Source organism: Pinus tabuliformis, chromosome 8 (assembly GCF_031772625.1).
Source record: "Pinus tabuliformis cultivar Carrire ecotype Pingquan chromosome 8, CPIR1, whole genome shotgun sequence".
Classification (NCBI taxonomy): domain Eukaryota; kingdom Viridiplantae; phylum Streptophyta; class Pinopsida; order Pinales; family Pinaceae; genus Pinus; species Pinus tabuliformis.
In genome coordinates this window covers 1,326,563,620-1,326,707,798 of record NC_142294.1, presented here as the reverse complement: position 1 = coordinate 1,326,707,798, position 144,179 = coordinate 1,326,563,620, and the positions used below count along the sequence as shown (strand labels likewise).

The window sequence follows — 144,179 nt, the reverse complement described above, 5'->3', positions numbered from 1 at the left end:
ATTTAGATATTTGAACTTAGAGTCAGAAATTAGAACTTATGAAATATTTAATAAACTTTGAAGAATAGGTACCTTAAGGAGCTCCAACTTAGAAAATTCCCTGTAGATGCCTTGGGACATGTGGTGGTTTGTGATAAAGGCTTGAATTTCTTTTGCCTCTTCAAAAATAACTTGAATCCACTCAATTTTCTACCCCATCTTGCTCAACAGGAGGTTCAATGAATGTACAGAAAAAGGGGTCCAAAAGATGTGTTGATATTTGCCTTCAATAATTAGGTTTGCTGCTCTACACACCATTGCGTTGTGAGTTATTACCTGGACAACATTTTCAGGCCTCACCAATTCAATTGCTTCAATCAAGATGTTAGCAATGAATTGAGAATCTTTCATCTGCCCCTCACAATCCACCTCCTTCAAAGGCATTGCCCCCTGTGGGCTCTGAGTAATCACATTGATAAAATGCCTATTTCTTTGATCTTTCCATCTATCAAAAATGATGGACACCCCTGAAATGACCCATGAATGACGAATGGGGCCTAATTTAGCATCCAAATCTAACTTTCAGCAATCAGCAATGTGGTGCATAACTTCTCATATCTAGGGCTCTTGTACCCTCTTGGGGCTTCATTAACTATTTTTACCATCTTTTCCCAGTAAGGAGATCACACAAGGTTAAGGGGAAGACCATTTTCATAAATGCATTGGGCTATAGCTGCATCTGCTATCTCTCGAGCGTCATTATTAAAACTCTTTTCAGGCGGTCCAAAATTTGACCGCTTTGAACAAACGATTCCATAGAATGAAGTGGCAGCTTTGACGAAGATGCTCCCAACCTTGTTGGGTGTTTCAAATGGGAGGCAAGATTTTCCTCATTTGTTTTAGCATCTGCCTTGCCTTGTTCTCTCTGATATTTTACAAGTTTTTCCTTGCTTAAACCATTTCCATCTGTCCCATTCTCTTTAGGTGGGCAACTGCATATTCGAACGCCATTGCCTTCTAACCCAATAAAATGTTCTTTAACTCGTGTGTATGATCCCTTATACTCCTTTTTACACTCACTGCAAACCCATGCCAATGATCCACCTCCTTGGATCTTCCCAACAGTAGTTACATATTTCCAAAGTGGTGACTTTGGATCAACTTTAGGGGTTGATTCAATTTCATGTTCCACTTCCTCTGCCTCATGAATGGCTGAACTTGAAGTTGCCATGAATGATGATGATGATGATGTAAATGAAACTGAAAAAGAAAATTGACAAATATCATATATGTATTTCAAAAGTTCAAAACAAGTTACAATTTACAAACTTAAAATTTTAAAAAATTAAAATATGTATCTCAGTCTTCAGATCCCAAGAAAACCCTAGTAAAACTGAACAACAAACCAGAACCCTAGTGAACATGGACATCACAAACCCTATAATGAGGAAGATGGGTGTCAATTCTCATAAATATAACCCAAACCCAGTGAACAACCAAGTTTGCTAGTTGGTGTCAAAGGTTAGTTAAGTGGTTTGGGTAATTTTCTAAAGTTTATAAAGATTTTAAACATTGATCAAGTGTTGGGTTCTATGTAATTGGTTTTATGGCAAGCAGCTAATTCATTTGTAACATTTACATTGTCAAGTAAATGAAGCAAGCATATAATTCATTTGTAACATCCTTACTCGAAAATTAAACTGGAATGGGTCAAACTTCAAAACCAAACTAGAGATGTTAGAATTCATTCAAAAGGTGTTTCATGAATAGGAGAATTCATTATTGTGAAGGCCATTGTAATTGGAAGTACAAATCAATGAGTTTCATGTATAATACACATCTAGATTTCAAATAAGATACCTATGTGATATAATTAAGGAAGAGTTTCTTATAGTCATAGAATATGGAAAGGCAAATGGGTAGAAGTTATTAACTCCTTCCTAGCTTTATTTCCAAAGGAAATGAATCCTTCCTAGTTTGCAATATTTTTTCCTACTTTTCATGCAACACTTATTATAAGATCATGACAAGCATCATGGAAGCAAGGATGAATAATTTCATCAAAAAGCTAATTTTGAATGAATGAAGAAGGTTTGTATCGGGGAGACAAGCATATGGGAACAATGTTCTAGTGGAATATGTAGTGTAGAAAAAAGCAGAAGGAAACAAGATCCATAGTCATCAACCTTGATAAATATATGAAATATTGTTGTGAAAAAGGATGTCATCATCAAACAAAGAAATCTGTGTTAACATGTTTATATCCCTATAAGGTAGTTTGAAGCAACACATGTGATGTATATGTCTTTTGATCAATGGAATAAAAGAATGCTGCTATTTACTAAGACTAAATTAGCAATATACAACATCCCTACTCATTGTGCGTGTGTGATTGGTTTAAACACTATGCCCATAAAATTATTGAGTTGCCTCGATGTTATAAAGCTCTTTCTAGCTACAGAAAGAAAAAAGAGAAAAGTATGGTATTAATGGTTGGCCATAAAGCATATTTATTCAATGTAGAGTGAAATCACAAGCTAGGATGCCAGAGACGAACAATTATGTATTGATAATCTACAACTGTAATAGTAAAACTAAAAGTGTAAAAGTTAAATTTTAAAACTGTAATAGTAAAACAGTAAACTTAGAAGTTAAAAGTTCACTGACCAGTCTCTCGGTGGTGTCAGGTGATGAAACATTTGAACAACTGAAACATTTGAAACCTCAGTGGTGATGTTACAACTTTCAGACTTATGAATACCATGTTAGTTAGGTAATAATTTGAGGATATCCACATCATATTCTAACATTAAGGATATGCACATCATATTCCAAAAATCGTATGCGATGCTTCATCTTATCTGAGCATTAAACATATTCTCATCATATACCGAAATCCCATGTATGTTAAGTCCTTTTAAGAACGGGGCAACCATTCCCCGCTCTGGTGTCAGCCTACCTATCGGACAAACGCATCACAGTACCTCCATGTGCATCATCGCTGAGATTCTGTGGCTCCATATATTTTAGGTCTGAGGTGGATCGATGGACCTGAACCACACTTGTCGTGAAATCTAGAGCTCGTGAGGAGCACACTTGCGACACTTATAATTCAAAGCTAGCTCAAGTGCTCAAATAGGGAAACACTAAATTTTTATCAATGCACGCATACTTGTTGGATTTGTGGGAACGGGAAAGGTTGTTACTCTACGAGGTAAATGTTACAGAAATTCTAGTATCGTTATATATATATATATATATATATATATATATATATATATATATATATATATTTTGTTCAATGTGATAATATATATATATATATATTTTGTTCAATGTGATAATATATATATATAGATATTTGTTCAATGTGATAATATATATATATATATATATATATATTAAATTTGATTATTTGTTGTCACTAAAATAGTGTGTATATATATATTTGAAGAGGTTTTATGTTTAATTAACTTTATTGAGTGAGTTTGACTAGAGGATTCAAAGAGGATCTAACCCAAAAATTTGTTTCAAGTTAATTGTCTCGTTAGAGACAAATCTAGATGGCGTTGAATGTTTCAACTTTCACGATAATGGAAAATGAAACTCTTCGCAACTATATAAATGATAATGCTTCACGTTCACTCCACTTTTATGTTAGGGTAAAGTATAAAATTCGTAGTTGTAACTTGAAATAAACCAAATCAACCATTCTCGGTCGGAAAATGCAGGCATTTTGCCGAAAACTGTTTTTTTTAGCAAGTATGTTTCATGATTTTCCAAAAATGTTTTAATTTTTTTAATATGTTTTAGTATTTTCATAGAACATTTTCAAACTTTTTATAACGATAAGCTAAAAAAAAAACGCCTTGAAAACAACTGGGTAAAAAGCTTCCCGTTTCCATGAAAAAAATGGCAACAAAAATGTTTTCCAGGCGTTTTTTTGGCGTTTTGTATGCGGATCCGGATCTGAAATGGAAAAACGACATTTTAGGGTTGGAGGTAGCCATTTCTGGAAACTTAGACCATTTCCCAAATGCTAAGCCAATGTGCATAGTGCAGGACTCCCCAAAGGGCAAGGAGTTCCACCCTAGTGTTGGAGCCTGAGCCACAGGACCAGTGGAAGTTGAAGATTATTTCGGTGTAAGATCCCAAATGGCCAAATAATCAACAAATTTGGAATATTTTAGCATTCTAAATGAAATATTGACAAGCCAAACATAGATCACCAGGGACCTAAAATAAATTCAACCTTTATCTATATTATTAATTGAAGAAGATAGCCCATACAAAATATTGGAGCCCCTGCAATGGCATTCATGACTACTAAACAAAAGAGGAAACAAAGACTGAAGCACAAACATGGACCGCATGGTTACTCAACAAAGAGAGAAAACAAAGAGTGACGCACAAACATGGCCTGCATGACTACTCAACAAAAGAGAAAACAAATATTGAAGCACAAACATGGACCCTGAATGAATCCACCATACAAATCGCACCCACGGGGTTTTCATCCCTGGGATCAAACTAGAAATGGTCATGCCAAGTTCTCAAGAAAACACAATAAGATAGATAGGCTCAGGATGATCACACTATCAGGCTCCTATCCCCTTTTATAAGCTTCATGGACTCTCCAGAGGCTTTATTTTATTGCTTTCCATCAAAAAAATGAACGAAAATACCATGGGCCAATGCCGTGGTAAAATACCATGGTAAATACCATGGGCATATTCCAACCACGTTGACCATATCTTGGAAAGAGAATATTATAATTTCTCCCGCCCAAAGATTGATTTCCCTCAAGCAGTCCACTTCTAACCACAACATAAGCATATATACATTGATACCAGGATCCCATAAGAACCAGTGTGTTATTCCATGCCTCCATGCTAAATGATCCTTAATGGATCCTTCAATACCTAGATCCCAAACAATCCTCTAGTCAACCCTACCCCCAATGTATTCTCCTAGATCCCAATGTGACCTATGTCTTGGGACCGGTGGGTTATGGTACCATCTCAGTCCTCCATCATTGCTCATGCTTAAGGGCCCAAGTTGCAATATTCACTTAGCTAAGAGTATCCCATCAATAGAGACCCAACTCATAATCTCTGGCCAATCCATCTCATGGTAAGGATATAATGCATGAATCTATGCACATCGAATAAGTCTACCATGTTGATGTTGCTTGATGCTCAACTCATGTTGCTACACCCGATCACCCAACATGATCCATTTCTAGAAATCCATCCTATTATCTCCATGTATAAAGGTGGGTTGGTAGTGTTGCAAGCTTTATCTATATATTCATGTAGAGGGTTATTCTGGAACTCCCAACTATACTCCTCTTGTTGCCTTGTGGGGGACTTGAGTCATTCCTCAACACTAGATAGCTTGGCCATTGATTCAACACATAACCCGATGAGCTCCTCAATTTTCCTATTCTCATGTAAGACAGTGTCTCGGACTGTCCAAACGCTCTGCTTCAACATCATAAGATATGTCTTGAAATGCATGATCTTTTCCCGAAAGTCCTTTACTCGCAATTCTAGTGCCTGATTGAATTCTTCTGTATTTGTTTGCAATGGATGCTCAACTATCATAGCTCCAACTTCAACCTTTATCTGACTCTCCAGAAATGGCTCATCCTGCATACTATATTTTTCATGTTGCTCCTTATTATCATGCTCATCATACTAGCTTACCATCATTGGCTCCTCATTTAAGTCTCCTTGAGTGTCTTCTTCTTGGATTTCTCCACTTGTGGGGACAATTTGTTGTCCATCCTCTTTGGTTGTTAGACATGGATCCACCAGTGGACTTTATTTACACTTTACCTCTCATACTCTTCATGGATTTCTTCCTGGAGATCTATGGACTCAGTTCTACAAGAGTGTACCATATTATTAGGAAGAATATTCTCCTTCCTTTTCCCATGTACTTTGTTAAGCTGATTGATTATCCTCGACTTGTCCTGCAAGTCTTTCTAAATAACATTGTGTTGCTACTCACCATATGTACTTGACTACTCAGATCCTTCATTTCCTTTGGTTTTGTCCTTGTTTCCTCCTTCCTATCACATGGAAATGAATGGTTAAATGCCCAAGATCCCTTGCATACAAAGCATAGGTTTTTCCTCAGTTCATTCTTGTTGTCTCCACAAATCCTTGATAGTTCTTCCTTGGTCGACTTCATTTTAAGTAGTTTGATGTTCTTTTTGACCAACCCCTCAACTAGTTCATAGGCAACAGATGATACAATTAGCTCCTTCCTCCAAATGGCCAACAATTTGGACCTCAATTGTTTGCAGATGGCCTTATCTTCTCCTAAGATTAGGGACATGATCTTTTGCATGTCTCTTTGACATATTTTGGATAAGATGTTGTAATGCTGGTGCAAAATCATTGGAGCATCTAAAGGGTTAAGTCATCACATTCTAGATCCAGCATAAGTATAACAAATCTGGATTTTTCCATGCATTCTAAAATTTTTCACCTCTGAAAGAAAGCAAGAAGGGTGATATTGTCTAATCCTTGGAGGGCTCCAACCATTATTTGAAAAATCCTCCTCATGATGTCATCATTGTAGGGTGGTAGCAGCATTGTTAAGGCTAATATTTTACTTAGACAGGAAACGACTGAGATTTTAAGCTTTTCATAAGAATTCTCTAAGAACCTAGGTTGTATCAAAGTACGCATGGATGGCTTCAAGGCCCAACTTGACCCATTCTAGTCTGATTTCTCTATGAGACATAAAGCTATGTATAATGTGTCTAATCGTAGGAGGACATATTCTAACTTTGTTCTCTACATTTTGGATCCAAGTTCAAAGAGATACTTTCTTTTTACATCTTCCTTCTATATATCCTTTGATTGTTGAAGGTGTTAACACCCAGGTTGTTCCCTTTGACTCCCAAGGGAATACGGCCGGGGTAACCACTAACCAATCTTTTGATTACAGCTCCTAGCCAAACTGTAATCAGAGAGGGCTCTCTCTTTATGATTTGTCTCTGTTCTGATAGTATTTTAGGCTAGCTATGGTGTTCGAGCTTTTGTTTTGTGTTTGGTTGGAAAATGTTTCAGTCAAGATATGCATGCTATCACTAGAATGTTATATGTCATTGGGCAATGGAGTCAGTGGTCCTTTAGTTGTTTTGAGGTGCTGTGTGATGCTGTAGTTATGCTGCAGAGCCAGATTAGTGTCTGAGGAAACAACGCTTGTAATAGTGTTTGGTGGAGTGTGTCCAGCTTATGCAAGGCAATTAAGAATCTTACGATAAACTGATAGAGAATGACAGTGAGAATATTGCCCTAGAAGTGATCAGGTGCTCAAGTCCTAGGTGTTGTAAAAATGCTCAAAATTCAAAGTGCTCAGAACTGGTTCACAGCTGAACGACTGGAAAGTGCTCGTCCTCCCGATTCCGGCGCCGCAAACGGTTCGGAAAACGGTCGCCGTATGAGGGAGATATGGCCAAAACAATATCTTGCCCAAAACATTAGAAAATTGAATTTTTTTAAAAAAAATTTAAAAAGGAATATTCCGCAGAATATTCCAGGGAATATTCCCTCTGCAGCAGCCAATCACAGGCCGCCACGTGGCAGGCCCGGAGGGCGCCACGTGGCCCCCAGATGACGTCAGCAAACAATGGCATATGTAAAATTGTTTTGGCCTCGGTCGGGTTCGAACACGAGACCTCCTACAAGTAAATGCACAGACTTACCGTTACACCAATGCTGCCTCATTTAACATGTGAACGGCACAAAATTTATTTGAAGTTTAAAAAGTGTTATGGGCGGGAAAGAAGGGGGCCAGCCCCTAAGGGCCAGCCCCGCACACCATATGACCACAATCTGAGAACCGTGGTCTAACTCTAACCTCGGCGCGGAATCCAAGGCACCTAACCGCCCATGATGTGCGCTCACATGCAGCATTAAAACCCGCGGTTCTGTTGGAGGCAGTTTGGCGGAGCGCACCATATTTGGCGGACCCGCCATATTTGGCGGACCCGCCATATTTGGCGGGCCTAACTGGCGCCAACTAAAGATAACTTGAGTTTTTTAAGGGAAACTGGCAGTCTGGAGTAAATGGCCATAACTTTGGCCCAGAAAGTCGGTTTTGGACGAATTTTTTTTTGATTTTGGATAATTTCGACCTTCTGAAGCCATTGGTGGAGGTCTTACAACCATCAGAGGTCATTTGCATACGTTTTTGGAGCCGTGAAAGTTCTAGGAGCCACCAGGGGCCAGTATTGGGAAGACTGTACAGGGTTGCAGGTATCCATTGGAGGTGATCCAATAGTCAATCCTGAAGGATTCATGTGTTCTGAATCCATTTCTACCATCTATTTCTCCTGTAGATGCTTCTATTCAGCTGTATTTTCAATTTGAGCATTTAATAAAAACAAGGACAAGCCCATTTGGAGGCTTTGGACCCAGCAGACGTAGCCCTGGAGGGGGTGAACTGCTTTATCAACTTCTTGTGCATATGTGGTTGGTTTATTTTGCAGAACAAATTCGTTTTTATGTGTTAAACAGTAAAAGGAAATAATTCTGCTATGCTTAAATGGGTTGTAATCAGCTGAAAAGTTCATGTGTTTCATTTCTGCAAGACATGGGAAGCTTTTAAATATGTTTATTTCTGAATTGAATACCTTGCAAACGAATTTCAAGTAGTTTCATATTCAGATCAAGTTGGTATCAGAGCTCAGGGTTTTTGTGCAAAGATCTTCTAATTGTCTTGCAAGTATTGATGCTTACCAGGTTGAAACTTAAAAGAGGGGAAGGACAGTTGACTAGAGAAAGAGAGAATCCTCAGTCAAGGAAGGCCAGAGAGCCATCACCTACACCTTCAATTTCACCCTCAAGAGTCTCAGCAGAAGCTTCAAGGATGTCTGAGCATGGAGGAGAAATTCCTCTAGAGACAGATTCAAGAGAAGAAGAAAGAGTCTTCAGAAAGGCTTTCTTAGATCTCACTGAAATGGTGAGGATATTGTACCAAGAAAGAAATGAGAAATTGTCTGGAGAAGGGTCCAAACATCCACCTGAAGGAGAAGGCTCTTCAGGAGGTAAGAAGGATGATGATCATTCCAAGAAAGGACATGGAGGAAATGGTGATCCACCACCCCCATCTTCACCTTCTTCCTCTTCATCTTCGTCTTCTTCTGTTCATAAGCATAGATCCTCTGGAAAAAGTCCTTTTTTAAAGCTTGATGTAAAATTCGAATTACCTATGTTTAATGGTGAAGTGAATGCAGAAAAGCTTGACAACTGGATTAGGCAGTTGGAAGTTTACTTGAGGATCCAAAATATGCATGATGATGCCACAAAGATTCAGTTGGCTTCTTTGAGAATGGATGGAGCAGCCTTAGTCTGGTGGGAAGCCAAGACTAAAGAGGAGATCAAGAAATTTGGTAAGGTTACCTTAACATGGCCTGAATTTCTGTTAGCCATTAAAAAGCAATTTTATCCTCTTGCTCACATGCAGAAAGCCATTATGAACTGGCAAAATTTCAAACAACTTAAGGGTCAGAGTGTCCAAGACTACACCCAAGAATTCAGGAGAAGAGCTCTCTTGTTAGGGGTAGATTTACAGTCCCAAGACACCTTGCTGAAATACATTGGTGGCTTGCATAGCTACCTTAGACACACCATCTTGATGTTTAACCCTACTAGCCTGGACGAGGTTTGTGTCCAAGCTACCCATTTAGAGGCAAGGGGAAAAAACACATTTGAAGAGGGTAGAAACAAGCCCCCCAAGGGGAAAAGCAAAGAGAAAACCTCCAAGGGAAAAGGGAAAAAGAATGCATCTGTCAAACAGGAGAGTGAGAAAGTGATATGTAAACACTGTTCTAAACCAGGCCATGAGGAGAAAAACTGTTGGAAATTACATCCTGAAAAAAGACCTCAATTTAACAAATCCAAAGGGAAACAGAAAACTGCTGCTACTACATCTACACCACAAGATTTAGGGGAAGATTCAGGTGATGAAACCAAAATTACAGCCATGGGTTTGAAAAACTTGAAGGGAAAAGAAATAGAAACTCAAGCCAGCACTAGTACCTCAAACTGCCATGTACAAGCTCCTAATGAGGAAGAAAGAATTGAACTGTTTCATGTGAGGGTGATTTCAAAACATACTAAGATTGACACACTTTTTGATAGTGGGTCACAAGCAAACCTTATATCAGAGGACTTGGTCAAGCAGCTTAAACTTGAGACCATTCCACATCCGAAGCCATATCCACTTGGATGGATTTGCAAGGATGCAAATTTACAAGTTTCAAGAAAGTGCACATTGCGCTTTGCAATTACTGCACACTTTATTGATACAGTTGAACTTGATGTGGTACCTTTTGATATAGCAGGAATTGTTTTGGGAAGTCCTTATTTGTTTGACAGGAAAGCTATCTTTCATCGCCATGAAAACAAATATCATCTGTTCAAAGATGGCAAGGAGTTCATTGTTAGAGCTCATCGCAAGAAGACAAATATAGCGATGGTAAATGCAGGACAGGTAAAAAGGCTGGTCAATTCAAGTAAGAATTTTGTTCTTCTTATGATTAAGCCCAAGGTTGATGTGAATCATGAGTCATTTGACAATTGTGATCCAAAACTTAAATCAGATCTGTATGATGTAGTTGATGTATATCATGAGATGTTTCAGGAGCCAACAGGTTTGCCTCCTAAGAGGGAGATTCAGCATGAAATCCATTTGCATCCAGATTGTCCTCTTCCAAACATAGGCATGTACCGCATGTCTATTATGGAGAATGCTGAAATAAAGAAGCAAATCAAGGACTTGTTGGACAAGGGTTTCATAAGGCCAAGTACTTCGCCATGTGGGTCACCGATTGTATTGATTCCAAAGAAAGATGGCACTTGGCGTATGTGTGTTGATTTCAGGGCCTTGAACAAGATAACGGTAAAGAATCGTTACCCACTCCCAAGGATAGATGATTTGCTAGACCAGCTGAAAGATGCTCGATATTTCACTAAGTTAGACTTGCGTAGTGGATATCATCAAGTAAGAATTGAAGAAAGTGACATATGGAAGACAGCCTTTAAAACCAAACAAGGACTCTTTGAGTGGCTTGTGATGCCGTTTGGTTTGTGCAATGCACCTGCAACTTTCATGCGGGTAATGGATGATGTCTTGCGTCCTTTTCTTGATGATTTCGTTATTGTCTACTTAGATGATATCTTAATTTTCAGCAAGTCTAGAGAAGATCATGTCATGCATGTTAGAAAAGTACTTGATGTTTTGAAGAAGAATCAGTTATTTCTTAAAATGTCAAAGTGTGAATTTGGAAAGACTTCTTTGGTTTATTTGGGACACATAGTAGGAGGAGGTGCTTTGAGAATTGATCCTGCTAAGATTGAGGCTATTGTGAAGTGGCCTACTCCCAAATCCATAACAGAGGTAAGAAGTTTTTTGGGTGCAGCTCAATATTGGAGGAAGTTTATCTCTAACTTCTCTTCTATAGCAGCTCCTATGCATGCAGTGACAAGTGTGAAGCATGCTTTCCAATGGGGAGGCAAGCAACAAAAAGCTTTCGAATCTTTGAAAGAGAAGATTAGTTCAGCTCCAGTCCTTGCATTACCGGATTTGAGACAGCCATTTGAGATACAAACAGATGCTAGTGATTATGCTATGGGTGCAGTTCTTCTACAGCATGGTAAGCCTATTGCATTTCATTCTGAAACTTTTAATGGTGCTGTTGTAAATTATCCTACATATGATAAGGAGTTGTATGCGTTGGTACAAAGCGTCAAAAAGTGGAAACACTATTTGATGGGCAAAGAAACTGTTATACATACCGACCATCAGCCCTTACAGTACTTGCAATCACAAAGCAAGTTACAACAGTCACGACACTTCAGATGGATGGGCTTCTTGCAACAGTTCCATTTGGTAATAAGGTACAAGAAAGGTACTTTGAATAAGGTTGCTGATATGCTTTCAAGGCCTATTATTGGTGTTGTTACTTTACTTAAGAATGATTCCATTGTACATGATAGTTACATAGAACAATATGCATCTGATGATGACTTTAAAGATGTGTATGCTAACTTGAGTAAAGGGAATCATGTAGAGGAAAATGATTATCACATGCATAACAATTTGCTGTTTCATTTGGGCAAGTTGTGTATACCACAGGGGGAGAGAATAAATGTCATGAGAGAAGCTCATTCTTCTCTTATTGCTGGCCATTTTGGTGTGAGCAAAACAGTTGCACATCTACAGAGGTATTGTTATTGGCCTCGCATGGTAGATTCGGTTTCAAGGTTCATAAGAGGTTGTTCATTATGTGCTACAAGCAAGCCTAGCAATAGGAAGCTTGGTTTGTATACTCCTTTGCCGGTACCTTCTAGACCATGGGAGAGCATCTCTATGGATTTTGTAGGAGGTTTGCCAACATCTAGAAAGCAGCATGATTATTTATATGTAGTAGTTGACCGCTTCAGCAAAATGTGTATACTTATGCCTTGTAAGAAAACTATAACTGCTGAACAAACTGCTGGATTATTTTTTCATCATGTATGGATTCACTTTGGTTTGCCTACTTCCATTATTAGTGACAGGGATTCCAGATTTGTGGGGAATTTTTGGTCCAACCTATGGGAGATGATGGACACAAAGTTGAAGAAAAGTACTGCTTTCCATCCGCAAACAGATGGACAAACTGAAGTTGTGAACAGAACCATTGTGCACCTCTTGAGAGGTTATTGCAGCAAGCATCCCAAGCTTTGGGATGAACATTTGCACTACATACAACATGCTTACAACCGTGCCAAGCACTCTTCCACAAACACCTCACCGTTTGAAGCTTGTTTTGGTTACTTGCCAAAATCACCTCTTGATTTCATTCTTGAGAAAGATGTTGCCATTGAGGGACATAGTGACATTGACAAAGCTCGTTCATTCATTGAAAGAATTCAGCAAATACATCAGCAAATTCAAGAACAACTTGAGAAGAGTCAAAGCAAGTACAAGGAAAGACACGACAAGCATAGAGTCGATCACAAGTTTCAAGAAGGGGATGAGGTATGGCTGTACATTAGTAAGGAAAGAATGCAAGGAGAAGGTAAAAAGCTGAAGCCTATTCGTTATGGTCCATTCAAAATCCTCAAGAAGGTTGGAAATAATGCTTTTCAATTAGATTTGCCTTCCTACATGCAAATGTATGCTGTTGTCAATGTGGAGAACTTACGTTTGTATGAACCTCCTTTGATTGCTGATCATGAAAGTGCTGTTCAGCTGCCATCTATAGAAGATTTCTCGCCAGAATTCTTAGATGAGCTGAAAGAAGATACAATCCTTGACAGAAGGACACGTACTTCAAGGAGGGGCAGTGTAGATTATGTTCGGGTTGGTTTGAAAGGCAGCAAACCGAACAAGGCAAAGTGGATGGAGGTGGACAGAGTGAGGGAGCTGTACCCTCACCTCTTTAACAGGTAGTTGAAGGCTTTTGGGGTCCAAAAGCTTCCCAATGGGGAGGCGTGATCAGGTGCTCAAGTCCTAGGTGTTGTAAAAATGCTCAAAATTCAAAGTGCTCAGAACTGGTTCACAGCTGAACGACTGGAAAGTGCTCGTCCTCCCGATTCCGGCGCCACAAACGGTTCGGAAAACGGTCGCCGTATGAGGGAGATATGGCCAAAACAATATCTTGCCCAAAACATTAGAAAATTGAATTTTTTTTAAAAAAATTTAAAAAGGAATATTCCGCAGAATATTCCAGGGAATATTCCCTCTGCAGCAGCCAATCACAGGCCGCCACGTGGCAGGCCCGGAGGGCGCCACGTGGCCCCCAGATGACGTCAGCAAACAATGGCATATGTAAAATTGTTTTGGCCTCGGTCGGGTTCGAACACGAGACCTCCTACAAGTAAACGCACAGACTTACCGTTACACCAATGCTGCCTCATTTAACATGTGAACGGCACAAAATTTATTTGAAGTTTAAAAAGTGTTATGGGCGGGAAAGAAGGGGGCCAGCCCCTAAGGGCCAGCCCCGCACACCATATGACCACAATCTGAGAACCGTGGTCTAACTCTAACCTCGGCGCGGAATCCAAGGCACCTAACCGCCCATGATGTGCGCTCACATGCAGCATTAAAACCCGCGGTTCTGTTGGAGGCAGTTTGGCGGAGCGCACCATATTTGGCGGACCCGCCATATTTGGCGGGCCTAACTGGCGCCAACTAAAGATAACTTGAGTTTTTTAAGGGAAACTGGCAGTCTGGAGTAAATGGCCATAACTTTGGCCCAGAAAGTCGGTTTTGGACGAATTTTTTTTTGATTTTGGATAATTTCGACCTTCTGAAGCCATTGGTGGAGGTCTTACAACCATCAGAGGTCATTTGCATACGTTTTTGGAGCCGTGAAAGTTCTAGGAGCCACCAGGGGCCAGTATTGGGAAGACTGTACAGGGTTGCAGGTATCCATTGGAGGTGATCCAATAGTCAATCCTGAAGGATTCATGTGTTCTGAATCCATTTCTACCATCTATTTCTCCTGTAGATGCTTCTATTCAGCTGTATTTTCAATTTGAGCATTTAATAAAAACAAGGACAAGCCCATTTGGAGGCTTTGGACCCAGCAGACGTAGCCCTGGAGGGGGTGAACTGCTTTATCAACTTCTTGTGCATATGTGGTTGGTTTATTTTGCAGAACAAATTCGTTTTTATGTGTTAAACAGTAAAAGGAAATAATTCTGCTATGCTTAAATGGGTTGTAATCAGCTGAAAAGTTCATGTGTTTCATTTCTGCAAGACATGGGAAGCTTTTAAATATGTTTATTTCTGAATTGAATACCTTGCAAACGAATTTCAAGTAGTTTCATATTCAGATCAAGTTGGTATCAGAGCTCAGGGTTTTTGTGCAAAGATCTTCTAATTGTCTTGCAAGTATTGATGCTTACCAGGTTGAAACTTAAAAGAGGGGAAGGACAGTTGACTAGAGAAAGAGAGAATCCTCAGTCAAGGAAGGCCAGAGAGCCATCACCTACACCTTCAATTTCACCCTCAAGAGTCTCAGCAGAAGCTTCAAGGATGTCTGAGCATGGAGGAGAAATTCCTCTAGAGACAGATTCAAGAGAAGAAGAAAGAGTCTTCAGAAAGGCTTTCTTAGATCTCACTGAAATGGTGAGGATATTGTACCAAGAAAGAAATGAGAAATTGTCTGGAGAAGGGTCCAAACATCCACCTGAAGGAGAAGGCTCTTCAGGAGGTAAGAAGGATGATGATCATTCCAAGAAAGGACATGGAGGAAATGGTGATCCACCACCCCCATCTTCACCTTCTTCCTCTTCATCTTCGTCTTCTTCTGTTCATAAGCATAGATCCTCTGGAAAAAGTCCTTTTTTAAAGCTTGATGTAAAATTCGAATTACCTATGTTTAATGGTGAAGTGAATGCAGAAAAGCTTGACAACTGGATTAGGCAGTTGGAAGTTTACTTGAGGATCCAAAATATGCATGATGATGCCACAAAGATTCAGTTGGCTTCTTTGAGAATGGATGGAGCAGCCTTAGTCTGGTGGGAAGCCAAGACTAAAGAGGAGATCAAGAAATTTGGTAAGGTTACCTTAACATGGCCTGAATTTCTGTTAGCCATTAAAAAGCAATTTTATCCTCTTGCTCACATGCAGAAAGCCATTATGAACTGGCAAAATTTCAAACAACTTAAGGGTCAGAGTGTCCAAGACTACACCCAAGAATTCAGGAGAAGAGCTCTCTTGTTAGGGGTAGATTTACAGTCCCAAGACACCTTGCTGAAATACATTGGTGGCTTGCATAGCTACCTTAGACACACCATCTTGATGTTTAACCCTACTAGCCTGGACGAGGTTTGTGTCCAAGCTACCCATTTAGAGGCAAGGGGAAAAAACACATTTGAAGAGGGTAGAAACAAGCCCCCCAAGGGGAAAAGCAAAGAGAAAACCTCCAAGGGAAAAGGGAAAAAGAATGCATCTGTCAAACAGGAGAGTGAGAAAGTGATATGTAAACACTGTTCTAAACCAGGCCATGAGGAGAAAAACTGTTGGAAATTACATCCTGAAAAAAGACCTCAATTTAACAAATCCAAAGGGAAACAGAAAACTGCTGCTACTACATCTACACCACAAGATTTAGGGGAAGATTCAGGTGATGAAACCAAAATTACAGCCATGGGTTTGAAAAACTTGAAGGGAAAAGAAATAGAAACTCAAGCCAGCACTAGTACCTCAAACTGCCATGTACAAGCTCCTAATGAGGAAGAAAGAATTGAACTGTTTCATGTGAGGGTGATTTCAAAACATACTAAGATTGACACACTTTTTGATAGTGGGTCACAAGCAAACCTTATATCAGAGGACTTGGTCAAGCAGCTTAAACTTGAGACCATTCCACATCCGAAGCCATATCCACTTGGATGGATTTGCAAGGATGCAAATTTACAAGTTTCAAGAAAGTGCACATTGCGCTTTGCAATTACTGCACACTTTATTGATACAGTTGAACTTGATGTGGTACCTTTTGATATAGCAGGAATTGTTTTGGGAAGTCCTTATTTGTTTGACAGGAAAGCTATCTTTCATCGCCATGAAAACAAATATCATCTGTTCAAAGATGGCAAGGAGTTCATTGTTAGAGCTCATCGCAAGAAGACAAATATAGCGATGGTAAATGCAGGACAGGTAAAAAGGCTGGTCAATTCAAGTAAGAATTTTGTTCTTCTTATGATTAAGCCCAAGGTTGATGTGAATCATGAGTCATTTGACAATTGTGATCCAAAACTTAAATCAGATCTGTATGATGTAGTTGATGTATATCATGAGATGTTTCAGGAGCCAACAGGTTTGCCTCCTAAGAGGGAGATTCAGCATGAAATCCATTTGCATCCAGATTGTCCTCTTCCAAACATAGGCATGTACCGCATGTCTATTATGGAGAATGCTGAAATAAAGAAGCAAATCAAGGACTTGTTGGACAAGGGTTTCATAAGGCCAAGTACTTCGCCATGTGGGTCACCGATTGTATTGATTCCAAAGAAAGATGGCACTTGGCGTATGTGTGTTGATTTCAGGGCCTTGAACAAGATAACGGTAAAGAATCGTTACCCACTCCCAAGGATAGATGATTTGCTAGACCAGCTGAAAGATGCTCGATATTTCACTAAGTTAGACTTGCGTAGTGGATATCATCAAGTAAGAATTGAAGAAAGTGACATATGGAAGACAGCCTTTAAAACCAAACAAGGACTCTTTGAGTGGCTTGTGATGCCGTTTGGTTTGTGCAATGCACCTGCAACTTTCATGCGGGTAATGGATGATGTCTTGCGTCCTTTTCTTGATGATTTCGTTATTGTCTACTTAGATGATATCTTAATTTTCAGCAAGTCTAGAGAAGATCATGTCATGCATGTTAGAAAAGTACTTGATGTTTTGAAGAAGAATCAGTTATTTCTTAAAATGTCAAAGTGTGAATTTGGAAAGACTTCTTTGGTTTATTTGGGACACATAGTAGGAGGAGGTGCTTTGAGAATTGATCCTGCTAAGATTGAGGCTATTGTGAAGTGGCCTACTCCCAAATCCATAACAGAGGTAAGAAGTTTTTTGGGTGCAGCTCAATATTGGAGGAAGTTTATCTCTAACTTCTCTTCTATAGCAGCTCCTATGCATGCAGTGACAAGTGTGAAGCATGCTTTCCAATGGGGAGGCAAGCAACAAAAAGCTTTCGAATCTTTGAAAGAGAAGATTAGTTCAGCTCCAGTCCTTGCATTACCGGATTTGAGACAGCCATTTGAGATACAAACAGATGCTAGTGATTATGCTATGGGTGCAGTTCTTCTACAACATGGTAAGCCTATTGCATTTCATTCTGAAACTTTTAATGGTGCTGTTGTAAATTATCCTACATATGATAAGGAGTTGTATGCGTTGGTACAAAGCGTCAAAAAGTGGAAACACTATTTGATGGGCAAAGAAACTGTTATACATACCGACCATCAGCCCTTACAGTACTTGCAATCACAAAGCAAGTTACAACAGTCACGACACTTCAGATGGATGGGCTTCTTGCAACAGTTCCATTTGGTAATAAGGTACAAGAAAGGTACTTTGAATAAGGTTGCTGATATGCTTTCAAGGCCTATTATTGGTGTTGTTACTTTACTTAAGAATGATTCCATTGTACATGATAGTTACATAGAACAATATGCATCTGATGATGACTTTAAAGATGTGTATGCTAACTTGAGTAAAGGGAATCATGTAGAGGAAAATGATTATCACATGCATAACAATTTGCTGTTTCATTTGGGCAAGTTGTGTATACCACAGGGGGAGAGAATAAATGTCATGAGAGAAGCTCATTCTTCTCTTATTGCTGGCCATTTTGGTGTGAGCAAAACAGTTGCACATCTACAGAGGTATTGTTATTGGCCTCGCATGGTAGATTCGGTTTCAAGGTTCATAAGAGGTTGTTCATTATGTGCTACAAGCAAGCCTAGCAATAGGAAGCTTGGTTTGTATACTCCTTTGCCGGTACCTTCTAGACCATGGGAGAGCATCTCTATGGATTTTGTAGGAGGTTTGCCAACATCTAGAAAGCAGCATGATTATTTATATGTAGTAGTTGACCGCTTCAACAAAATGTGTATACTTATGCCTTGTAAGAAAACTATAACTGCTGAACAAACTGCTGGATTATTTTTTCATCATGTATGGATTCACTTTGGTTTGCCTACTTCCATTATTAGTGACAGGGATTCCAGATTTGTGGGGAATTTTTGGTCCAACCTATGGGAGATGATGGACACAAAGTTGAAGAAAAGTACTGCTTTCCATCCGCAAACAGATGGACAAACTGAAGTTGTGAACAGAACCATTGTGCACCTCTTGAGAGGTTATTGCAGCAAGCATCCCAAGCTTTGGGATGAACATTTGCACTACATACAACATGCTTACAACCGTGCCAAGCACTCTTCCACAAACACCTCACCGTTTGAAGCTTGTTTTGGTTACTTGCCAAAATCACCTCTTGATTTCATTCTTGAGAAAGATGTTGCCATTGAGGGACATAGTGACATTGACAAAGCTCGTTCATTCATTGAAAGAATTCAGCAAATACATCAGCAAATTCAAGAACAACTTGAGAAGAGTCAAAGCAAGTACAAGGAAAGACACGACAAGCATAGAGTCGATCACAAGTTTCAAGAAGGGGATGAGGTATGGCTGTACATTAGTAAGGAAAGAATGCAAGGAGAAGGTAAAAAGCTGAAGCCTATTCGTTATGGTCCATTCAAAATCCTCAAGAAGGTTGGAAATAATGCTTTTCAATTAGATTTGCCTTCCTACATGCAAATGTATGCTGTTGTCAATGTGGAGAACTTACGTTTGTATGAACCTCCTTTGATTGCTGATCATGAAAGTGCTGTTCAGCTGCCATCTATAGAAGATTTCTCGCCAGAATTCTTAGATGAGCTGAAAGAAGATACAATCCTTGACAGAAGGACACGTACTTCAAGGAGGGGCAGTGTAGATTATGTTCGGGTTGGTTTGAAAGGCAGCAAACCGAACAAGGCAAAGTGGATGGAGGTGGACAGAGTGAGGGAGCTGTACCCTCACCTCTTTAACAGGTAGTTGAAGGCTTTTGGGGTCCAAAAGCTTCCCAATGGGGAGGCGTGATCAGGTGCTCAAGTCCTAGGTGTTGTAAAAATGCTCAAAATTCAAAGTGCTCAGAACTGGTTCACAGCTGAACGACTGGAAAGTGCTCGTCCTCCCGATTCCGGCGCCGCAAACGGTTCGGAAAACGATCGCCGTATGAGGGAGATATGGCCAAAACAATATCTTGCCCAAAACATTAGAAAATTGAATTTTTTTAAAAAAAAATTAAAAAGGAATATTCCGCAGAATATTCCAGGGAATATTCCCTCTGCAGCAGCCAATCACAGGCCGCCACGTGGCAGGCCCGGAGGGCGCCACGTGGCCCCCAGATGACGTCAGCAAACAATGGCATATGTAAAATTGTTTTGGCCTCGGTCGGGTTCGAACACGAGACCTCCTACAAGTAAATGCACAGACTTACCGTTACACCAATGCTGCCTCATTTAACATGTGAACGGCACAAAATTTATTTGAAGTTTAAAAAGTGTTATGGGCGGGAAAGAAGGGGGCCAGCCCCTAAGGGCCAGCCCCGCACACCATATGACCACAATCTGAGAACCGTGGTCTAACTCTAACCTCGGCGCGGAATCCAAGGCACCTAACCGCCCATGATGTGCGCTCACATGCAGCATTAAAACCCGCGGTTCTGTTGGAGGCAGTTTGGCGGAGCGCACCATATTTGGCGGACCCGCCATATTTGGCGGGCCTAACTGGCGCCAACTAAAGATAACTTGAGTTTTTTAAGGGAAACTGGCAGTCTGGAGTAAATGGCCATAACTTTGGCCCAGAAAGTCGGTTTTGGACGAATTTTTTTTTGATTTTGGATAATTTCGACCTTCTGAAGCCATTGGTGGAGGTCTTACAACCATCAGAGGTCATTTGCATACGTTTTTGGAGCCGTGAAAGTTCTAGGAGCCACCAGGGGCCAGTATTGGGAAGACTGTACAGGGTTGCAGGTATCCATTGGAGGTGATCCAATAGTCAATCCTGAAGGATTCATGTGTTCTGAATCCATTTCTACCATCTATTTCTCCTGTAGATGCTTCTATTCAGCTGTATTTTCAATTTGAGCATTTAATAAAAACAAGGACAAGCCCATTTGGAGGCTTTGGACCCAGCAGACGTAGCCCTGGAGGGGGTGAACTGCTTTATCAACTTCTTGTGCATATGTGGTTGGTTTATTTTGCAGAACAAATTCGTTTTTATGTGTTAAACAGTAAAAGGAAATAATTCTGCTATGCTTAAATGGGTTGTAATCAGCTGAAAAGTTCATGTGTTTCATTTCTGCAAGACATGGGAAGCTTTTAAATATGTTTATTTCTGAATTGAATACCTTGCAAACGAATTTCAAGTAGTTTCATATTCAGATCAAGAAGCAATGAAGAATTTCTAGGTAACATTCATACATGTAGAATTAATAGCCACATGAGCAATTAAGAATTCATGTCCATGGTTAATTCTAAAGACAAACATTTACAGCGGTAAAAATTGAGTACAAGGTGTAGTGAAACAAATCCTGCACTATTCTTTTTCTTTACTGCTAGTTTATTGCAACATGAATATGATTTGATAAACATAAGAAAGACAAGGAAAGAGATTGAGAAAAACTTGTTATTTCATCAGACATCACAGGAATTCTGCATCAACACATGTAGCTTCAGCAAGACACCATAGTTCCAGGAAATCACTGAGCTGATCTAGCTCTTTGTATTAAACAATTCTGAAAGTATACAGTATACATGCCTCAGAGTGAAAATTACCAACCCCTTATGCGTTACTAAGGGGAGTATATATACAAAGTTTACATAAGAAAATATCTAAATGGAGAGTAAATGCTCCATAAATGTCCTGCCAACTGCTGGAGTGTAGCAGCTGAGAAAGTAAATGCTGTAATAACTTTTAGTCCCTTAGCTGTCAAAAAATGGTCAGAGACTGTTGACTTGGTGGTAGTTGGAGTCGGCTAAGGATACGCTGTCAAAATTTGTGCATTTCTTTATCTTTTTGGGCTAGCCGTCATAGTCTATATGCTGAGTCAGCATTCAGCTACTTTTAATGCTGACTTTATCATGCTGTTTGTCTTATAGTGACCTGGAGCTGGTAGTGACCAAACAGCTGAAGCTACCGTGGTAGAATTTGAAGCATTGCTTGCCACCAATCTTCCTTTGGCATCTGATGCCTCCTAATCTTAATTAAGGTCTCATCGGCCTCTGTATACCTGTAGAAATTAGGAGGAGTCTCAAAAAGGTGATTCACTTCATTCTCAATAAAGAACAAGCCTTCCAGTTTGTCATACAAGCTCTGTCCTAAGGGAGGCCCTGTCTGTTCAGATGTACTGCCAGATGCAGTAATCTGATTCTCAATGTATGTTGCCATTCTGTTGGCAAATTGATCCCGGGAGACTAGTTTTCCTGCACCAGTTAGGAGGCTGGGCAGGCCTTTTACTTGCAGTACTGCCAACTTGACCTTGAATTCCTCCACATCTGCTGTGATCTCATAGCACTTCCTCTCCATAGTTTGCACATAATTCCTGAGAGTGAGCACTTTCTTGGCAATGAGGACGGCCTCTGTTCTGTTGGGGATACCTATGGCTGCCAGTTCCTCCTTTTCCTGCCTGTTTAGGAAGTCTATCATTCTTTTGGCCTGTTCTGGTCTGTTTCCCAGCAGTGTTTTGGCCCTATTGATTTCTGTTTGTGCTTGGCCCAACAAGTCCATCTGTTCATACATCGTTTTTATTGATCTCCATTGTTGGGTGATGGATTGGCCTATTTTGGCCCATAAGATCCTTTTTATGTCGGCCATAGCTGTTTCTAGATTTAGCTCTTTTTCTAAGGCCTTTATCTTGTCCTTGAGGGCCTTTATTTCTCTGCCCTGCTCTGCCACAGTTACCTTAGACTTGTCATATTTGGAATCCAGTTCTGCCAATTTTTCCTTGGCCTTCTTTATTTCATTGGCCTGGAGCTCCATTTCTTTGATGGCCTTGGTCAACTCCTCTACACTTTTGTTGGCTTCTGGTGCTGTTGTAGTTCCTGCTGCGTCTGTTGTTGTTGTTGAAGTGGTTGGAGGAGCTTGGGAAGTGGATTCTCCCTGTTTATCTTGTAGTGCTCCTTCTAGATCTTTCTCTAAATCCCTGATCCTCTGGTCTTGCTGCATTAAGAGGTCTAATTGGTCATCAACCTGTTTTTCCTTTTGAAGTTCTGCTGTTTGAGGGTGCTCTGTGGGCTGCAGCTTCAACCTCTTCTTTAATGCATTAAGGTCATCATCTTTCTTCTTCATTAGGGCCTTTACACCCTTTGGATCACTAGGATCATGTCCTAGATCAATGATGATTTCCTCAAGAGACTTTATCCTATTGTCTTTGGCCAAGGATGACATCCTCTCAAAATCCAACTGAGTGTTGGTATTTTTGAGTGATTCTTTAAGTTCATGTGCCATGGTGGCCTTTTCCACCAATGTTGCATAGACCATCTCCCCAGTCTGTTTATGGAGTTCTATTTGGTCCATGGGATGTATATCTCTGTCCATTACCTCCACCCTTGTCTTCACATAATCTGCTGTTGATTTAGGCTGGGGCACTTTGGGCGTGAAATGGCTGAGGAGCAATCTTTCCTCCTGAATGTCATATACTGACATTAGCCTTTATTTTTGTGCTGGGGTTGCATCAAGAAACTGCTTATAAACCTCTACCCTCAGCTGATCATTCTGGGCCTTTATTTGTTTAAAAGAGGCCTTGGTACTCTTGGGTTTCTTGGTCTGCTGGGAAGAGGAAGACACCTCCAAGCCAAGTTGCAATCCTTTCTCCTGCTGAAAGGAGCTTGTCCCTGTGTGCTGGCTGCCCTCCCTGTTTTTCCTTGAGCTGTCAAGGAATTCTTCGGTGATGTCTTCCACCTCTGGGGAGTCTGCCCTCTGCCTTTTGGCTTCTGGCTGCTGGGAGGATCCACTGAGAGGAGTGGACTCTTCTCTATTTCTTTTTGTACCCCTTTCTTCATGTGCTGGGGTCTGCAAAACCGGGGCAGTCAATGGCTCAGTTTGAGGTGGTGGTGTTTGCATTATTGGAGCTGCTGGCAGCTCAGTTTGTGGTAGGACAGTCTGCTCTTGCTGCTGCTCTGTTTGCTGCTGTGTTTGCTGTTGTGTTTGCTGCCTTGTTTGCTGCTCATTTTCAGGGGCAGTCTTTTCTTTCATTGCTTCCTCCTCTGCACCCATTATCCCTTTGCCTTTGTCTGTGGCCGGCGTTGAAGTGGAAGGTGCTGATACGCCTGGTGCAGTCCTTGTGGCTGAGGTCCCTTCTCCTGCTGGATGAGGCCGTTTGAAGGGTACCTGCTTCACAGAGTCTAGGTCAATGGTCTTTTCAAGCTCCTTCATATTCCTAAGCATTATCTCTTCTTCAGTTAACTTCTCAACTAGAGTACCCTGCTGCCATTCTTGCTGGTTGGCATATTTTTCAATGTGTGGGTATTGACAATGCCTATAACCTAGAAGCCTGTATTTGTTTCTTCTTGCAGTGATGAAGCCCTCAGGGTCATAAGGGACCCATCGAAAACTATATGATAGTTTATATTTTTCCTTGAGGATGAGGTCAACATCTTCCCATCCTTCTTTTTTGTTCATGACGAAGGGGTCCAATTGGTGTTTGAACTTGAGGTGGGCCTTCTTTCTGGCGCTGTGGAAATGGGTGAGGTTAGATTGAATCAACTGCCTATAATATTCCAAGGCAAACATCCTCATGGGCACATACTTTGGGAGTCTGTATGGACAGAGCTCACAGCCATAGACTCTGATGACTGAGTGTTCCTCATATAGGTACCAATCACCTATTTTACATTTTTTGGAAAGCTGCAGAGCCTTCTGTATCTCTGTTGACATTCTGGGAGGAGGGGACCTCATCAATAGGCAGGAGACTGGATACACAAATTGGTCAACAAACTCACAATAGGAATAGGGTGAATTTGTGACTTTGTGATAGACAGAGGTCCAGAAGACGACAGATCTTCTTTCCCCTCTATAATCTAGCTTTTTGATATAGCATGGAAAAGCCTCTGACTGATAATACATGAAGAGGTGATAGATGTAGGCCGAGTACCTGAAGACACCCTGCCTGTCCACTTTGCTCAGCTGATCATGAATCTTATTAGCAATGAATTTGGCAAAGTTATATTTTCGGGCAGGGGGTTGGCCTGGGCTGTAAACAGCCAGCAATACTAGCATGGTTTGATCCACATGCTCACTGGTGCTGTACCCCAGCACATAAGCAATCATGTCCAGGAGTAATCTGCCTACCTCAGTGAAGTGGACATCTAAATAAGGAGGTGGCCCTGCAGGCTGGCACTCAAGTCTCATGAATGTCCTGGCAACCTTCTGAATCTCCTCACTGGTCATCTTGGCACCAGTGTCCAGCAGATAGTTCATAGAGAATGGGAACAGCAGCTCTGTCTGATCAAAATGTAGCATCTTGTTGATGGACTCAAGATTAATATGGAAAAGGATCCTCCCAGATGGGGTGTTGATGGCTCTGTGCTGTAGATCATAGTTTTCAGCACATAGGCGAATGATTTTAGGAAACACATTTACAGAGGGGAGACAGTAGTATGGCAGGTTTGACTCCCAGATGCCATATGTATCATGACCAGTCAGGTAGTCCTCTCTCAACTGTCTGAATGTCTGCAGAAAGTCTCTATCCCCCACATAGTCTTCAATGAGGTAGTCTTGGTCAACAAGAGATAAGGACTGCAAGTCTTTATTGGGTGGATTCAAAGGAGCAACATTGAGAGCTGTGGGTGCAGGGGCAGCCATTATATGATTTGATTTTGAGTAACAGAGTGCAATGGTTTGCAAAGTTTTTTAAGAGCTCAAATGACAGGTCAATTGTAGTCAATGTCTGAACTGTTTTTTATAATGAAAAACAAACAGTCTTGCTTCTGCAGTTTTTAGCAAGTTCACAGGGATTGTGAACTGCTTAGGGCAATTTGCAGAGGGTATGAGGAATTGTTTAGGTGAAAGGCTGCAGCTGGTGTGTACACCTGACAAAAGGGAACAATGCCGGGCACCTCGAAGGTAATTTCACAGTTTTTACCCGCAAATTGACTGTTTCGATGTCGAATTATGGAGCTGGGGCAATGCAGGTTACCTTGGTTCACTTTAGGTAGTAGGTGCAGAGCTTATATGGAATTCAACAGGTATTTTAATGGCAATTTATAGAGAATTGGTATGCATGGGCCAAACAGAGGAATTACGGTGAATACCTGGATAGAACGCTAAGACAGCTTGCAGGCCGAACTCTGAAGGTTGAAGTGATAAATTTGAGCGGTTGCAATTTGAATTTGGAGGTACGGAGGCGCTTTGGCAGCTGCAACGGCTATCTCCTCTTGTACGCGAAAATGACATAAAACTTCCCAAAACATGACTTTAACGATAAAATTCGGAAAAATAGGGTAATTGGTGCCTTTTCGCCGATGACGTCATGGCGGGCCCATGTACGGAGGTGACGTGGCTGCTGAGGTGTAAGCCAGGGTGGCAGGGCACGGTGGCGGGCCACACAGCGCGGGGGCGGGGAAGGGCGCTACGTCAGGATGACGCAAGCATGATGCAAGGGGGAGGCGGTACGGGATGGTGGTAAGCGGGTTACCCGCACCACCTTTGGGCGAAGGCGGTATCGGGGAGGGGGGCTCCGAACAACCCCACCGCCTGCCACGCGTCCCTTGTATGGGGCGGAAAAAACCACTTTCCTCGGACGCTAAAGGTCGGCAGGTCGGGGAGCGAAAATGACCGCCCACCGTTAGATCTGGGCAGCGGAGATCGGACGGCTGGCGGGTCCTCCGACGGATCGTGCAAGTTGGTGGGTCCCGTTGGTCTATTAAAATATTCAATTAAATACTTTTGGGCGAAGAACATTAGAGTTAAGGGTTTTTTGTGTTTTTTCTGGGTTTTTGGGTTTTTCAAGGGTTTGTGTAAGGAAAAAGAGGTTAAGAGTGGGTTTAGCAAGGGGGAAAAGGGGTTTGTATGGCCTTTCTGAGCAGAGGGAAGGTGAGGGCTTAGGAGGAGGTTATCACTCCAACCAGAGGTTGAAACAATCCCATTACAGGGTTGACCCTAGTCCCTGTTGGACCAAAGTCTCCCTAACTAACTTATTCAGCTATAGTGCCAAGGGGAGGGATATTTATACCATGTTTGGGGTTTATACACCATGGTGCTAATAATAGTAAGGGAAAGGTAACATAGGGGAATTACATAATAGAGTTAGAGTTAATATGGATGAAAAGGGTGGATAAGGGGAGATACCACTAAATTTGTTTGAAACTCACTTAGGTTAGGGAGTAGATCAAAATGAAAATAATTTTTACACAGGAAATGTGGCTTCTAAAAGAATAAGAACCAACATAAAACCACAATTTCTTCCATGAATCTCAACTGATGAGGGAGTGTTAGTAATGAAATGAGAAAAGGGGAAGAGGGGAGATTAGACATGCTTCTTTGCTTTGCTGCAACCTGATGAAGAAGAACACCTTCTCAATTTACTGATTTTGCTTTGTGAACAAGGTTAACACACATGCAACTCATAAGAAATGACCTTGTCTGCAACCCCAACTGCCTACCCATCTACTTGCCTAGCATATTTTGTTTCTTCTTGGAGGGTGCACTTAGGCTTGCAGACCCTTATTTGCCTTTTCTTTTCTTTGGCTTTTTTCCTTTTGTTTTTCTATCTACTTCTACTCTTATTTCTTCCAAGGTCCCAGATTAAGCAGTTGGGAGCCTTACTTTCTCTACCTAAGCTACTTGTTTGCCAAGATTAAACAGTTTGGACAGACTTCTTACTCTATTCTACAACTGCAAATTTAAACCTTGGCATGATCCAGATTAGGCTTTTGGACCACCCATCAAAATTGGGACACATCAAGCTATTTACACACCTTGTATTTCTTTGGAAATATGTGATCTTTGCATCATCAAAGCAGAGCATATTTGGAACTTTTCATTGCCAATCATGAAATATGAAACCTATTGGTATAGGTGGCTAACAGTGGCTCCACATGGGGATGGTTTTTCATTTGAAAGACCAAGAACAGCAGGTCAGAATGCCTTGGCTCTTGACTGCTTTTAGTAAAACTTGAAGTATGCTGTTTTGGAATACCGAAATTGTGCTCTTCCTTCTTGGTAGATCTCTGAACCTATTTACCTTTTCTGGTAGTTTAAGAAAACTTGAGAGACTGCACTTTACATCTTAACAGAAGATAATATATACATCTGAATATGTACAAGGGAAACCCAGGCTGCACTTATGGGTAATAGTCAAAATAGTGCTTCAGCATCCTGCCATTCACAAGACCTTCATCCAAGTCAGTTTCATTAAGAATTTTGAGGAAATAAGTATTGTTTCCTTGCACTGCTTGGACAGCAAATGGTCCTCTCCATAAGGAATCAAATTTTCCATGTTTTCCTTTATCTTCTCTTCTTGCATCCCACTTGAGGACTTTGTCTCCAACATTAAAATCTTCTGCCTTAGTTCTTCGGTCAAAGGCCTTCTTTAGCTTTTCTTGTAACACTTGAACTCTACTGAAAACTTGGTCTCTAGTTTGCTGCAGACATATGATTTGATTGATCCTTCTTTGCATATCATTTGGTTCAGCTTGGCTTTCTTGAAGAAGTTTCATGACAGGAACTCCCAGTGATGAGGGAAATTTGGCTTCTAATCCATAAACCAACTCATATGGGCTGGTACCAATTGATCTTTTGGTTGTTAGTCTATCTGCCCATAGGGTATTGACCAGTTTCTTATGCCAATTCTTCTTGTTTTCTTCCAGCACCTTCTTTATAATGTTTACTAGGCTTTTGTTTGATGATTCAGCTAAGCCATTTCCTTGGGGATAATAAGCAGTAGAATGGCCCAAGGTAATGTGAAATTTGTGGCAGAAATTCACCATCTTTTTGGATCTGAAAGCAGCAGCATTGTCTGTGATTATTTTATCATGGCAGCCAAATCTAGCCAATATGTTGTTTTCCAAGAACTGAATGATTATTGAATCATTTGCTTGTCTGCATGGGGCAACTTCAATCCACTTGGTGAAGTAGTCTGTTGCTGTTAGGATCCACCTGTGTTGTCCTGAGGATGAGGGATGAATTTCCCCAATGAAGTCCAGGCCCCATTGTTGAAAAGGTCTCTCTGTTGCAATAGGCCTTAAGGGAAGTGGTAGAAATTTTCTCTTACCCTCAAACACTTGGCATTTGTGACATGATGTGGTAAATTTTTTAACATCAGAGAAAACAGTGGGCCAATAGTAACCAGCCCTCAATATTTTGTCCACAGTGGACTTCCAATACAAGTGTCCACCACAGTCTCCTGCATGAAATTCTTTCATGATATTGTCAGTTTCATTTTCAATTAAACAGTGCAACAATATTCCTTCATGGTTTTTCCAAAGAAAATTGCCATCCATCACACAAAATCTTGAGGTTTTCATTTTTAAGAACCTACACTTAGTTCTGGACAACCCTGGGGGAGCACACAGGTTTTGTACTACATAACATATATCAGAGTACCAGGGGGATTGTTCAAAGGCTACATTGATCTTTGGAGTCGCCAGCTCCGGTTCACTGTCCAGCTGGTTGATGTCTAAGGCTTGGAAGTTTGCTTCTGTCATTAATTTGGCCAAACCTTGCCCTTTTATCAGTTTTGTAGGTTTTATCTCAATATCAAATTCCAAGATGTTGGCAATCCATTTTCCTCTTCTGCCCTCTAGGTTTTCTTGAGTGAGTATGTCTTTTACAATAGGACTTGGCACATATGCTACAACATGGGAATAAAGGATGTAAATCCTAAAGTCTTTAATGGCTTTGACCAAAGCATAAGCTTGCTTTTCCATGATTTGGTATTTTAAAGGTGCGTCTCTAAGAGCTCTGCTAAAGAAAGCAATTGGCTTCTCGTTCCCTTGGTCATCTTTTTGTAACAAAACAGCAGCAATTGTATGCTGGGAGGCAAAAGAGAAGATTATAAATTCTCTGTCAAATTGAGGATTGGTCAAGACTGGGGTTTGGGTAAGGGCCAATTTTATACCTTCAAAGGCTTGATTGGCTTCAACTGTCCACTTCACTTTTGAATCCTTTTTTAGCATGTTATTTAGTAATCTGATTAGTTCTGCTAAGTTTGGGATAAACCTTCTTAAGAAGTTGATCTTTCCCAGGAATGCCTGCAATTCTTTGATATTTCTTGGGTGGGGCATTTGTAAGATAGCTTGTATCCTATCTGGATCAATTCTTATGCCATCCTTTGAAATAATGTGTCCTAAGAGCTTACCCTCTTCCAAACCAAATAAATATTTCTTGGGATTCAAGGAAATTCCATATTTTCTACATGTTAAGAAAATCTTCCTTAAGTGTTTTAAATGTTCTTGATCAGATTTTGAAAAAGGTGTGAGGTCATCTAAGTAAATGACTAAAAAATCATGAATCTCCTTTGCAAAAGCAATATCCATTGCTCTTTGGAATGTGGCCCCTGCATTTTTCAATCCAAAGGGAATTTTTACATATTTGAAAGTTCCCCATGGGGTTGTAAATGCAGTTTTATCTTGGTCATCAGGGTGTACCAGGATTTGATTAAAGCCTGAGAATCCATCAAGTAGAGAGATCCTTGAGGCTCCCACCACTCTTTGGAGAATGTGATCCATCTTAGGTAAGGGATAGTTGTCTTTGAGTGATACTTGATTTAGATTTCTTAGGTCCACACAAAGCCTTATTTCACCAGTTTTCTTTCTTGTAGGGACTAAGTTTGAAATCCAATCAGAGAACCTGATTGGTGCTATGATACCAGCTTTAAACATTTTTTGCAATTCCTTTTCAATTGAAGGAAGGAGCATGGGATTGATCCTTCTCAAGTTTTGTTTGAATGGTTTTTGATTGGGCTTGAGAGGGATAGTGTGCTGGATAACAGAGGTATCATAGGACTTTAGATCCTCATAGCCCCATGCAAAAACATCCTGAAATTCTTTGAAAAGGTCAATGTATTTAGGTTTTTGATCAGGAGGTAAGGATGCAGACAACTTTATTATTTTGGGCTTGTGAATGGTACCAATGTTACATTCTTCAATGGCTGCATTGATAGGCTGCATTTTTGGTTTTCTAGGAATATCATTTGAATCAAAGATGTCCTCTAATGGGGTAAGGCCTGTTGGAAGGAAATTGTCTTTCAGCTCTATTATCTCAGCTTCAGCATTGGCCACTTCTTCACAACTAATTTGTTGAATTTTTTGAATGTTTTCTTTGTTGAAAATGGTTGGGTGTAGTATTTGTTTTGCTGTTCTAGGTGATATTGGGTGAACAACCTGTTGAAACTGTAGTTGTGATTGACTTGCTATGTCAAGTATTTGTGATTGACTTGCTCTGTCAAGTATTTGTGATTGACTTGCTCTGTCAGTGTCAATATTTAATCTTGCAAATTCTTGTTGTAAAGTTAAAAAATTGTTTATTTGCATATCATCCTCAAATACTTGCCAATCTTTTACATTGTTTGGAATGGAGGGTCTATGTTTTATCTCAGCTGTGAAACAATTGTTAGGTTCCAATGGTAATTTGCAAGTACTAGCAAATGTGGCCAAACTATGAGCATGAAGATTGTGGGTCCTGGAAATTTTGGTAATTTGGAATTCAGAGAAGGAGTTTAGTATTTCAGCCACAGCAGACCTATAAGACCTCAATCTTTTGTCATTGGTGACAAAATTTCCCTTTACTTGTTGAATGACTAAATCTGAATCTCCCATGATTGAAACTCTGGCAGCTTGTAAGAACTTTACTAACTTGAGACCTAGTAAAAGAGCTTCATACTCTGCCATGTTATTAGTACATCTGAAGTTTAACCTATATGCTCTGCCTTCTGCATGACTGTTTTCTTTGTTGTGTACCCAAACTCCAGTTCCTGCCCCTAATTTATTGACTGAGCCATCAAATTCAAGGAACCATAGAATGTCTTGTTGTGAGGGAAATTTAATGATCTGTTCATGAGCTAGACTTGTAAGTTGAACTTCTGGTTTGTCTTCTAGGACAGTCTCATCATCTAATTGAATATGCTTGACAACTAGAGCAACACCAGTGTCAAGTGTTTGATTGACTGGTGTTTCATGGGCAGTAGGAGCTTCCTTAGTGTTTTCCTTTTGTATGAGTGTCTTGGTTTCAACATCATTATTTGAGGGAGTTGTGCTGTCATTGAAGAGAATGTATGAGTCTATGTCTGAATGGACAACATATATAGGGAAATTTTGAGGCTTTTCTTCACTGCTGACCATGTATTTCATGAGTGTTTCTCTGTATAGTCTTTTTGGTTGTCCAAAAACAGAGATAGTGGCATATGACATGTCTAATTGTAGGGAGCCTTGGAGTTTAGCCCCCCATGATCTTGATAACAACATCCCATACTTAGGTGGGATATCAACAACTACAACATCCATTAGAATTGTTTTGTTTGGGTATTGAACCAGAGACACACACAAATCTTTTATGAGACCTAAACACTTGACTTGGCTGGAGTCAAAGGAAAACAGGTCCTTATATGGTCTTGTTATATCTAGATTCAATCTCTCCATGACTGCTTTTGGCATGAGGTTGTGAGAGGCACCTGAATCAAACATTGCGTTATGTAATATTTTGTCATGAACATGTAAGCTGACATAAAAAGGTAGTATCCCTGTAACTACTGTTTTTCCATCCACTTCTGGGCCAAACAGTAATTCTGGAGTGTCATCCAACACATTGACATCATCTTTGCTGTTGGTGAGTTGGAGGGATTTCTTGATCTGTTGTTTATAAATGTCATGCTTGGCCAGTTCTGAGAGAGGAATTACTATCTTTAATTTGCCAAGTTCAGTTTCTAGGTCAAAGGGTTTTTCAAACTGGGTCTTAGGGTTATGGATAACAGTCCTTTCCTTGTTGACTAATTCTTCTTCTTGTTTGTTGTCTTGGTTTTGGGGCTTGTCCTGTTTACTCATCTCTTGAAGAGTGAGACTTCGATTAGGGTGAAAGGCAGATGTTGCCACAGGCTGTTGTTTTGAGAAAGATGGTTCAATCACTTCTTCAATAGTTATTTCTTCTGCAGGTGAATTTGTTTTGTTATCAGGTTCCATCACTATGGCTCTTTTGGGTTGTTGGCTGTCTTTAGTCTTTTCAGGCTGAGTTACATTTACAGTTCTGCTCCTTAGCTTGTATTGCTTGTGGACTTCATAAACAGCTGTGTCATAGCCTTGTTTAAAGTCAAATGATTCACCTGATTTGGTTTGGAACAGTTTGATTTCATCATCCTCATGATCTTGTTGTGTTAAGAAAACTTGACTTTCACCATCCAAACCCATTAAGTTAATGTGAGGATCTTCATTGGGTTCAGGTGATGTAGAAGTTTCTGCATAATTTTCTTGAAAAGGAGGTCTTATGTCTGGATCAGCATTTGCCTTGCCCATGTTTGGGTTTTGAGTTCTCCTAAAATTTGGATTTCTGGTAGGGTTATTCTGTGGTGCTTCCCATGATGATTTTCTTTCAACTGATTCCACTCTATCACCCAATCTCTTCATTCCATTAATTATTGCATCCAACTTTTGATCAAAAGTTGAGGGTTCTTCTTTAAAGGTGGTTCTCTTTTCCAACCTAGCTTTGTTTCTCTTAGCAATTAGGTTAGCTTCTACAGTGACAACAACCTTTTGGGCATCTGCAAGTGTTTCAGGAGCTCTTTCCTTCAACTGATAGGCCATGTCAGGGTCAAAACCATCAGGAAATTTGTACAAGGCCAAATCAGGAGGAGGTCTTAGGTTTTGTGGTATTGCATTATATACATTGTTAAACCTGGCACAATATTCCAAAACTGTCTCTTGGGGACCTCTTCTAATTGTGTCATATTCTCCAAGTATGTGTAAAGGATCTTTCTTCTTCTCCCATCTATTAGTAAAGGCTTGGTAAAGCTCATCAGGAGTTGTGATGGAATTTGCATTCAGGGATCTAAACCAAGTTCTTACATCACCAGTCAGGCTTTGAACGAAAATTCTCATTCTCACACTGTCATCATCAATTTCATAGTTCTCAAAATGGTCTTGCATCTTTCTGGCATGCTGAATGGCTGTGAAAGGGCCAGTGGAGTCAAAATATGAGATTTTGGATTGGTAGTCTTGAGGTAGAGCTGCAGCATTAGCAGGTAACTGCAAAGGTGCATACCTATTGGCCATATTTACAGGGTTTAGAGGGTTGACAGGGATAAATGGGACAACAGGGATAATGGGTATAACAGGGTTAATGGGAGGGGTAGAAACTAGGATGTTGGTTAAAGGAGTATGTGCAGTGGATGAAGATGTGAAAGGAGGACTTTGAGATGTAGAAGGGGAACTAGGGGAGTCAAGGGTAGATCGAAATAGAACCTTGATTGGAGTTGGAACAAGGTTTGGATGAGCTGTCTCAGGACTGGAATCAGCAAGAGTTTGCTGTCCCTGCTGCTTCCTAATGATCCTAGGGATTATATTAGGATTTTCGAAAACAGCTGGTGGTTCTGGGTCAGGGTTTGACCTAGTGTGTCTGGTTTTCCTTTTAGGAGCCAGCTTCTAAACTTCTTTTTGGTATTTTTCAGGGTATTTTTGCGTCTACAGAGGCCAGACAAGATTTTGAACTTACTGTGTATCTTCCAAAGCTAGCAGCAAAGTGAATGATCAGCCTTCAAGAGATAAACAGAAATTAGAAAATTTTGAGGAACTGCCCAGCGGAGTCGCCAATTATGTTAGCACCCAGGTTGTTCCCTTTGACTCCCAAGGGAATACGGCCGGGGTAACCACTAACCAATCTTTTGATTACAACTCCTAGCCAAACTGTAATCAGAGAGAGCTCTCTCTTTATGATTTGTCTCTGTTCTGATAGTATTTTAGGCTAGCTATGGTGTTCAAGCTTTTGTTTTGTGTTTGGTTGGAAAATGTTTCAGTCAAGATATGCATGCTATCACTAGAATGTTATATGTCATTGGGCAATGGAGTCAGTGGTCCTTTAGTTGTTTTGAGGTGCTGTGTGATGTTGTAGTTATGCTGCAGAGCCAGATTAGTGTCTGAGGAAACAACGCTTGTAATAGTGTTTGGTGGAGTGTGTCCAGCTTATGCAAGGCAATTAAGAATCTTACGATAAACTGATAGAGAATGACAGTGAGAATATTGCCCTAGAAGCAATGAAGAATTTCTAGGTAACATTCATACATGTAGAATTAATAGCCACATGAGCAATTAAGAATTCATGTCCATGGTTAATTCTAAAGACAAACATTTACAGCAGTAAAAATTGAGTACAAGGTGTAGTGAAACAAATCCTGCACTATTCTTTTTCTTTACTGCTAGTTTATTGCAACATGAATATGATTTGATAAACATAAGAAAGACAAGGAAAGAGATTGAGAAAAACTTGTTATTTCATCAGACATCACAGGAATTCTGCATCAACACATGTAGCTTCAGCAAGACACCATAGTTCCAGGAAATCACTGAGCTGATCTAGCTCTTTGTATCAAACAATTCTGAAAGTATACAGTATACATGCCTCAGAGTGAAAATTACCAACCCCTTATGCGTTACTAAGGGGAGTATATATACAAAGTTTACATAAGAAAATATCTAAATGGAGAGTAAATGCTCCATAAATGTCCTGCCAACTGCTGGAGTGTAGCAGCTGAGAAAGTAAATGCTGTAATAACTTTTAGTCCCTTAGCTGTCAAAAAATGGTCAGAGACTGTTGACTTGGTGGCAATTGGAGTCGGCTAAGGATACGCTGTCAAAATTTGCGCATTTCTTTATCTTTTGGGCTAGCCGTCATAGTCTATATGCTGAGTCAGCATTCAACTGCTTTTAATGCTGACTTTATCATGCTGTTTGTCTTATAGTGACCTGGAGCTGACAGTGACCAAATAGCTGAAGCTACCGTGGCAGAATTTGAAGCATTGCTTGCCACCAATCTTCCTTTGGCATCTGATGCCTCCTAATCTTAATTAAGGTCTCATCGGCCTCTGTATACCTGTAGAAATTAGGAGGAGTCTCAAAAAGGTGATTCACTTCATTCTCAATAAAGAACAGGCCTTCCAGTTTGTCATACAAGCTCTGTCCTGAGGGAGGCCCTGTCTGTTCAGATGTACTGCTAGATGCAGTAATCTGATTCACAATGTATGTTGCCATTCTATTGGCAAATTGATCCTGGGAGACTAGTTTTCCTGCACCAGTTAGGAGGCTGGGCAGGCCTTTTGCTTGCAGTACTGCCAACTTGACCTTGAATTCCTCCACATCTGCTGTGATCTCATAGCACTTCCTCTCCACAATTTGCACGTAATTCCTGAGAGTGAGAACTTTCTTGGCAGTGAGGACGGCCTCTGTTCTGTTGGGGATACCTATGGCTGCCAGTTCCTCCTTTTCCTGCCTGTTTAGGAAGTCTATCATTCTGTTGGCCTGTTCTGGTCTGTTTCCCAGCAGTGTTTTCGCCCTATTGATTTTTGTTTGTGCTTGGCCCAACAAGTCCATCTATTCATACATCGTTTTTATTGATCTCCATTGTTGGGTGATGGATTGGCCTATTTTGGCCCATAAGATCCTTTTTATGTCGGCCATAGCTGTTTCTAGATTTAGCTATTTTTCTAAGGCCTTTATCTTGTCCTTGAGGGCCTTTATTTCTCTGCCCTTCTCTACCACAGTTACCTTAGACTTGTCATATTTGGAATCTAGTTCTGCCAATTTTTCCTTGGCCTTCTTTATTTCATTGGCCTGGAGCTCCATTTCTTTGATGGCCTTGGTCAACTCCTCTACACTTTTGTTGGCTTCTGGTGCTGTTGTAGTTCCTACTGTGTCTGTTGTTGTTGCTGAAGTGGTTGGAGGAGCTTGGGAAGTGGATTCTCCCTGTTTATCTTGTAGTGCTCCTTCTAGCTCTTTCTCTAAATCCCTGATCCTCTGGTCTTGCTGCATTAAGAGGTCTAATTGGTCATCAACCTGTTTTTCCTTTTGAAGTTCTGCTGTTTGAGGGTGCTCTGTGGGCTGCAGCTTCAACCTCTTCTTTAATGCATTAAGGTCATCATCTTTCTTCTTCATTAGGGCCTTTACACCCTTTGGATCACTAGGATCATGTCCTAGATCAATGATGATTTCCTTAAGAGACTTTATCCTATTGTCTTTGGTCAAGGATGACATCCTCTCAAAATCCAACTGAGTGTTGGTATTTTTTAGTGATTCTTTAAGTTCATGTGCCATGGTGGCCTTTTCCACCAATGTTGCATAGACCATCTCCCCAGTCTGTTTATGGAGTTCTATTTGGTCCATGGGATGTATATCTCTGTCCATTACCTCCACCCTTGTCTTCACATAATCTGCTGCTGATTTAGGCTGGGGCACTTTGGGCGTGAAATGGCTGAGGAGCAATCTTTCCTCCTGAATGTCATATACTGACATTAGCCTTTCTTTTTGTGCTGGGGTTGCATCAGGAAACTGCTTATAAACCTCTACCCTCAGCTGATCATTCTGGGCCTTTATTTGTTTAAAAGAGGCCTTGGTACTCTTGGGTTTCTTGGTCTGCTGGGAAGAGGAAGACACCTCCAAGCCAAGTTGCAATCCTTGCTCCTGCTGAAAGGAGCTTGTCCCTGTGTGCTGGCTGCCCTCCCTGTTTTTCCTTGAGCTGTCAAGGAATTCTTCGGTGATGTCTTCCACCTCTGGGGAGTCTGCCCTCTGCCTTTTGGCTTCTGGCTGCTGGGAGGATCCACTGAGAGGAGTGGACTCTTCTCTATTTCTTTTTGTACCCCTTTCTTCATGTGCTGGGGTCTGCAAAACCGGGGCAGTCAATGGCTCAGTTTGAGGTGGTGGTGTTTGCATTATTGGAGCTGCTGGCAGCTCAGTTTGTGGCAGGACAGTCTGCTCTTGCTGCTGCTCTGTTTGCTGCTCATTTTCAGGGGCAGTCTTTTCTTTCATTGCTTCCTCCTCTGCACCCATTATCCCTTTGCCTTTGTCTGTGGCCGGTGCTGAAGTGGAAGGTGCTGATACGCCTGGTGCATTCCTTGTGGCTGAGGTCCCTTCTCCTGCTGGATGAGGCCGTTTGAAGGGTACCTGCTGCACAGAGTCTAGGTCAATGGTCTTTTCAAGCTCCTTCATATTCCTAAGCATTATCTCTTCTTCAGTTAACTTCTCAACTAGAGTACCCTGCTGCCATTCTTGCTGGTTGGCATATTTTTCAATGTGTGGGTATTGACAATGCCTATAACCTAGAAGCCTGTATTTGTTTCTTCTTGCAGTGATGAAGCCCTCAGGGTCATAAGGGACCCATCGAAAACTGTATGATAGTTTATATTTCTCCTTGAGGATGAGGTCAGCATCTTCCCATCCTTCTTTTTTGTTCATGACGAAGGGGCCCAACTGGTGTTTGAACTTGAGGTGGGCCTTCTTTCTGGCGCTGTGGAAATGGGTGAGGTCAGATTGAATCAACTGCCTATAATATTCCAAGGCAAACATCCTCATGGGCACATACTTTGGGAGTCTGTATGGACAGAGCTCACAGCCATAGACTCTGATGATTGAGTGTTCCTCATATAGGTACCAATCACCTATTTTACATTTTTTGGAAAGCTGCAGAGCCTTCTGTATCTCTGTTGACATTCTGGGAGGAGGGGACCTCATCAATAGGCAGGAGACTGGATACACAAATTGGTCAACAAACTCACAATAAGAATAGGGTGAATTTGTGACTTTGTGATAGACAGAGGTCCAGAAGATGACAGATCTTCTTTCCCCTCTATAATCCAGCTTTTTGATATAACATGGAAAAGCCTCAGACTGATAATACATGAAGAGGTGATAGATGTAGGCCGAGTACCTGAAGACACCCTGCCTGTCCACTTTGCTCAGCTGATCATGAATCTTATTAGCAATGAATTTGGCAAAGTTATATTTTCGGGCAGGGGGTTGGCCTGGGCTGTAAACAACCAGCAATACTAGCATGGTTTGATCCACATGCTCACTGGTGCTGTACCCCAGCACATAAGCAATCATGTCCAGGAGTAATCTGCCTACCTCAGTGAAGTGGACATCTAAATAAGGAGGTGGCCCTGCAGGCTGGCACTCAGGTCTCATGAATGTCCTAGCGACCTTCTGAATCTCCTCACTGGTCATCTTGGCACCAGTGTCCAGCAGATAGTTCATAGAGAATGGGAACATCAGCTCTGTCTGATCAAAATGTAGCATCTTGTTGATGGACTCAGGATTAATATGGAAAAGGATCCTCCCAGATGGGGTGCTGACGGCTCTGTGTTGTACATCATAGTTTTCAGCACATAGGCGAATGATTTCAGGAAACACATTTACAGAGGGGAGACAGTAGTATGGCAAGTTTGACTCCCAGATGCCATATGTATCACGACCAGTCAGGTAGTCCTCTCTCAACTGTCTGAATGTCTGCAGAAAGTCTCTATCCCCCACATAGTCTTCAATGAGGTAGTCTTGGTCAACAAGAGATAAGGACTGCAAGTCTTTATTGGGTGGATTCAAAGGAGCAACATTGAGAGATGTGGGTGCAGGGGCAGCCATTATATGATTTGATTTTGAGTAACAGAGTGCAATGGTTTGCAAAGTTTTTTAAGAGCTCAAATGACAGGTCAATTGTAGTCAATGTCTGAACTGTTTTTTATAATGAAAAACAAACAGTCTTGCTTCTGCAGTTTTTAGCAAATTCATAGGGATTGTGAACTGCTCAGGGCAATTTGCAGAGGGTATGAGGAATTGTTTAGGTGAAAGGCTGCAGCTGGTGTGTACACCCGACAAAAGGGAACAATGCCGGGCACCTCGAAGGTAATTTCACAGTTTTTACCCGCAAATTGACTGTTTCGATGTCGAATTATGGAGCTGGGGCAATGCAGGTTACCTTGGTTCACTTTAGGTAGTAGGTGCAGAGCTTATATGGAATTCAACAGGTATTTTAATGGCAATTTATAGAGAATTGGTATGCATGGGCCAAATAGAGGAATTACGGTGAATACCTGGATAGAACGCTAAGACAGCTTGCGGGCCGAACTCTGAAGGTTGAAGTGATGAATTTGAGCGGTTGCAATTTGAATTTGGAGGTCTGGAGGCGCTTTGCCAGCTGCAACAGCTATCTCCTCTTGTACGCGAAAATGACATAAAACTGCCCAAAACATGACTTTAACGATAAAATTCAGAAAAATAGGGTAATTGGCGCCTTTCCACCGATGACGTCAGCATGATGTCATAGCGGGCCCGGGTACGGAGGTGACGTGGCTGCTGAGGTGTACGCCAGGGTGGCAGGGCACGGTGGCGGGTGGACAAGGGGGCAGGGCACGGTGGCGGGCCACACAGCGCGGGGGCGGGGAAGGGCACTACGTCAGGATGACACAAGCATGATGCAAGGGGGAGGCGGTACGGGATGGTGGTAAGCGGGTTCCCCACACCACCTTTGGGCGAAGGCGGTATCGGGGAGGGGGGCTCCGAACAACCCCACCACCTGCCACGCGTCCCTTGTACGGGGCGGAAAAAACCACTTTCCCCGGACGCTAAAGGTCGGCAGGTCGGGGAGCGAAAATGACCGCCCACCATTAGATCTGGGCGGCGGAGATCGGACGGCTGGCGGGTCCTCCGACGGATCGTGCAGGTTGGGGGGTCCCGCTGGTCTATTAAAATATTCAATTAAATACTTTTGGGCGGAGAACATTAGAGTTAAGGGTTTTCTGTGTTTTTTCGGGGTTTTTAGGTTTTTCAAGGGTTTGTGTAAGGAAAAAGAGGTTAAGAGTGGGTTTAGCAAGGGGTAAAAGGGGTTTGTATGGCCTTTCTGAGCAGAGGGAAGGTGAGGGCTTAGGAGGAGGTTATCACTCCAACCAGAGGTTGAAACAATCCCATTACAGGGTTGACCCTAGTCCCTGTTGGACCAAAGTCTCCCTAACTAACTTATTCAGCTATAGTGCCAAGGGGAGGGATATTTACGCCGTAAGGCGTTTCCCTCTAGGAAGAACTCCCTTATATGCCACCGTGTCCTATTTTCGACCATTGATCTGATGTGTTAGACGATTAAAAGAGATTGTGTCGTTGGATCAGTTGGAATTTTAAACAGCGCTGGTTGAACTCCCTGTTTATCTCATGCTGGAGAGATTACCCGCTCGAAACCCTTCACAGACAGTAGTGATGGCTTCCCTGAGTTTCGATTTCCTTGGCATTTCCCACTGCCTACACTTTCTGTTTTGTCTCTCCATTTTCTTCAGAGATTCATTGTCTTGTGTCCCGTTTTCATCATGGCGAGGCGGTTTCTATCTGCGAGCACATTATCTTCTCTGCTCTCTGACATCAGAATTTCTCATGCTCGGTATGCACTTTTCCATATTCTTTCCGGGAGTAACCAAAATGAAGTCTATATTGCATTATTTTTCCATTGAAATTTTGTTGGGTGAAATTAGGGCCAGTAGCACTAGGGTTTTGTATTCTACACCGCCACAGAAAAATGAGCCTTAGATGTTGTTTGTTCTTTGTGTTTTGCAGGCAATACACGGCAGCGGCGGCCGTAGCGATGAGATCGAGTGGTGCGGCGGGGCGGGAATTTCCAGAGGTTAGCAAGGCAGGCAGAGGTGGAGGAAATAACAAGGGAACGGTGTTCTGGATGAGGGATCCGGCCACGGGGAACTGGATTCTGGAGGATCACTTCGGTGAGACCGACACTGCAGAGCTGAGGCAGAAGCTACTCTCCTCCAGAAAATAAGAAAATAGAAGAATAGTTTAGTATTAACATCAGGGATTCCCTTGCCGAAGACAGAGCGGATGTAGGATGGGGCAAGGGACATCTTCTGAGATTTCTTGCGTTGTTCCTCACCGTTCATGTGACTGTACACGGTTTCCAGATAAGCTAAAATATATATATTATATTTCTGATCCGAAGTTGTTCTCCAGTATTATTATTTTAAGCAAATGAATAATTGTTATTGCTTCTTCGCCTGCACCGTCACAGATCCATTTTACGCCAGATTGCCACAGATCCAGTTTACGCTAGATTACCAGATGGATGCTTTTAAGTTATGAGGTTGGGATGACATGGATCTTTGAATTTGACATACTGTTTTATTATTAAATTTTTTGTCCGAGTGCAAAGATCTGCGGGCCATCTGCGGGCCCTGAGCGGAATTTTGGATTCCCTCAAATCTGAGGGTTTTGTTTTGCCATTCAGTACCCGCAAACAACTTTGCTCTCAGCTGCTCCGCCGAGCCCTTAACGCCAATTCCGTTGTCGAGGCCCAGAGTTTGGTGGATTACGCCAAATGCATTGTAGATTTCAGTTTTCATGCCCTAAGCAATGTTCGAATTAGGGTTTGGCAAATCCTCGAATGAGAAGATGCTTTATGTTGTGGAGGAGAAGATTTGCAGCTCCATTTTCGATCAAGATCGTCTTTTATAGGTATTTAATTTACCTCATTTAAGGTTCAGGATTGAATTTTAAAGTTCAGTAGAGATCTACCAGGTTGGTGATTCATATCTTAGAATTTAAACTGCAACGATAAGTTGGGGTTCATGATTTCGGTTTTAAGGATCCATTAACATTGTGTTTAGAGTATAAATGATGTATTTTAAACTGCATATCTGACTTAGGAGTCTAGGGTTTAGACTTGAGAACGTCAACAACAAACGGCTCCGTTCTAGAGTGCAGGTTTTAGATTTTATAATTCGAAGGTAGCCGAGTGTTAACGTTTAGGATTTATTATTAAAAATGGGGGTTTAGGGTTTAGCGTTTAACGTTTATGTTCAGAAGTTAATGGTTATTTCATTTTGGTGATTTTTAGTATGTGCTGGAGAAAGAGGCAAAGGAGGAGGAGGAAGCTTTGATGAAGTCTAGACTAGCAATTTATCTTGGAAATGGATTGCAATCTAAAGATTCAGAGACCAGGTTGTTGGCACTTAAATTGGCATGCTCCTGCTGCTTCAATTCCAGACTCATTTTTTTCAGGCTTCTACCTATATTTGAGACGGCACTCTATCATGAGGATTGTTCCATGCGTGAATACGTGCTGGCATGTCTGATGGATTTGATCTTTATCCACCATTCAACTATTCGTTTACAAACTGTCTTCCATTTTATTTCCCCCTTCCTGTATGCTCCAACACCTACCCTTCAGCTTGCGGCTGTTATTGGTTGCGGTAAGTTCTGTTCATCTGTGTCTAGAATACATTTGTTTTGATGCCACATTTTTGTGCCTCTTTCTTCTACATACTTATTTAGTTTTTTTGGGTTTGATAGCCTAGGTATAGGATCTGCTTTGGCATCCTACTTGTTTTTATACTGATGTGCTTTTAAAGTCCGATTTACCTGCTTTTATGTTCATTGGTTTCAGATTAATAAAATTATCAAATCCTATCTTTTCCCTCACGTTAGAATTTTGGTGAATTTCATTTAGTTATAATTTTGATGAAATTGATAGTGTTCATAATATTTCCAGGGCGCCTTCTCCTGTACGATTGCTTCCCAGACGAAACAGAGTGCTTATTGAGTATAATGCTTCAGCGCCATGTTTATAGGCTCCCGGATTACTGTTCCCTGTGAGTATCTCCACTCTTAATTGAGAGCCACGAGAAATTGTTTGTGAACTTTGGATTCCTATCTGAGTGAAATCTGTTATGCATCAGCACAAGTGCTAAGAATGAAGAGTAGACTGACAAAATAGTCAGCCTGCAAGCATGGAACAATTTCAACCAGTAGGTTTTTACTATTTCATTCATTTGACAGCTTGAGAATGGGCACCATACTATAATCGGTAATAGGGCCTTAGAAGGGTATTAAAGGTGACAGATGCCACAACCAAGTATACTAATAAAATCCTTGATGTATCTCGGGGCACTGTGTACATTATCTGTATCTTCATATAGGTACAAAGGATTGCATTTGCACCATTTTCAAATTGTTTTATATTTTAGACCCGGTGCCATCTGAGAAATGGACCAAGCTGAGTATCATGATGTATATTTTGTATAACTACGACACATTTGGTGTGGGACTGGCTCTCTTTCCCAAGGGTAATAATCAAATTGTAAATCTCTCATTGCAAAAAGTTTAAAATCCTGGTTGCCCTTGTGTTGCACACAGATAGGGCACTCCTCAGACAATTTAATTACCTGCACCAACAGAATTCACAGAAATGGCAGCCTGAATCAGTTATATATGTTCTTTCAAAAATATATGGATTTAATAATGCAAATGAGTGCTTGGTTTATCTCACCTTTGGCACACATTTGAAACAAAATAAGTGGCTACATGCTAATTGCTTCGGCTCCACAACGGCATCTGCACATAGATTTATGGGTAGAAGTTTCAGATTTTGTTGTCTGTTGTTAGAATACAGATAAATCATTGAAATAACAATGTAAAAAAAACGAATATTCTAAGTACCCAGGCATATAGAACAAGTAAGTTCCTTATCGATAGCAGATTTTGATGATGCTTGTGTTAAAACTTTGGAAATAGTGGGCATGTTCCCCATTGTTTACTCTGTAGTATATAATATTGTTTTAATACCATTGGATCCATTAAGATTTGAAAATGGACTCTCTGGAAGGTTATGTCCATAGCTGTTGCAAGGAAAGAAACTCACTGATCATTACCTTTTTATAATAATCACCAAAACAAAACAAAGTAGCTTCTATTCAACTACTTCCAGGAATCCATTATTGACAGCTTGTTTTCTAAGTAAATCTTTGTCATGTTCTTTATTTTACAAAACTGCAGACTGTGGATGATGGTCTCTACTTTTCTTGATCATCATTGTCCCGCTTAGGCTCATCTTCGTTATTCTCCAGTACCTCAAGCAGGTACCCAAGATGATCGGTTGAAGGAAACTTGTTGAGATCTGCATAAGAGGATGAATGAAATTACTTAAATGCAAAGTGACAGTCTCTAGAGAACATGTCTTGAATAAGTGGGTATCCTAGGTTTACCTTTTGATGCCTTGGATTCTATTTCAGACTGTGGGAATCCATTAGTGAATCTATTCTCGATGGGTTGAGAAACAACAATAGGTAGTGATGTTGTAGGTACATTTGGGTAGTGTTGTTTCGAGCGCTGGAAGAATTTTCATCCTTTTTATATTCTCTCTTCATTTCCATCTAGAAATTATATGCATCTATTATATGTGTCATCTATTATATGTTATATTCAGATTGTCTGAATAATTCGTTATGTCTATAGATCTTGTTTTGTATGTCATACTCAACTCTGTCATGGTTTCTGGTTCCTTACCTGCATCCACATACCTGGTAGTAACTTTCTATTTTCCTTATATCTATCACAGTTTTCATTCATCAAGTTTAGATGCACTTCTACCGTTGAGCATGAGAAATGTTGTAATATAATTACATTTTCATGTGTTTGAAAAACACTTAAAAGTGACATTTCCAAGGGTTCAGTAAAATTATCGGTTGAACCAACATTAGTTCCCAGAGTTATGTTGTTAGATAAACTTATTATCGGTTGAACCAACATTAGTTCCAAGAGTTATATGTTCTTAGATAAACTTGATTATGTGATGGAATGGAATTGAGATTGTGTTAACGGTTGTGGATTTTGGGTATAGGTATCGCTGACCCATGGTAATAAGCTCATGGTATTATATGTAGTTGAAGTCATTAAAAGGCTAGAGGATTCTTCATTATAGTGAGTTATGGTTGAGCGGTGAAAGCTCAGAGTGTTTCCCAGCATGGCTGTGTTTTAGCCAAAGACAATAATAGATCTATTATTGACTGGTTTTTCTGCAATTAAGATTTTCTAAGATAAATCATGGTACACATAGTTTGAATATTTGTTGCTTAATTATTATATTTACTTCTCTCTATTGTTCTGAATCCTAACCTAAGTTAGATTCATCCATTAAACCATTAAACCATCTACCTATAAGTCACATATTGAACCATTCCTATTTTGCAAAGCAATATATAAACAAATCCATTGAAAGGCAATTGCATTTTCACCATTCTATATTGTACTATCTTTTCAAAATTTTCCTTCGGTCTTGATACTCAATTACTGCAACACAGCAGGATCTACAAGAAACAGTCTATTATCACACACAAGAAATTGCCTATTGTCGCAAGAAATTTACAGGAAAGAGTTTTTTTGCAGGGCGGAATCAAAGAATAAAATAATGAGAATTCTTTAAGCCAATATTTCAAAAACAAAGCTTCTACTTTTATAGGAAAAGAGTAACTAATCCATTCCCTGTGTATCGTCAAATTTGAACTATTTACATTTTGTACAGCAATGTGAACAAGTAGATGTAAAGGCAATTGCATTTTCACCCATGATTTTTGTATTGTATCATCTCTTTAAAAATTCCCATTGGTCTCGTTACTTCCATTAATGTATTCCAGTTGTATTTTCAATAAACAGTGCATTTTCACATGCAAGAAACAGCCCCATGCCAAGAAGTTTACAGGAATTTTATTTTGGTTTTCAAGCCTCTGTGGAAGTTTTTTGTAGTTTCATGTTCCGGATTATCCACAGTTTCTAGTTCAGTCTGTCGACGTTTCAAACCCCAACGGGGGTCCATCATCAGGACAATTCAGAAAGATAGAAATGAAATGAATGAAAGATGAAAGATGATGATGGACCCCCGTTGGGGTTTGAAACGTCGACAGACTGAACTAGAAACTGTGGATAATCAGGAATTTTATTCTTGCATGGCGGAATGAAAGGATAAAACCATGAGAATTCATTAAGCCAATATTTGAAGTCTAACTCATTTCTAAAACGATATACTTCCATTGGGAAAGAGTAAGTGATTGTTTACCCATTGGATGTGCTATATTAGAGATCTGGCGAAGTCCTTCAAGCACATCACATTCTCCCACATTTACAGAGAGCAGAATATGGTGGCTGATCTACTATCGAAACGTGGCAGATCTATCATGCTGGCGAAATAAGCTACAATTATTTTGTTAATGGATCCATTTGTAGCTCTGGATGTTTCAAATATAATGGTATACACTGCATTGTCTGTCTGCCCTTCTAAAGCAGAGACAGAGTATCATCATCGCTGAAATAAACAAGGAAAGATGTTCATCGGGTTTTTTATTGAGTTGAGAGGTTTTGTAATTCTGTCTTTCTTTTATCAAAATTGAGATTTTGCTAATGTAAACCCCAATTTATCATGTAAGCCCAGCCTTAAGCAGATTAGAGCTCTATGCATAGAGAAGCAGTTGTAGTACTGTGTCATTTTGGATTTTAGAAGGGTGAATATTGTAACTATTTTTTCTTATTATAATGAAAGACAGCCTGTTTTTTCTTTTGTGAAAATAGGTAATTGTTTACCCATCTGGGATTGGGTATTATAGAAATGTATGCGCGGCAGATGCAACACAAAATTATGTTGTGTACAGTGGTGATTTCAAACGGGAAAAGCGATATTTGATGCATTGCAGTGCCTTAGCCCAAATTATAGTATAGGTATTTCGTCAAACACTTTGTGCACAACCTCAAACAAAGGCAAATTGCTTCGTTTAAGCGTGTGCTTCACAAGGGTTTTTACACCGCCATTGAACCCATTATGGTACCATTTTAAAGTTCACAATCAACATAATGAGCATACATTGTACCTTAGGCAAAACTAGAGTTAATCAGCAAAAACTTAACACCGACAAAGCAAACAGAAACAAACTTGTTTCAGGAATTTCTCCAAAAATCTAGGCTGAGAAATTTATACGAACACGGGGTAATGCAGTAGAATGAATACAAGAAAAGGTTCATTTAACAGCCATCAAAACGGTTCCATTCAATTCCATCATTAATTCAGTACGCGACAACAAAATAATGAGGACGATTTTTTTGGTAGAACACTCCATTAATGAGAAACTATATTTAGCTAGCATTACCAGTCAACTAATTTTCAAATCAACTGAAAATGAGGTCAGTCGCCATTGTTGGTTTCTTTTAAGCATGCCAAATAGCTTGACTAAAACGCGTTCCTCACTTCTAACGCGTTTAATATGGCTGAAATATTCATATTAACTAGCAAGCTCAAGCCAATTCATTTTGCTTCAAAATATATTTTCCAGCTGCCAAATATATAGAAAGTAAATGAAGAATGTAACTACACAGGCACTCACACAACCCATACCAAATGGATTTGCATGACAGAAAATCCACTGAACTCCGCAAAACACTTCGAAAACAGAATTTAATAATTCATACACGCAATTTGTTTTGCTATTTCTCCAGTCAAATTAATCTTCCACATAAAATAATTCATTTCCCAATTTACAATAACAATTCAAGCAATACAAAACCAATATGTGCATCGATTTGTTTCCATAAATCGATTTTCGCATTTATTTGGTTGACGTGTAAGTTCAAACAGTGTGCATACATACTCATTTATGTAAATGGATGTGACCATTTTGTTGAAGCATAAATTCAAATGGTCTGCATACATCCTCACGGTGGCTGAAATTAACCATTGTATACCCGAAAACATATGCCTAAGAGCCAGCATATCTGCTTTCGCTCCAATATCAAGAGAGTATATAGCTTTCCTAAGAATCACTATCCTAGCTGAAATCTGGATTGCAAGATTTGAATTGAAAGCTTTAGTTTCCCCAAATAAAGTGGCTTATTCGCTTCATAGGCGTAGAGTAAACAGGTACCAATGAGGTAACGTGCAAGTGGACAATTAAATCATATTCAGCACAAGACCAGCCCTCGGCATACAATGCAATTGAAAGTCTTGTGTTATGAGCTCCGAACAAGATCACAAATGATATATTATTCACCAAATTTTAATCTTCCACAAAGAGACAGATTGATCCTCTCTGATTTGTCAAACAAATAAAAAAATACCAAAATTATGCATAGAATCATCTTTGAACTGTAAACACTACAATATATAGTAACCTGGGAAAGTGATGAAGCACTCAATACCATACAAAAATAAAATTCCTTAATAGAAGATTCCTTAATAGAAGAAAACACCACTGACAATTGTGAAAAGCTGCCAAATGAACTTTGCCAATCTTTTAGATTTACAGAAACAAAGTCAAAAAACCTCTTCAAAGCTAAGTGCTTACTACCAGCCACATCCAATAGAAAAGGTTTTATGGGGCTTGATAAGATCAGAACTTGCTTGACCACGGTAAGATAAGCACCGTACCTACCTAATGTATAAAAGAAGACTGATAAGCTGGAGGAGGGGCAGGCAGTCTACTGCCAAAGTGATGGTTGCTGTAATTAGTAGAGGAATTGTAAGAATCGGAACCCAACAACGAAGGCCCCATGTTATCTGATGGATACATATATGGCCTTGAGAGCGAGACTGGAGTCCTATTTCCAACACCATAGCCTGCTCCATATAATCCTTGGTTTGATCTGTCATATGCATTTTGGCCCTGTAGGTTGTAGGATGTAACACCTGGAGCTGCACCAGAATATTGTACTCTATCCAAAGACCTATAAAAGCTTTTGTCTGCACCATTGGAAGAAGCATAAAGAGTCGGAGTTCTTTCATCTGCACTTAACGGAGGCATATATACACCAGCATTTCCTCCATTAGCACGAGGACGCTTAGGTTGAGACTTAACAGCACCTGCAGACCTTTTTCTGTCAACCTTAGCTTTCTCTAGCTGAGCTACATGCTTTTGAGGAGGATCTGGTGAGAACTGCGATTCAAGTTTGTGCTCCTCAATGCACTTTATAACAGCTCTGTAAGCAAAAAGCTCTTTTGTATTTATTTCATTCTGTAGCAGCAAATAAAAATATCGGTCAAAAAAGGAACTTCCGATATAACCAACAATACTAAGCCAAAATGATCATCACATAACAAGACATTTTGTATAACAGTAATACAATCGTACTTGTGCAACAATAGAGTTATTCCCGCTTTTTAAACTTGCCTGAGAAGCTTTCTTAGCATCTTTCAGATATTCCTTCAACAAAGGAACAGGTGCAAACTTCTCTGTCAGCCAAATGCATGAGCAAAGTTGACTGCCTCAATTTGTTTTCAACAAAGGAACAGGTGCAAACTTCTCTGTCAGCCCAAATGCATGATCAAAGTTGACTGCCTCAATTTGTTTTCCACTATTGACCAGGGTTTCTACAACATCTGCATGAAATTGTCACAAAATTTTCAGTTAATCTGAATATGTCACAAACATTTGAAATACCAGAAGACAGTTTACTGTGAAAGAAAAAACAATACAGACAACTTCAACGGATTTGTCAATAAAGATAACAGCTATGCCAGCTTGAGACCATTTTCGTAAGTAAACAGTTCCCCACTCATGAAAGGCCTTATGACACTTTACCATAGCTGATCATCTTCGGGTGCCTTTATTAATATCAACAAAATAACTTACATACAACTTTCTACCTCATAAAATGATGTCTACCTAGTAGAGGCCACTCAGTATCTGCCTTGCATATGAAATGCTGAGATCTAAAGAAAAGACTACCAACCCCGTCAACTTAGAAACCCGTTCACTGGACTAAACAAAAAATGTTGGGAAGGTTTACTACAGCCAGGATTACCAAAATTTATCTTCAACTCAATCAGCCACAACCAAGTATACTGATAAAATCCACCAGTCCCTCAAAAAAACCAAGCTAGCCATGAATGCCAGAAAAACAACAAAAAACCTATCTACCAAAATGGATGGAAATTTTTCCAGCCTAGCCACTGAGGCTAACATTACAGAACACCAGCCAACCAACCTGGCATTTTTGATTCAAGTCCAAGGGAACGACAGAGTTCAGGTGTCTACCTGCACCGTGCAAATGCAAGAACAAGCTTGCATAAGTCATCTTTATCAAACTCTGACGCAATTCCAAAAGTAGCTAGAAGTTGCAGGAAGGCCTGGGCCTCCAACGAATTGCCATTGGCAACATCTCCTTCAAGGTTTATCTTCGACTTCCATTCATGTGCAATACTTTTGCCTTGCTCCTTTATATTTAAGGGCAGAGCTGGATGTTCAACACCCAAAATAGGATCTGCCAAAACAGGTACAAGAGATTCCAGTAATAATGTACAGGCCCGACGTAGAGCTGGGAGCCCAAACTCTTTCTTGTCACTTGACTTTTGTTCAAGAGAATAAAACCCCTCCAAGGACTCCAACACTAACCGTGGTGGGTCAGTTGCAGAGTTTAATGCAGAGGGAACCTAATTGCAAAGCCCTATTTCCAATTGCAAAAGTCATTAAGAATGGGAAGAAAGGATTTAGGGATTATAATATCTGAAAATTTCTATTTTTAAAGTATTATAAAATGAGTTTAGATATTTATATAACAATAATAAGTGGAAATCAGAAAAAGAAAAAGAAAAGAAAAGAAATTGATTGGAGATAAACTTTTTATAATTTTGTAAATGTTATTGAGTTCCAATGCTCAAACAAAATATTTATAAAAGGTAATTCACTGGTCTGTGGATGAAGCAAGCATTTGGAGGCTAATTCGTGAAGTCTAACAATAAAAGAGGTGAAATTAGAATGAGTAATGATAAGACAGACATCCTTGTATAGAAATTGCAATGAGGTTCTTCTTAAAGGTGACTTAATTGTATCACATTGATTTTGACATGACAACATCAGCAAAATGATATAAAAGTCATTGCAACTAGTACATCTGTGTTTGGTGCATTAATCACTATATGAGATTGAAGGAATCTGGCGCATTCTCAATCAGAACTATTGCTTGATTGACAACAACATGAGTCTTGTGTTGTACAACAATTGTATAATTGGTGCATTAATCACTGTATGAGATTGAAGGAATCTGGTCGCATTCTCAATCAGAACTATTGACAACAGCATGGGCCTTGTGTTGTACAACAATTGTATAATTTGATTGTGAAGGATTTAAGGAGAAGTAATGTTGTTTTTTCTGATCCTAGCAAGGATTAGCAAATATACTATTTATTGGTCCCTGTGGTATACATTGTTTGGACCTTGTTTTCTCCCTTAATTGTAAGTGCATAAAAATATTAGATTCATAGGACAGGGTACCATTAATCATGTGATCCAATGATCTTGGACGTTTTTTATTGAATTCTTCAAAACTTATTTCCATTTGATCTTCCATAATGTGAAAATAGTTTTATTGGTTGGAACAATGCTACAACTTACAAGTTATAATAACAGAGATTCTGTTCTGCATAATGCTTTCCACCTTGCAATCTTTTTGTGGATATGGTTAAGCAATATTCTCTTCGAGTAAAGAATAAATTATTGTGTGTAGAGTCATTGGGTTTACTATAGTAATGATCGTAACATTTTGTAGTCTTTTGTTTGTTGTTATGTGGTTTAGTGGTTGAGACAGTGCATTACCATGTTAATGACCCAAAGACAAACTTAGAGCTCAGAGCCCTCAATTATAAGTTGGTTGAATTTTATGAGATTTATATGCAATATTAATTCAATAATTAAAAAAAAATATAGACTTAAGCACCCTAAATAAGCTTCAATTTATACATCTTTAGAATCTCATTTATGCTACATATCTGCATCTTATGTACATTTTCCCATTCCCATGTCGGAATTGTTCCTCAGTTTATGCCTTACGGCGTTTCCTTTGCAACATTTGGTGCAAATGCTAGTTATACCATGTTTGGGGTTTATACACCATGGTGTTAATAATAGTAAGGGAAAGGTAACATAGGGGAATTACATAATAGAGTTAGAGTTAATATGGATGAAAAGGGTGGATAAGGGGAGATACCACTAAATTTGTTTGAAACTCACTTAGTTTAGGGAGTGGATCAAAATGAAAAGAATTTTTACACAGGAAATGTGGCTTCTAAAAGAATAAGAACCAACATAAAACCACAATTTCTTCCATGAATCTCAACTGATGAGGGAGTGTTAGTAATGAAATGAGAAAAGGGGAAGAGGGGAGATTAGACATGCTTCTTTGCTTTGCTGCAACCTGATGAAGAAGAACACCTTCTCAATTTACTGATTTTGCTTTGTGAACAAGGTTAACACACATGCAACTCATAAGAAATGACCTTGTCTGCAACCCCAACTGCCTACCCATCTACTTGCCTAGCATATTTTGTTTCTTCTTGGAGGGTGCACTTAGGCTTGCAGACCCTTATTTGCCTTTTCTTTTCTTTGGCTTTTTTCCTTTTGTTTTTCTATCTACTTCTACTCTTATTTCTTCCAAGGTCCCAGATTAAGCAGTTGGGAGCCTTACTTTCTCTACCTAAGCTACTTGTCTGCCAAGATTAAACAGTTTGGACAGACTTCTTACTCTATTCTACAACTGCAAATTTAAACCTTGGCATGATCCAGATTAGGCTTTTGGACCACCCATCAAAATTGGGACACATCAAGCTATTTACACACCTTGTATTTCTTTGGAAATATGTGATCTTTGCATCATCAAAGCAGAGCATATTTGGAACTTTTCATTGCCAATCATGAAATATGAAACCTATTGGTATAGGTGGCTAACAGAAGGATAGCATGGATCTTCCGAGAGAAAGGCATGTTGTTCTACTCTTTCTTTTGATCTAGAAGTTGTTGCCATTTTTTATCCACTGAATTATTTCAGCCCAAAGGACTAGATGATGTGTCTATGTTGATTCCTGAGGTGTTTCCAAAAGTAAAGTTATGACATTATGACTTGGAATCAATGTATTTAAATACTTAGCCTTCCATCTCTTTGGCTTTTTTTGTTTTTTGTTTTTTTCCACGATATCTATGTTGGTGCCTTACACCCTTGGACCATCTCTGCGACTGTCTTGAGGCTTCACAAACTTTCTAATTTTATATAGTGGAATCTGGTTGTATGTATAGTGCTCGGCTTAATCAAATACTTAATTAATTACTCTGTTAAACTGCAACAATTGAGCTAACTCATAGCTGCACCAAACAACATATCAACTAGAATTTGCTGATGATTTGGAGCCACGTTCCAAATCTGACTGAGACTCAAGTAACCCCCGATAATGAATAGCTTATTTATAGTGGGATGAGGCATGAAACAGAGTGGTCATCTAAAGGCAATCTATCACTACTCAGGTCAGGCAAAGTATGAATATGAGAAAAGCATCCAAGTGCCTGCTTGCCTGTCTTTTAATGTTAAGGGTGATTGTTTCTTCACGACAAGCAGATGGATAATTGTTCTAAAGTCTTAATGTAAGATCTCATGCATTAAGGAGTATGGATTCACAGTCCTTCTATTGATCCCGCTGCAATACACATGGATTTCTCACCAAGTACACCTACAATAATAAACTAATGCCAACATTCCAATAATTATTTGGCTCCCCCATATGTCGTTTGAAGAGGCCTTCTGGCCTTGATCTTTGCTACAATGGTGTGAATCCCTTTATAGCCTAGAAAATATTCCACGTTGATTATGAAGCTTCTTGGCCTTGACGACCCCTCCATGGATCTCTGCTGCAAGTGATACGATGCCTTCCACTAGCTTAAAAAACTTGTACACCTAGCTCTTGAGGCCACTCGACCCTAGTGACCCCTACACGGCCCTTATACTATGATCCACAATACTCCTAACAGGATTTCTTTAACTCTCTGTGTTCTTATTAGCAAGACTCAGGGTGGCGTGAAATAGTTAGATTTGATCCATGGCTGCTTCCCAAGCATTCATACTATAAGTGATTTTCTTGATATGTTTTTCAATTAGACTTCTTCAGCCATTCCTCAACAAAGAGGATGCCAACACTAAGAGCCAACTTAGAATATGGCCTCTCGGTCTGAAAATCGAAGGGTGGGCCCTCTTTTTCCTTCGCTAGTCACATACCCATTGTACATATGGCTTTATCGCTGCTCTCCAATCTTGATCTGTAATTGTATAACTGTGGGTGCTTCTCGCATAGGCCTTAGATCAAATATCTTTGTGACCACTTTCACAAAGTTGTTGCTACAACTCCTTGGCCTACAATACCATTGCATGGTCTCTCTGTTAATGAATTTGACCTCTTAATACTACCGGGTTGACTGGATGACATGTTTTCTTTGCTACTCCTATGAAAATGGCCTCTTCCAAATCTCTGAGCACTTAGTTGTTTGACCCTTCCAACAGGTGAGTTGTTTGCAGTTCAGAGTACAGACCCTCTCTTCCCTCCAATGAGACTATGTCCCAACGTGATTATTATGGTCTTGATCTAGATGAACTATTATGAATCCTACAGAAACCAAAAAGCTAATGCCCTCAACCCAAAAAATTGATAGTTGTGAAAGCCCATAAAAATGTGTTTTATCCTCTTTGCTAGATCAGCTGATGTGCAAGGCTTATTTTGGTCCTCCACTGCTATTGTCTTCTCATCCTTTCAAGACCCTGCATGACAATCTCTCAGACAGATGACTCAGCGAGCTAAATGGATTCTCGCCCAATATTTATGGCCTCAGTAACTTAAATATAAAAAACTCCTACAATAGAGTTAGGTCTAATCTTGAAACCTGTTATCACTCATATTTTCATTGAAGTTGTTGGAAGAGGAAAGGGGTCTGAGGCAACCATAAACCAACTTTAAGGTACAAAATCTAGCCAATCTGTACCCAGAGAGGGCTCTCTCTTTATGATTTAGCTTGGTTTTGAAAGATATTAGGCTAGTTGTGAAGTTTAGGAGTTTTGTTTGAGTTTGGGTGGTGAGATTCAATAGTAGAGGGGTAGGACTGAGTAGTTTAGTCTATTGGGCTAATAGATTCAATGAAGATGGCTTAACTGGATTTAGTTTCTTAACAAAGGATGGTTTCATAGGTAAAGATGGTCAAACAGGGAACAAATAACAACTTGGGATAGATGGAATGGGCTCAAAATCGGTAAAGGGAAGTTAAGAATCCTTCAGCATATTTAAAGAGGGAACTTGAATGATTACTACTAAATAGAAATTAAGTATTCTTTAATAAATAATCAAAATGAATGAATTAGAAAACAGGAGCAATTAAGATTTCATTGTTTATCCTAATTCAGAAGAAAACATGGAGAACAATAACGACTAAAAACAGAGTGCAATCAAGCATATTCTGAATTATTCTTTTTCGTTTATCATTCAGATGTGAAACATAGATGATATAATAAACAAGGAAAAATTTAAAACATAAGGTATAGAGGACTTATTGATCCGGTGTTTGATTCAATAAATCTGTGAAAAGTTCTTTGCTTCAATTCTTTATCCAGCAAGCCATACAAAAGTTGGTTTAATCAGCACTTTATTCCAAAATAAACAATATTACATCAATGTCTAAGAATCCACACTCAATACTCCAATCGAGGGGGTATTTATAAAAAAAAAATTACAAAAAATATCTCATAACAGAGTGAGATATATTTCTAGGATGACTATGAATATGTTACAGAAAAATAGAGACAACCAGTCTCGAAGATAGGAGAAAAGGTAAACTGAAGTTGTGTTGTTCCTATTCTCGTTGACTGTGCTGGAGGCAGGCCCTATGATTTGGCTTGCTGTTGTCTTCTTAGTAACTTTGTGTTGGCTGCTCTATTTTGACTGATACTCTTTACCTGTTCTGATACACTTTGACCTGTTTGATCTTTTTTCATCTTTGTTCATTACTTACTACATTAAATAACCAAAATTTACATTTTACCAAGGATAAATTTACAAAATTTCCAACATATCTTCCCATCATTTCGACTCTGGCAATCTGTGTTTCTGAATCTTTCTTAGAGTCTGATCAGTTTCTGTATATCTGAAAAAGGTAGGCTGGATTGGGAACAAGTGCTTTATCTCATGCTCAACATAGAACAAGTTCTCCAGATTGTCATAGAGAACTCTACCTGTAGGCAATGCCTTTGTTCCTGAGGCACTTGTTGATGAACTTGCTTGGTTGCCTGCATACTGATACAACTTCTCCACATAGTCCTTATGAGTCATTAGTTTATCATGAATAACTAGAGGACTTGTCAAACCTTTACTCTGCAAAACACTAAATCTCTTCATGAAGGCATTAATTTCTTCCTACATGTCATGGCACCTTCTTTCTAAGTTCTGCATCAGAGTTCTTTTAGTAAAAACCCTTTTAATATCCAAAATTGTCCCTATTCTATATTGAATGCCCAACTCTTCAAGCTGGTACTTATTCCTGGTATTTAAGAAATGTATGATATTATTGGCTTCAACAGGCATATTCCTAGTTCTGCAGTTGTCTTCTGAATTTCTTCCTGAGCTAGTTTCACTAAATCAATTTGTTCAAAAATTATCTGAATTGATGGCCAAGCATCATTTATGGATTGAGTGATGTTGGCCCAAAGAATTTTCTTAATTTCTGCCAGGGGCTTGTCAAAAGTAAGATCCTTTTCTAATGATTTCACTTTGTTTTCTAATCCTTTAATCTCTCTTGTTTTTTCTGCAACACTTATCTTTGAGAGATCATAGCTTCGTTCTATTTTGGCATATTTCTCTTTTACCTTATTTAGTTCTGAAACTTGTAGTTTCAGGTCTTCCATTGATTTGACTAGCTCCTCTGTGCTCAAATTAGTAGCACTGCCCTGTGCTACCCCTATTGTTCCTATTGTTTTTGTACCTTTAACTGCCTTTGTTGTGACTGCTGGAATATTTGGTGCTAATGCTGCTCCAAGAGTTGATGGTACTGCTGTTGATACTACTGGTATTATATTGGGAAGCTAGGAGTTCGACTCTCCCTGCTTCTCCTTCAATGCCTTTTCAAGTGCTTGTTCCGTATCATTCAATCATTCATTGAGCTTTAAGAGTAAATCCATTAGCTCTTCTTCAGATTTTTGCTTTATAACCTCATCAGTTTGTGGATGCCTTGAAGGAGGCAGCTTTAGTTGTTTCCTTAGGGCAGAAATATCTTCATCTTTCTTTTTGATTAGTGCTTCTACACCTTTCACATCTTTGGGATCATGTCCCAATCCAATAATTATTTCTTCCAAAGACTTTATTTTGTTATCTTTGGCCTGAGAGGAGGCATTTTCCAAGTGTAGTTGAGCAGTAGTATTGTCCAAAGAATTTTGTAACCTGTGGGCCATCATTGCCTTGCCAGTCAAGGTTGAGTAAATCATTTCCCTTGTTTTCTTATGCAACTCAATTTGATCCAAAGGATGAATATCCTTTGCCATAACTTCAAAATTTGTTGTGATATAATCTGTTGTTGATCTAGGCTGCTGCACATTGGGCTTGAAATAGCTCATTATCATCTTGCCTTCTTTGATGTCATAGGCTGAAATCAATTTCTATTGATTTGTAGGAGCCATCTTCAAATATTGGTTATAAATCTGCAGCCTCAATGGATCATTCCTGCCTTTTATTTATGTGAATGTTTTCTTGATGTCTGAGGCATCAGTCGCTGGTGGCTTGGAAGAAGATATCTCTATGCTTTTCTGCCTTTCTAGATCTTTCCTTTGAGAGCTAGTGGATGTCCTCCTGTTGGGAAAGAGTGTTGGCTTTCCACTCTTTCTTCCCTCTGACTATCTGTATTTTCTTCTGCAAATTCCTCCTCTAAAAGGGGATTTAATCTCTATCTCTTTATTCCAGGATGTACTAATGGTTCACTGGCAGGGGTAGTTTTTTCCCTGTCTCTCTTTTTTATTATTTCCTCATTTAGAGGAGTTTGCAGAACTGGAGGCTCCCCTATATTGATTTGAGTGGGAGGAGTCTATATTTGAGCTTGTTCTATGGAGGTTTCAGGCTTCTTGGACATTGTAGGCTGTTCAGTGTGTTGAAATCTTGTCTCTAATTCCTTGCCCTTGGATGACCCTGTAGCTGGTATGCTTGTTTCCTGTGAAGGTTGCTGAGAGGTTCCAGCACTAGAGGCACCAACTCCCGACCTTTGAGATAACTTAAATGGTACCTACCCAAAAGAATCCAAGTCAAGTGTTTTCTCAAGATCTCTCATAACTTTCTCAAAATTGACTTGTTCACTATCATGCTCAACTAGGGTACCTTCCCTCCATTCATCCATATTTGCATATTGTTCAATTTTTGGAATCCTATGGTGAATATATGGGGACAACCTATTCTTCATTCTTCTGTCGCGTATAAACTTGTTAGGATCATATGGTTTCCATTCAAAACTCTTTTGTAACTTAAGATGCTCTTCTAAAAAAATTTCTACTTCTTTCCATGCTTCCCTAGTGTTGCAGACAAAAGGGCCTAGCTGGTTCTTTATTCTAAGCTGAGCTTTCTTCTTGGCATTACAAAAATGGACTAAGTCTGCATTTATCATTTGCCTAAAATATTCCAATGAAAAGAATCTCATTGGAACATACTTTGGCAGCTTAAAAGGGCAGAGTTCACACCCATAAATCCTGATTTCTGTGTGATTCTTATATAGGTACTAGTCACCTATCCTGTACTGCTTGGAGAGCTGGAGGATTTTCTTCATATCACCATTTATCCTAGGAGGAGAAACTCATGTCAATAAAGTGGTTGCTGGATGGACAAATAGGTCAATGAACTCATTGTAGGTGTAAGGGGACTCAATGGTATTATGGAAAATAAGACTCCAAAAAATGACAGACCTTGGATTGCCTCTGGTGTCAAGTTTCTTGATAGGAAAAGGAAAGTGTTTTGACTGATAATACAACATAAGATGATAGATGAAAGTAGTGTATTTGAAAACTCCTTCATTGTCCAGTCTTAGGAATTGGTCATGAACTTTGTTGGCAATATAGGAGGCATAATCATATTTAACAGCAGGCGACTGTCCTGGAGTAAAAATTGACAATAATACTAAGGTTATCTCATCAACATACTCTTCGGAGTTGAATCCCATGATTGAGGCTATCATATCAAAAATAATTTTTCCTGTATCTGTAAAGAAAGCCTGCAGATAAGGAGGTGGGCCTTTGGGCTGATGTTTAGGGTCCATGAACATCTGACAGATGCGAACCAGTTCTGTTTGAGACAATTGGGGAGATTTTTCAAGTAAGTATCCCATGGAAAGGGGAGTAAGAGCATGATTGGAGTGGAATTGCAGCATTTCATTGATGGACTAAGCAGTTATGGGAAAAAGGAATTCTTGACATGGGAACATGACTGCTCTTTGATTAGGGTCATAATTGGCATAGCATTGATGGATTATATCTGGGAACACATGGATTGAAGGGAGGAAATACATGGGAAGGTTGGGTTCCCACAGTCCTAAGATGTCAAATGCATTAAGATAACTCTCTTTGGCTGAGCAAAAGATCTTAAGGTGGTTTTCATCACCAGATAAGTCCTTTATCTGAAAATATTTATCGGCCAGAGGTAGATAATCTAAATCTTTGTGAGGGGCGTTCATCGGTACAACATTCAGGGCTATAGGAGTTTCCATCTCTGGTTCTTGTGGATTCAGGAATGGAATTCGGGTTTTCTGTGAAAAATAGTGAAAACATCAGGTTTTGGAACCTATGTAGTGAAACAAAGTTTGGACTTGTACTGAATTTAGCTCTTTCTTGTGGAATCTTCAGTATAAAATCAAAACTTATAGGGTTCCAGTGGAAATTGGATAAATGCCTATAATGGGGAAGTGAACAGTATAATGGCTGGTTGGATAACTGGTCCCAGGCTGAGTTGCTGCAAGTATCTTGATCAGGTGGCGTTTGGATAGTTTTGGCAACTGACTAGGACATCGATTTGCATGGGAAAATAGTTGCAGCACATAACAGTGAAAATGACATTACATTGGTTTTATTTGCAAAATCTAGGTTGGCGGGGGTTTATTGGATTTATCGGGTGGGTGAAGTATGCGAGGAAATGACATTTTGTTGTTTTATGGAGGGCAGTAAGCGGTATGTGCTCGCACTTCTTTTGGAGGTGGGCAGTTTTCGGCCGTGGGACCGCGATTCCATTGATTGCCTGATGCGTGGCGGGGTACAGTTTTGAAAACTGCCTGGTGATCGCGCGTTAAAGTGCGGTCACCAGGGGGGCGATATCAACGTCGACCGTCGGATGATGGGGACGGGATCGAACGGTGGACGGGAGCAAGGTACGGTGGGGCTTTATGTATGCGGGCCCAATGTAATTAACCCCTAATTAATCATATCGGGTCAACTGCGAATGGTTATGAAGGTTATTAATTAACCTAGAGGGTTAGTTAATCCCGTGCAATAAAGCGAAAAGTCGAGGTTCTTAATGAGTTACGGATTAACTCATTAATCCTCTTTTAAACGTTGATTATGGTTGTATTCAACTGGGGGTGGGATATTTAACAATTTGGGGTTTTTTCAATATATTTAATAATACAGGATCGGGTGAACTTTTTGGGAGTTATATAATGTAAGTAAGAGGTTAATATGATAAATGAAATGAAAGCACTAAGTTAAAACATTTCGAGTATACATTTAAACTTAGGCTTTAAGTGGAAAAAGGGGTTATTTAGGTGATATTGTTAATTTTCCTAAGTAAAATAGGATTTTACTTAGTGTTGAAAAGTGTGCAACAAGAAATTCTTGTTGAGATTGCAACAAGATGATGGAGCTTAGTGAAAAGAGTCGCCTTCACTAAGTGGGCCCGCAGGCTATTTTTGGCGCAAGTCTATTTTTAGACATATGGATCATGTCTATGGATTGCAGGTTGCTGTTTATGGATGATTGGTCAAGTTTGGAAAAATAGATGGAATTCTATTTTTGATGAAAGTGTGAGTGATCACAGTGTGAGTGATCAAAGTCAAAAATAGAAAAGTCAAATATTATTATCTCACAATAATATTTGGACTATAAACTTAATCTTATTCTTTTGGAGCACTTCAGGATGAGCTACGGATGTGGTACATGCAGATCCTAGAGGGAAATACGTGGTTACCTATGGGATGACTAATATTTTCATGCATGACTTCAGTTAGAACTCAATCAGTTGAGTTTGGTGGAGTTGATGGAGTTGTGTTCAGTTTAGCTTTGTTAAACTGGTTGTATTTAGTCTAACTGGCAAATAGACTAGAGATGAGTTGGGTGAATTAGTTATTAATTAATTCACAAGTTATTAACTCATAATACAACTAATGAATACATCATTTAACTCAGTTTCATGTCAGTGCATGTTCAGTTCAGCAGGGACAGGTGTTAGAGAATCAGATTGCTATCAGTTGTGACTATAGTTGTGCACCAGATATTGCACAATAAAGGGATTGAGTATGCCAATGAGTTTGCTCACGTATTTGCCCACATTATAGCTTGTGCTCATGTCCAAAAAAGTGTGAGTGACTATTTTGCAGGTGACAAACGAGTTTGGTGAGCCATTCTCATCAATTCTTGAGCAGGTATTGAGCAGTGGAGGCAGGCAAGCAGTGGAAGAGATTTGGAGATCAGATCTGAGCTGTATTGTGTGTAACAGAGGTGGAGATACTTGTGAGAAGTATTATGCTTTGTAATGTTACATGATTCAATCAATATAATATACAGATAGTTGGGGTTTTTAGCGAGATGCTTTCCCCGGGATACATGCTGTGTTAATGAGTTTGATTGATGCTTCTATGTGCGCCTATGAATGTTTCTGCTTCTGTAAATTGATGATCAACATAGAGGAGATTATGTATTATACATGTTCCGCTTTTAATTGTATGATTAGGATAATCTCTGTGAATATGTGTTAAATTATTCAAAATTTCTACATGGTATCAGAGCTGCTTGATTTGTAGAAGAGATTTTTACAGGATATCAAGTGAGGATTGATCATCGGATCTATTATTCAGAAAGTGTTTACATTTTATTTCTTCAGGCAGAGTTTGTGATCGGGCCAGGTAGTCTCTAGATTCATCCTTCTTTTGGAAGGTGAGATATCCGGTGAATGCCCATACAGTCGATCTTTGTACAAGAAATACTTTGTTCTCACGAATTCTAGATCAGAAGCGGTTGAGTTTTTGAGCTGGTGGAATTCGAATTTAATTCCAAAGCAAGAGATAAAACTCAAAAACATTTAGTGTGAGAATGGAGACAGTATGCCCCAGTATCTCACAAAGTTCACCCAATGTCGGGATGAGCTAGGAAGTGTGGGGGTGATTGTCGGATGAGGATGGTGAGTCTAGCACTCCTTGACCTTCCTAAGAGTTGGCATAGCTACCAGGACTCGGTGAATGGAAGGGAGAAACTACCAAATTGGGACGACCATGGTCGGATTTGATGCAGGAGGAGATTAGACGGAGCACCAGAGACAGTTCTTCATCCATGCAGGATGAGGAGAACTGTGCCTTAGCGAGTAAGGCGAAGAAGGGGAAGGGGAAGGTTTCTCTTTCTGAATCCAGTTCTTCCAATGATGGGAAGAAGGTTGACAAGGCAAAGGTGAGATGCTTTCGTTGTCATGAGTTGGGTCATTATGCTACTAATTGCCCAAAGAAGAAGTCCAAGAAGGGATCCAGGGAAGGATCTGAAGGTGAGGCAGCCTCACTTGCTTCACAGTTTGAGTTGGACTTCACACTCTTCGCATGCATGGTTTCATCCATGGTGGGAAGTGGTTGGTTTCTTGACATTGGAGCTTCTTTCCACATGACCGGTGACAAAAGTTTGTTCAGTACTTTGGAGGAGAAAGATCTCCAGATACTCATAGGGATGGGTAATGATGAGAAGTATAATGTCTCAGGTGTAGGCACTGTTATTTTTCAGAGGGAGCATGGAGCTCGCCTTACATTGACCAATGTCAAGTATGTACCAGGACTGAAGAGAAACTTGGTGTCGATCACGATGCTGGAAGATAGAGGCTTTGATGTAGTCTTCAGTAAGGGAAAGGTTTTCCTTAGACACATCATCACTAGACAGGTGAAGCAGATTGGTTCACGGGTCAAGAACCTGTATGCTCTTGCGGTTCAAGATGCATGCAAAGCCTTGAGCAGCGAGGCAACTGATGGAGACTTGGTGGTTGAGAGGGAGCGTATATTACCTCTCAACATGCAGAGCCAGAAGAAGTCTCAGAGGATTGTGGAGGAGCCACGATTGGTGCAACAGCTTCAAGAGATTGTGGAGGAGCCACAACAGGGGAAGCTAAGAGGAGATCGAGTAGAGACATCTACTCATCCAGAGACCTCCAGTAGGGGGAAACTTCAAGCCAGGTGGGTTGAAGGATCGCATGCAGACATACCTCCAGGTAGGAGTTGGGGTGATGTGGATTGATTGTCCCAAGGAGGAGGGGCAGGATCCTTGAGGTACCCAACCTCTTGGATGAGACCTTGCTACGGGAGCCCTAGATGTGTAGTAGCAGGAACTGACTGATTGGGTAGAGACAGATGCGGATGGAGCGGTAGAGAGAGCGACAGTGCAGGGAATCCCAGGACAGCGCATAGCTAGCAGGCTGTAGCAATGCGAGAGGCACAAGTGTTTTGCACAGTGTTAGGTGGCACAGAGAGGTGTGCAATGGTGCGAGATGCATGGAGATGTTGCAGTAGCGCAGATGTCAGAGAGGGAGCACTTGTCAGCAGCAGGTAGAGCTTCAGCATCAGAGGGTGTTTCTATCCCAACAGGGAGGTCAGTTGGGAGGTGCAGTGCGGATGCAATGCTGGGAGATAGAACCAGCAGCAGCACGGATGCAGTCAGATATCAAAGTGACAGAGGCTAGAGCAGTCAAATACTGAAGAGCACAGAGATGCAGAGTTTCAGTCGACAGAGGCAATAGCAGTCAGAGACTTTGATGACAGAGCAAGTGGACCGGCCAGATGTGTTGCATGGAGAACATTCCAGAGTTACAAGATCAGGTTTGAGAGGAAGCCTTTCTTGTTGAGAGGGAGTGTTGAAAAGTGTGCAACAAGAAATGCTTGTTGAGATTGCAACAAGATGATGGAGCTTAGTGAAAAGAGTCGCCTTCACTAAGTGGGCCCACAGGCTATTTTTGGCGCAAGTCTATTTTTAGACATATGGATCATGTCTATGGATTGTAGGTTGCTGTTTATGGATGATTGGTCAAGTTGGGAAAAATAGATGGAATTCTATTTTTGATGAAAGTGTGAGTGATCACAGTGTGAGTGATCAAAGTCAAAAATAGAAAAGTCAAATATTATTATCTCACAATAATATTTGGACTATAAACTTAATCTTATTCTCTTGGAGCACTTCAGGATGAGCTACGGATGTGGTACATGCAGATCCTAGAGGGAAATACGTGGTTACTTATGGGATGACTAATATTTGCATGCATGACTTCAGTTAGAACTCAATCAGTTGAGTTTGGTGGAGTTGATGGAGTTGTGTTCAGTTTAGCTTTGTTAAACTGGTTGTATTTAGTCTAACTGGAAAATAGACTAGAGATGAGTTGGGTGAATTAGTTATTAATTAATTCACAAGTTATTAACTCATAATACAACTAATTAATACATCAGTTAACTCAGTTGCATGTCAGTGCATGTTCAGTTCAGCAGGGACATGTGTTAGAGAATCAGATTGCTATCAGTTGTGACTATAGTTGTGCACCAGATCTTGCACAATAAAGGGATTGAGTATGCCAATGAGTTTGCTCATGTATTTGCCCACATTATAGCTTGTGCTCACGTCCAACAAAGTGTGAGTGATTATTTTGCAGGTGAAAAACGAGTTTGGTGAGCCATTCTCATCAATTCTTGAGCAGGTATTGAGCAGTGGAGGCAGGCAAGCAGTGGAAGAGATTTGGAGATCAGATCTGAGCTGTATTGTGTGTAACAGAGGTGGAGATACTTTTGAGAAGTATTATGCTTTGTAATGTTACATGATTCAATCAATATAATATACAGATAGTTGGGGTTTTTAGCGAGATGCTTTCCCCGGGATACATACTGTGTTAATGAGTTTGATTGATGCTTCTATGTGCGCCTGTGAATGTTTCTGCTTCTGTAAATTGATGATCAACGTAGAGGAGATTATGTATTATACATGTTCCGCTTTTAATTGTATGATCAGGATAATCTCTGTGAATATGTGTTAAATTATTCAAAATTTCTACACTTAGGAAATTAGTTTATCAAATCCAATGAATAGTTTATGGATGACTCTAAGTACTTAAGCTTTTAAATCATTTGGCCAAGGGTCCGGTTCCTCCAAAAGTCAGAGAAATGCTCTGAGCCCCTTTAATTTTCAAAGACCTTAGTCCTTAGGGGAAATTAATAAATAATTAGGGAACATTGAGAAGGGGAGTTAATCATTGTGACTTTGCTTTGCTTGAATTTCATCATGTGTAATGTCTACCTTGTACTTGTAATAAAAATGAAAATTAACACATTTAGAGACATTATCCATCACAAGTAATTCTGCAACACCATCTACTTACCCTACCGACTTTAGCCTAACATCTTTTCTCCTTTATTAGGGTGCACTTGGACTGGCAAACCCTTATCACACTTTTTCTTTTACATATAGAAATATATCTAAGTCTAACCTTATTACATCCAAGGGCTCAGATTAAACTGTTGAGCTCCTTTTATTCACTCTACCTATCTACTTATCTGCCAAGATTAAACAGTTTGGTCAGATTTTATTCTCTATCTCTAAAACACGAAATTGAAATATAAACTAGTCAAGTTTAAACTATTTGACTGTTCACCACTTATGGCATAAGTTACAAGTTGCACACAATTCGTTTATTACATAAGAGTAAAAATTAGTGGCATTTAGATTTGCACACTTTCCTTGGTCTTTCTTTTGGTGGGGTTCATTTTCTTTCACTTTTTTGACCATTTTATTTCTTTTCACCCTTTGATTTTTCTTTTAGGGTATACCCTCTTTACATTTTTTAAATTTTTTGATTTTTTGACAATATGGAAAACCTTTGCAACAAGGAAAGGTATGAACATATTCATAGCTCATCAAGTCAATCATGAAATATGACACCTATTGGTATAGGAGCATAACACTGGCTCCACTTGGGGATGGCTTTTCCTGGTGGAAAGTCAAGAACAGTAGGTCAAATGGCCTCTGAATGACTTTGACTATGCTCTGAAATTCCCTTCTGCATTTTTCTTTATTGTATGTATAACGGTAACACTTCTGAAGCTTTGGGCCTTCTCTCCAGGCTTCAACTTCAGCAAGTTACTATCCAATCCAAACTGTGACATTACCAAGGATATAGTATTTACATGTTAAAATTAGAATATATTAAAAAGTAGGATCATAGTAATGCTTTAGCATCCGACCATTAACTGGCCCTTCTTCTGTTTCTGTGCCATCCAAGTTTTTGAGATAGTAAGTGTTGTTCCCTTGTAAGGCATGGATAACAAAAGGTCCTTTCCATAGGAAGTCAAATTTCCCATGTTTTCCCTTATCCTCTCTCCTGGAATCCCATCTTAAAACCTTATCTCCAAGGTAGAAATCTTCTACCTTGGTTCTTTTATCAAATATTTTCTTGAGCTTCTCCTGCAACGCTTGGGATCTCTGATACACTTCCTCTCTCGTCTGCTGCAGATGGATGGTCTAGTTTATCCTCCTTTGAATATCATTGGGTTCCACTTGAGCCTTTTGAAGTAATTTCATTACAGGAACTCCTAAAGATGAAGGAAATACAACTTCCATGCCATAGACTAATTCATAAGGACTAGTTCCAATAGATTTCTTGGTGGTAAGTTTGTCTGCCCATAGTGCATTAGTGAGTTTCTTGTGCCAATTTTTCTTGTTTTCTTCCAATAATTTCTTAATAATATTAATTAGACTCTTGTTGGAAGACTCAACCAGACCATTACCTTGAGGGTAATAGGCGGTGGAATGGCCTAAAGTAATATGGTATTTGTTACAAAAACTTATCATTTTCTTGGATTTGAAGGTAGCAACATTGTTAGTTATGATTTTATTAGGACAACCAAATCTAGACAATATGTTGGTTTCTAAGAATCCTATAATCACTGTGTCATTGGCTTGTCTAGAAGAAATGACTTCTATCCATTTGGTAAATAATCTGTGGCAATGAGAATCCATTTGTGTTGGCTAGAAGAGGGAGGATGGATTTCTCCAATGAAGTCCAGGCCCCATTGTTGGAAAGGTTTTTTGGTGGAAATTGGTCTCAGTGGTAAAGGTAATAGTTTTCTCTTGCCTTCAAAAATTTGACATTTATGGCAAGCTGTAACAAATTTCTTTAAATCAGTGAACAAGATTGGCCAATAAAATCCAGCCCTCAGGATCTTGTCTGCAGTTTCTTTCCAGTAAAGGTGTCCACCACAGTCTCCTGCATGAAATTCTTGGAGAACCTTGTCAGCTTCTTCTTTTAATAAACAATTCAATAGAATACCTTCATGATTTTTCCAAAATAGAGCATTATCTAAAATATAAAACTTTGAAGCTTTCATCTTTAAAAACCTTGTCTTTGTCCTGGATAACCCTAGAGGAGCCTGCAGGTTTAGTAGTACATGAATTATATCAGCATACCAAGGTGAATCTAAGAAGGACTGGCTGATTTGTGGAGTCATCATCTCTTGTTCATTATCTAGTTCATTAATGTCTAGGGCTTGACAATTTGTTTCAGTCATGAGTTTGGCCAATCCCTATCCTTTTATAAGCTTTGTAGGTTTTATTTCAATATCATACTCCAATATAGTAGCAATCCATTTACCTCATTTGCCCTCAATTCCATCCTGAGTTAAGATGTCTTTGACAACAACATTTGGTACATAGGCTATTACATGAGAGTACAATATGTAGACTCTAAAGTCTTTAATAGCTTTTACAAGTGCAAAAGCTTGTTTTTCCATGATTTTGTATTTTAATGGTGCATCCCTAAGTGCTTTACTAAAAAGGGCTATGGGTTTCTCACATCCTTGATCATCCTTTTGTAGTAAAATAACTGCTATTGTGTGCTCTGATGCAAATGAATATATTATGAAGTCTCTATCAAACTTGTGACTTGTAAGGACCAGTGTTCTGGTCAAAGCCATTTTAATTTCTTCAAAGGCTTGTTTGGCTTCAACTGTCCATTTAATAATTGAATCATTTTTCAACATATTATTAAGTAATCTAATTAATTCAACTAAATTGGATATGAATATTCTCAAAAAGTTAATCTTTCCTAGGAAAGCTTGAAGTTCTTTGACATTTCTAGGGTGGGGTATTTGCAGAATAGCTTCTATTCTAGCAGGATCAATTTTGATGCCTTCTTTGGAGATAATATGGCCTAAAAGTTTTCCTTCCTCTAGACCAAATAAGGACTCCTTAGGATTTAAAGAAATACCATATTTTCTACATTTGAAGAATACTTGTCTCAGATGATCCAAATGTTGCTGATCTGATTTAGAAAAAACAGTTAAGTCATCTAGATATATAACCAGAAAATCATGAATTTCTTTTTCAAATGCTATGTCCATTGCTCTTTGGAAGGTCACCCCTACATTTTAAAGTCTAAATGGCATTTTGACATATTTGAATGTGCCCCATGGTGTTATAAAAGCAATCTTTTCCTGGTCATCAGGATGAACCAGAATCTGGTTATAGCCTAAGAAGCCATCCAAAAGTGAAATCCTAGAAGCACCTACCACCCTCTGTAAAATGTGATCCATCTTGGGTAAAGGGTAATTGTCCTTCAGAGAAACCTTGTTAACATTTCTTAAATCAACACATAATCTGATTTCCCCAGTTTTCTTCCTAGTAGGTACTAGATTAGACACCCATTATGAAACCTTGATAGGAGCAATTATCACTACTTCATACATTCGTTTGATTTCTTTTTCAATTAAGGGAAGTAGTACAGGGTTAATTCTTCTAAGCTTTTGCTTGAATGGTTTCTGATTTTCCTTCAGAGGTATTGTATGCTGAATTATGGAGGTGTCATAAGATTTCAGGTCTTCATAACTCCAGGCAAAGACATCATGGAATTCTCTCATTAGTTAAACATATTTGAGTTTTTGGTCAAGTGACAAAGATTTAGATAACTTTACCATTTTCGGATCTTCCTCAGTTCCCAAATTATAGTACTCAATATCTGCTTTTAAGGCTTTCGTCTTAGGTTTCTTTGGAATATCATTGAAATCAAAGAGATCTTCCAAAGGAGTTAATCCCTGAGGCAAATGATTGTCTTTTAAATTGATTACTTTAGATTATCCTTCAATAATCTCATCAATATCCATTTCTTGAAGATCCTGCATTTCTTTGTTGGTAAATTTTGTTGGGTGAAGCATTTGAGTTGCACTTTCTACTGAAATGTCTGTTTCTATCTTATTTGTTTGATCAAATTCATTAACTGTACCTACATCTATGTTAGTGTTATAAAATTCTTCATCTAAGGTCAAGAAATTGTTAATATGCTTATCACTATCAAACACTTGCCAGTTCTTCAAATTATCAGGTATAGCTAGCCTACGTCTAATCTCAGCAGTGAACTGATGATTAGGTTCGAATGGTAATTTGCAGGTGCTGGCAAACATTTCCAGACTATGAGCTTGCAAGTTATGTTTTCTTGGGATTTTGGCAGGCTTAGTTTCCAAAAATTTATTCAGAATCTCTATCACTGTATCTCTGTAATACTTCAGTTTGGAATCATTTGTTGAATACTTTCCTTTAATCTATTGAACTATTAACTCAGAATCTCCTAAGATAGACACCCTAATTGCTCCTAATTTTTTAATCAATTTAAGACCTAGCAACAGAGCTTCATATTCTGCCATATTATTGGTGCATCTAAAGTTTAATCTGTAGGCATGGCCTTCAGCATGATCATTTTCAAGATTGTGCACCCAAACTCCTACTCCTGCTCCTAATTTGTTAACTGAACCATCAAATTCTAAGTGCCAGAGAATTTCATGTTCATAATTGGTGTCAGGAGTCTCAGGAATCTATTTAATAGGGAGATCTGGTTTTTTGCTTTCTTCTATTTTCTCTTGGATATCTGATGTTTCATTGTTCTTAGAAATTTCTTGGATTTGAACACTAGACTTTTCATTCGTAATTTCTTTTGGTTCTGCTGCTAAAACTTCCAATTCATTTGAGGAATCACTTTCAGCAATGTAAAGAATGAAAGAATCCATATCAAAGTGTACTGAGTAGATAGGGAAATTTTAGGGTTTCTCATGACTACTTGCTATGTATTTCATTAAGGTTTCTCTATATAGTTTCTTTGGTTGACCAAATACTGAAATAGTAGCATAAGACATGTCTAATTGTAGAGATCCTTGAAGCTTTGCACCCCAAGATCTGGATAATAACATGCCATACTTTGGTGGAATATCTGCTACTACTATGTCCATTAAGATTGTTTTGGTAGGATATTGAACAAGTGATACACACAAGTCTTTGATTAATCCTAAACATCTGACCTGACTGGAATCAAAAGAAAAGAGGTCTTTGTATGGCCTGGTGATGTCTAGGTCTAATTTCTCCATTACATATTTAGGCATTAAGTTATGAGATGCACCAAAATCAAACATGGCATTATGAAGTATTTTATCATGTATGTTCAAGCTTACATAGAAAGGAGGAATTCCTCCATCTACTGGTTTGTCATTCACTTCAGGGCCAAAGATCAATTCAGGGTAGTCGTCAAAAACATTTACTGAATCTTCATTCATAGAAATTTTAAGTGACTTTTTGATTTGGCTTCTGTAGACATCATGTTTAGCTAATTCAGACAATGGAACAACTATTTTTAATTTGCCTACTTCAGCTTCCATATTAAAAGGTTTTTCAGTCTGAGTTCTTGTATTTCGGACAGCTGGATTCTCTTTATCTTCTATATTTTTTGTGTTTTTCTCCTTTTCAGGAGTGGGGTTATGAGCTGAAGTTGTTTCCAAATCAACTTCTGGAGGTTCTTCCACGTTTCCTTTGGAGGGAATAGAAGTGGAAATTTGTTTATTATTGGTTTGATTATCGGAAACATCTTCAATAATTGGATTAGCAGGGTTAGGGTCTGTTCTAGAAAGAATATGTACAGGGGTGGTATTGGTCTTACCTTTGTTGGGCTGTTTGGTATTTTTCTGTCTGTTGGTTTCAGGGACATCTATTCTTCTGCTCCTTAGATTATATTGTTTGTGGACTTCATAAATGGCTATATCATATCCCTCCCTAAAGTCAAATGATTCACCTAACTGAGTTTGGAATTGTTTAAGAATGTGAGCTTCTTGATCCTCTTGGGTCAAGAAAACTTGTTGTTCATTGTTGAGTCCCATCAAATTGATTTGGGTATCTTCTGTTGGTTCATCAGAAGTTGAGGCTTCAGCATAATTTTCCTGGAATGGGGGCCTAAGGTTTTGATCAGGGCCAGTGTTTCCAGTGTTCTGGTTTTGGTTCTTCCTGAAATTTGGATTTCTCCCAGTATTGCTTGGTTGACCATCCCAAGGGGATTTCCTTTCAATTGTTTCTACTCTATCTCCTAGCCTATCCATTCCTTTAATAATAGCATCCAGTTTTTGTTCAAAGGCTGAGGGTTCTTCTTTCAAAGGTATCCTCCTTTCACTTCTGGCTTTAGCTCATTTGGATATCAGGTTGGCTTCAACACTGACAGCTATACTTTGCATATCTTCTAAAGTTCGAGGAGCTCTTTCCCTAAGTTGGTATGCCATATCAGAATCAAATCCATCATGGAATTTGATCAATACCAAATATAGAGGAGGTCTAAGGTTTTGAGGGATAGCATTGTAAACATTATTGAACCTAGTACAGTAATCTTGTACAGTTTCTTGTGTTCCTCTCTTCAAGTTTTCATATTTTGGTAAGATCTGGAGAGGATCTTTCTTCTTTTCCCATCTATTCAAGAATGTTGTATATAGAGTTTGTAGGTCATTGATACTGTTTGTAGGGAGGGCTCTAAACCATGTTCTAACATATCCAGTCAGACTTTGAACGAATATTCTCATTCTGGCATCATCTGTATCAATTTCATATATCTCAAAGTAGTCTGTCATCCTTTTAGTATGTTTTTGTGAAGTGTAAGTACTAGAGCCATCGAAAGGAGTGATTTAACTTTGATAGTCTTGGGGCATAGCCCTTGGATTGGCAGGTAAATTGAGGGGTGTATACCTATTTGCCATTGCAGTAGGTTGGGTTGAAACAACAGCTGGGTTGGTCTTGGAGTGGTGGGTGGAGGGGTGGAAGGGGTGGTTTGGGGTTGAGATGTCTGAGGTGTTGTTGATGAACTAGGAGAGGCTAAAGTGATTACAGAAAGGCTTGGTGTTCCTACAGAGGTAAGCTCGAATTGAATGGAATTCTGCAAATGTCTGTCAAGATGTGAAGTGACAATCTCAACTTGTAAGTTTTCAATAAATAATGGGTCATGAACTATGTGGGCTAACCCAGACTTAGGAAAGGTTACAAATAAAGAGGTCTCAAAATATTCATCAAAGGATTCATCCTCAAGGTAAATCCACTTCACGGGACAGGATCTTGATCTGTATAAAGGCCGAAAACTAGCAGAACTCTCTTGGATTTCTTGTCTCCTGAGAATCCGAGGGATTAGATTAGGGTTCTCAAACACAGGTGGTGGATTTGGATCAGGGTTAGCTCTGGTGTAATGAGTCCTTTCTGAAGCCAGGTTTCTAGGTATGTTTTGGTTTTTTCTCTAAATGGGTTGGACAATACAACTTCTTACAGTTTCTTTAAGAGGCTTTAGGTATGGGATTTGAACTTTCTTAAAGACTTATTTGATAAGAGGAACTGATCAAGTATTTGAAACCAGATGTTAAATCCATAAAATAGGCGAGAGATAGACTGAAACAACATTCATTTACTTATGCAATTGCAAAGCAAGAGCAGTTCAAAGGCTACCTAGCTAACTTCAGGCTCTGCCTATAGCTTATAAAGTAAACAATAGTAACAAACAAATTATTCAGATTCCCAGTGGAGTCACCACTATGTTATCACTCAGATTTTCCTTGAAGTTGTTGGAAGAGGAAAGGGGTCTGAGGTAACCACAAACCAAATTTAAGGTATAGAATCTAGCCAATCTGTACCTAGAGGGGGCTCTCTCTTTATGATTTAGCTTGATTTTGAAATATATTAGGCTAGTTGTGAAGTTTAGGAGTTTTACTTGAGTTTGGGTGGTGAGATTCAATAGCAGAGGGGTAGGACTGAGTATTTTAGGCCATTGGGCTAATGGAGTCAACAAATATGGCTTAACTGAATTTAGTTTCTTAACAAAGGATGGTTTCACAGGGTAAGATGGTAAAATAGGGAACAAATAACAACTTGGGATATATGGAATGGGCTCAAAATTGGTGAAGAGCAGTTAAGAATCCTTCAACATATTTAAAGAGGGAACTTGAATGATTACTACTAAAGAGCAATTAAGTATTCTTTAATAAATAATCAAAATGAATGAATTAGAAAACAGGAGCAATTAAGATTTCACTATTTATCCTAATTCAGAAGAAAACATGGAGAATAATAACGACTGAAAACAGAGTGCAATCAAGCATATTCTGAATTATTCTTTTTCGTTTATCATTCAGATGTGAAACATAGATGATATAATAAACAAGGAAAACTTTAAAACATAAGGTATAGAGGACTTATTGATCCAGTGTTTGATTCAAGAAATCTGTGAAAAGTCCTTTGCTTCAGTTATTTATCCAGCAAGCCATACAAAAGTTCGTCCAATCAGCACTTTATTCCAAAATAATCAATATTACAGCAATGTCTAAGAATCCACACTCAATACTCCAATTGAGGGGGTATTTATACAAAAAATAAAAATAAAAAATATGTCATAACAGAGTGAGATATATTCTAGGATGACTATGAATATGTTACAGAAAAATAGAGACAACTAGTCTCGAATATAGGAAAAAAGGTAAACTGATGTTGTGTTGTTCCTATTCTCACTAAGTTTGCTGGAGGTAGGCCCTATGATTTGGCTTGTTGTAGTCTTCTTAGTAACTTTGTGTTGGCTTCTTTATTTTGACTGATACTCTTTACCTGTTCTGATACACTTCGACCCGTTTGATCTTTTTTCATCTTTGTTCATTACTTACTACAGTAAATAACCAAAATTTACATTTTACCAAGGATAAATTTACAAAATTTCCAACATATCTTCCCACCATTTTGGCTCTGGCAATCTGTGTTTCTGAATTTTTCTTAGGGTCTCATCAGTTTCTGTATATCTGAAAAAGGTAGGCTGGATTGGGAACAAGTGCTTTATCTCATGCTCAACATAGAACAAGTTCTCCAGACTGTCATAGAGAACTCTGCTTGTAGGCAATGCCTTTGTTCCTGAGGCACTTGTTGATAAACCTGCTTGGTTGCCTGCATACTGATACAACTTCTCCACATAGTCCCTATGAGTCATTAGTTTATCATGAATAAATAGAGGACTTGGCAAACCTTTACTCTGCAAAACACTAAATCTCTTCATGAAGGTGTTAATTTCTTCCTGCATGTCATGGCACCTTCTTTCTAAGTTCTGCATCAGAGTTCTTTTAGTAAAAACCCTTTTAATCTCCAAAATTGTCCCTGTTCTATCTTGAATGCCCAGCTCTTTTTTATCGGGAAAAGTGTCTATTTAGAACTACTCTATCCCGCTAAGTTGTGACAGCTACCTTAGAAACAAATAGAGAAAACTACTTTTGCATTCTTCTTTATGAACTATAAACAAGGAGGAATAGGATGAACCAACCTGTGTCTTGCGCTAGTCCTTCGATCCAATCTCTCTCCTCCTTGACAGCTTCCAGCTACCTGCTCCCTTACTTGCCCAGCTTCACCAAGTACCTGTAAGATCACAGAAGAAGGAAACTATACAAAGACATGGGTTTATATTCATAAATAACTTAGGATCAGATTTAAGTTAACCATACAAATGTAACAAGCATCAATGAAACACAAGCATGGAGAAGAAACTCAAATAGTTTTATTGATATTCAAGAAGATCCAGGAGGAGTTACAACCGATGATTCCTGACCCAGCATCAACCTCCCAGCAAAGAAGTCCCTTCTTCACCCCCAACAAAGCATAGATCACCCAATTCTCTGATATGTATCTCAAAACCAACATCAATTCCCTACAATGTGAAAGATTCCAGCCTCTGGATCTCTAGGATGAGGGATCCATATATAGATGTATGCAAGGAGGATGAGTCAGCTCATGATTTGATTAGTGGCTTCTCTCTGTCAGTTCTTGTTTCCACTTGGAGGCTGAAAGCCTGTTACTCATCCTTGGTCGAATTCAGTGAGGCAAGTGTCATTGGAGAAGATTCTGGAAGCTTCCATTGTCTCTCCACCTCGCGGAGTGACACTTCCATTTGTAATTTTCCGCTCAACGCACCCTGGTAGTGCATTTAGGTGCGTTGCAACGCACCTAGCTAGTGGATTTAGGTGCTATGCAACGCACTTGGCTAGTGGAGCAGCTGAAATGATCCTGATTTGACTTATTCTGAGCAGTTTCTAGTGGAGAACTTCTGGGAGAAGCTATAATTTGTTGACCTTATTCCTTTAGGGGTTGGAACAACACTTTTAGGGACTTAGGAGCCCTTGGTTTATGGTCATTTCATGCTTAGAGCTGTAAGGCACAAAAATGTCTATAACAGTTGCCCCCTAAAGTATGAGGCTGTTTATCGGGTGAAATGCTTTATTAGGAGGATCCAAAGTTCTTTCAATGCTGGGAGGAGACCTGTAATAAGATACAATACAATACATTATCTTCATACTTGTTTTCATGATCTAGCTGAGGCGGGCATTCCCATGCTCAGCTTTATAAATTCATTTTCATGTACATAGGACAGACAATCGTCTGATGGTAGACTGATGATTCTGATAGAGCCATCATCCTTTTGGTAGGATGATTATGTGTGCTTCAATGTTGTACATTTCAATGTCTTTATTTTCCTGAATATATATCACAGCCCAGATGGATGAAACTAGATCCGGGATCTTCAATCTCGTCCGATCTTCACTCGAAGTACAAGTCGATCCATGTGAGAAATGTTTTGAAGTCAAACATGGAAAGACATCGCTTGATTACCAGTCAATGATGTAAACTGTTAACAAGCGCGAGAGGAATCACTAATAATGATAATGACCCTCAAGGTACTGCAGTACAATTCACGTGGTGTGAATAAAGGACTTGGCGTCGAACACCACGCAAAATCTTTCAGTCGAAGGTCATTGATGTAAACCTGTCGTCGGAAGTGAGAAACTTGCCATTGAGGCATGCAAGCTTCAAAGTACTGAATGGGGTGTTCCTAGATCAACTTCTTGGATAATGAGCTGATGTCGACAAGAAGTGATCCGTCATAGGAGGGCCTTAATGCATCCCACATCAATGACACAGAATGGAGCAAATGATTTTGATGGAGGTGAAAACAATCTGATGATATATGGTTCAGGGTGGCAGTCATGAAATAATGGAGTATAATGTATGGTAGTGGGCGGGACACAGGTGGCCTTTCTGGATGACTTCTCTCGAACATGTCGGCGACACTTATGTGATGGATTGGTAGCATTAACCCCAAATGTGGATGGTATGGCGAGACCATGGTGATGTGACCGGTGAATGAAACAACCCAACCCGACTCGGGCACGGAGTGGAAGTGTCATGTTCAAGAGCGACTTGCTACCAATAAAGATTCTTTGAGTTTTATTCCCAATTTTTCCCCAGTCATTGCTGACCAGTACCTCTTTATTTTTGTCAAGCTTGAGGAGGATAACATATGCTTGTTCTATAATTTGCCCTTCGGGCAAACCCATCGCTATGTTTTAACGAGCCTAACGATAGTGAAACTCGTTCTCGTTTAAAGACAAGTTTGTCGCTATTAATATTCTTAACGAGTCTAATGACAAAGATAACTCGGTCCTTTACATTTTTAGAGAGTCTGAAAAGGTACGTAAAGGTAACTCCAAAATTCCTTTTTCGTCATCTAATCCCTTAAGTCCGAAAAAAGATAAAACAATACAGAAGGGATGAATTTTCGATCGCTTTAACGAGCCGAGAAAAACAAGCGCTCGATATTTTTGTGCAATAATCCCTCAGGTCCAAAAAGATTAAAATCTAGAGGAGGGATAGCACTTCCTATCCCTTTAACGAGCTAGAAGGCCAAGGACTCGGCAATCTTTTCATATTTTACGAGTCAGTTGAAAAGAGCTTAAAGAAGACTCGTCTTTTGAGGAACGAGTGATAAAATGGGTGGTAGCTGATTCCAGGTAAGGTTTGGAATTTTCAAATCACAGAAGTGTCACAAGGATGGCTAGTGAAATCACTCTTCGCAGCTGTTCCTCAAAATGGGTAAACAGACAAATGGAGGTGAATGATCAGTCAATGGAAAGTGGAGGTGACGGTGCAAACACGACCAAGGCTTTAATGGCTGAAGTGCTACATTCACGGTGGTTATTTACCAGGGAATAGTTCATATTTTAACGAGCTTAAACGCGGGTGGAAACATTTGCTCGGTGTGGGTTTATTTTTTAACGAGCTTGAACCTTGCGGTAACACTGCTCGATTAATCCAGTCATATGATAAGAATGTCTCATATAAAAATGGTAATTTTTAGAGTTTTGCCCCACGTCCTTTCTTTATGCAAGTTAGGTGACGACTAATCCTACGAGTTTAAAGGGTTAGAGGTCCTAAAAATTTAAAAAATAAATAGTCGCCCATCGCTTGCACTCCAAAAGGTTTGCATGCCCCCAGGTATAAAACAGAGTTTCGAGGTCACCCTCTATTCAAGCTGACAAAACATTCGTTTTATCAGGAACGGTCACCCTTTATTCGAGCTGACAAAAAATTCGTTTTATCAGGAAGGGTACTACCTCTTACAGGTTACCCAAAGATTGTTCTATTTACGGCGTAAACAAAACACTTCTCTGGCGATGTCTACCGAGATAAACAAAGGTGAGTGGTAGCGCTCGCCAACTCACATAACTTTGACAAGAGAATCCTATACTAGAATAACCCCCTCTTCCAATCACGGACGGGGGTACAAACTAGGCATATTCTCCCATGGAAACCTACTCTATACCCGAAGTTTTCCTTCCGAAGCAGACCAGGATGCATGCCCACTGGGATTCAGTCATATCCCTCCAAATTACTCGCGCTCATCGGGAGGACGGACTGGGGATTGAGACATTTCTTGCGTGAAAATACCATTTAGGGATGGTATATGACTATTTTCTATGTGTGATCCGGGAAATGAAAGCTGGTCCACGAGCTTGACCACTCTTCCTTCGTGCGGAAAACACATTACTCTAAAGAGTGAGGAGACAATCGCTCCCATGCAATAAATATAGTCTCGTCCAAGGAGTAGGTTATAATCCAAGGGTCCTTGAACTACCATTACGTTCATACGAACTGTCTTCCTTCTCAATGTTATGGGCACATCGGGAAGGATCCCTAAAGGTCGACTGGTTCCTTTATCAAAGCCTGTCAGATTTCTCATCTCAGGAAAAAGCGATGGCGAACCAAGCGCTTTCCAAGCAGTAGAGGAAAGGATATTCACAGAAGCCCCCTCATCTATGATGGTAGCCATGACCATTCTATATATTTGAACGATAATTCGGAATGGTACACTTGCTGGTAAATGGGGTCTGCCTAGTTGATTCCAGTCGAAGGAGACAACTAGGTTGCTTGGAGGTGGGACCGAATAGACGGCCGGATACGGCTCTGATGAACTTCCTTCCTACGGTAAAGGAACGGGTAGATTGCCCCCATGTTCGTCGGAGTCTGTTTTTATGAAGAGAATTTGGACGGTGTCATCCTTGTTCTCTTCAGTGACTATATCATCTGAAGATGAAACTTCTGAAGGCAAGACCGGGTCAACTGCCACCTCGACCTTTTGACTTTTGTCTGGTATGGATCCAGATGGTTTATCTTCAATGATAGGCGCTTCAGCTGACCACCTGAGTGGGCCAGCTGGATTCTCAACTAGTGACGGACTCGGCAAGAGTTTTTTATATCCAGGAGGAAGTCGTAACGGTGAAACCGGACGATCATCCAAAACTCTTTTAGCTTCATCTAAGAAGGGACAACGGTGGAGGGCATGATTTCCTTCGCACAGTTTACAAGGAAATCTAGCTTTCCCTTTTTGTCCTGGGGCTTCACTTTCACTAGTTGACGGTGTGCTTTCAACATGATCATTAGAGGTTGACGACACCGGGTTGTGCAAACGAGGAGACCAGTCCCTTAGTATCCGAGGGATGCAAGGACAATCTCTGTGAAAGTGGTCTCCTTTGCAAATGACACATGGCGATTTAGGCCTGGTTGGTGCAGTGTGTGGATTTTCGTTAGACGACACTTGTTTTCCCCCATTCGCCTTTAGCTCCTTCTCCTTCTCTTTCTTCTTCTTTTCCTTCTTCTCCTTAGGAACATGGCTCTTAGCTTTACCAGTTCCATCAAGCGAAGAGGAAGGAGGAGAGGAAGAATTAGAGGAAGTAGAAGGCTGATGGGAAACTCTGAACTCGTCTAATTACTGATTCAATTGTTCAGGAATGGCGGTGTTCTGAACGACATTGGTTGAGAAGAGCCATACTGGCAAGCCAATTGTTAGCCCTGGAAGCGACAATGTGGCCATATGGGGCGCACCAACATCTCCCCAAGAGGAGAAGGGACTAGGATTTCCACCAAGGGGAATTCCTTGGTTGGTAGGCTCCATTTTCTCAACCCAAGATCAACGTAGGAAAAGGGTATGAATATTCCGTTTAAAATAAATTTTAACACGCTTTGACACAACTTGTTTTTTCAGTTCTTAAGAGTCGAGAAAAAACAAAAGATGACTCTAGTCTCCTTCGATTTTTAATGAGCCTGAAGTGACAAGTGCTTAGATGGACCTTTTCCGTTAAGGAGTCTGAAAAGGAACGAAAGGGACTGCTTTGGAGGTCTAGGTAGAGGGAGTACCAAACCAATCGCAAAACGGCAGAATACTTTTTACGGTACGACAGTCAATCTTCCCGAATGCTGTGTTCGGTGCATTGCGATCAGTAGGGCGGCTGACACGGCTTCCTATGGATAAAGGTTTTAAGCCTATGGGGGTCTCCCAATATATACTCGACGGTACGTGGGAGCACAAGTCCGTACTGGCACTTATCGTCTCAAAGTGGAGGAATCACCCAACCATCAATGAGGACAACAGTTACCAAGCTTTACGACGCCGAAATACGTCTCTAGCCTAGACCTCTAAATGTTGTGCGTTAAGTTCCAAAGCGTTGTTAGGTTCATTGAATTTATTTTAAGTTGATCTTTCTTATGAAGTTTGCCTTTTGGGTTCACCACAAGATGTAGATGTAATTCCTAAAATGCAATCTAAAGATGATAAACAAGCTTTTATCTCTTTTCAGCAATGAAAATCCTAGCTACTAAGGGAAAAGAAAGACACAATCTTTTCACAAAGAGCAAAGAGCACACTGTAAATGCACTTTCCTAAATCAAGCCAAACAGACTGTCAATATGCAAATGCACATGCATGTATTTGTTTTTCACTTTCTTAATATTGATGCCTAAAAAGAAAGTTGATGTACAAATGTGAATTTGCTTTCAAGTGACAAACATAAACAAGCTTCTTTTCGAAATCAAAAGGTAGAGATGATTACGACACTTTATGATTTTGAAATAAATACTCATTTCGACACTAGAAAGTCACACATTCAAACCAAAGGCAAAAGTTAAAGCATAATCGACTATCAACAGCAAATAAATTTTCTCCTATGATCAAAATCGACACTTGCGACAGATCAAAGGATGACAGTACGACTATTCTACTTTTGCAATGGAAAACTGTAAACGACTCAAAAAACACATAAAAACATCTACAGTTCTTTTGTACAACTGAGGTGGAATATCAATAAGGAAAAGGAGTTTGAAACAGTCAAATACTGATCACAGGCTGCAAAAATCAGAGACAAAACTGGAAAGAGTGAAGCAAAGAACCTCAGCTGCACAAGGCTAGGCTGATCAGCGCACCTGTTACACAGAGAAAATGCATTGCAGCGCAGGTAGCCCTCTCGGGAAGTGCGTTTAAATGCATAACCTCTTCACAGAGCCTGCGCTCGGGCAGAAACGAGAATTCTATCCGGGTTCTGGGTCACAGTTTGCAGTTTAATCTTTGGTTTTTGGCCGAGTAAAAGCAATCAGTAATGTACAATCAGAGGTAGATCTAAAGGGGGGTCTAAGAGCTATCACAAGGGCAATCAGTTAGTCTATGAATCAGCTATTCAAATCATAAACATATCCAGTGAATGGACTAAAGCAGCAGGTGTCTACTTTTCATTTGTTAATGGCAAATGCAGTTTGATTGCTACTTATAAGTTTATGAAACAAACAACAAGAGAAACACAAACAAACTAACTAGACACGATCCCCAGCGGAGTCGCCATTTTGTTATCGGGAAAAGTGTCTATTTAGAACTACTCTATCCCACTAAGGTGTGACAGCTACCTTAGAAACAAACAGAGAAAACTACTTTTGTATTCTTCTTTATGAACTATAAGCAAGGAGGAATAGGATGAACCAACCTGTGTCTTGCGCTAGTCCTTCGATCCAATCTCTCTCCTCTTTGACAGCTTCCGGCTACCTGCTCCCTTACTTGCCCAGCTTCACCAAGTACCTGTAAGATCACAGAAGAAGGAAAATATACAAAGACATGGGTTTATATTCATAAATAACTTAGGATCAGATTTAAGTTAACCATACAAATGTAACAAGCATCAATGAAACACAAGCATGGAGAAGAAACTCAAATAGTTTTATTGATATTCAAGAAGATCCAGGAGGAGTTACAACCGATGATTCCTGACCCGGCATCAACCTCCCAGCAAAGAAGTCCCTTCTTCACCCCCAACAAACCATATATCACCCAATTCTCTGATATGTATCTCAAAACCAACAACAATTCCTTACAATGTGCAAAATTCGAGCCTCTGGATCTATGGGATGAGGGATCCATATATAGATGTATGCAAGGAGGATAAGTCAGCTCATGATTTGATTAGTGGCTTCTCTCTGTTAGTTCTTGCTTCCACTTGGAGGCTGAAAGCCTCTTACTCATCCTTGGTCGAATTCAGTGAGGCAAGTGTCATTGGAGAAGATTCTGGAAGCTTCCATTGTCTCTCCACCTCGCGGAATGACACTACCATTTGTCATTTCCCGCTCAACGCACCCTAGTAGTGCATTTAGGTGCATTGCAATGCACCTAGCTAGTGGATTTAGGTGCTATGCAACGCACTTGGCTAGTGGAGTAGCTGAAATGATCCTGATTTGACTTATTCTGAGCAGTTTCTAGTGGAGAAATTTTGGGAGAAGCTGTAATTTGTTGACCTTGTTCCTTTAGGGGTTGGAACAACACTTTTAGGGACTTAGGAGCCCTTGGTTTATGGTCATTTCATGCTTAGAGCTGTAAGGCACAAAAATGTCTATAACAGTTTCCCCCTAAAGTATGAGGCCGTTTATCGGGTGAAATGCTTTATTAGGAGGATCCGAAGTTCTTTCAATGCTGGGAGGAGACCTGTAATAAGATACAATACAATACATTATCTTCATACTTGTTTTCATGATCTATCTGAGGCGGGCATTCCCATGCTCAGCTTTATAAATTCATTTTCATGTACATAGGACAGACAATCGTCTGATGGTAGACTGATGATTCTGATAGAGCCATCATCCTTTTGGTAGGATGATTATCTATGCTGCAATGCTGCACATTTGAATGTCTTTATTTTCCTGAATATATATCGCAGCCCGGATGGATGAAACTAGATCTAGGGTCTTCAATCTCGTCCGATCTTCACTCGAAGTACAAGTCGATCCATGTGAGAAATGTTTTGAAGTGGAACATGGAAAGACATTGCTTGATTACCAGTCAATGATGTAAACTGTTAACAAGCGCGAGAGGAATCACCGATAATGATAATGACCCTCAAGGTACTGCAGTAGAATTCACGTGGTGTGAATAAAGGACTTGGCGTCGAACACCACGCAAAATCTTTCGGTCGAAGGTCATTGATGTAAACCTATCGCTGGAAGTGAGAAACTTGCCATTGAGGCATGCAAGCTTCAAAGTACTGAATGGGGTGTTCCTAGATCAACTTCTTGGATAATGAGATGATGTCGACAAGAAGTGATCCGTCATAGGAGGGCCTTAATGCATCCCACATCAATGACACGGAACGGAGCAAACGATTTTGATGGAGGTGAAAACAATCTGATGATATAGGGTTCAGGGTCGCGGTCATGAAAGAATGGAGTATAATGTATGGTAGTGGGTGGGACACAGGTGGCCTTTCTGGATGACTTCTCTCGAACATGTTGGCGACACTTATGTGATGGATTGGTAGCATTAACCCCAAATGTGGATGGTATGGCGAGACCATGGCGATGTGACCAGTGAATGAAACAACCCAACCCGACTCGGGCATGGAGTGGAAGTGTCATGTTCAAGAGCGACTTGCTACCAATAAAGATTCTTTGAGTTTTTTTCCCAATTTTTCCCCAGTCATTGCTGACCAGTACCTCTTTATTTTTTAATGAGCCTAGAGATAGTGAAACACATTCTCGTCTAAAGACAAGTTTGTCGCTATTAATCTTTTTAACGAGTCTAACGACAAAGATATCTCGGTCCTTTTCATTTTTAGAGAGTCTGAAAAGGTACGTAAAGGTAACTCCAAAATTTCTTTTTCGTCATCTAATCCCTTAAGTCTGAAAAAGTATAAAACAATACAGAATGGATGAATTTTTGATCGCTTTAACGAGCCGAACAAAACAAGCGCTTGATCTTTTTGTGAAATAATCCCTCAGGTCCAAAAAGATTAAAATCTAGAGGAGGGATAGCACTTCCTGTCCCTTTAACGAGCTGGAAGGCCAAGGACTCGGCAATCTTTTCATATTTTACGAGTCAGTTGAAAAGAGCTTAAAGAAGACTCGTCTTTTGAGGAACGAGTGATAAAATGGGTAGCAGTTGATTCCAGGTAAGGTTTGGAATTTTCCAATCACAGAAGTGTCACAAGGATGGCTAGTGAAATCACTCTTCGCAGCTGTTCCTCAAAATGCCCTGTGCTACCCCTGCTATTCCTGTTGTTGTTGTACCTGTAACTGCCTCTGCTGTGACTACTGGAATATTTGGTGCTAATGCTGCTCCAAGAGTTGATGGTACTGTTGTTGATACTACTGGTATTACATTGGGAGGATGGGAAGTCGACTCTCCCTGCTTGTCCTTCAATGCCTTTTCAAGTGCTTGTTCTGTATCATTTAGTTTTTCATTGAGCTTTAAGAGTAAATCCATCAACTCTTCTTCAGATTTTTTCTTTATAACCTCATCAGTCTGTGGGTGCCTTGAAGGAGGCAACTTTAGCTATTTCCTTAGGGCAGCAATATCTTCATCTTTATTTTTGATTAGTGCTTCTACACCTTTCACATCTTTTCGATCATGTCCCAATCCAATAATTATTTCTTCCAAAGACTTTATTATGTTATCTTTGGCCTGAGAGGAGGCATTTTCCAAGTGTAGTTGAGCAGTAGTATTGTCCAAAGAATTTTGTAACCTGTGGGCCATCATTGCCTTGCCAATCAAGGTTGAGTAAATCATTTCCCTTGTTTTCTTATGCAACTCAATTTGATCCAAAGGATGAATATCCTTTCCATAACTTCAAAATTTAATCTGAGATAATATGTTGTTGATCTAGGTTGTTGCACCTTGGTCTTGAAATAGCTCATTATCATCTTGCCTTCTTTGATGTCATAGGCTAACATCAATCTCTGTTGATTTGTAGGAGCCATCTTCAAATATTGGTTATAAACCTGTAGCCTCAATGGATCATTTATGGATTTTATTTCTATGAATGTTTTCTTGATGTCTGAGGCATCAGTCCCTGGTGGCTTGGAAGAAGATATCTCTACGCTTTTCTACATTTCTAGCTCCTGCCTTTGAGAGCTATTGGATGTTCCTCCTATTGGGAAAGTGTGATGGATTTCCACTCTTTCTTCCCTTTGACTATCTATATTTTCTTCTGCAAATTCCTCCTTTGAAATGGGATTTAATCTCTGTCTCTTTGCTCTAGGTTGTCCTAATGGTTCACTGGCAGGGGTAGTTTTCTCCCTGTCTTTCTTTTTTTTCTTTCCTCATTTAGAGGAGTTTGCAAAACTAGAGGCCCCCCTCTATTGATCTGAGTGGGAGAAGTCTGTATTTGAGTTTGTTCTCTGGAGGTTTCAGGCTACTTGGACATTGTAGGTTATTTAGTGTGTTGAAAGCTGGTCTCTAATTCCTTGCCCTTGGATGACCCTGTAGCTAGTATGATTGTTTCCTGTGAAGGTTGCTGAGAGGTTCCAGAACTGGAGGCACCAACTCCTGACCTTTGAGATAGCTTAGATGGTACTTGCCCAAATGAATCCGAGTCAAGTGTTTTCTCAAGATCTCTCATAACTTTATCAAAATTGACTTGTTCACTATCATGCTCGACTAGGGTACCTTCCCTCCATTCATCCATATTTTCATATTGTTCAATTTCTGGAATCCTATGGTGAATATATGGGGACAACCTGTTCTTCATTCTTCTATCGCATATTAAACTGTTAGGATCATATGGTTTCCATTCAAAACTCTTTTGTAACTTAAGATGCTCTTCTAAAAATATTTCTACTTCTTTCCATGCTTCCATAGTGTTGCAGACAAAAGGGCCTAGCTGATTCTTTATTCTAAGATGAGCTTTCTTCTTGGCATTACAAAAATGGACTAAGTCTGCATTCATCATTTCCCTGAAATATTCCAATGCAAAGAGTCTCATTGGAACATACTTTGGCAGCTTAAAAGGGCAGAGTTCACACCCATAAATCCTGATTTCTGTGTGATTCTTATATAGGTACCAATCACATATCCTGTACTGCTTGGAGAGATGGAAGATTTTCTTCATATCACCATTTATCCTAGGAGGAGAAACTCCTGCCAATAAAGTTGTTTCTGGATGGACAAATAGGTCAATGAACTCATTGCAGGTGTAAGGGGACTAAATGGTATTATGGAAAATAGGACTCTAAAAAATGACAGACCTTGGATTTCCTCTGGTGTCAAGTTTCTTGATAGGGAAAGGAAAGTTTTTTGATTGATAATACAACATAAAATGATAGATTTGAAAACTCCTTCATTGTGCAGTCTTAGGAATTGATCATGAATTTTGTTGGCAATATAGGAGGCATAATCATATTTAACAACAGGGGGTTGTCTTGGAGTAAAAATTGACAATAATACTAAGGTTATCTCATCAACATACTCTTCGGAGTTGAATCCCATGATTGAGGCTATCATATCAACAATAGTTTTTCCTGTATCTGTAAAGAAAGCCTGCTGATAAGGAGGTGGGCCTTTAGGCTGATGTTTAGGGTCCATGAACATCTGACAGATACGAATCAGTTCTGTTTGAGACAATTGGGGAGCTTTTTCTAGTAAGTATCCCATGGAAAGGGGAGTAAGAGCATGACTAGAGTGGAATTGCAAAATTTCATTGATGGACTGAGCAGTTATGGGAAAAAGGACTTCTTGACTTGGGGAAATGACTGCTCTTTGATTAGGGTCACAATTGGCACAACAGTGATGGATTATATCTGGGAACACATGGATTGAAGGGAGGAAGTACATGGGAAAGTTAGATTCTCACAGTCCTAAGATTTCAGAGCCATTACGATAATTGTCTCTTGCTGAGCAAAAGATCTTAAGGTGGTTTTCATCACTGGATAAGTCATTTATCTAAAAATCTTTATCGGCTAGAGGCAGATAATATAAATATTTGTGAGAGGCATTCATAGGTACAACATTCAGGGCTATAGGAGTTTCCATCTCTGGTTCTTGTGGATTCAGGAATGGAATTCGGGTTTTCTGTGAAAAATAGTGAAAACAGAAGGTTTTGGAACCTATATAGTGAAACAAAGTTTGGAATTGTACTGAATTTAGCTCTTTCTTGTGGAATTTTTAGTATAAAATCAAAACTTACAGGGTTTCAGTGGAAATTGGATAAATACCTGTAATGGGGAAGTGAACACTATAATGGCTGGTTGGATAACCAGTCCCGGGCTGAGTTGCTGCAAGTTTCTTGATCAGGTGGTGTTTGGAAAGCTTTGGCAGTTGACTGGGATGTCGCTTTGCATGGGAAAACAGTTGCAGCATATAACAGTGAAAATGACATTACATTGGTTTTATTTGCAAAATCTAGGTTGGCGGGGGTTTTTTGGATTTATCGGGCAGGTGACGTATGTGGGGAAATGACATTTTGTCGTTTTATGGAGGGAGGTAAGCGGTATGTGCTCGCACCGCTTTTGGAGGTGGGTGGTTTTCGGCCGGGGGACCGCGATTCCATGGATTTCCTGACGCGTGGCGGGGTACGGTTTTGAAAACCGCCTGGTGATCGCGTGTTAAAGCGCGGTCACCAGGGGGGCAATATCATCGTCGACCGTCGGATGCTAGGGATGGGATCGAACGATGGACAGGAGTAGGGTATGGCGGGGCTTTATGTATGCGGGCCCAATGTAATTAACCCTTAATTAATCATATCGGGTCGACTGCGAATGGTTATGAAGGTTATTAATTAACCCAGAGGGTTAGTTAATCCCGTGCAATAAAGTGAAAAGTCGAGGTTCTTAATGAGTTATGGATTAACTCATTAATCCTCTTTTAAATGTTGATTATGGTTGTATTCAACCAGGGTGGGATATTTAACAATTTGGGGTTTTTTCAATATATTTAATAATACGGGATCGGGTGAAATTTTTGGGAGTTATATAATGTAAGTAAGAGGTTAATATGATAAATGAAATGAAAGCGCTAAGTTAAAACATTTCGGGTATACATTTAAACTTAGGCTTTAAGTGGAAAAAGGGGTTATTTAGGTGATATTGTGTATTTTCCTAAGTAAAATAGGATTTTACTTAGGAAATGAGTTTATGAAATCAAATGAATAGTTTATGGATGATTCTGAGTACTTAGGCTTTTAAATCATTGGGCCGAGGGTCTGGTCCCTCCAGAAGTCAGAGAAATGCTCTGAGCCCCTTTAATTTTCAAAGACCTTAGTCCTTAGGGGAAATTAGTAAATAATTAGGGAACATTGAGAAGGGGAGTTAATCATTGTGACTTTGCTTTTCTTGAATTGCATCATGTGTAATGTCTGCCTTGCACTTGTGATAAAAATGAAAATTAACACATTTAGAGACATTATCCATCACAAGTAATTCTGCAACACCATCTACTTACCCTACCTACTTTAGCCTGACATTTTTTCTCCTTTATTAGGGTGCACTTGGACTGGCAAACCCTTATCACACTTTTTCTTTTACATATAGAAATCTATCTAAGTCTAACCTTATTACATCCAAGGGCTCAAATTAAACTGTTGAGCTCTTTTTATTCACTCTACCTATCTACTTATCTGCCAAGATTAAACAGTTTGGTCAGATTTTATTCTCTATCTCTAAAACACAAAATTTAAATATGAACTAGTTAAGTTTAAACTATTTGATTGTTCACGACTTGTGGCATAAGTTACAAGTTGCAGACAATTTTGTTATTACATAAGAGTAAAAAGTAGTGGCATTTAGATTTTCACACTTTCCTTGGTCTTTCTTTTGGTGGGGTTCATTTTCTTTCACTTTTTTGACCATTTTATTTCTTTTCACCCTTTGAATTTTCTTTTAGGGTATACCCTCTTTACATTTTTTTTATTTTTTTTTATTTTTTGACAATATGGAAAACCATTGCAACAAGGAAAGGTATGAACATATTCATAGCTTATCAAGTCAATCAGGAAATATGACACCTATTGGTATAGGAGCATAACAAAACCTTTCAATCGTATGATCCTGAAATGCCCAAATGGAGCTCAAATTTGATAGGGGTTCAATGCCCTTGGATGATCAGATCTTGTACAATAGTTTTAGATCCCATATAGAATCATTTCCATGAACCAAATAAGGTAATTAATCGACCAGCTAGGGTGGTATATGGTACCACCGAAGTTGGGTAAATACCGGCTAGGGTGCAGAGAAATCTCACCGAAGTTGCAACATGAAAAATCTGATTTAATGACTAGAACCCTTAGGCTAGAAGGATGCACAACTATAATGCCATTGTAAGATCCTAGATGGCTAAAAAATCAATAGATATGGAATATTTTAGTGTTCTAAATTAAACACTGACAAGCCAAACATAGAACACAAGAGCCTAAAAGAAATGCAACCTTTATTTATATTATTAAGTGAAGAAGATAGTACATGCCCATACAAAATATTGGAGCCCCTACAATGGCATGCACAAATCCTAAACAAAAGAGAAAGCAAAGGTTGAAGTACAAACGTGGACCACACTAATACTAAACAAAAGAGAAAACAAAGATTGAAGCACAAACGTGGATCTTGAATGGATCCACTAAACAAATCACACCCATGGGGTTTCCGTCCCTGGGATCAAACTGGAACTGGCCATGCCAAGTTCTCAAGAAAACACAATAAGATAGATAAAATCGAGATGAACAAACTGTCAAGTCCCTATCCCCTTTTATAGGCTTGATGGACTCTCTAGAGACTTTATTGTTTGTTTTCCCTCGAAAAATGAAGGCAAATACCATTGTAAATACCATGGGCAGATTCTGACCACTTTGACCATATCCAGAAAAGGGAATATCATAGTCGAGCTCCAAGTGAAGATTCATTTTACTACCACAGACTCCAAAGGAGGATGCCTTGTCAAAAGACCCCACATGCTAGGAATACCATAAGTCTTTATAAACCCCACAAGATAAGAAGACCATAAATATTTATATGGGGGAAACTTTGGATTGCCTAGTGGAGGTAGAGAAGAATTCAAGATAGTGTGCTAAGATCCTACTGCAACTCCTCCAAATTTCAGCCAGAACCTGATAAAAAAAGAGGTCGTTCATGACTCTCCAAATTCCCCAAAAAACCAAAATGGAAAGGACCAGTGTTTCTTGTTATCTAAAATTCATTTTGAAGACATGTAACTAGATCTGATTGATCCCAGTCAGCTTGAATTTGTAATTTCTGAAACACAATGTGAAAAATCGAAGTTCAAAATGGATAATGTAAAAACAAATATTGGATATTCTCGGCATGCATCTAACATAGAGCACACCTATTGTGTCCCTGGAAACCCAACTTTGAAAGGATGTCCCACGTCATCACACGGTTGTGATCCAACAACCAAATGAAACAATTAATTTGAAGGGGTGTATTCCATTTCCAAGGTTGTTAGAGCCTTGGTGGAGATTGATCGATCCACATGGCTGAGAAATGAGATGATATGCCTCACTTACAATGACATGACCTTTTATGCAACCTCCAAACCAAGATAAGTGATCCTTCTTTGGAGAGAAGGTGATACCCGCAAGGCAAAGGTTGGAGATGTAAGTGTCCCATTCTGAAGCAAGGTGCGCTGGTATTCCAAGATCCTTGGAAGATTTCCAACACGTGAATAGAGAGAATGTGGAAGGATGAATGGTCATGTCTTTTAGTACATAGATTCCCAAATTATGAAGGAAAGTGAGGAGCGAAAGAGAGAGTGTGTGTGAACCTTCCAGACTAGAGAAAGTGTCTAGGCCAATTTCTGGGATTGAACCAAATCCAATATCTCACTTTAGATTGTTGAAGAACCAATGTTTGGTGAGAAGAAAGCTACGCCATATTTGAGAGATTTGTGGTGGCACTGTTGCACCAGATCGGATCCAACACAGGAGGTCACTATTCCTAATATATTTTTGTTTTATGATGTCAATTCAAATATCATTTTCGTTAACAACCCGCCATATATTCTTTAAGTAGAAGGGAAAAATTAAAACTTTATGTGTCCTTAAGGCCCCATCCACCGAAAGAAACAAACCTAGACAATGTTTCCAGCTAGGCTAGATGGAATTTTTGGACAGGGCTAGTGCTAGCCAAAGGGAAATTCGAGATGACTGAGTTGATTTTTTTAATAATGCCCTATGTTTTCTCTTTATTCCTTGCCAAACCTTTTTTCTTGACTACTTGAGCTGTTTTTATTCGATGTCCACTGAAAGGAACTAACCAATCATATTTTATACCTAAGTTAACTAAAACTATTTTTAAAACCTTTGTTTCTTTCGAAGAGGTACAATGATCTATTGGAAGGATCTCTTACGTATAACCCCAAGAATCAACCAGAATTTATTTTGAAGTGGAGGGATTGTATCCATGACAAAACAACCTTCCCTAAACTATCCATTGGGAACCCTGACGAGATTTGCAGCAGATTTCGTAGGTGACAATTTAAAGTGATAATAACCTAGAAAGATCATCTAAGAAAACTATCTCTGAACACTGGAAATGAGTGCCTTGCATTCTGTTTAGTGAGAGGGGCTTTGAAAGCCTCGGGACAAGACTTGATGGAACACCTTCCTACTACATGAGAGTCAAAGTACTATGTTGCCACTTTTTGTGTTACCTTTTCCACAATTGCTCGCAGGTTCTCCAAAGGATGGATCATCCCTTCGTCCAACATGTCTCCATTAAGCTAGGTTTTAAGCCTACCTTTTGGTAAGGCTAATTCCAAGTTGGCTTTGGAATTTGCTTTTGTGTTAAACCTTTTGTACCTGTGAAATATTTTTGTCTCCCAGAACGGTTTGATAAAAGGATAAGACACCTCTCTATTATCCTTTTACTTTGGATTTATGGGGAACATTCTTTTTTCTGATTGCATCCACAACCAGGATCAAGTTCCCAACAAAATAAGGATTCTTCCTGTTCTAGAAAGTGAACTAGTTGAAGTCCCTACAAGACAACGAAAGCCACAAAAATATTTTTACAGGAGCCATGCCCCAAACAAATACTTACCATGGAGCTTCTCCCGGGTCTAATATTATTCCTCCAGTGCTTGTTGGCCTGGATTTCACCTAGCAGTTTCATGAAGAATAATAAATGACATCTCCTACTTTATACTACTTTTGTTATGTCAACATTTTCAGGATTTTTTATGGGCTTCTAACATCATGTTTTCGTTCCTTCTCTAAGTTCAAGGCTCGTTCTAATAAGCCTTTTGATACAAACTGTTATGTCAACATTTTGACAATTTTTTATGGGCTTCCGACATGATGTTTTCGTTCCTTCTCTGACTTCAAGGCTCATTCCAACAAGCCTTGTGATCCAAATTGTTATGTCATTTTTATGGGCTTCCGACATGCTTTTTCATTCCTTCTCCAAGTTCAAGGATCATTCCAACAGGCCTTGTAATCCAAACTATATGAGGAATGAGATAAAATATTAAATAAAAAATTTCATATGTGTATAAAAGAAATAATATAGGGTACAATCATACCTGATGTAGGAGCATCTTACTCTTGAAATTGGAAAAACCAATTGAAATTGTTATCACAAAATCAGACCCTGATAGGCTGCTGATCAGGTAGACCTTGTGTAAGTCTTTCAAACCAGCTTTTGGTTGAGGCTTAGCCTCCTCAATCTGAGAGGGCTCTCTCAAAGGGTTAATGATATTGATTAAAGATATGGATAGATGGCTAACTCTATGGTTTGTGATTTTATAGGTTTATAGGTTGAAAGATGAAGGTTGGCTACCATTGGGCTATGGAGTCAAAGTATGTTTCAATACCACAGCAAGATCAGCTTAACATGAAGGTCAGGGCATAGAGAGTCTTTATACATCAACAAAACAAAGATACAATGCAAGGAAACACAGTTTATAAATACATGAAGGAAGTTAGAGCATCATTGATGAGTTCTAAGTAACATGTATTCATACCACTGCAAGTAAGTGGAAGAAGAAAGCCATGAGACAATAGGACATTAAAAACTCTCTTTGAATCCTGAGTAGTGAAGCCAAAACATTATACCTAGCATGGAATTCAAGGCATTATAGAGTTCAAGTGCAGAAATGCAAACATAAAACAGTGAAACACAATTAGTTTATCTATGAAGGAAGTCAGAGCATCATTGATGAGTTCTGAGTTACATAAGTAAACATCACTGCAATGTAAGTACTGAAAAATTCCATCAAGACAAGAACACACAAGAACTCTTCATGAATCTTGAGTTGTCTAAGTAGAAATTCTGCATTAGGTTAAAAAATATACACAGTCTGCACATAGAGCAGCAGCTGAGCCAAAAAGCCTCCAACCCTTTGCTAATTCGACCTCTTGCTCTATATAAGGCATTTACAATTAGTATTCCGTCATCCCTCATCAAGAGAATTCGAATTTTCCATCAGTGACACCTATTCTAACCATAAAACAAACCATTAATTAGAACTAGCTGTTAACTAGGAGTGTTAGTGACCTAATACAACTAGGAGTGTAACTCCTTTTCATGATTACAACAACCATATCTAAGCATTTAAAGCATTATTTGACAACTTGAAACCTCAAGAAGTCGAATTTGATGAAGCCTCCCACGTGGTCATCTGACTGCTGAAGACAAACCCTAGAAATTAGGGAACATGTTTCCCTGTTTTTAGGTTTAGGATCCCTGAAAATGGCACGTGGGACAGAGCCTTTATCTCCTCATCCATGACACATTTTTTAAAAATTAAGGAGGTTTTTGTATTCCATGATGTCTAGAACAAAAACCTCTCTTGGTTTTTTAAAATACTTCTCTAGCTGTCACGAATCTATCCTTGAAAAACACGTGTCAAATAGGAAAAATCCGTTCTCTGAATTTTGGGTTTCAAAGAAAGCTTATTATCTCCCAACTGAAAACACTTATGAATAAAGTGAGATAGGTTATTTTAGCGGGAGATTTTATGAATAGAAACCTCCTTCATAATTCCAAAATACCTTTTCATGTGACCAGAAATGGATCTTGAAAAAGACTGCTAAAACCAAAAGACCAAGCTTGACTTTCAGTAGTTTCGTAGCGCAAGTTTAACCATAAAATCCTCCCACCTCAGAATGAATTTGAAGAAACTAAAAGATGTTTTTGTAGTTCATCATGTTAGGAAGAAAATCCTCTTTCAAAATTGAGTTCTCAGCTGCTCAGGAAACCTTCTGGAAGTTAACTAGTAAAAACAGTTTTTCTGTTGAAATAGGCTGCTCCATGGGTTTCGTAGCACGCTACAAAAACACTGATTTCGTAGCGCAAAACATGATTTTTACACTATCTGTACTACAAAAACACCTAGAGTGATTTTTTCACTATGAAAACCTTGACACAAGTTTGACACATGGAATTTTAGGTGATGTGGGACCAGTGATGGGCAAGAACGGAGTGTTGACCCTATTTGACCATACCAACAAGACTCTTTTATAGATATTAGACACGAAAACAACCATGGAAAGAATAGACCAAGACTAACATGAATCCTTTGGAATCAAACTGAAGTCAAAACACACGGTGAGGATTTTAGGACATGGAATGAGGCTATGAAACTTTTTGGAAAAGAGAATGACACTTGTTGAGATGAGATGACTCAAAACCTATAAGACTATGACTAGAAACAAGGCAAAATTTCCAAAGCTTAGAAACAAAAATTTTAGGGTGATAACAGAAATGTGGAAGGAATTGAATTCTTTTATTTTATTAGTAAATTAAATTTATTTTAGTTTAAATATTAAAAATTTTGGATAGGAATGATGTTAAAAGAAAATAAGAAATCTTATCCGCTTTTGTGGATATAGATGAAAGTAGTTTCTTATTAATTTTAGAAAATAGACTAGATTTGTAGGAGGAAAAAATATGAAGAAAGCTAAGACTTTTTGGAGAAAAACAGGGAGCTTGGATTCCTTTCTGGGAAATTCAAACTCATCCTTATTTTAGTAATGATAGAAGATGAATTATATATATGATTATCTATGAATGCATGTACTTAGTTTTTGAAATTCAGAAAGGAAAAATAAAATATATGTTGGAAATTTGTTGGAGATTCTGTGAATTGAAAATGAAATTGTGACAGTGAGAATGATTTAATGTTGCTTGCACACTCCAACCATTAAGCTTGTTGCAATATTTGGCATCAATTATGGTATCAGAGCTATGAAAATAGAAAAAAAAGTGTGAAATGACATTTCATGCTCAATGGGGAAGACGAGCTCGAAGGTGAAGACTAGCAGTTGATGTTGGAGATAGGGAGGACATGAGACGTGTCCAAGAGTGTCTATAAGCCTTAGAGATGAAAAGACAATGAGATCCAGAGACTTGAGACATCAGCAAATCTGAGGGAGAGTATCCAACTAAAGATGAAGAACATGTCAGAGAGCCTGTATAAATAAAATTGATGAGGTCGATGATTGGGGTTATTTCGAGGCCTAAAACAGAGATACCTACCTATAATGGTAGTTGGAACCAGAAGAATTAATAGATTGGATCAATGCCTTAGATAAGACTTTTGAGTATGAGGAGGTAGCTGAAGAGAAACAGGTGAAGTTTGTTATTACTAGATTGAAATGACACAAAACTCTTTGGTGGGACGAAGTCCAAGAAGAAAGGAGAAGAAAGAACAAAGCCAAGATCAAAAGATGGAGCAAAATGGTGGTAAAGCTAGAAGGTAAATTTTTTCCCATAGATTACCATTTGTATTTATTCAAGAAAATGCATAATTTAAAACAAAGGTCATTGGTTGTTAAAGAGTATACTGAATAATTTTACAAGGGGAATATTAGAGAAAGATACATCGAAGAAACACCTGAAAAGGTTCTGATATATATCAATGGGATGTGGTTTGAGATTGAAGATGAGTTTAGCCTATTTTCACCTAAATCTATAGAAGATGCTTACCAATTTGCCTTGAAATCAGAGGAAAAATTGGCTAGAAAGCAGAGCCAAAGGAATAGAGGGAGAAGTCTTGTAAGGGGAAGAGGCAGTCTCCAAAGGCATGTGAAGCTAGTTCAAGTAGTCAACCATCAAGAGGAGGTGAATCAAGAGGAAGAAGGCCTTTCTCAAGAGGGCATGGTCGAGGTAGAGGTTACTGAGTTCAATGTTACAAATGAGGGAAATTGGGACATATGTCATGGGATTGTCCAGAAAATAATCCTACAAGCCAAAGAGGGGAAAATATAGCAGCAGCATAAGAAGAAAATGTAGCTGGAGTTATCCATGAAGAAACACCAAAAATAGGAGAATCATTATTGATGCAGAGAATCTTGATTAAGTCTAAGAAAAATTTAAGGAACCAACACACAAAAAAAAACTTCTTCAGATTCACATGAAAATCAGAAGGCAAGCGTTGCAAAGTTGTGATTGATAGTGGTAACACAGATAACTTGGTCCCCACATAAATGGTAGAGAAGTTTGGTCTGTAGAGAATAACACATCCCACACCTTACATTAGAGAAATTTTGAGGTCTAAAATGGGTCTCCTAAGAAAAATATACAACCAAAATAAACTTTATAAGAACCAATAGGATTCAAGATGATGATTTCAACCATGGGGGATGATTCACCATTTTTTGAGTAAAAACGTAAAAAGATTAAGAAACAATAAAATAATAAAACTACCTTTTCAACTCATATTTTAAAATTATCTCCCTAAGGTTTTAATTAAATTTCGAGTGGGGGTACTCGTTGGATGAAAATTTTAGTTCCTCATCCAAGGATTACCCATGTTGCATATTTTCGATGGACCATGCTACACGATAAATGAGTAATACATGAAAAAACATGATTGCAATCACGTGTTTCATGTATTTCTTATTTTTCATGTAGTAGGGTCCCATCAAAAGTATGAAACATAGGTACTCCTTTGATGACGAATCAAATTTTGTATCCCATGAGTGTTCCTGCTCGAAATTTGAGTAAACTCATAGGGATATAAGTTGAAAAAGTAGTTTTTTTCTTTTTTTCCTATAAACTTTGATGATGTAATCTAATTTTATTTTATTATTTCCACTATTATTCTATAATTTCCTTAGCATACCCATTTTAGACCTCAAAAATCCTCTAATGCAAGGTGTCTTGACTGCAAAAAGACCATCAGATATTGGTGAATGAGCAGTGTAAAGTGGAGTTCTAGATTGGAAATTACTAGGATGAGGTGTTATGTGATATAATGCCAATGGATGTGTGTCATGTGTTGTTGGGAAGACCATGGAAGTATGATAGGAAATCCATTCATGATGGTAGGCAGAACACCTACACTCTTGAGAAAAATGGCCAAAACCATCTGCTATTGCCTTTGGAGGATAAGGATCCAAAAGAGGAAGCTGGTCCTAGTGTGCTACTTATGGACGAGAAGGAACTGCTGCAAGAGCTCAAAAAGAAAGAAGAAATTCATTTTTATTTGATTGGTAAGCCCAAGGTAATTATTACTAGCACAAGTTTAAATGATTTTCCTGAAGAAGTCAAGGTTATGTTGGATGAGTTTGCAGATATAATTGTTGATGAGTTTCCAAGTAAGTTGCCTCCTTTTTGAAGCATTAGTCATCATATAGATCTAATTCTGAGGGAAAGTATTCCGAATAAAGCAACATACCACATGACTCCACAAGAAAATGAAGAGATAAAGAAATAGGTGCATGAGTTGTTGGACAAAGGATTAATAAAGGAGAGCTTAAGTTCATATTTTTTTCACACCATGCTCAGGCCAAAGAAAGATGGTAGATGGAGAATGTGTATTGATTCAAGGGCCCTCAATAAAATTACAATCAGGTATATATTTCTAGTTCCTTGCATTGAAGATCCGATTAATTATTTGAGTGGTGCTAATTATTTTTCTAAAATTGATCTCAAGAGTGGCTATCACCATATTAGAATTAGAGATGGGGATGAATGGAAAACAACTTTCAAAATAGACAATGGGTTATATGAGTGGTTGGTAATGCCTTTTGGCCTTACCAATGCATCTAGCATGTTTATGAGATTGATGAATGAAGTATTGAAAGAATTTACAGGGAAATTTGTTATTGTTTGTTTGGATGAAATTTTAGTGTACAACCAGAAAAAATAAGAGCATCTCAAACATCTCAAATTATTTTTGAGCACCTTGTAGCAAGAGAAGTTGTTGATAAATTTAAATAAATGTAGCTTCATGAAGAATGTCTTGGTACACCTGGGATTTGTGATTTCGGAAGAAGGATTGAAGATGGATCCAGATAAAGTGAAGGAAATCATTAACTGACCTATTCCAAGGAATGTGTTTGAGGTACGAAGCTTTGTTGGTCTTCCAAGTTTATACCTAAGGTTTATAAATAGTTTTAGTAGTATATGTGAACCCATTATTAACACAATAAAGGAGAATAAGCATCCATTTAAATGGACTGTAACAGCGAATAGAAATTTTAAAATACTGAAGCAATGGATAATTGAACAACCTGTATTAGCCTTACCATATTTTAACAAATGTTTTCAAGTTGAGACAGATACAAGTGGAGCTACTATTGGAGTTTTCCTAAGTCAAGAAGGTAGGACAATTGCATATTTCAGTGAAAAATTAAATGAAGCAACGAAGAAGTATTCCTCGAATGATAAAGAGGTCTATGCTACAGTTCAAGCTTAAAAATATGGAGGCATTATCTTATGCCCAAAGAGTTTGTTCTTTATACTAATAACCATGCTCTATAGTTTATCAACATTCAGGCCAAACTGAATCAGAGGCATTCTAAATGGGTGGAGTTCTTGCAAAATTTCACATTTTCCATCAAGCATACAAGTGGTAAATTAAATAAGGTTGTTGTTGCATTAGGTAAAATTTCGAATCATCACTTTAGGTTTGATGAAATGAAGGAGATGTATAAGGAAGTTGTTGATTTTAAAGATGGATATATTGCTGGTAAAAATCTCGTTAGTGGTGATATAACTCCATGGTTGAGATTTATGTCGCAGGAAGGATTGTTATTTAAAGACAGTAGATTGTGCATACCCAAATTTTCTATGAGAGAATATCTTATCAAGGAAAAGCATGGTGGAGGATCATCAGGACATTTTGGGCAAGATAAAACTTTTTTTCAATTGAATGTTTTTTATTTTTGGCCAGGCATGTGAGCTGATGTGAAAATGTTTGTTGCAAAATGTAGGATTTACCAGCATGCAAAGGGAAGAAGTCAAAATACAAGTTTATATCATCAATTACCAATTCCTACTAGGTTATGGGATTCAGTGAGCATGGATTTTATATTGGGATTGACAAGGACTCAAAGAGGTAATGACTCTATCTATGTTTGGGTTGATAGATTCTCTAAAATGTCACATGTTATACCTTGTCGGAAAACTAGTTATGCCACCAATGTTTACAATTTGTTCTTTAAAGAGGTGATAAGGTTGCATGGATTTCCTAGAAGTATTGTATCTGACAGAGACACAAGGTTTTTTGATCATTTTGGAGAACATTATGGAAGAAGTTGGGTACTAACCTTAATTTAAACTTAGCCTATCACCCACAAACTGATGGGAAAATAGAAATGAATAGGAGCTTTGGAAACATCCTAAGAAGCTTGGTAAGTGAAACTCCCAAATAATTGGAATAGGTTCTTGGTCATGCTGAATTTGCATACAATGATACACACAATAGAAGTACAAGTATGAGTCCCTTCCATATCTTGTACGGAATGCATCCAAGGGAAGTATATGAATTGAGGAATTTGGGAAAATAAGATATAAGAAGTGCATAAGGTGAAGAATTTGTAGTGAATATGCAAGAATTGCAAGAAAGAGTTAAGCAACAACTATAGGAAAGCAACAACAAATACAAACAAAGGCATGATTCAAATATAATGCAACATAAATTTGTGATTGGTGATTTAATGATGGTACATTTGAGGAAATAAAGATTTCCTAAAGGAACTTACAACAAGCTAAAACTTAAGAAGATAAAACCTTGTAAAATTTTAAGAAATTTTTCATCAAATGCTTATCAAGTGGAGCTTCCAAGAAATGTTGGTATTTCTCCAAATTTTAATGTTTCTAATTTGTATTCATTTCAGGGAACGTGAAAAGTTTCAAATGATGAACCTTCCAATTAAGTAGATCATATTTTTGAATAGAAGCAACAACTGCCCAAAGTAACTCCAAAGGAAATTGAATGTCTATGAGATCGAAAAGTGGTAAAGAAAACTAGAGGAAAATAATACTTTTAGTATTTGGTGAAGTGGATAAATCAACCATTGGAGGATGCTACTTGGATGTTTGTTGCAAAGATGTTCAAGAATTGCAAAAATGTTCAAGAGATCGTGGACAATTTGTTTCCCCGGGAGTCTAATGCAAGAGCATCTTACTTTTGAAATTGGAAAAAACAATTGAAATGTGGAAGGAATTAGATTCCTTTATTTTATTAGTAAATTAACTTTGTTTTAGTTTAAAGATTAGAAAGTTTGGATTGGAATGATTTTAGAAAAAAATGAGAAATCTTATCTACTTTTGTGGATATAGATGAAAGTAGTTTTTCATTAAGTTTAGAAAATACTCTGGATTTGTAAGAGGAAAAAATCTGAAGAAAACTAAGTCTTTTTGGAGAAAAAAGGGGAGCTTGGATTCCTTTTTGTGAAATTCCAACTCATCCAAATTTTAGTAATGATAGAAGAAGAATTAGATATATGATTATATATGAATTCATGTACTTAGTTTTTGAAATTTAGAAGGAAAAATAAATTATATGTTAGAAATTTGTTGGAGATTCTATGAATTGAAAATGTAATTCGGATAGTGAGAATGATTTAATGTTGCATGCACACTCCAGCCATTAATCTTGTTGCAATATCTGGCATCAATACAAAAAGAGTTTAATTATTTTAAATGGTAAAAATATCGCAAAGTTACAGCATGCGAAAAACTTTCATGTCTTTATAGTAGTGAAGGCTTGTATTTATATTATTTACGGTTTATTTTCACTGAGAGTCATGCAATTTCACCATTGTTCAATACCATAGGTAAATATCATGTGTTACAAAAACCGAGGGTGAATACCATAAATCACTATGGTAAAATTAACGAATAGTTGTATATGGTAAAAGCTAATTGTACGATTCATTTTTATTTTAGTTTCCTCCACCTCTTCAATATCATGGGTGGAACCATGGTTTACCAAAAATATGGGCTTGGAAATCACCAAATAATTATTGATTGTGGTGATTTGATAGAAAAGGTAGATAGCCATCAATTTCCATTTGGTTTAGTCCACCCCCCTTGGGAAGAAATGGCCCAAATTCTGTTGAGTGAGCCCATTAGATGGGAAAGCTTATGATCAACTTGACCCGCAGTGAGCCACTTACCTTGATGTCGAAGCAGCACTAATTTTGACAACCCAATAAATTTGGATCCTCTATTAGCAAGTTCCCTTAACCTATGTGTCCACAATTTGATCAATGGTTGCCTATTCCATGTAGTCAGGGTTGAGTTTTTCTAGAGTTAATTGCACTTTTATCTATGATGTGTCCAATAATGGTGGAAAGGATAGTTGAAGGAGGTCCACATTGAAAACTAGGCATAAGCCAAAGAATGGGTGAATACTTAGCTCAAAATAATTGTCACCCACAACCTTGGTGATGGTGTAAGGCCCATAGTGTTAGCGCTCAAATCTGCCTCAGGCTAAGGAAGGCAAAACTCGAGGCCACATCAAACCACGCTCAGCCTCGTAGCTAGCCCTACGAGGACAGGAGAGGGCTCTCTCTGGGTCTATCTCGACAAAAGATTTTCAAAGGGGCTGAGATGACTTAAAATGGGAACTGATTTTAGGCTAGTAAATAGATAGGAAAGTTTGATTTAGATTTTTGAGTTTTTTGTTGGAGAAACGGGAAAACCAATTTTGGGTCTGGGGATTGAGGTCAGATCTTTGCAGATTTCGAGTTGGGGCGAGATAGGCAATAGTCTTGATGTCTTTGATCAGGTGTATGGATGGATCAGAATGACAAGGAGTTGAAGAGGGCAAAAGAGAACATGGATCCTCTCCAAACTGGTGAAAACATGTAAAACTAAACAAATTTAAAGGAAGAGCACTGTGAACAATGAATTCAACCTCATTTACTCATTCATTTAGTTTCAGAAGCATAAGAAGGGAATGGAATATATTTAAACATGAATAAACTTACAATAACTGAGAAAAAACACCATCAAGAACTGAAAGCCACAAGAATCCCAACAGGTGCTGCAAAACCTCTGATCTTTCCTTAGCCAAAATATGAAAAATATGTACAATAATGTGCCAAAATCTTCCCAAGAGTCCAACCTGTGCTACTGACTGAAAATTTACATATATAGATCAAGCCAACCCATTCCCTAACCTCTAGGGGTCGAGCTCCTCCTTCTAGGAGCAGTTTGAACAAATTCTAAACATGGAGCAAGAATCTAGGTGACCAAAACAACCTGCCTCTAAAAAGAAGGAAACTGATTCATTACATTAATTTTTTGCTATTTTGTGAATGAATCATCTAGAATAAGGTAAATAGGTGCCAAGTTACCTCATACACATCAAATTACATCATGTTGGGTCAAAAATCACATCAAGGAGTGAAACTAGTGAAAACTGGCCGAATTCCTAAGCTGGAGGATGAAACTTTAGCCAAAAACCTCTATGCGTAGCGCCTTGATATCTATGCGTAGCACACCTTTCAGCCTATTTTTGGGGCACTTCCCTACATCAAAATCAAGCTCACAATAGCTTTTTAGAAAGCCCTAGATGTCTACTATCCAGCCCAAGTGGAATTTCCCAATTTGGATCTCATTTGCCCCCTCAAAATTGCATTCTCCCAGAAGTACTTCCTACTGTTGCAAAAGGTGGCAGCAAGGTGGTTTTCATGGTGTTTTTAGGCCTTTTGATCATCCAGAACTTGATAAAATGCTTCGACAATAACTGAACATGCATAACTTACCATGACAAACCCAAAAATACAAAGTTTCCCTCCAGCAAGTGTCCCAATCAAAAGCAAGCGCGTCGATGCGCTACTCGTAGAGCTGAAAAAACTGTTTTTGGGACCAAAATTTTCAAAATGAGAAAAATTTCTTCGAATTTGCTCAAATTTGGAGCGAAGACCCTTCATCATGTGTCGTGCTCAGCCAGTGAAGCCTCGGCCAAAACTCGAAGTGGATCTAGCCTCTTTCGCCATTTTAGTGCTTTGCTCAACCTCCTGTTCAAAACCTTCATTTTTGCTTTGCCAACATGCATGCGAGCCCAATAATGATGTTTCATGTGACGGAGCATGTCTTTGTCTCTATTGGCCTTCGCCAACAACTCCTCCAGATGTCGATTGACTTTCTCAAGCCAAAATTTCCGCTCAACAGGTGTCAAATCACCAGGTCTTTTTCGGGCTAGCCTTCGGTCTTCACGGATTTGTTGCAGCTCTATAAGTGTATGCTCATCCTCTAGCTATTTATTACGCTGCTCTAAGTATTTGATCAGACATTCTGACTTCAATAACTTCTCATTCAAGCTATCAATCTCGACCTTCTGCTCTTGGATGATCTCTTTCAACTTCGAGCTAGGAGAGCTCCTATCCACATCACTCAATGCAACATCAACATCATGACCACCTGAATGGCCCTCCTCATAAATTGACCTCTTGCCTCTGTCCTGAACCTGTACCTATACTGAAGAAGAAGGCGAGACCCCTTCCACACCATGTGGAGATAGTACTCGTCGTGTAGCTGCAAATAAGGCCCTGTGGCCTCGCTGATATGTCACATATGCTGGAGCATTGACATGCTCGGTCTCAAGAATGTCAAACTGATGTGAAGGCTCTCCCTCATCATGAACTATCTCTGGAGGTGGCTGTGGCGCTGTGAAAAAGTCACGAGAAATAAAATCCTCCCAAGTAATGCCCTGCTGTGCCAACTGATGAACCATTATGATCTTGATCAGCGCGTAATGATAAATACTTCTATGTTGTTGTGTTGGGGTCTTCTTTTGTACTAAAACAACCATCCTCTCTATGTTGCGATACATGAAGTATGGAATGTTCATCATACGTACCCTTGTGAAATGCATCAACAAACGGACATGGTACGCATAAAGACGCGAGAATCTGCCCTCACAACTGAAATACCGAATGATGAGTTTCATCAAAGGTGCAAACGGATCACTCAGGTATTGGAAAGGAAAAACCCTGCTCAAGTGCCTCATATATCTAGGTTTGATGTACGGCTCATAGTAGGATTTCTCTAACTGTTGACGCTTATTCCATTTCTCTCCAATATTTGGTATCCCTGTGGCCTCTGCAATAGTCTCTGGTGATAAAATGAAATCAACTCCGGCGAGGTTTACATGGCCATCACGTAAATGTAGAACAAACAAGTGAGCTAATTCACGATGATGCTGGATTTTTGAAATTAGCTCACAATAGTGATAGCATGACTGATAGCGAAAACAATCCATTGCAAGCGGGCAAGCCTGCAATTGAACCAAAGAAGTGGGCTCTTCCCTGAGATGCTTACCCCCTTTTCCACCTCCGCGAGGCCTCCGTGGCACATTACCCTCTGTTGTGGAATCACTGTCATTCTCCTGCTCATAAACTGAATCTGTGTCTGACATGGCTTTGAAAACACAATGTTTGCAAGCTTTGAAGTCGATTTTGGCAAGATCTGGCCGCATTAACAAATATTTTTTGGTGCTGTGACTGAGTGTGTAGCGCCCGAACCCAACGCGTAGCGCACACTGTGTGTGTACCACCTGTAGTTTTTTACATTGGCCAATGAGGCCCAGTGCGTAGCGCGCACTCTATGCGTAGCGCACAGACCCAATGCGTAGCGCACGCCTCCAAACGCTGTCAACAGGTATGCAAACACAGCTTCGGCCTTCAAAAACTCAAACACGATTTTGCCTTGGGAGTTTTTGAACAAATGGACTTGTTTCCCCTTTTATATGTGAACAAAATATCTTATCAAATCAAATTTGATTTAAATTTGTTTCATTACCCACTTTATAATGTTTCAGCACTTTTTCACCTTTGGTCTTTTAAAACAATACTGCTCTTTGACTTTCTCTTGCTTTTTCTGAGGTTTGGACTGATAATATTTTGTTGATTTTTGCAGGGATCCGACATTTTGGCTTTGGAGAAGATCAGAGGCTTGCTCTGAAACTTTTTGAGATAAAACAAATACAATTATTTACAATAACAATTTTTAGTTCCAAAACAGAGTTTTGGACTAAAAATGTTTTAAATAATTTCTGAGAAAAATATTAAATGAGAATGTTTTGAAACCAAACTCATGGCCTGCGGGCTTTTATTATGTGTATGCAAAGGACTGACAACCCTAGACTCTAGGACTAAAGACTTTTTAACGAAACTAATCTTTTATGACGATGAATGCAATGATCATGTACTTCGGTGATTTTTGAGAAATTTTTGACTAACCCTGCAGGGACAAGCATGAGGAAACACAAGACAACCAGACCCCCTCGTCAGTCAATGGCATGCCCCTAGTGAAATGCAACGAAGTGAAACGAGCGAGACACCTAAAAATGATATGCAAAAGCGAAAAGATCTCTGACGGAGGGCTGTAAGGACCGACTCTAACATTGGCTCCAATGGGGATGGTGGCTCCTTGGAGATGCCAAGAACGGCAGATCTCTGGGAGAGCAGACCAGTGCTTTCATCCATTGGGCGATGGAGTCATTATTTCAACAATTAACACAAAACTTTGACACATTTATTGACTGCAGATTTGACTGAAAACTGAATACAACTCTAACCAAATTGACTCGATTTTACAACTAAAAGGACTGATAAAACTGACTCGACAAATCTCAAACCAACTAACCTTCATCTCCAGAATTATAGCCTTCGCTGCGGGCCCTAGACTGAAGATGAGAGATCAGTACACACATGCAATAGAACAGAAGTAAAACGATATATACAATGATGATGAAATGAGCAGAAAATACTCAGAAGTGGTATCGCTTTAGCAGCCGACCATTGATCGGCCCTCCAGGACAATCATCTCCATTCATTTCCTTGAGAAGAAAAGCGTTTTGACCACGATATGTTGCAATCTTATAAGGACCCTTCCATAAATTTTCAAATTTTCCGTGCTTTCCTTTATCTTCATTCCGGGCATCCCACTTCAAAACCACCTCATCTAGCTGAAACTTATCTGTTTTTGCCTTCCTATCATAAATCTTCTTTATGCGCTCCTGCAACTTGAAAGTATTTTGAAATACTTCCTCCCGTGTCTGCTGTAAATGAATCATCTGATTAATCCTCCTCTGCATGGGATCTTCCTCACTACCAGCTTCTTGAAGCAATTTGACTACCGGAATAGCAAGCGAAGTAGGAAAAACCGTGTCTGTCCCATACACCAACTCGAAAGGAGACATGCCAATAGACTTTTTCTGACTTACCCTATCAGCCCACAGTGCATTCACTAATTTCTTGTGCCAACCCTTTTTATTGATTTCCAGCAACTTTTTAATGATATTTACCAAGGACTTATTTGAAGATTCCGCCAACCCATTTCCTTGCGGATGGTAGGTGGTCGAATGCCCCAAGCTGATATTGTACTTATAGAAAAATTCAACCATTCTCTTCGACTTGAATGCCGCTGCATTATCTGTGATTAGCTTACTAGGACACCCAAAACGTGACAGAATATTATTTTCAAGAAAAGAGATAATTACCGCATCTGTTGCCTGGCGGGTGGGAATTGCTTCGATCCATTTTGTGAAGTAGTCTGTAGCTGTCAATATCCATCCATGTTGTCCTGACGATGCCAGATGGATTTCCCCGATGAAATCCAAGCCCCACTGCTGGAATGGTGCACTAACTTCAATTGGTTTGAGAGGCAAAGGCTGTAGTTTCTGCTTCCCTTAAAAAATTTGGCATTCATGACAATTCTTAACATCCTTGTACACATCTGAAAATAACGAAGGCCAATAAAAACCTACCCTTAGAATCTTATTCGCTATGGTTTTCCAAAACAGATGGCCCCCGCAGTCACCTCTATGAAAATCTTCCACAAGTCATTTGGCTTCCTCCTCTACCAAACAATTCAGCAACATTCCACCAGGGTCTTTCCAATAATGTAGAATTGAGTATGCAAAGTTTGGCAGCTTTCAATTTCAATGTTCTACTCTTATTTCTAAGCATCCCGGGAGGTGAAGACAAATTTTGAAGTACGTATATAATGTCAGCATACCAAGGGGAAGAAACAAAAATATCAGATACCTGATTTACTGGACTCTCCTCATCTTCATCGGACATAGCAGCAATCAAATTTATATCCAGAACATGCAGATTTGTTTCAGCCATTAATTTGGCGAGTCCTTGTCCTTTGATCAACTTGGTTGGTTTAATCTCCACATCATACTCTAACAACGCAGCAATCCACTTACCCCGCCTTCCTTCTGGATCTGCCTGTACCAAAACATATTTTATTGTTGCGTTAGGAACATATGCTATAATGTGGGAATGCAATATATACACACGGAAATCTTTTAAGGCCTTTACAAGCGCAAGTGCTTGTTTTTCAATAATGTTGTATTTCAATGCTCCGTCCCTTATAATATGACTGAAAAAGGCAATGGGCTTCTCAACTCCATCCCTTTTTTGCATTAGTACAGCTGCCAAAGTGTGCTCAAAAGCAAATGAAAACAAAATGAAGTCCTGTGTGTAGTCCGGGCTAATTAAAGTAGGGGTTGAAGAAAGATCTAACTTTACCAAATTGAATGATTTGACCGCCTCCTCTGTCCACTTTAAATGACTGTCCTTTTTCAGCATCTTCGTGATTTCTCTAAGATGCTCGGCAAGATTTGGAATGAAACGACACAGAAAATTCAGTTTGCCATTAAATGACTGTATTTCTTTCTTGTTCCAGGGTTGTTCAATCTGCTGGATGGCCTCAACACGTGTAGGGTCCACACGAATGTCGTCTTTTGATATGATGTGGCCAAGGAGCTTGCCTTCATCCATGGCGAAAAGGCTCTTTTTTGGATTCAGTGAAATGCCATATTTGCTGCACTTTTGGAAAACAATTTTCAAATGATATAAATGCTCCTCATCAGAATTTGAAAACACAGTTAAATCATCAAGGTAAACAACCATAAATACATCTTTCTCGTTGGCGAAAGCCATGTCCATTGCACGCTGAAAAGTGGCACCTACATTCTTCAAACCAAACGGCAACTTTGCATAATGAAACGTTCCCCATGGAGTGGTGAACGTTGTTTTCTCACGATCATCTTCATGCACTAAAATCTGATTGTATCCTGAATAGCCGTCGAGTAGTGACATCTTTGATGCTCCAACTACTCGCTGCAATATATGGTCCATTTTTGGCAGCGGATAATTGTCTTTTAAGGACACCTTATTCAAATTTCTGAAGTCGATACATAAACGGATCTCACTGGTTTTCTTTCTTACAGGTACCAAATTTGATATCCAATCGGAAAATCTGATAGGCACAATGATTCCTGACTTATACAACCTGTTCACTTCTTTTTCTATCAATGGCAGCAGCTTAGGATTGATTCTCCTAAACTTTTAACGGAAAGGCTTCTGATTTGGTTTTATAGGGATAGTATGCTGAATGATATTAGTGTCATATGTTTTCAGATCTGAGTAATCCCAAGCAAAAGCATTAGAAAATGAAGACAACAATCTGACATACTCTTCCTTTACCTTTGGTGATAATGACTTTGATAGCTTTACCATCTTGGGATTCTCAGCTGTCCCAATGTTTACCTCCTCAACACCTTTTTCAGTCGGTCTCAATGTCGGTTTGTGGGCCACATCATCTTGGTCAAACAATTCCTCCAAACGAATCAATCCCTTAGGAATAATGTTATCTTTAAGTTGCAACACTTCCATTTGATTTACTTGTATATCAACATTACCATCATCATGTTCTATATCTATGGAGGTATCTTTAAACTTACCCTTATTCTGCCGAAAATCATTAATCTCTTCATCATCCTGAAAGACTTGCCAACATCGCTGATTATCTGGAACGGTTGGGCGGTGTTTCACATGAATCTCAAATTTGTTGCTGGAATTCATTGGAATTTTCAAATTGCTTGCTGCCTTAGCCAGTCCATCAGCAACACCATTTTGTATGAAAGGCACACACGTCAAAGTATGATTAGAAAAGAGTTTCAAAATATCTAAAACTACATTTCGATATGCTCTCATGCGAGGATGCTTGGCTTGAAATTCACCCTTCACCTGCTTTATCACCAACTCTGAATCACCATATACTACAATTCTTTTTGCTTTCAGCTTACTAAGAATCTTAAGGCCAGCAATGAGAGCCTCATATTCTGCTTCGTTATTAGAACAATCAAATGCTAGTTTGTAGGAACATACTCTCACCTTGCTTGGAACCTTATCTTGAGCGGAAAACAGACTTCAAATCCACACACCAATTCTAGCACCGTCACTACCTACTGCGCCATCAAAATCAATGGTCGAAAGACCATCTTCATCCTCCTCCAAGTGCTGAAATTGTGTCAGCTCTGTTTTTCCTGTTTGCTGCCCATTATTTTCAGCTGATTGCTCCATAGTAGCTTGCTTTTCACTTCTTTCTTTCTGCAGAACTTCTCTAAAATTCTCAGTGATTTCTGGTATATCTTCTGCCTGAACTAATTGACTATCTATATCATTAAAACTATCAGCAAACAAAACAAACGACTCCAAGGCTGTATGTACATAGTTTACAGGATGATTGATTGGTTTTTCTTTGCTTGTTATCATGTATCTCATCTTCTGCTCCCAATATAGCTTTCTCATTTGACCGAAGACTGGAATTGTATCATAAGAAAAATCTAACTGTAGTGTACCTTTCAACTTAGCCCCCCAAGATCTTGAAAGTAGCATACCAAAACGTGGAGGAATGTCCACCACAACCACATCCATCAAGACATTCTTAGCTGGAATTTGGTCTAAGCTTACCACCAAATCCTTGATCAGTCTGATACACTTTACACGGTTGGAATCAAATGAATAAAAATCATGATTTTTTCTTGTAATATCTAATCCCAACTTTTCCATGATTGCTTTTGGCATCAAATTGTGCGAAGCACCCGAATCAAACATAGCATTGTGTAATACATATTCATGCAACCTCAAACTGATATAAAAGGGAGGAACATCACTGTCAGGAGACTCACCATCTAAAGCAGGCCCAAAAATCAATTCTAGCTGATCATCTTCAACATTTACCGTGTCAAACATTGGATCAAAATTCAGAATTTTGGAGACTTGACCTCGGTAGCTGCTGTTCTTCATGATTTCAGTCAAAGGAATAGATACTTTCAGTTTTGAAATTTCATTTTCCAAACTAAATGCTGAAACTCTTTCAACCTCTTTGACCGGAACTTCTCTTTTTTCAGCTTTATCCCTCATTGTGTTTGGTGGCTGATTTACCTTGTCTGCTGATGATGATTTACTAGCTGCGGGATCAATTATCTCTTTTCCTTTCTTCTGTGGTACAGCTGAATCATTTTTTGCTGAAATCTCCTTCTTCTTCTGAATGGGGTTTATGGGCACATCTCGATTTCTTAATGAGTATTGCTTCTGTTGGGCAGACAAAGCATTCATGTATCCTCTTTGGTACTCCTCCGATTCTTCTTCAAGTGCCGCATCATTTGATAGAATAAAATCCTCATCTTTGTGTGTGGTGGAGCTTTCAACATATTCTTCCTCTTCCGTGATGTAGATAGGCAGATCATCAGGAGTAAAGAAATGGTTTTCCTCCCCTACAGTATCACCATCATCATCAGATTCTTGACCAACAAAATTTTGCTGAAGAGGAGTCTTTACCTGCTGCTGAACTACTGGCTCTTGTGTTCTTTGTTCACGCTGCTTAATTCTGAATTGTGGCTGCTGTTGACCACGGGAATTGGGATTGTGGATCTGCGGTTCCAGCTTATCAAGAGTGAGCTTTTCGAACATCCTCTCTACCTTGTGAAGTATCTGATCTGATGTAGAAGCTTCTTCTTTTATGGTCACTCTCTTTTCAGCTTTCATCCTAGCTCTTTTATCATTCAAATTTGCTTCAACACTAACAGCAATCTTTTGCATATCCTCCAAGGTAGGTGGATCTCTGTCCCATAATGAATAAGCCATCTCCAGATCAAAACCATCCAGGAATTTAAGAAGAGCTGATTTTCGAGATGGTCTTAAATCATCTGGAATAGCATTATAAACTGTATTAAATCTGATAACATAGTCTTGGACAGACTCACCAGGATTGCGTTTGATATTGTTATACTCAGCATTGATCTGAAGTGGATCTTTTCTGATTTCCCAACGATCTAGAAACTGTCTGTGAAGCTCAGCCAATGTAGTTACACTTCTAGCTCCCAAGCCTCTGAACCATTTTCTTACCTCTCCTCCAAATGTTTGCACAAACAATCGCATAGTTACATCCTCCTCATCAATCTCATGTAAATCACAAAAATCTGCCATTCTGTCTATGTGTTGCTGAGCGGAAACACTTTGAGGAGTGCCATCAAATATAGGGATCTTACTCTGATAATCCGTGGGCATATCATGCAATTGCTGAGGTAAAGCAAGAGGTGCAAAACGAGCAGCCATTGCTTTTGACAGATTTGGTCTGGGGGTTGTTTGAGACGTTGTATGCGTAGGAGTAGCAATATGGGATGAAGAAGGAGAATTTACTGTAGACTTTTGATATGTGATGATGGGTTGCAGGGGAAGAGTGGGAATGAAAGGCGGTTCGGTGGTAATTTTGGAAGTGAAATCAGTGATAGAAGATCCAATATTTGCAGATGGAGCTTCTAGGAAATCAGCAAGGTTTGCAGCCTGAATGTTTCTCTGAAGGTGCCTCAAGATAACATTTTCAATTAATTTATTGTGTTTTTCAACTTCAAGCACTGCAGCAAAGTGAGGATTTGGAACGAGAGAATCAAGTGCACTTTCGGATTTGGTTTTAAACAACGAAAATTCAAACTTCTCGTCAAAGTCAAGTTCTTCAAGATACTTAAAAATTGCTGGACAAGAATGAGACTTAAACAAAGGAATTATGGGACTTTCTTGTCAGTGTATTCTTGCAATCAGATTTGGGTTCTCATATACTGGAGGTGGATCTGGATCTGGATTTAATCTCGTGTATCTTCTGGAAGCCAGTGTGGAATTGTTGCGAACAATCAAAAGGACACAAACAAGTTTTTCAGCCTATCAACTTCTAGACTCAATCATCCAAGGTCTAGAACAAATACGTATACTAGCGTGAATTGCAAATCAAGTGCTACATTCACAAGCTCACCGGAGATCGACTGAAGCAGCGTTTATCTACTTTCGCTTATGCATAGCAAAAGCGTTTCGAAGGCTACCTGGCATGACTTCAGACTCCGTCTAAGACTCATGAAACAAACACATCAACCAACAAACGATAACAATTTTTCTCCCCAGCATGGTCACCACTATGTTAGCGCTCAAATCTGCCTCAGGCTGAGGAAGGCAAAACTCGAGGCCACATCAAACCACGCTCAGCCTCGTAGCTAGCCCTACGAGGACAGGAGAGGGCTCTCTCCAGGTCTATCTTGGCAAAAGATTTTCAAAGGGGCTGAGATGACTTAAAATGGGAACTGATTTTAGGCTAGTATATAGATAGGAAAGCTTGATTCAGATTTTTGAGTTTTTTGTTGGAGAAACGGGAAAACCAATTTTGGGTCCGGGGATTGAGGTCAGATCTTTGCAGATTTCGAGTTGGGGCGAGATAGGCAATAGTCTTGATGTCTTTGATCAGGTGTATGGATGGATCACAATGACAAGGAGCTGAAGAGGGCAAAAGAGAACACGGATCCTCTCCAAACTGGCGAAAACATGTAAAACTAAACAAATTTAAAGGAAGAGCACTGTGAACAATGAATTCAACCTCATTTACTCATTCATTTAGTTTCAGAAGCATAAGAAGGGAATGGCATACATTTAAACATGAATAAACTTACAATAGCTGAGAAAAAACACCATCAAGAACTGAAAGCCACAAGAATCCCAACAGGTGCTGCAAAACCTCTGATCTTTCCTTAGCCAAAATATGAAAAATATGTACAATAATGTGCCAAAATCTTCCCAAGAGTCCAACATGTGCTACTGACTGAAACTTTACACATATAGATCAAGCCAACCCATTCCCTAACCTCTAGGGGTCGAGCTCCTCCTTCTAGGAGTAGTTTGAACAAATTCTAAACATGGGGCAAGAATCTAGATGACCAAAACAACCTGCCTCTAAAAAGAAGGAAACTGATTCATTACATTAATTTTTTGCTATTTTGTGAATGAATCATCTAGAATAAGGTAAATAGGTGCCAAGTTACCTCATACACATCAAATTACATCATGCTGGGTCAAAAATCACATCAAGGAGTGAAACTAGTGAAAACTGGCCAAATTCCTAAGCTGGAGGATGAAAATTTAGCCAAAAACCTCTATGCATAGCGCCCTGATCTCTATGCGTAGCGCACCTTTCAGCCTATTTTTGGGGCACTTCCCGACATCGAAATCAATCTCACAATAGCTTTTTGGAAAGCTCTGGATGTCTACTATCCAGCCTAAGTGGAATTTCCCAATTTGGATCTCATTTGCCCCCTCAAAATTGCATTCTCCCAGAAGTACTTCCTGCTGTTGCAAAAGGTGGCAGCAAGGTGGTTTTCATGGTGTTTTTAGGCCTTTTGATCATCCGGAACTTGATAAAATGCTTCGGCAATAACTGAGCATGCATAACTTACCATGAAAAACCCAAAAATACAAAGTTTCCCTCCAGCAAGTGTCCCAATCAAAAGCGAGCGCGTCGACGCGCTACTCATAGAGCTGAAAAAATTGTTTTTGGGACCAAAATTTTCAAAATGACAAAAAATTCTCCAAATTTGCTCAAATTTGGAACGAAGACCCTCCATCATGTGTCTTGCTCAGCCAGTGAAGCCTCGGCCAAAACTCTAAGTGGATCTAGCCTCTTTCGCCGTTTTGGTGCTTTGCTCAACCTCCTTTTCAAAATCTTCATTTTTGCTTTGCCGACATGCATGCGAGCCCAATAATGATGTTTCATGTGACGGAGCATGTCTTTGTCTCTATTGGCCTTCGCCAACAACTCCTCCAGATGTCGATTGACTTTCTCAAGCCAAAATTTCCGCTCAACAGGTGTCAAATCACCAGGTCTTTTTCGGGCTAGCCTTCGGTCTTCACGGATTTGTCGCAGCTCTATAAGTGTATGCTCATCCTCTAGCTATTTATTGCGCTGCTCCAAGTATTTGATCAGACATTCTGCCTTCAATAACTTCTCATTCAAGCTGTCAATCTCGACCTTCTGCTCTTGGATGATCTCTTTCAGCTTCGAGCTAGGAGAGCTCCTATCCACATCACTCAATGCAACATCAACATCATGCCCACCTGAATGGCCCCCCTCATAAATTGACCTCTTGCCTCTGTCTTGAACTTGTACCTGTACTGAAGAAGAAGTTGAGACCCCTTCCACACCATGTGGAGATAGTACTCGTCGTGTAGCTGCAAATAAGGCCCTGTGGCCTCGCTGATATGTCACATATGCTGGAGCATTGACATGCTCGGTCTCAAGAATGTCAAACTGATGTGAAGGCTCTCCCTCATCATGAACTATCTGTGGAGGTGGCCGTGGCGCTGTGAAAATGTCACGAGAAATAAAATCCTCCCAAGTAATGCCCTGCTGTGCCAACTGATGAACCACTACGATCTTGATCAGTGCGTAATGATAAATACTTCTATGCTGCTGTGCTGGGGTCTTCTTTTGTACTAAAACAACCATCCTCTCTATGTTGCGATACATGAAGTATGGAATTTTCATCATACATACCCTTGTGAAATGCATCAACAAACGGACATGGTACGCATAAAGACGCGAGAATCTGCCCTCACAACTGAAATGCCGAATGATGAGTTTCATCAAACGTGCAAACGGATCACTCAGGTATTGGAAAGGAAAAACCCTGCTCAAGTGCCTCATATGTCCAGGTTTGATGTACGACTCATAGTAGGATTTCTCTAACTGCTGACGCTTATTCCATTTCTCTCCAATATTTGGTATCCCAGTGGCCTCTGCAATAGTCTCTGGTGATAAAATGAAATCAACTCCGGCGAGGTTTACATGGCCATCATGTAAATGTAGAACAAACAAGCGAGCTAGTTCACGATGATGCTGGATTTTTGAAATTAGCTCACAATAGTGATAGCATGACTGATAGCGAAAACAATCCATTGCAAGCGGGCAAGCCTGCAATTGAACCTAAGAAGTGGGCTCTTCCCTGAGATTCTTACCCCCTTTCCCACCTCTGCGAGGCCTCTGTGGCACATTACCCTCTGTTGTGGAATCACTGTCATTCTCCTGCTCATAAACTGAATCTGTGTCTGACATGGATTTGAAAACACAATGTTTGCAAGCTTTGAAGTCGATTTTTGCAAGATCTGGCCACATTAACAAATATTTTTTGGTGCTATGACTGAGTGCGTAGCGCCCGAACCCAACGCGTAGCGCACACTGTGTGCGTAGCGCTTGTGGTTTTTTACACTGGCCAGTGAGGCCCAGTGCGTAGCACGCACTCTATGCGTAGCGCACAAACCCAACGCGTAGCGCATGCCTCCAAACGCTGTCAACGGGTATGCAAACACGGCTTCGGCCTTCAAAAACTCAAACACGATTTTGCCTTGGGATTTTTTGAACAAATGGACTTGTTTCCCCTTTTATATGTGAACAAAATATCTTATCAAATCAGATTTGATTTAAATTTGTTTCATTACCCACTTTATAATGTTTCAGCACTTTTTCACCTTTGGTCTTTTAATACAATACTACTCTTCGACTTTCTCTTGCTTTTTCTGATGTTTGGACTGATAATATTTTGTTGATTTTTGCAGGGATCCGACATTTTGGCTTTGGAGAAGATCAGAGGCTTGCTCTGAAACTTTTTGAGATAAAACAAATACAATTATTTACAATAACAATTTTTAGTTCCAAAACAAAGTTTTGGAATAAAAATGTTTTAAATACTTTCTGAGAAAAATATTAAATGAGAATGTTTTGAAACCAACCTCATGGCCTGCGGGCTTTTATTATGTGTATGCAAAGGACTGACAACCCTAGACTCTAGGACTAAAGACTTTTTAACGAAACTAATCTTTTATGACGATGAATGCAATGATCATGTACTTCGATGATTTTTGAGAAATTTTTGACTAACCCTGCAGGGACAAGCATGAGGAAACACAAGACAACCAGACCCCCTCGTCAGTCAATGGCATGCCCCTAGCGAAATGCAACGAAGTGAAACGAGCGAGACACCTAAAAATGATATGCAAAAGTGAAAAGATCTCTGACGGAGGGCTGTAAGGACTGACTCTGACACATAGCGAAGTTAGGGAAGCTTTCGATGGGGTCCTATAAGTTGTTCTTTCTGTAAATCAAACTAAAACTTATATCCCACCTAAAACTTGTGTGTCACCCAGTGTTAATTATGACATTGCTTGTACTTGCTATTAACTTTCTATAAAATATCATGGACATGTTGATGGATGTGTTGAATCCACTCAATGAATTTTGTTGTTTTTTCGACTTTATATTGAACATGGGAATATTTTTCCTCTATGATGTAAGGGATAGTGCTACATCAATTGGACCTAATGGTTGAAATTCCAGTCCCACTTGAAAAGGGTTGTGGTTAGTCAATCCATGGAGGGCTCTATTATTGCTATGCTGAACATAAGGGAGAATTTCATCCCACGTGGGTGGAGGTTTGGAGTTGTACATGTGAAGGATATGCATGATCATCTTATTGACAACCTCAGTTTGGCCATCATCTTGGAGGTGGTAGGTAGCAGATTTTGTGAGCTTGGTGTCCAACAGTGACCAAAGGCTTGACCAAAATGTACTTAGGAACCTACTGTCCCAATTTGATATGATGGTTTATGGTATCCCAAAATTTTCTCACACTTGCTCAAAGAAGAGCTCGACAGTGACCTCCCCTAACTTTTTGCAGGTTTTTAGAATGACCATTTCATAAGATTGATCAACAACCTCAAAAACATAGTCAACAACATGCTTGGTAGAAGAAAGACTAAACATGTAGTCCATCGAGATGGGTTTCCAGGGTCTATCGGGAGTAGGCAAAGGGGTGTAAAGGCCTTTTTTCTTAATGGCTAATTTTGCAATGGCACCAACAATGGAGGGCTTAATATACTTGCTAACATCTTGTCAAAGTTTTATCCATTAGAAATACTTTTGCAACACAGCAATTGTCTTTTCCATGATAAGACGGTCTACCATCCAACTATAGTGACCTTCCCAAATAAGTTTTGCACACTCACTTGAAGGAATAGAGAGATGGCCTAAATGACACAATAGTCCATCTTGAATATGAAAGGAAATGACAATTGTGCCTACGCTCAACATTTTGTAAGTGGTAGCGAAGTTAAAATTTCTATCATAGAGTTGGGCCAACACAGAGACCTCATGTCAGCTAGAGAAGAGCACCATGGTTATTGCTATAATTGAAGGTCAACTGAGGCAGTCAACAACTTGATTGGTGGCTTTGTCAACATCAGATTTGGCATGGCAAGATTATGTTTAAGTGGATGCAAGGGCTAGTGGTACATCAATCAGACCCAATGGTTGATATCACAGGCCTAAAAAGGGTTTGGTTGGTCAAGCTATGGAGGGATATATTGTTTTTATGTTGAACAAAAGGGAGACTTTCATCCCATGTGTGTTGATTTTTGGAGTTGTACATGCGCAAGATATACACAATCATTCTATTGATGGCCTTAGTCTGGCTTTCAATTTGGAGTTCGAAGGGAGTGGATTTTGTGAACTTGGCATCCAAAAATGGCTGGAGGCATGAACAAAATGTGCTTAGTAACCTACTATCCCGATTTGATGTTATGGTCTATGGTATCCCAAAATGTACCTACATCTATTCGAAGAAGAGATTAGTAGTGGCCTCCATTCTGATATTATTTTTGAAAACTGTTAGAATGGCTATTTTAGAAAATCGATCAACAACCATAAAAACATAGTCATTACCGTGCTTCTTTGAAGCAAGACCCAACATGTAGTCCATCGATATGGGTTGCCAAGGCTTGTCGAGATTAAGGAGAGGGATGTACATGCTTTGCTTCCTAATGGTGATTTTGGAAATGGTACAAGAAGTGTAGGACCTTATAATATACCTACTAACATCTTGTCGAAGTTTCAACCAATGGAGAATTTACTTTTGTATCACAACCATTGTTTTTTTTATGCCAAACAGGCATGTCATCCAAATGTAGTGACTTTCCAAAATTAGTTTTTCATATTCGCTTGCAGGAACCCAAAGATGGTCTAAATGGCATAATATCCCAATCATGAATACGAAAGTCAATGATAGTTGTTCCTATGTTCAGGATCTGATAAGTGGTAGTAATGTCAGGATTGCTTTCATGGAGTTGGGCCCATTTGAAGGCCTAATGTCTACATGAGCATAGCACCATGCAGGTTAGTGCTACAATTGGATGTCAATTGAGGTAGTTAGTGACACGATTAGTACTTCTTGTCTTATATTGGATGTTGAAATAAAACTTCTACAAATATGTGGGCCACTTTTTATAGAAATCATTCTGCAATTTTCCTTGTGTTTACATCAACTGCAAAGGTTTTGGATCGGTGTGGATGGTTTTCTCTTTCCAAAGAATGTAATGCTTCCATTGGTGATAGGCTTGTACAATGGTCAGAGGTGTTTCCGGTGTTAGATCGATTGAATGATTGACCTGACAGTGGAACGGTACCCAAGTGGGTGAGGAGAAGATGTCTTTGTACTCTTCCACAACCTTGTCCACTTACTTCTGTTATGTGGAGAGGCCTTGTGTGGACCCAAGTGGGTGAGGAGAAGATGTCTTTGTACTCTTCCAAAACCTTGTCCACTTACTTCCGTTATGTGGAGAGGCCTTGTGTGGAGGTCATGGATGTGGTCATGACCTTTTGCTTGCTTTTAGATCAGATCATGAAGAAGACAAATTTCCCCATCATGGAGATTACCTTCCTGCATTTCTTAGCACATATCAAAGAAATGATGATGGGTGAAGCTACTTCTAATATATAGTATATTTGTCTGCTAAGAGTAATAATGAAACTATAAGGTCTAGATATACAACATGACATTTCTACAAGTATGGTGGGCCTAAAAGAACATCATAAAATTTAAATAGGGAAATATCACAAAATACCTCATCTTTTAAAGGCTTGATTTTGTAGGGCAGGCAACACTATTGGCTGACATGGAGATCGTGCTCTTAGAAGATCTCCTAATGGTGTATGGATATGGTTGTGGTGTTTTCAATAGGTCTAATTTCTTGACAACCTTTGGTGAGATGAGGTTCTTTTTAGTTCCATTTTCGATAATGAAGTACAGCAGAGCACCCTTCACCCACATTTGCGATTGGAAAAGGCACTCACCTTCCTCCGATTCTTTGGCATCACTTGGATGGACAATGGTGGTAGCATCAATGATCTTCTTCACCCTTATATATATCAGATTCAGAGTCAAAAGCTACATCTGACTATGGGGCTTTCAACTCAGCCACCAAGGACTAATTTAAGCAATAACCATTTGTGTTATGCCAGGGGATGGTATAGAATCCACACCACTTTATAGTGTATTTCTCTGTCTTCCAATTAGCCTTATTTATTTGCAACTTAGATGGGTTGTCCTAGGGTGGTCCATATTCCCTCTGTCCCTTGTTCTATAGTTTTGGGCTACCTTTGCCATGTTTTTTGTGAAGAACTCATAGATCCAAACGGTCACTTGTTCTGTTTAAATTTCTACGTGATTTTGATAGAAAATCAGTATGATGTGCTGAATGAAGAGATATTCAAAAACTCCATTATGTATATGAGCAACAAATGTCACTTGATGTCTTTAATACCCACCTTGGTGCACAAGGTATGGAAGATATTTGTGAACTTCAGCATTGTTTGGTCCATCTCATGTACTGATCTTCATAGCTTCCAACAAGATAATATTGTTCCTTAATAACATCCTTGAAAGAGCCTTGAGTGGGTGCTACTACAAATATTGTTCATTCCTCTGTGGCCTTTTGAACATGGTAAGTCTCCCACCAATCCTCGACATGGGAGACGATTGTAAGGAGCACAAAGGTAATCTTTTCTCCTTCAGAAATATTATGGACTCAAAAATACCCTTCCAACAAATTTAACCATTTGTCTAGAGAATCTACATCTATTTGACCTTTGAATATAGGAATATCAAAATTAACTTGTACTTTGAAGGGGGCGATGTCTACAAAGTGATCATTTGATGAGATGTGTCAATTATTGTCATTTTTTGAAGGATCTGAGCAAAATTATCCATCTTCCCATCTCTTTGTCACACAAGAGCTTCCTTGAGCTATAGTTTAATCAGATCTCTTACTTTATCATCTTTCTTTTCTTTCGCCATGAGAGGTTTTCAAGGTCTATGAGCACGGTCTTGCAAAGACTCAATTAGTTCAAACTCCAACTACTTATATTCTTACCTCATGGGGGACATGCACAAAAAAAACGGATAAATAGTAGACCACTCAAAAACCACTAATTTAACTTGTGTGAGGAATAGGACAAAATATTGATAATAATAATAATAAAAATTCTCACAAGTACAAAAAACACATACTCTAGAATAAAATCGTATGAAAATAATTTAATTATTTTTAAATGGAAAAAACATCATTAGAATACATCATGAGAAAAATTTTCACTTTTTTACAATATTGAAAGTCCATATTTATATCATTTACAATGACTTTTCATCTAGAGCCATGCATGATCTGAATTTTGGGAAAACTTGTTAATGTTATACAAGGTCCCTCATCAGTATTAAAAATGTGTTTAGGATCGTCTCAAATTAACCAAACTGTGAGGAATTATGTGTCAAGTATTGTGTCTTTTATGAGCAATTTATGAGGTTAATTAATTTTTTAAAAACACATATATAGCAAGTAAATTGCAGAGAAGTAAAATGCAACAACTCATAAACACAAAGCTAATAAAGGAGTGCACCCCTCCTGGGCTACATCTTCTTGGACCTGTTTCAATGGTTAGGCCCTCTTTGGATTAATGGTCAATTCTCAGATTACATGCACCTACAGTGCTCCAATGGCTTTGAAACCTACTCCATTGGATTTTGAAGACCCAAAATCCCCAAAAATGACTTTCCAAGCTCTGCAATTGGACTTCAGCTGATCTAGGCTTGACCTCCTCTCCTAGTGGCCCTGGGCTTCCCTAAACTTAAACGTAGTAAAATCATGTACAAAAGTGCTTTTCTAGGTCTCTACAACATGTTCCATTGTATTCATAGTACATCTAAATCATCCAAGAATGACTCTTTTGTTGGGTTGTGTTATATTCTTTCCACAATTTGCCCACGTAGTTAACCATGGGGTTAGAGGGGGGGCAGAACCCCCCATTCGTTGCGCTGATTGCGTAGCGGGGGGGTCACAAGGGGTTTGAGGGGTGTAGGTAACTCCACTCTATGGTGTCTAGGGAAGCACCCCAGAAAATTTTGGTTTTGGAACCTATGTTAGGTTGGGTGGACCCACCTATGGTTTTGTGCATGATTTTCACACATGTTTTTGGATGCGACGATTTTCGGTCCATGGTTTTGGATGCGATGGTTTTCGATCCATGGTATTGGATGCTTCAGCATGTATAAATATGTATTATAACATTGAAAGGAACATAATGAAAAATCAAGCTGGTAGTCTTGGTTTTGGGATCCAGGGGAAAATCTCTGTGTATATGTGTTTTATGTGTTATGTTGTCGCATTGTTTATTTTCTTTGCTTTAGAATTTGTATGCAGGTAATTTATGTACAAGGTTAAAATATACATTTGGTATCGGAGCGGTTTTGGCTTCAAGGGGACGCCTTTGTTTCTAAGGGGTTTCGCTTAGGCCTGTGGTAGACCCTGTTCAGTGTGAGATCTATGGGATCGATTCTAGTGGTGAAAGAAGATGGCGAACAGTGGAAAGATAGAGATCGAGAAATTTAATGGTCAGATTTTTGAGTTGTGGAAACTCAAGATGGAGGATCTATTGGTGGATAAAGATCAGTGGATCATGGTAGATCCGAGTACGAAACCAACGGGAGTTTCTAATGAAGAATGGAAGAAGTTGGATTGGAAGGCAAAGAGCACAATACGATTGTGTGTCTCGAATTTAGTATTGCTGAATGTATTAGGGGAAGCTACGACAAAGGCTTTGTGGGACAAGTTAGGGAATTTGTACCAATATAAGTCTCTGATGAATAAACTATTCCTGCGAAAAAGTTGTATAACCTGAGGATGAAAGATAAAGACTTGGTGACAGAGCATCTGAATGCATTTAGTACTATGGTAAGTTAGTTAGCATCTGTTGATATTAAAATTTTAGATGAAGATAAGTACATCAGTTTGTTGTGTTCTCTACTAGATTCGTGGGATAGTCTAGTTATTGCAATAGGTAGCAATGTAACCGCCTTGCAGTTTGATGAAATAGTCTCATCCTTGCTGACGGAGGAGATGAGACAGAAAAATATGGAGAGTGAGAATGGTGATGCCTTGTCTATATGAGGATGGTCCCAGAACAGAAACAAACTGAAACACATACAGGGGAGGTAGCCATGGAAGAAGAGATGGACTCCTTAATGCATAACCAGACTTGGGACTTAGTTAGGTTGCCTGCAGGTAAAACTACATTACAGAATAAATGGGTTTACAGGCTGAAGGAAGAAGATGGAGGAAAACAGAGGTACAAAGCTAGACTTGTGATGAAGGGGTTTGGACAGAAGAAAGGTATTGATTTTGATGAAATATTTTCTCCTGTAGTTAAAATGACTTCAATCAGAACTATTTTAAGTCTAGTGGCAGTTGAAGATTTGCATCTTGAGCAGTTAGATGTAAAGACAGCCTTTCTCCATGGGGATTTGGAGGAAGAGATATATATGCAGTAGCCACAAGGATATGAAGTGAAAGGGAAGGAGAAACTAGTGTGTAGGTTGAAGAAGAGCCTGTATGGCTTAAAACAGGCTCTAAGGCAGTGGTATCTAAAATTTGACAAGTTTATGTCTGAACAAGGTTATACTAGATGTCACTCTGATCATTGTGTTTATCTGAAAAGCAAAATGATGGCAGCTATATTATATTGTTATTGTATGTAGATGACATGCTTGTTGCAGGATCTAACATGCCGGAAATAAATGTGCTCAAAAGAAAATTGGCAAACTCATTTGCAATGAAGGATTTGGGAGCTGCAAAACAAATCCTTGGTATGAGAATAACTAGAGATAGGAAAAATTGTAAATTAACATTGTCTCAGAATGAGTACATAAAAAAGGTGTTGAAAAGATTTAACATGCACAATGAAAAACTAGTTAGTACACCTTTTGCTAGCCATTTCAAACTTAGCAAGGAAATGTGCCCAAAGACCCAAGAAGACATGGATTATATGTCTAAAGTTCCATATGCATCAGCAGTTTGAAGCTTAATGTATGCAATGGTCCTCACAAGGCCTGATATTGCACATGCAGTGGGAGCTGTAAGCAGGTACATGAACAATCCAGGAAAGGAACATTGGATGGCAGTGAAATGGATTCTCATATATTTGAAAGGTACCACAAAATCAAGCATTATGCTTTGGTAGTTCAAACATTTCCCTACAGGGATATGTTGATGCAGATATGGCAGGTGACAGAGATAACAAGAGGAGCACTACAAGATATGTATTTACTGTTGGAGGAACAACTGTCTGTTGGGTTTCAAAAATCCAAAGTGTTGTTGCACTTTCAACAATAGAAGCAGAGTATGTTGCTGCTACAGAGGCTAGTAAAGAAATGATTTGGTTACAAAGGTTCATGGGTGAATTGGGTAAGGAGCATGATAGGGGCATGTTATACAGTGATAGCCAGAGTGCCATTCATCTTGCAAAGAACTCAGCATTTCATTCCCGGACTAAACACATACAGCTCAAGTACCATTTCATACGATCAGTGTTGGAAGATGGATAGTTGAAGCTGGAAAAGATACACACTAGCTAGAATCCTGTAGATATGCTAACAAAAGTTGTAACCAAGGAGAAACTGAGAATATGCTCAGTTTCAATTGGTCTTCAAGGATGACAATGAAGATGAAAAACAGCCAGGTCCAAAAGAGGAGTCATTGTCCAGCAAATGAAGCAGCGATGTAGTTGCTACAATCATTCTCCAAGTGGGAGATTGTTGTGTGTGGAGCATGATTATTCAGAGGTCTTTGTTTCAGCCGGATGTATACCCCATGAATTTTGTACACCCCTCCACGCGGGGGCGTGCAGGGGGGACTTGTCCCCCATGTGGGGGTTCAGGGGGGGACTGATCCCCCTGGCTGGGGGGTCCAAGGGCCAGCGATCCCCCGGTGGGGGCTCGGGGGCAGCACCCTCGAAGCTGAAAACAGATGTAAATTTTCCTTGTAAAAGTATAGTAATTTCTAGTCAATCTGGGTCATTCATTAGGCAGATGATCTGACGGTAGAACTTATGTTTAGTTTAGGGTTTTCTTCCCTAGAAGGAAACCCCTCTCTTTGTATGAGGGCATTGTATTTGAGGCTGTGTAATAAATGTGTATTCTATGTGAGCGGGAAACAGAGAGGTGAGACTATGAGAGAAAACAGAGGATATTACAGCAGATTTGCTATAGGTTTTTTCTCTTCATTTTGCTAGATAATAGAAAGAAAGGATTGGCTATTTGGGGTGGACGTAGCCCAAACTGGGTGAACCACGTATATCTGTGTCTCTCTTGTTTTATGCGTTTACTGTGTTTATATTTCTACAATATTTTATGTGTTCCATTGCTCCATAATATATAATTTTCTAACAACTGGTATCAGAGCCATGGTTGAGAGTTTGGGCTTCGAATGTATGCCTTCAGTGAAGGATTTATTTTAGCCCAATGGATAAAAGGATCAACGCAGAAGTTTGTTGTTATTGCTCGTGAGATCACAGTTGAAAATGGTTAAAGAGAGAATTGAATTTATATTTGGTATGAATATGGATCAATGATGTGGTCAGGGCCTGCGTTGAAGGACTGAGACGGGCCATTGGGCTTCAGATCTGATCAATTGGATTTTTGCATGCTTAATTGCTTAATCATATATGTATCATCTGTTGGATTGATTCCACATGAAGAAGTTGAAGGACTAGAAGCGTCGGCAACAAAGTCAAGGATTGATCTCAGAATTTAAAGGCAGTTAAACTTGGTAAGAAGGCAACAAAGAAACAAAACAAGGATGCCCGCAATTGAGAGAAGATGGGTCAGAATAGCAGCAGCAATAAACAAAAAAAAATTAATGAAGTCAAAATTATTGCATGTAAATGGGCATACTACTGTAAGACCTGGTAAGGCATGTGTACCCCTGGGTAATCACCGGTAAAGTCTGGGTTAGACCTAGGTGATAGGGGTGATGTCGGGTTAACAATACCCTGGGTAAAAACTTTGAGGGGAGTAAGAGATAGAGTGAGCAGGATTGTCTCACTTAGCAGGATTGGCTGGAGTTAGTCAAGGAACCCCAAGAAGTTTAAGGGTGGAATTGTTAAGTAAAATTGATTCAAGATAGAGTCAAAAGAGCTATTAAACAGTGATGATTTTGGGGCACATGGTATTGTGCACCCATGGTATTCTGCCCGTGGTATTATATGTAATGGAGCCTATAAAAGGCTAGAAGGACTTCATTGTAAGGCAAGGGCTTGGAGGTGAGCGGTGAAGGCTCACTTGGCCAGATTGGCCAGGGTTTTGGCCAAGGATAATGAAATTTAATTATGATCGGGTTTTCCCCGGATTTGGGGTTTTCCCAGATAGACATGTGTGTTTATGTGTTTATGGTTGTTGCTGATTATTTCTTATATTTGTTTCTCTCAGTAATTCTCGGTAATTAATTTGTGTTCTTGGGTACATTTCTTAACATAGTCTGGTTATTGCAATAGGGAGCAATGCAACCGCCTTGCAGTTTGATGAAATAGTCTCATCCTTGCTGACGGAGGAGATGAGATAGAAAAATATGGAGAGCGAGAATGGTGATGCCTTGTCTGTACGAGGATGGTCCCAGAACAGAAACAAAAATAAGTCATTGAGTGGGAGATCTAAATCTAGAGGGAGATCTAAATCTCCAGGAAAACCTATAAAGGTGGTGTGTTGGAAATGCGAAAAGGAAGGGCACTACAAAAGGGACTGTAAATCTAAAGCTCCTGATAAAGGAAAGGGATCTGATTATGCTCCTTCTGCAGAGGTGAAAACCATCTCAGATGAAGGTGAGGATGTGTACTTGGCTTCTTAAAGTACACATGTAGATCATGAGGCATGGTTGATTGACTCAGGTGCATCCTTTCACTTCACTCCCCATAGAGAGTGGTTCTGCAAGTATGAGAAATACAATGGTGGTGATGTCTTCTTAGGGGATGATAGGAAGGCTAGAATCATTGGTCACAGAAAAGTAAAGTTGAAGTTGCAAGGTGGAAGGGTTAGAACACTTCCGAGTGTTCTACATATTCCTGCATTGGCCAGAAATCTAATTTCTATAAGCAAGTTGGATGATGCAGGTGTAAAAACAATGTTTGATAAGGATACCTACAAGATGGTTTTGGGAACACTGGTGTTGATGCGGGGAGTTCAGATTGGAACTCTGTACAAACTGCAAGGTAGCACAATTGTTGATAGGTGCAACAGTTCTGTGGTTCTTGAAAGTGGAGCAAAAAATCTAGTGGTCTCTAGAGAGAAGACCATGTTGTGGCATCAAAGGCTTGGACATATTGGAGAGAAGGGCCTTCGAATACTTCATGGTAAAGGTATGGTAGAAGGTATGAGTAATAGCTCTCTCGATTTTGATTTCTATGAAAATTGTGTATATGGGAAGCAGAATCGAGTGAGTTTTTCCTCTGGTGGTAAGAGGGTGAAACAGATATTAGAGCTTGTGCACAATGATGTGTTTGGACCTGTGAAGGTTCCATCACTGGGTAAGTCTATGTACTATGTATCATTTATAGATGACTTCTCAAGGAATACATGGATATATTTCCTTAAGAAGAAATCTGAAGTCTTTGATAGGTTTAAAGAATTTAAGGCTCTGGTGGAAAACCAGATAGAGAAGAAGATAAAGGTGTTGAGGATAGATAATGGTGGAGAGTTTTGCAGTAATGAATTTGAAGAATTCTGTAAGAAGTGTGGTATAGCACGATAGAAGACTACTCCATATACACCTAAGCAAAATGGAGTTGCAAAAGGAATGAACAAGACGTCAATGGAAAGGGCAAGAAGCATGCTCAATGGTGCCGGGTTAGGACAGGAATTCTGGGCAGAGGTGGTGGAGACAGCATGTTACCTGGTCAATAGATAACCTTCATCAGCATTGGAGGATAAGACTCCAAAAGAGGTATGGACTAGTAAGAAACCCTCTCTTTCACATCTGAGGGTGTTTGGATGTGATGCATATGTACACGTTCCAAAGGAGAAACGAACCAAGTTGGATAGTAAATCTGAAAAGTGCATCTTTATTGGGTATAAGGATGGTTTAAAGGGTTATAAGATTTGGAACCCAATAACAAGGAAGGTTGTGTACAACCGAGATGTGGTGTTAAGAGAGGTGAAAGATGTTATTAAACATGAAGTCCAACCAAAAGAACCTAAGAAGATAGAGTTTGAGTTAAAGGAGGAAGAATCAGACTCCACAATAGAGGAGGAATCAGAAGATGAAGAGCCACAAACTCCAGGTGTAAGAAGATCAGTTCGAGAAAGAAGGGAGCCAAAAATATATAGTCCATCTATTTTCTGTTCAAATTTTTTTATATCTATTACTGATGATGATCCCAGATCTGTGAAGGAAGCAGTAGATTCAAAGGATGGAAAACTCTAGAAAGAGGCCATGGTTGATGAAATGGCATCTTTACAAAAAAATGAGGCTTGGGATCTGGCAGAGTTTCCGGCTGGAAGGAAACCCATTGGAAGCAAATGGGTGTTCAAGAAGAAGACAAATGTGGAAGGAATGGTGGAGAAATACAAAGATCGATTGGTAGCAAAAGGTTATTCCTAGGTGTCGGGAATTGATTTTGGTGATATTTTTTCTCCTGTTGCCAAGGTAGCTTCTATTAGATTACTTTTATCTGTTGATGCTGCTTTTGATTTTGAGCTAGAACAGATGGATGTGAAGACAACATTTCTCCATGGGGATTTGGAAGAAGAGATCTACATGAAGCAACCTGAAGGCTTTGCGGTGAAGGGTAAGAAAGAACTGGTATGAAAGTTGAACAAGTCTCTGTATGGGTTAAAACAGTCACCAAGGATGTGGTATCAGAAATTTGATACATTTATACGGGGACTTGGCTTCACCAGAAGCAAAGCATATCACTGTGTGTATTTTAAATTAATTGTTGACTGTGTTATTTATCTGGTCTTCTATGTGGATGATATGTTGCTGGTTGGAAATGACAAAGAAATTATCCAAGATTTGAAGACCCAATTATCCTCCAAATTTGACATGAAATATCTTAGTGCTGCAAACTATATTTTGGGCATGGAAATTAAAAGAGATCGGTCAAAGAGGAAGCTCTGTTTAAACCAGAGGAAGTATGTCGAGACAATATTGCAGAGATTTAATATGCAAGATAGTAAACCGGTGAAGGTTCCTATTCCTGTAAGTGTAAAGTTATCTGCTAAACAGTGTCCCAAGGCACAAGAAGAGGAAGAGGACATGTCTTGTGTTCCATATGCAAGTGCACTCAGTAGCCTGATGTATGCAATGGTCTGTACTAGACCAAACATTGCACATACAGTGGGAGTATTGAGCAATTTTATGTCAAAACCAGGAAAGGAGCATTGGAAAACAGTGAAGCGGGTTTTCAGGTATTTGCGTCGCACTAGTGATTATGGTTTGTGCTACCAAGGAAGACCAGGATTGGATAGAGTGTTGGATATTCATGGCTTTGTTGATGTAGAATGGGTTGGAGTTCTGGATCAAAGAAGATGTACAAGTGGGTATTTGTTTAACCTATTTGGAGGTGCAGTCAGTTGGATGAGTAAGAAACAATCTATAGTGGCACTATCAACTACAGAGGCAGAATACATGGCAGCCACTCATGCAAGCAAGGAAGCAGTTTGATTGCAGAGATTGTGTTCAAGTATGGGGTTAGTACAAGGAGCTACAAGGATAGACTGTGACAACCAAAGTGCAATTTTCTTGGTGAGCAACCCTGCATATCATTCAAAGACAAAGCACATTGATCTTCAGTATCACTTTGTGAGGGATATGATAGAAGACAAAAAGGTGTTGCTGGTAAAGGTGGACACTTTGAAGAATACTGCAGATGCATTAACAAAATCTATGAGCTCTGAGAAGTTCTCTTGGTGTAGAGAAACAATGGGCATTGCAGGGCTGGATAAATGACTAAGCTCTCTTGTGGCCCCCTATGGAAAGAAAACAACAAGTGGGAGAATGTTGGGTTGTGTTATATTCTTTCCACAACCAGCCCACATAGTTAATCGGGGGGTTAGAGGGGGGCGAAGCCCCCCATTCGTTGTGTCGATTGCGTAGCGGGGGGGTCAAGGGGGTTTGAGGGGTGCAGGTAACCTCACTCTATGGGGTCCGGGGTAGTGCCCCAGAAAATTTTGGTTTTGGAACCTATGTTAGGTTGGGTGGACCTGCCTATGGTTTTGTCCATGATTTTTGCACATGTTTTTGGACGCGATGGTTTTTGGTCCATGGTTTTGGATGCAATGGTTTTCGGTCCATGGTATTGGATGATTCGACATGTATAGATATGTATTATAACATTGGAAGGAACATAATGAAAAATCAAGCTAGTAGTCCTGGCTTTAGGATCCAAGGGAAAATCTCTGTGTATATGTGTTTTATGTGCTATGCTCTCGCATTGTTTATTTTCTGTGTTTTAGGATTCATATGCAGGTAATTTCTGTATAGGGTTAAAATCTACATCTTTCTGAGCCAAAATTGATCAAATAACGAAGAATTTATGGTCTCTTCAGTTTTCCCTACGAAAAATCCACCAAATATGGAGAAAATCCAATTAACCCCACCAAATTTGGAGTGGTGATAGATTTGTCGGACCCTCCAAAACTACTGTTAGAGTCGGTCCTTACAGCCCTCCATCAGAGAACTTTTCGCTTTTGCATATCATTTTTAGGTGTCTCGCTTGTTCCACTTCGTTGCATTCCGCTAGGGGTGTGCCATTGACTGACGAGGGGGTCTGGTTGTCTTGTGTTTCCTCATGTTTGTCCCTGTAGGGTTAGTGAAAAAACAAATTTTCTCAAAAATCACTGAAGTCCATAATCATGCATTCATTGTCATAAAAAGTTTTGTTTCGTTAAAAAGTCCTAGAGTCTAGGGTTGTCAATCCTTTGCATATACATAATACAAGCCTGCAGGCCATGAGGTTGATTTCAAAAGGCTCTTATTTAATAGTTTTTTCATAAAGCATTTTAAAACATTTTTAGTCCAAAACTCTGTTTTGGAACTAAAATTTGTTATTGTAAATAAATGTAATTATTTTATCTCAAAGGGTTTCAGAGCAAGCCTCTAATCTTCTCCAAAGCCAAAATGCTAGATCCCTACAAAAATCAACAAAAAATGATCAGTCCAAACCTCAGAAAAGCATGAGAAAATCAAAAAGCAGTGTTGTATTAAAAGACCAAAAGTGAAAAAGTGCCAAACATTACAAAGTGGGTTTTTGAATCAATTTAAATCAAATCAGATATTTTGTTTGTACATAAAGGGGAAAACAAGTCTATTTGTTCACAAATTACCAAGGCAAGATCGTGTTCAAGTGTTGGAGGGCAAAAATTGTGTTTGCAAACCCGTGGACAGTGTTACAGGTGTGCGCTGCGCATAGGAAGTGTGCGCTGCGCATTGGGCAGTGCGCTGCGCATTGGGCAGTTTGGGCCAGTGTAAATTTACACAGGCGCTGCGCATAGGAGTGTGCGCTGCGCACTGGGGTTGCGCGCTGCGCATTGAATCTCAGCAACAGAAAAACTTGTATATGCGCCCAGAACTCAACCAAACTCACTCCAAGCTTGCAAATAGGTATGTTATTGCTGCCTAGTAATGTTAGGGTGTTTGATATATGTTTCAAAGATGGGATTTGATGTATTGGGTTTTGGGAAAATGAAACCCTAGGTTCATAACAAAGGCATCCCTTAAGTTGTTTTAAAAATATGTGGGTGGTTTAGTAAGATGTCCCTCATCCTCCATTGATAAAAAAAAAAACCAGCTCCTTGCTCATTTGTGCACCCTAGTCAAACATTCCAAAGAGCACACATTGTATTTTGCTCATTTGTCAAAAGGTGACTGTTTTTGTCAAATCATGAAAACAGAACATTATTATTATGGCATGGTTTGTATGATGTTGTGGTAAACATACTAAAGTTTTGAGCATACATTGAAAATTGACTCCACCACACCTATATCACTCTATATATCATAGACATCTTGACACCAAAGCCATGTCAGACACGGGGTCAGAGTATGAACAACAATATGATAGTGATTCTACAGCAGAGGGTAATGTGCCAAGAAGGTCTCGCAGAGGTGGCAAAGGTGGTAAGCCTCTCAGGGAAGAGCCTATTTCTTTGGTTCAATTGCAGGCTTGCCCGCTTGCAATGGATTGTTTTCGTCGTCAGTCATGCTATCGCTATTGTGAATTAATTTCACAATTCCAGCATCATCGTGAGCTAGCTCGTTTGTTCATTCTACATTTACATGATGGCCATGTAAACCTCGCCGGAGTTGATTTCATTTTGTCACCAGAGACTATTGCAGAGGCCACTGGGATACCAAATGTTGGAGAGAAATGGAATAAACGTCAGCAGTTAGAAAAGTCCTACTATGCGCCATACATAAAACCTGGGTATATGAGGCACTTGAGCAGTGTTTTTCCTTTCAAGTACCTGAATGATCAGTTTGCACCTTTGATGAAACTCATCATTTGGTATTTCAGTTGTGAGGGAAGATTCTCCCGTCTTTATGCATACCATGTTCGTTTGTTGATGCATTTTACAAGGGTACGTCTGATGAACATTCCCTACTTCATGTTTCGCAACATAGAGAGGATGGTTGTTTTAGTACAAAGGAAGACCCCAGCACAACAGCAAAGGAGTATTTATCATTATGCGTTGATCAAGATTATAGTGGTTCATCAGTTGGCATAACAGGGCATTACTTGGGAGGATTTCATTTCTCGTGACTTTTTCACAGTGCCACAGCCACCTCCCGAGATAGTTCATGATGAGGGAGGGCCTTCACATCAGTTTGACATTCCTGAGACCGAGCATGTCAATGCTCCAGCATATGTGACATATCAGCGAGGCCACAAGGCCTTATTTGCAGCTACACGACGAGTACTATCTCCACATGGTGTGGAAGGGGTCTCGCCTTCTTCTTCAGTACAGGTACAGGTTCAGGAGGGCCAGTCAGGTGGTCATGATGTTGATGTTGCATTGAGTGATGTGGATAGGAGCTCTCCTAGCTCGAAGCTGAAAGAGATCATCCAAGAACAAAAGACCGAGATTGATAGCTTGAATGAGAAGTTGCTGAAGGCAGAATGTTTAATCAAATACTTGGAGCAACGCAATAAATAGCTAGAGGATGAGCATACACTTATAGAGCTGCGACGAATCCGTGAAGACCGAAGGTTGGCCCGTAAAAGACATGGTGATTTGACACCTGTTGCGCGGCAATTTTGGCTTGAGAAAGTCAATCAACATCTGGAGGAGTTGTTGGCGAAGGAAAATAGGGACAAAGACATGCTTCGTCACATGAAAAATCATTATTGGGCTCGCATGCATGTTGGAAAGGCAAAAATGAAGATTTTGCAAAGGAGGTTGAGCAAAGCACTGAAACGGCGAAAGAAGCTAGATCCACTTCGAGTTTTGGCTGAGGCTTCACTGGATGAGCATGACACATGATGGAGGGTCTTCACTCCGAATTTGAGTGAATTCGGAGAAAATTTGAGTGAATTAGTTTCCTTCTTTTTAGAGGCAGGTTGTTTTGGTCACCTAGATTCCTGCTCCATGTTTAGAATTTGTTGAAACTGCTCTTAGAATGAGGAGCTAGACCCCTAGAGGTTAGGGAATGAGGTTGGCATGATCTATATGATGTAAATTTTCAGTTAGTAGCAAGGGTTGGACTCTTGGGAAGATTTTGGCACACTATTATACATATTTTTCATATTTTGGCTAAGGAAAGATCAGAGATTTTGCAGCACCTGTTGGGATTCTTGTGGCTTTCAGCTCTTGATGGTGTTTTTTCTCAGTTATTGTAAGTTTATTCATGTTTACATGTATGCCATTCCTTCTTATTCTTCTGAAACTAAATGAATGAGTAAATGAGGTTGAATTCATTGTTCACAGTGCTCTTCCTTTAAAATTTGTTTAGTTTTACATGTTTTCGTCAGTTTGGAGAGGATTCATGTTCTCCTTTGCCCTCTTCAGCTCCTTATCATTCTGATCCATTCATACACTTGATCAAAGGCATCAAGGCTATTGCCTACCTTGCCCCAACTCGATTTCTGCAAAAATCTGACCTCAATCCCCGCACCCAAAATTGGTTTTCCCATTTCTCCAACAAAAACTCAAAAATCTAAAACAAACTTTCTTATCTCTTTACTAGCCTAAAATCAGTGTTATTTGTGAGTCATCTCAGCCTCTTTGAAGATCTTTTGCCGAGATAGACCCGGAGAGAGCCCTCTCCTGTCCTTGTAGGGCTAGCTACGAGGCTGAGCTTGGTTTGATGTTGCCTCGAGTTTTGCCTTCCTCAGCCAGAGGCAGATTTGAGCGCTAACAACTACCACCACCTAAATCCTCAATTTAATAAGGGGATAATCTTAGAATAATTAAAATAATCTCCATTTAGCGCATTAAACTTGTGTTTAGCATAAACATTGGCTTATGGTTTTCGGTGTAAGGTCACATGCAGAGGGGGTTGGCATGCTGGGTTGGCTCCTTACCTCCAAACTTTATCAACATAACATTTAAATACAAAACATGCCCATTATATCTTAAGTCAAATGATGTGGCATAGCAGTGGCGCATGGGTCTTGTGTGGGCGAGGTCGTGGGCTTGATTCCCTAAGCTGCCAAAAAAAATTAACTGACCTTTGAGAGGGCATGTGGCGACCTCCGGGATTGCCATGTGTCAACCTCTCATTTGTCCACCTCAATTCCATTTACCACTAATAAGCTAACATTTGTCAAATCCTTATTGAGCCACATGTGGGAATATTCCAAGGAATATTCCTTGGAATATTATTTTTGCTGTGGGATGCACGGATGCCTAATCAGCATCCCAGTCAGCCTGTACCCAAAATTTGTCTATTTGACAAAGCAGACAAAAGACTCTAACTTTCTCATATGAACTCTTTTTTGAGTGAAACAAGTTACATTGGGATCATATCACCGTCACGAACGTAGTCTTTTAGGTTTTGAGCGATTCCAAGCACTTTGATTTTTGAGCAAATTTTTGCCCCTAATCCAGATTCCAATCAATCCTTCCCACTGACAAGCGTTTAGACACGCCAAAGCTAGTTATCTAATGAGATCTAAATATTCTTCTCCTTTCCAAGTTATATCAATTGATTCTACTTGGAAAAATATCCATGACAACCACTTGGGTTCACTAACATGTCTTGCCTTGCAAATGGCTTGGCACTTCAACCAATGTTCTCCTTTTGTTGTTGACCCAATCCAATGCTTGTTGCCTGCTTTCTAATTAAACACCCTGCTATACCAAAGCGATCCCTCGGTGCTTGGAACTCTAACTGATGGCCTTCCCACTGAGAATCATGTTCCTCATTTGCAACACATGCATTTGATGCAAGCTTCTCCTTGGAATCTACTTTTCCAAGCTAAGCCCATTTGAGTGAAATATAACAATGAGTTTTAATATCAGTAATAAAAATAAAAGAAATGACCATTATTTTACCTCCATGGTTCCAAATTCCACATCTATAAGAATGCCTTCACCATCTCTTTCGCTTCTTGGCATCAAAACATCAAATGGTCTATAATGGATGCAATTTTTTTGGCATTTTTGTCCACTTTCGCTTCATTCCATCATCCTCTAGTATTAACATGCTGCTCATATCATGATTTGAGAATGAAGGCTAATCATGAGCCTCTTGCTCAACCGTGGACCTTCCAAAATCTTGCGACATCTTGTCACAAGAAACACCATTAACCTTGAAAAACACTCATTCAAGAATATAACTTGATGACCTCTTCCTTTTTCCTCTTCAAAGAAACAAATGTCACATCATGTGAACATCGCCATGTACTCTTACATCTTGGTGTATAAACCATCGACTAAACACAAGTTGACAAAACATGCTTCTTCAAACAACTAACTTTCAAATCAAGCAAAAGCATGTACAACAACTTGACGATTTACAACAAGAATTCCACATTCTCATGAAACACTTCGTCACATCTCCCTTTCATCTTTGGAGATGAAATAAACTCTTCCAAGTTGATATAACATACATGTAACAATCAATTGACCACACAAGCTAAAACTCATGCATGTGTAAATGATCAACATTCTCAACTTGACAACATACATGTTAACAAAGCAATCAACCAACACAAGTCAATCACTCATGCATGTTCAAGCATAATGAAACTATTAAAAGTTCCACTGCTCATACACACAAACTCTCATGCATGTATAACAATTATCAACTCTCTCACAAGTACAATCACAAGTACAAGAATCCCATTGGTATGTATGAGTACTTAAAGAGCTGAAATGACCAAATTTGCTGCAATAAAGTGAGTCAACATACTCCACTTTCGAACACCTTCCTGGCATAAACATGCAAGTTCAAGAATGCAACATGCATGAAAATTTGTAGTTGAAAATTGCCATCTTTGTTGCATCTAAGTGAGTCAACATAACTCTACTTTTCCAACATCTTGCTTCATGAAATATGTAGCATACTTTTAGGAGAAAATAAATGCATCAATAAGGCAAAATTTGCATCAATTATCAAAAGAAATGCAAGGCCATAATTGGTTAAGAAATCTAACAAATCTCTTTCCAAACCATTTCATTGGCACTTCTTTCATGTGTATCATCCTAACCTAGATCAATTATGGAATCCTCTTTTCCATTCTTGACAAAATCCCTCTCCACCTTCTTCAAATGTCGTAGATGACTTGTTGGATGCAAAGCCCAACACTTGACTACAAGATGACCCTGCTTATGGCAATGAGTGCAAAATACTTGCATCTTCTTTCCAACATGGTTTCCATTATCCAATGGACCTTTGGCTTTCTATCTCTTTTGTTTTGAAAGTTTCTTGTGTATGGCTATCCTCTTCCAACACCTCGAAACAATATGGTTATTTTAACCACAAAAGGAACATGTAAATTTTCTTCAAATCTTATGTGAAGATTGATCATCTTTATCGTAATCAAAGAAACTTTATTAAAGTCATATTTATACCTTGCACATTCACCTTTGTCGACTTCTTGAGGAGGTGAATTTGATGAGGTAGTGGCTCTCTCCGGAATACCAACAATGGTTTCAATGACCTTAGAGCTTTCAACATCCTCTTGTTTGTCATTTCCACTAGTTGTATGCTTATGAGCATCTTCTTGCAAAGTGGGTATAAAACTTTTGCATTCCTCATGAACATAAACTTCATAAGCTTGAGGTAATGAAAATGTAATGAAAGTCCTTCTTGGAACACTGTCATGTGTCTCCTTGGAATTGGATTATTTTCCATCATGTTGTCCATAACCAAGACCCAAATACCTAGTCCTTTCCTCAACAACAATTGGCTCAACTATGCCTTGTGCATGTTTGCCTAACCCTTTACTTTCACAGCCCATCTTCATGAATAATTTGGACCGTATTCCTCTAGCATGTCTTTCAAAAGCACCAAAACATTCATTTTGAGAGGAAGTTGAAGATAAACTTGAATTGCATGCCTCATTTTCATGTGCATACTTTGCTAGGGTTTCCTTGGCATCATTTAGTTGAATCTCCATCTCATGCATCTTTTCAAGAAGCTCTTGCTTCTCCTCCTTCATGGCCATCAACTCCTCTTGAAGTATAGTGTTCTCCTTCCTATCTTGATTCATCTCCTGCACCATATCTCTCTTGATGATAATCTCTTGCAACATCTCTAAATCAAAAATTATTCCTAAGGAAGATGAATTATAAACATCACTTGTTGAAGCTTCCATCATAGTTGTAATGCATCAAAAAGCTTCACAAAGCTTCCAAAAGTTTCTCAACAAAGAAGAATCTCAGACCATCTTCAACTTTCACACATAAACTTGCACATGGTTAAATTTTCCTTGCACAAATACAAAACCAATAGCTATTTTTCTAGCTAACCGTCGCAAACCATCTCAAGGTTAAAATGAGCTAACAATGCTTTGATACCAACCTGATCTGAATGTTGGGAAAACTTGTTAATGTTATGAAACCTCCCTCATTAGTATTAAAAATGTGTTTAGGATCGTCTCCAATTAATCAAAATGTTAGGAATTATGTGTCAAGTATTGAGTTTCTTTTATGAGCAATTTATGAGGTTAATTAGCCGTTTAAAAACACATATACAACAAGAAAAATGCAAAGAAGTAAAACAAAACAACTCATAAAAACAAAGCTGATAAAGGAGTTCACCCATCTTGGGCTACATCTCCTTGGACCTACTTCAATGGCTAGGCCCTCTTTGGATTAATGGTCAATTCTTTGATTACATGCACCTGCAGTGCTCCAATGGCTTTTCAACCTGCTTCATTAGATTCATAAGACCCAAAAACCACAAAAATGACTTTCAAATCTCTGCAATTGGACTTCAGTTGAACTAGGCTTGACCTCCTCTCCTGGTGGCCCTTGGGTTCCTTAAACTTCAACGTAGAAAAATCACGTACAGAAGTGCCTTTATACCTCTGAAACCTATTCCATTATGTTCAGAGAATCCAAATCATCTAGGAATGACTCTTTCTAAGAAAAATTTTGTCGAATAATGAAGAAGTTATGGTCTCTTCAATTTTCCCTAGGAAAACTCCACCAAATCTGGAGAAACTCTAGTTAACCCACCAAATTTGGAGTGGAGCCAGATTTGTCGGACCTACCAAAACTACCGCCAACTAAATCCACAATTTAATTAGGGGATAATCTTGGATTAATTAACATTAATCTCCATTTAGCGCATTAAACTTGTGGTTGGCATAAGCGTTGGTTTATGGTGTTCGGTGTAAGGTCACATGCGAAGGGGGCTGGCTCCTTACCTCCAAACTTCATCGGTATAACATTTAAATACAAAATGTGCCCATTATATGTTAAGTCAAATGGTGTGGCATGGCATTGGAACGTGGGGCTTGTGCGGATGAGGTTGCGGGTTCGATTCCCCAGCCCACCAAAACAATTTAACTGACTTTTGAGAGGGCATGTGGTGACCTCCATGCTTGCCACGTGTTAGGCTCTCATTGGTCCATCTCAATGTCATTAACCACTAATATGACGACATTTTTCAAATTCTGATTGAGCCACCTATGGGAATATTCCTTGGAATATTATTTTTGCTGACTAGGTTGTACAGATGCCTAGTCAGCATCCTAGTCAGCATGTACCTAAAATTTGCTTATTTGACAAAGCAGACAAAAATCTCCAACTTTCTCATACGAACTCCTTTTTGAGTGAAATGAGTTTCATTGAGATCATATCCTTGAGACAGACATGATCAGTCAGGTATTGAGGAATTCTGAGCACTTTTATTTTTTAGCAAATACTTTCCCCTAATCCAGATTCTGATCAATGTACTTGCATCATATGTCCAATACCATGAGTGAATATTATAAATCACTATGTTAAAAACTAATTAATAGATGTATATGATCGAAGCTAATTGTATGGTTAGATTTTTATTTTATACCACCTATCAAATACCATGCTTTACCAAAACCATGGACTTGGAAACTACCAACAATAGAAAACAATTATTAACTGTGGTGATTTGATGAAAAAGGTGGGCAAACATCAATTTCCACTTGGATCACCTTACCTCCTAAGCACCAATCTTTCTTTTTGTCTATATTTTTCTTTAAAGGTATCTTGCCATTTACAAATTTAGAAAAGCAATTATTCCTCTTCCAATTGATTGTTGAAGCCAAATTTGATGTCAATGTCGCTTTTGTTGCTTCTGGTCTTTGGTCCCTCAACAAGCCAGTCTAGGAGAGATCGTCTGACCTCTCAGATTGCTTTTGATGGCCCTCCCTTCAAATTTTCTGAAATCTTATAGTGATTGTAGGGCTTCTAAAATATAATGAAGTGTATCTGGTATCATGTTCATTTTCTATTGTTATTTGAACTTGATATCGGGTTTTAGAACAATGGTGAGAAGATTAGAATGTGCACAATGCCCCGATTTTAGGCAACCATAGCTAGCACATATCATAACTTCATGTTTTAACTTTGAGAATTCAAGTGTTTGTATGTTGTTCCTTATTTCCGGACCTCTCAGAAAAAGTGATGCCTAGTAATATCGTTACTATAATAAGCTACTTCTACTGTAATTACTATCTATTTGGGAACTTTGAGACCCCTGCTAATTAATGAGCATATGGAAATGAATGGATTGAGTTTGAGAGACAATTGTAAAAATATTATATATGGAATCATAAATGGAGCTCTTATTATGACACATCTCCACCTTCAGTAACATACATCTTATTCATTTTACAAGGATCGAAGTCAGCTCATATGTGACCTACTACCTTATAGATAATGCATAAGCACACTAAATTTTAGAGTTATGGTTGCAAAGCGTAAAACAGTGAAAGAAATTGGCAATTTTATCCTTTTAAGGAAAGGGATTTTTCTTTAGGGAAGATATTTTCCTCCAGCAGGAATACCCATGGGTCTCCACAAGAATTCCCATATGTGTACTCTTGTGGTCGTGGAGGGAATATTAATTATTAGGGTACGAAAACATTGGTGAGTTGTCCAGGAGGATGCCATGACGAGAAAAAAGTAGTTACACTTTATGTCTCTTTGCTTTGATGGTGAGGATCAGTAGGGTCACTTGAACAACTATCCCCTGGCAATGGGAATTCCCGTGAGACCAATAGATTGCAAGATGTGTTTACCACTAAAAACTATTGGGTGGAGCCAAATGTCTTTCAATGCAAATTCACCCACCTCATAATAGCTTCTTCCCCAGCGGAACTTTACAAAGGTATTTTCGTATTCATCTATGTTATTTTTAGGTTAATTGTACAAATCTATCTACCTTATCCAACCATAAAATTGCATGGCCTTCATTGGGATGTTAAGGACTAAAAATTTACCTTGTTACTTACTTCAGGGGAATTTCAATGATGAACTTCCTCCATAGCTTCTTAATGTTGGGTTTGGTTGTTCCAAAGGATTTCTAATGGAGGTTGTTTAATTTTGGGATTTGGTTGTTTTCCAAAGGATTTTTAATGGACAAGAACTTACAATACTTTGTCAAAACATGCTACTATGTAGAGAAACTGAATAATAAGGATTAATGTGAATCTAAAATCCAAACCTTGTTATTAAGATTAGAAAATATTTACATTTACAACTTCATATAAATTCACAATTTTGTTTCCTTTTTACCATGTATTAATTTTAATTTTTTTACAATATTCTAATCATCTTATAGGAAAGTGTGCCCTCACACTATGACTATTACAACGAGATGTCATTGTCAACATACAACTCTGAAAAGTACTCTTCTTATGAAGGTTGCCTTCAAGAGGCCATAGGGTGAAATATCTTTAAATTTTGGTGGAGGATATGAAACACTAATGCTTTACCATCAAACCAAAATTGCATTGATTTGAAAGTGAGTTTTTATTATTGGAAAAGTTTTGAGATAAAAATTAACCCTTAAAAGAAAAGATGTGATATCAACATCAATTTTTAAAACACAGATAAGATTTACCATCCAACCAAAATTGCATTGATTTGAAAGTGAGTTTTTATTATTATTAGAAAAGTTTTGAGATAAAAATTGACCCTTAATGGAAAATATGTGATATCAACATCAATTTAAAAAAAAAAACAAATAAGATTTAAGAGGACGATGTCAATAATTACGGTATGTAATTTTGGGATGAAAGAAAATATATATTTTTGAAAAGAACTAATAGGATTCAAGATAATGATGTCAACCATAACGGTAAATAATTTGAGAGTGAAATGTTTTTTTCTAATCTTTTTGTTTTTATAGTTTCACTCAAGTTTCAAGTGTAGACACTTTTGGATGTGGAATTAAATTTCACATCCAACGAGTGTCTACACTTGAAATTGAGTAAGGAAATGTTAAACCCTAAATTTTCCCCTTGCAAATTGGGAGGATTAAGGACCAACACATTTCATTCAGCTGGAGGTTTAGAGACATTTACGAATATAGGTTGGGGGTTGGTTCCTAGGGAGACTAGTTGCAGGATTGATTCAATGACGATTCAAAGGCATTTTTATATAAATTGGAGAGAGTTTCTATTTTTCATTGGTTCCCTACTTTGTAGGAGGCTGAGTTCTAGGGATGGTACAATAGTATTGATTACACATTCAAAGTCCTTGTGGATTTAGGATTCGAATGAGGCCTTTCTAGGTGACATGCATGAGGCCTTTCTAGGTGACATGCATGTCACTTACTGTTTTTAGTAGGCTTTGTCTAAAGGCTCACATGACAAAAATGATGGTATATTGAGGATCCTTTGTGATATTTTAAGTCTAATGAGCTACTTATGGGCGACATGCCATCACTTTCTATTTTTAGTAGTATCTGCATGTCAATTTTGATTGTAGATTAGGATTATTTACTTAAAGATGAATCCAAAGAGTATAATTTCATGAGATTATGAGTAATTTTGAGTAATTTCACATTTTAGTAGTGACGACATGTCAGGTCCAATACATATTCAAATTCTCTATTGCATTTTTAATGTAATGGTATTGTTTTCTTTCAAATCTAAGACAATTATATTTTTAGTAGTTCACGCACAACCACAATTATTGCATATTCAAACACCCAATTGAGTTTTGAGCTTGATGGTGGTAGTTTCATCTGATTCAGAAAAAATTTCTATTTTTAACAATCTTGGCATGGAAATGCTGACAACATATTCGGGTTCCCGTCAAATTCTAAGACTGATGACTATAATATTGTGGACATGCATACATATTTCTATTTTTAGCAATGCCTATTTTCAAGCATGCTATATATGGCAAGGTCTCCTATCTATTCTAGGGATTTTATACATTTTCCTATTTTGTAAAAGGATTTATATTTTTGGCAATATCTATTTTTAGCATTATGAAGTTGCAGTCTGAAAGGTTAACACGTGGCAACAATTGGGAGTAGATGAGTCATAATTGACATGGCAAAGGATGAGTTGACGTGGAAATTAAATAAGTTTATTTTTCTCTCTCTCTCTTATTTTGTTATCTTCATGTGCATTTTCCTTTCCTAAATTCTCTCCTATTTTACTTCCTCTTTATTCTATATTTTCTATCCTAATCTCTCCTACTTTTCCCCAACTCCTCTCCCTAAATGTTTTCATTTTTATCTCACCTTTTTCTCTATTATTCCTTCTAAATCTCCTCTCTTTTTTTCCTCCACTAAAAAAGAAACCCCCAAAAAAATTAGCTAATTCAATTTGAAAAAAAAATGAAAAGGATAAAATTATGAAAAGTTGAATTTCTTGAAAAAAAAAAAAAAAAAAACTAGGAAAAAAGTCGAATTTATTAAAAAGGAAAATGAAAAAAAAATTCAGTGAACTCAAATTGATAAACAAGAAAAGTAAACAAACCTAGCCAAGTATTGATTAAATTAACTTGTATTTTTTTTATTAAATTAACTTGTATTTTTTAATGAGAAAATTTTACTAAAAACACCCTAGTTGAATTTGCTAAATTAGTCGTGAGGTTATTTTTGTCGCATGTTAATTCCAAGATACTTCAATTCTACTCAAGAGAGGGTCACTTAACTCAATTCTTCCTTCCCTCAAAGCTCGTACAATTCAACCGTGCGTAGTAATAGCTACTCACGGGGAATTGCAAAAGGAAAAAAACTATATATTCGGGTGGAGGAAAAAAACGATATATTCGGGTGAAAGGCCAACCTTCCAACTCGAATTGTTTTAAAAGCAAGCAAACATATTTTCTTCTCTCCATTATTATTTTCTTTCTCCATCTTTTCTGGCTCTGGTTACTTTGTGTTGGGATATCATTGTATTTAAGTTGTGTGATAGTCATTTTGGTGTAACTAATTTTTTTACTCTTGCGGAATAAAATTTAGTTTTGATTTGATCTATTCATTTTGGTTTGTGTTATTAGATGTTATCTCGTGTAAATTACTTACTTTGTGTGGGGATATTATTGTATTTAAGTTTTGCTATAGTTATTTTAGTGTAATTAATTTTTTTTACTCTCGCAGAATAAAATTTAGTACACTATTTTTTTTTTACTTTCGCAGAATAAAATTTAGTTTTGATCTATTTATTTTGGTTTGTTTTATTAGATGTTATCTCATGTAAATTACTGTGAATTTTCAATTATTTATTTTGGTTTGTTTTATTAGATGTTATCTCGTGTAAATTATTATGAATTTTCAATTATTTATTTAAACAATTAGCCATTTAGATATACTCTTCTTACACTATTTTTCCATATAAAGGGTGATTTGTTAAGGACCATTTCACATTTAATATGCTTGCACACTTGTTTAGCCAGTAACTTGCTAGTCAAACAACTTTTATCTTCTTGTTTTTTTATTTTTTTATTGTAGATTTACAAAATAGAATGTGTTAAAAAATAGAAGAAATCAAATATATTCAGAAATATAGCAACTCTCAGGGGAGCAAGATGCACTTGGAGACTACCTGCTCACCCGGAGATTGCCTCATGCAGAACACTTTACTCATTCATCATTAACATCAAGAATATATAAGTTTACATACGAATAGGAGAGTTAGATTCAACACCTAGAAAATAGGAACTAATTCCTAAGCTAGGACACA

General features: G+C 39.1%; 4 protein-coding genes across 5 annotated transcripts; 2 read left to right on the top strand and 2 right to left on the bottom strand.

Moving 5' to 3' along the window:
• Window positions 1-40,760: 40,760 nt before the first annotated feature.
• LOC149240366 (uncharacterized) lies at window positions 40,761-41,469 on the top strand. The gene is made up of 2 exons (XM_089367284.1): window positions 40,761-40,944; window positions 41,118-41,469. Exons 1-2 carry the CDS (start codon window positions 40,874-40,876, stop codon window positions 41,332-41,334), a joined length of 288 nt encoding a protein of 95 aa, XP_089223410.1. The 5' UTR covers window positions 40,761-40,873; the 3' UTR covers window positions 41,335-41,469.
• Window positions 41,470-41,640: 171 nt separating this feature from the next.
• On the top strand, window positions 41,641-46,682 carry LOC149240365 (uncharacterized). 2 transcript variants are annotated; one of them, XM_089373685.1, is made up of 4 exons: window positions 41,641-42,023; window positions 42,406-42,760; window positions 43,060-43,159; window positions 46,420-46,682. In XM_089373685.1, the coding sequence occupies exons 2-4, from the start codon at window positions 42,448-42,450 to the stop codon at window positions 46,529-46,531; spliced, it is 525 nt and encodes a 174-aa protein (XP_089229811.1). In that variant the 5' UTR covers window positions 41,641-42,023; window positions 42,406-42,447; the 3' UTR covers window positions 46,532-46,682. The 2 variants fall into 2 exon arrangements, with proteins under 2 accessions (XP_089229811.1, XP_089229812.1); XM_089373686.1 differs by lacking the exon at window positions 46,420-46,682 and adding an exon at window positions 43,247-43,364.
• Window positions 46,683-48,757: 2,075 nt separating this feature from the next.
• On the bottom strand, window positions 48,758-49,906 carry LOC149240364 (FRIGIDA-like protein 4a). Its single transcript, XM_089370153.1, has 4 exons — window positions 49,798-49,906; window positions 49,613-49,701; window positions 49,454-49,525; window positions 48,758-49,336 (listed from the first exon to the last, which is right to left on the bottom strand). Exons 1-4 carry the CDS (start codon window positions 49,904-49,906, stop codon window positions 48,758-48,760), a joined length of 849 nt encoding a protein of 282 aa, XP_089226279.1.
• A 449-nt stretch (window positions 49,907-50,355) lies between these two features.
• Window positions 50,356-109,654, bottom strand: LOC149240363 (FRIGIDA-like protein 3). The gene is made up of 3 exons (XM_089370152.1): window positions 109,516-109,654; window positions 109,319-109,413; window positions 50,356-50,754 (listed from the first exon to the last, which is right to left on the bottom strand). The coding sequence occupies exons 1-3, from the start codon at window positions 109,652-109,654 to the stop codon at window positions 50,356-50,358; spliced, it is 633 nt and encodes a 210-aa protein (XP_089226278.1).
• Window positions 109,655-144,179: the final 34,525 nt, after the last annotated feature.

What these genes read in the sequence shown, in the direction of transcription:
- LOC149240366 (XM_089367284.1), top strand. Translation starts at nt 40,874, where the DNA reads ATGGCGAGGCGGTTTCTATCTGCGAGCACATTATCTTCTCTGCTCTCT. An exon ending in ATCAGAATTTCTCATGCTCG is followed by an intron (nt 40,945 to 41,117) that starts GTATGCACTTTT and finishes TGTGTTTTGCAG; the next exon opens with GCAATACACGGCAGCGGCGG.
- LOC149240365 (XM_089373685.1), top strand. Translation starts at nt 42,448, where the DNA reads ATGAAGTCTAGACTAGCAATTTATCTTGGAAATGGATTGCAATCTAAA. An exon ending in TGCGGCTGTTATTGGTTGCG is followed by an intron (nt 42,761 to 43,059) that starts GTAAGTTCTGTT and finishes TAATATTTCCAG; the next exon opens with GGCGCCTTCTCCTGTACGAT. An exon ending in CTCCCGGATTACTGTTCCCT is followed by an intron (nt 43,160 to 46,419) that starts GTGAGTATCTCC and finishes GTGCTATATTAG; the next exon opens with AGATCTGGCGAAGTCCTTCA.
- LOC149240364 (XM_089370153.1), bottom strand. Translation starts at nt 49,906, where the DNA reads ATGGTAAAGTGTCATAAGGCCTTTCATGAGTGGGGAACTGTTTACTTA. An exon ending in CAAATCCGTTGAAGTTGTCT is followed by an intron (nt 49,702 to 49,797) that starts GTATTGTTTTTT and finishes AATTTCATGCAG; the next exon opens with ATGTTGTAGAAACCCTGGTC. An exon ending in TGACAGAGAAGTTTGCACCT is followed by an intron (nt 49,526 to 49,612) that starts GTTCCTTTGTTG and finishes CCTTTGTTGAAG; the next exon opens with GAATATCTGAAAGATGCTAA.
- LOC149240363 (XM_089370152.1), bottom strand. Translation starts at nt 109,654, where the DNA reads ATGGAGCAATCAGCTGAAAATAATGGGCAGCAAACAGGAAAAACAGAG. An exon ending in TAGTGACGGTGCTAGAATTG is followed by an intron (nt 109,414 to 109,515) that starts GTGTGTGGATTT and finishes ATAACGAAGCAG; the next exon opens with AATATGAGGCTCTCATTGCT. An exon ending in CAGAGTTGGTGATAAAGCAG is followed by an intron (nt 50,755 to 109,318) that starts GTGAAGGGTGAA and finishes CTTTGCAATTAG; the next exon opens with GTTCCCTCTGCATTAAACTC.